The following is a 144,179-nucleotide window of genomic DNA, read 5'->3' on the forward strand; positions in this document are numbered from 1 at the left end:
GAACAAAGAAGTGGAAAGAGAAGGGATTGTTATTGTCAACTGCAACGAGAGTTTAAGCGAAATCAGCGGTGACGAGTGAAAACGTGTGCCAGCCCAGGATTCGAACCCTGGCAGTCCTGCTTACTTTTTAAAAAAAAATCTCATTTTGTCCGTTATTATTCATTGCATTTGTCCGGGGCGGACATCCCATGACATCCGTTCAAATTCATTGTTGATCCATACACTCAGATTCTTTTTATTACAGAGGGTAGATTTACTACGCAGCTGCGTTAAACACTGCGCTGTCCGGACGCAGTATTTACTGCAGTTGTGGGTCATATCTGGGCATGGCCCGTCCGGTTAGCCGTGCGGTCTAACGCACGGCTTTCCGCATGGGAAGGAGCGCCTGCTCCCCGGCACGAATCCACGCGGCGGACTTGTGCAGAGGTCCGGTGAGCCGGCTAGTGTGTGGATGGTTGTTAGGCGGTTTTCCATCTGCCTCGGCGAATGCGGGCTGGTGCGCCTTATTCCACCTCAGTTACACTATGTCTGCGATTGCTGCACAAACAAGTTATCCACGTACGCGTACCCCACCGTTACTCTACGACGCAAACATAGGGGTTACACTTGTCTGGTGTGAGACGTTCCCTGTGGGGTGGGGGTGTGGGGGGGGGGGGGGGAATGGCAGGTTCCACCGGGGGCCGAACCGCACAATAACCCTGAACGAGTGGTTCGGTGTGGGGCGGCGGAAGGGTGAAGTGGACTGCAGTAGTCGTTGTAGGTTTGTGGACCACTGCGGCTGCGGCGGGGACGGAGCCTCTCCGTCGTTTCTAGGCCCCCAGTTAACATACAATAAAATATCCGGGCACGCGTCTCGGTCTACCTAGCGCCATCTATCCGCAGTTCCCGTACATGTCCTCCATGCTCGCCACTTTGAGACTCCCACAGGATGTCGGACGTAATTGTGTGCCCGCAATGAAGGTGGTATATTCATTGCCCATGAGGCGAAAGAATTACATGAATGCGTGGTGTTTTTTCCCGCATGTTTTCAATTAAGCTTGATACTCATATTACTTACAGAAGGGGCGGTAAAAAGTTTCTGTTCGAAGGCTGTATAAGCCAGAATCTGATACCAATCTGGCCTGATCTCCATTAGCATAGTGGCAATCGTCTCATCAAACACGCCATCGTTGTGTGAAGAACTGTCGTACATCCGCGGCTGACAGGAATCGTCGACCCTTCAGGACCTTTTTTTAAGGAGACGGAGGCTTGAGAATTACATAAGGAGATATCTGTACTATACTGTGGGTGCTCAAGTGTCTCCCACTTGAGTCGGCGTAACTTCTCTGTTACGAAATTTGCGATGTAGGAACATGCGTTATCGTGACGTTGCAGCACCCCATGTCTCGAAACATTCCACAGTGGTGGTTTTCGAAAGACATGCTGTCCCATACACATTCTGTATTGTGTACTGGTGTTTGTCCTTCAGCAGCCAAGAAAATAATAAACAGCAAATTGGACCTCTTTAGACGCATTTGGTAGTAAGGCACCAAAGTTCATGGCTCTGTAGTTACTGCACTCGCAGCGGATCGACACGAATGCCACATTACTCGCTTGCTTGAGTGTCGCTCTATGTTGCATACAAGTTGCTGCAACGTCCTCAAACGGAAACTTTCTGATCACCCCTTATCTCCGGAAAGAATTACTGTGAGGGTAAGAGCAAGTAATCTCCTAATGAGATGGGAGTGATGACGTGAAGAGAAGGTGGAGAAGGAAGAGATCGACAGGGAGGGGTAAGGAGGACAAGGAAACAGATGAGAGGGGGTAGATTACATAAAGAGAGAGTAGGAGAAGGATATGGACAGAGAAAGGGAAGAGGAGGAGACAGATAGGGTGAGGGGGAGGTGGAGATGGACAAGAGAAGGAAAGAGAAAGAGATGGAAAAAGGGAGATGAGAAGGAGGAGGAGGACACAGGGAGTGTGGAGGGGTAGCTGGGTAGAAAGAGAGGAAATTGACAGAGAGGGAAGGAGGAGGTGGACAGAGAGAGGGGCAGAAGGAGATAAAGGGAGTGAGGAGGAGACAGAGGGAGAGGAGAAGATGGACAGTGGTAGAAGGATCAGATGGACCGAAGGGTTGGAGCAGGTAGACAGAAAGAGTGTTGAGGTGCGAATGGACAAATAGGAAGTGGAGTAGTAGATGGACAGGTATAGGGACAGGGGAGACAGTGGGTGGGGCAGGAGGAGGTCAGAAAAGACAGGAAAGAGAAGGAGATGGACAGAAGGAGGCGATAGGACTAGGGGGACACAAGGGAAGAGAAGGAGATTGACAGGGGGAGGGGGAAGGATGGAAGGAAGAGATGGGATAACGTAACTTACATAAATATATATCTGTACAGCTGTAGTAGGAAATATAAAATTCTCAGATGCTGCGTTTCTCTTCAAGTTGCTTATTTTGAATACAAAATGGTGCCATACGCTTCATTGAAGAAGCACGGGTTGTCCAGTTGTTCTTTCAGGAAGTGTAATTCTTTTTACAGGATTTAGTACAGTTCTTGTAAGTAGCAACTATTATTTTATGGTAACGAAGGTAAATCAGAACCACTGATTGGGGTGAGAATGAAACGCTTTGATATGTCAGAGCGGTTTTAGATGCTTCAGTCCAGAACCGCGCTGCTGCTACTGTCGCAGATTCGAATCCTGCCTCAGGCATGGATGTCTCTGATGTCCTTAGGTTAGTTAGGTTTAAGTAGTTCTCAGTCTGGGGGACCGATGACCTCAGATGTTAAGTCCCATAGTACTTAGAGCCATTTGAACCATTTGAAACGCTTTACAAAGTAATCAAAATCACGCCAAAAGCAAATAGAGTTATTGAAAACTGAATCCGTGCGCATGTTTTGGATACCTCAAAGTAACGGAAAAATTGAGTGAGTCTTCATCGCGGGCTCGTGCACCGCAGGTTCGCCATTAACAAGGGCCAAGCAGGCGGCGGCCGCGAAATTGGCCGCCACAGGCCACAGGCCGAGCAAATGTTTGCCGGCGACCCTGGCAACGGCAAACAGCGACAGCGCCCCACCTGCCGATCCGCGCTCTGCTGTGGCGGGGCGCGCATCAACGGCCACCGACAACCTGTGTCAACCGGCCCGCTGTGTGTAGGACACGCGCCACTGCACAGCAGCGATTGTCAGCGGCGCACAAACCCGTCTCCCTGCTCACAATGCCGCTGTCCGGTGACGTCGTAGGTATCTGGTAATATTGTATAACTCTGTAGCGATATTGCGATTATCTGAATCTCTCAAAACCATTACTCACAACCTGGAACAGCCGTCGATAAAATCCGAAACGTACCCTTCAGCGTCCTAATTCATACAGTATCTTTTTAAAGAGAAAACTAATGAACGAAATAGCAGCCACCTAGTTCTTCGCGTGACACCTATCGCCTCTTGAAGTTGGAGGTCTGTTATTGTTGCCATCGTTGTTATTCTTTTCTTCAGTCCGAAGACCTGTTCCGAATAACTACTGCGACATAAATCGGTTTACACAGTCTGACTGCTTTCATCTCTTCTTGCCCAATTTTATCCCTCACACTTCCATCCAATGCCAAATTGACGATACATTGATACCTCAGAACCTATGATATCTTTTAATCAAGTTGTCCCTTAGATTTCTTTTCTCTCCTATTATATTCAGTACCACCCCGTATGATAGGCTATATGCCAATTTAATCTTCAGCTTTATTCTGTAGCATCACATTTGAAAAGCTTCTATTCTCTGCTTGTCTGAATAGCTGATCGTCCACGTTTCACTTCAGCACAGAGCTACGATCCAGACAAATAGTTTCAGAAAAGACTTTCAAATGCTTAAAATATTTTAGGTCTTAATAACTTTCTCTTTTTCAGAAAGGCTTTTATTGCTTTAGTCATTTCGCATTTTATATCCTATCACCTTAAGCCATTGCTATTTATTTTGTCGCTCAAACAGCATAGCAGAGCCATTTGAACCATTAACTGCTCTAATTTTGTAATATCCGCCACTCTTATCCTTCCATAAAGTCCTATTAATAAATTCTGGTAGTATATGACGTCTTTATCTGGCATACACACATCAAAAATGTTTTGCATCACCCCAGTTCCCAGAACTCCTGAAGATAGACGCTGACTGAAGATACTGTATCACAGACACAGTCCCTTTGACTGTTCAGAGATGTCACTAAACCCGCAAAAAGATGTAAACAACCATGCATGAGCAGCACCTATTAGACTGAGGGGGTCCAACAGCCAATCAGTTCCAGTCATTCCACCAGGAAGGAGCCACACGGCTTCCTTTGTCTGTAGTTCAACCACGCCTAGACATTCAATACCGCGGTTCGATCGCGTCCGCATTGTTATTTTGTGCCAGGAAGGGCTCTCAACAAGGGAAGTGTCCACGCATCTTGGAATGAACCAAAGCGATGTTGCTCGGACATGGAGGAGATACAGAGAGACAGGAACTGTAAATGACATGCCTCGCTCAGGCTGCCCAAGGACTACTACTGCAGTGGATGACCGCTGCCTACGGATTATGGCTCGGAGGAACCCTGACAGCGGCGACACAGTGTTGAATAATGTTTTTCGTGCAGCCACAGGACGTCGTGTTACGACTTAAATTGTGTGCAATAGGCTGTACGATGTGCAACTTCACTCCCAACGCCCAAGACGAGATCCATCTTTGCGACCACGACACCATGCAGCGCGGTACACATGGGCCCAAAACAATGCCGAATGGACCGCTCAGGATTGGTATCCCATTTTCTTCGCCCATGAGAGTCGCATATGCCTTCAACCAGACAATCGTCGGAGACGTGTTTGGAGGCAACCCGGTCAGGATGAACGCCTTAGACACACTGTCCAGCGAGTGCAGCAAGGGGGAGTTTGCGTACTGTTTTGGGGTAGCATTATGTGGGGCTAACGTACTCCGCTGGTGGTCATGGAAGGCACCGCAATGGCTGTAACATACGTGAATGCCATCCTCCGGCCGATAGGGCAACCACATCGGCAGCATATTTGCGAGGCCTTCCTCTCCATGAACAATAATTCGCGCCCCCATCGTGCACATCTTGTGAATGACTTCCATCAGGATAACGACATCGCTCGACTAGAGTGGCCAGCATGTTCTCCAGACATGAAGGCTATCGAACATACCTGGGATAGGTTGAAAATGGCTGTTTATGGACCACGTAATCCACCATCCACTCTCAGGGATCTATACCGAATGGCCGTTGAGTAGTGGGACAATCTGGACCAACAGTGCCTTGATGAAATTGTGTATAGTGTGCCACGACGAATAGAGGAACGCATCAATGCAAGAGGATGTGCTACTGGGTGTTAGATGTACCGGTGTGTACAGCAGGCTGGACCACCACCTCTGAAGGTCTCGTTGTATGGTGGTACAACATGCAATGTGTGGTTTTCATGAGCAATAAAGAGGGCGGAAACAATGTTTATGTTGATCTCTATTCCAAATTTCTGTATAGGTTTCTGAACTCTCAGAACCGAGGTGATGCAAAACTTTTTTTTGATATGTGTATATTTTATGCTTGTAAAGTTTCCTACTTGTTTTAATAAAGCGATTTGTTTGAATTTCAATAAACCTATTCCGATCCGGCACCTTACCACTGAACACCAGCTCACTATCGCTTTCACAGAGATAGTACTTTCCCGCAGCGCGTATGTCACAGCCCCCATCGATGCTACAATAAAATCTATCAATATTACGTGTCAAGTCACGGCAAAATTTAAAAAGCAATACTACACCTACGATGCTACTTGTGCATCCATATAAAATGACCAAAAGAAAACATTAAACCTAACGCCGATTCCGCAAGGAGGACTTCGCTAAAGTGGGCAATGGTCATTCTGTATGGATACAAAAGTCCCACATGGTGTGATATTGGTCACATGTAATGTTAATTGATTTTATGGTAGTGGCTTCGTTGGGAGCTGTGACATATGGGTTGTGATAAAACTACCTTTGGCAGGTGAAAGCGGCTGCCTTTAGGTTACAACTATGCCTTCAGAGCATAACATGCCAACATGAGTCGTTCTAGGAAGAGTTTGGCAGTGCATGTTTTGTATCGCATTTTTACTTCTGATGGTGCCTAATTGCTTGGAAGCTTTAAAGTATGTTATACTACAGGAAAATTTGAATATTTTTTATGGTTGTCAGTACGTGTAGTAAGGCGATGTATTCATTTATTTCCTTGTCTTACAGCAGTTGATAATGGGATAACGTAGTCCAGGAAATTGCGATGGAAATATCACAAATTCTCAGTGCCGATTATTGAGACAGTTTTACCATGGCTTCGCGACAGATAACCAATGAAACACCTTTGGGATGAGTTGGAACGTCTATTTGGTCCCAGACTCGAGTATCAAACATCACTGTCTTTCCTGGTTTCGGATCTCGAGGAAGAATGATGCTATTCCTCGACAGTCATTCAGATACATTGAAAGTGCCCCTAGCATCATAAAGAGGAACGATGGACACCCCCCCCCCCCCCCCATTATCGTTCACAAGTAGAGTCCGGATACTTCTCATCAGATAATGTATGTCCCAGATAACCTTGAAAGTCAGGCCTTTATTCTTCCTATTACACTGAGGTGAACAAAGTCGTCGGATACCTCCTCTCTTATTATCGTGTTGGAGCTCGGTTTGTCCAGCGTAATGCAGAAACTCGACGTGGCAGGGACTCCAGGAGTTAATACAGGTCGCCTGCAGAAATACTGAGCCAAACTGCCTCTATAGCCGTCTATGATTGCGGAAGTGTGGCCGCTGCTGGTTTGCGCATCAACTGACCTCTCGATTGTGTCCTACAAATGTTCGATTGTATCCATATCGGGCGATCAGGAAGGCCAAATTATTCGCTCAATTGTCCAGAATGTTCTTCAAGCCAAACGCATACATTTGTGGCCCGGTGACATAGCGCAACGTTGTTTGGAAACAAGGAGTCCATGAATGGTGCAAATGGTCTCCAAGTAGGCGAACATAGCCGTTTACAGTCCATGATCGGTTCAGTTGGACCAGAGGACCCACTCTGTTCCTTGTACATGCAGTCTACACCATTATGAGCCACCACCAGCTTGCACTGTGACTTGTTCACAGCTTGGGTCCATAGCTTCGTGAGTCTGCGCCACACTCTACCATCACCTATTACCAAATGAAATAAAAACTCTTCTGGACAGGCTACGGGTTTCGAGCCGACTAGGGTCCATGACGTCGTGCTATTAGCAAACGCCAAATTTTACCGCAGTCCTAACAGATACGTTCGTCGTAGATCCCACATTGATTTCTAAGGCTATTGCTTGAACTGTTGACTGTCTGTTAGCACTGACAACTCTACGCGAACGCCGTTGGTCTCGGTAGAAGTGAAGACTGTCGGCCATTGCATTGTTCGAGGTGAGAGACAATGCCTGAAATGTATTCTCGGCACATTTTTGACACTGTGCTTCTCGTAAAATTGAATTCCCCAACGATTTCCGAAATAGAATGTCCCATGTGTCTAGCTCCAACTACCATTCGGCGTTCAAAGTCTGCTAATTCCCGTCGTGCATCATGATAACGTCGGAAACATTTTCATATGAATCACCTGAGTACAAATGACAGCTGCGCCAATACACTGCCTTTTCACACCTTGCGGACGCCATACTACCGCCATCTCTATATGTGCATATGGCTAACCTCGATTTTTGTGATCTCTGTTTATACTATAAGTGAACTAGAAACAGAATTTAGATGTTTGTTGTTCTTCCAATGTTATCATTTTGATGACCAGCTGTTTTTTGCCTTGTAGACATACGTCCTCGCAATGGTGCGGCAAGAGGACCTCCTCCGTTAAGAAGACGTGACGCTGTGCACGGTCGAGTTGGCTGTCGATATGAGAGAGGTGATCTGTAGGCGTGCCACGGTGTGGGTGGCAGGTGATTACGCTTGCGGCATACACGGAGGCAGGTTTGCTGAGCCCACCGCCCACGCAGCCGTGTCCACTCCGATGGTAATTAGCTTCACGGGCCAGCGGCTGCAAATAGAGCGACCAAAAACCACAGCTCACTGCAGCACACGCTGCCAGCATAATGCGGCTCTGTTACATGTCCGTCCATCTGACCGCAACGAAACTGTGACAAGGCTTATGACACACAGATGCTTTGCTCTTTGCTAGAATGGAACGTAAGGCAAACACCGTGTCGAGGTCGTCGGTAGCCTTGCGACGTAGGGACAGCTCGTGACAGCTAAAGGAGGGCTCAGAATTCCAAGTCTCATATTTAGGATTAGAACGCGTATTTAGATGAAAGGCAGAAGGGAAATGAGGAAATTTGATTTATGAAAGGAAATTTAATTACAAAGATACAATTAAATGGTTTCAGCCCTTAACAGAAAGTTCAGTAATCACATCATACAATTAACTGGTGCTTTCTTCTCCTTCTCCCATAGGAAGCAACACGATAATAAACTGTAACGCCCTCTTAGCCCTCAGTTTGGCAGATATGGCACGTCCAGATGAAGCCACTCATTGATGGTTCAGTCCTGTTGAATTATTTTGATGCAGGGCTGTGAATTGGTACGTTTCACTCACTGTATCACATTTTCCTATAGATTTTCTATGGCATAGATGTTACGTGGTTTAAAAGTCCAGCTGAGGCGCAAAAGTGCTGCGTCATATTTAAGTATATTGGCTCGACTGAGTGTAAAATTGCTTGCATTCAAGTCTGAAGATGCTCATTATAGACCGAAATATTCAGAACGTGTAACTGACGTTAGCGAATGAGCTCACAAGAATTGTTTAGAGACAGGTAAATATCATCAGAATTGGGGATCATGAAGTACACGAAGGAATTGTGCCACCGTGAGAACAAAATAACTCACAGTGGACAGAACAATAAGGACATAAGCACTGGCAAAAAGGGCATTCCTGGCGACGAGAAGTATATTAGTATCTAATATAGGCGTTAATTTGAGGAAGAAATTTCTGAGAAGGTACGTTCGGAACACAGCTTTTTATGGTAGCGAAATGTCGACTGTGGGAAAACCTAAACAGAATAGAAGCAAAACATTTCGTGCTAAAGACGAATATTGAAAGTTACGTGGACTGAGAAGTTAAGAAACGAGGAACTTCTCCGCAGAATCGACGAGGAAAGGAAAGGGATTTATGTAAAACGCTAACAACAGGGAGGGACAGGATGCTGTGACTCTCGTAAGATTCAGGAAATAGCTTCCATTGCACTAGAGGGAGCTGTAGCGTAAGACAGAAATTGGGAAACATCCATCAGATAATTGAAGACGCACGTTGCAAAAAATAAAATAATAAAAAAAAGGGTCAAATGGCTCTGAGCACTATGGGACTTAACTTCTGAGGTCATCAGTTCCCTAGAACTTAAAACTACTTAAACCTAACCAACCTAAGGACATCACACACATCCATGCCCGAGGCAGGATTCGAACCTGCGACCGTAGCACTCGCTCGGTTCGGGACTGAAGCGCCTGCCTAGAACGGCTCGGCCACACCGGCTGGCTGCAATTGCAACTCTGAGATGAAGAGATTGCTACGGGAAAGGAATTCATGGCGCGACGACGCATTGAACCAGTCAGAAAACTGAAGACTCAAAAAAAGAGAGAGAGAATGGTGTGTAGGAGAAACATGTAACACAGTTGTGTCGGTATGCAGCTTGATGCCGCTTGGAAACGATATGGAACTAGCACAGGAGACCAGATCTAAGAAAGTCGACCAGCCGGCTTCAATTCAATTCATTTAGGGATACGTGGGAAAGTGTAGCAAACCCGTAAAGGGGACAGGAATAGAAAGTTTGTGCCACTAATTCTTGAGGAACCCCCAAAAGAGTGTATTGCTACATTTGTAACTCGGTCAGCTCGATGGATACGAGACAGATTTGGAAATGCTATGTTAAATTAGATTTGATCCTTGGTGTGATATAAACTGTCTTTTTATGAAGCGCTATTGCACGAGTTTACCGAATCAAAGAGTACGTACGGCATAACTATTTTACTGCCCCGAATATTCACCTCGCGTAAAGACCGCATGGACAAGATTAAGATTTAGGGACTGTTCTGAAGCCTATAGCCGATCATTTTCTTATAGCTCAGTTTGCGAGTATAGCAAGAAGGCGTATGACTAGCAAAGGTAGAACGCAACAAACTGTACAGTAGTTTTCAGAATATGTAAAGGGGTTGGACAAAAACGTGGAAACACTGGGGGAGAACTGCTTGCTTGAATACAACTGAAGAAGCTAGCCAAGCCTGCAGGTTCCGCCGCTGCGTTTGATCACGAATGACACCTGTGCAATGGCCTCAATACACTGCAGGTGTCAGTAGTGATCAGAACATGTTATGCGTATTTGTGAGTGAATTGTGTCAAAGCTAAGCGGATCCGAACTTTGACAAACTGTTGGTGCTCGCATGGTGTGTGCTTCCGTAACCAATGTAGAAGAAGCGTTTGGTGTTTCAAGAGGCACCATATCGAAGATTTATACCGCATACAGGGAAAGCGGAAGAAAGATCATCCGCTAAGTCATAGCGCGGAAGACAACCTGTGTTGAATGACACGGTCGTTGAAGAGGATTGTGACATAATGGGATGACTGCTGCAACATTCACTTCAGAACTGAATGTCGCACTGGTGAATCCTGTCTGTACCAAAACAACACAAAGCGAACTCCACAAGCAGGGAATTGCACGGCGAGCTGGAATTCCAAAACCACCCACCAGTGACGAAAATGCCCCTAACAGGAAAGGAGGGTGGCGAAGAGGTTGCGATAAGATGACATACGGCCATACTCTATCACTTATATGTTGTTGTTGTTGGCTTCAGTCCTGAGACTGGTTTGATGCAGCTCACCATGCTACTCTATCCTGTGCAAGCTTCTTCATCTCCCAGAAATTACTGCAACCTACATCCTTCTGAATCTGCTTAGTGTATTCATCTCTTGTTCTCCCTCTACGATTTTTACCCTCCACGTTGCCTTCCAATACTAAATTAGTGATTCTTTAATGCCTCAGAGCATGTACTACCAACCGATCCCTTCTTCTAGTAAAGTTGTGCCACAAACTTTTCTTCTCGCCAGTCCTATTCAGTACCTCCTCATTAGTTATGTGATCTACCCATCTAATCTTCAGCATTATTCTGTAGCACCACATTTCAAAAGCTTCTATTCTCTTCTTGTCCAAACTATTTATCGTCCATGTTTCACTCCATACAAATACTTTCAGAAACGACTTCCTGACACTTAAATCTATACTCGATGTTAACAAATTTCTCTTCTTCAGAAACGCTTTCCTTGCCATTGCCAGTCTACATTTTATATCCTCTCTACTTCCACCATCATCAGTTATTTTGCTCCCCAAACAGCAAAACTCCTTTGCCACTTTAAGTGCTCATTTCCTAATCTAATTCCCTCAGCATCACCCGACTTAATTCGACTACTTTCCATTATCCTCGTTTTGCTTATGTTGATGTTCATCTTATATCCTCCTTTCAAGACACTATCCATTCCGTTCAGCTGCTCTTCCAAGTCCTTTGCTGTCTCTGACAGAATTACAATGTCATCGGCGAACCTCAACGTTTTTATTTCTTCTCCATGGACTTTAATACCTACTCCGAATTTTTCTTTTGTTTCGTTTACTGCTTGCTCAATATACAGATTGAATAACATCGGGGAGAGGCTACAACCCTGTCTCACTCCCTTCCCAACCGCTGCTTCCCTTTCATGCCCCTCGACTCTTATAACTGCCATCTGGTTTCTGTACAAATTGTAAATAGCCTTTTGCTCCCTGTATTTTACCCCTGCCACGTTTAGAATTTGAAAGAGAGTATTCCAGTCAACATTGTCAAAAGCTTTCTCTAAGTATACAAATGCTAGAAACGTAGGTTTGCCATCACTTATATAGCAGAATACAATAACTGATATGCTGATCCCTTGATCACACAGGATAAAAGCTAGGAAAAAGAAGACAGTGGCCGATAAAAGGAACAATACCTGCTTGGATACATCAGTACTAATGGGAAGACAGTGCTAGACAAATGTGCGTTACATGTGTTTTGTTTTATTTTGAAACATCATTATCGGTGATTGTAACTGTTATGGTTCCCTTTATATTTATTTTTTTCCCTTAACAATGGGATATAAGTGTTTCTTAATACGTTTATCAACTTCTGACGTTCCTCGAAAATGGTCTCCTAGAGAGTAGGGTTTCCATAAAACGGAACACTGCATTAAAATACAAACTTTTTGACTTGGTATCGTAGTGGTGGTAGGATAGCAGCTGTGTGGTGATTTGCAATTCTGAACAAATTAGCCTCTGGCTGTGAGGATAGTTTTCAGTTTCTTCATTGCGTAGCCGATGGGCCTGGCAGTTCCGAAAGCGATTATGGAATAAAACCATTAGAACTATCCTCGCAGGATGATGCTAATTTACATATAATTGTAAACAGAAACTGTATGGGGTGTCATTACGACCATACTATTTAGAGTAATCACTATTTGCGCTACACACGGCTGCTAGACGAATCGGTGATGTTAAAGTATCTTGTACGCAACTGATGAAGGGTAGGTTTCGAAGTCACACAGCAAAGACCGAAAGACAATCGCATATCTACGATGTAGCTTTCACTCTGTGGAGGGGTGTGCGCCATTTTAGAGCTTCCTGTCTGACTAGAAAGTTGTGGTGGACCGAGTTTCGAACCTCTTCCTTTCGAAATCAGTATTCTTACTATCTGAGCTTACCAGGCGCGACTCTCGATGCACCCTTACACGCCTCAGTTCTGCCGGTACCTTTCACCTTTTTATCCTTACTTTGCAGAAACTACCCTGAATGCTTTGCTGACCTACCACTGTCGAAGGGAAAGATAGCGTGGACAAGTGAATTAGAAACGGCCTAGAGGTTGAACCTTTTCTTCTGAAGAGGAGTTTGTTCTCTTTTGAAACATCCTAAGATGACGTGTCGAACTCTGACTCGAACCCTGAACATGGCCTCGATTGGAAAGTTTGAGAGAGTTTCCAGCAGACTTCAATATAAGAGCGGGTCACGAGCCGTGCATAGGGAGCTCAGTCGGTGACAGCACTGAGCATGGAAGCATGGTTTCGGATTCTAGTCCCGGCGCAGCATGCAGTTTTAATCGGAGAGGAAGTTTCAGTAATGGAGATATTTGTTTAAAATACCAAGAACTGCAGGACGTAAAACCCTCTACAGGCTTCCTTTTGATAGCGATCCATTTGTGCCTTTGAGCACTGCATATCATGTTCATGTAGTGCCCGTGTTACCTTACTGTACAGGCGGTCGTGAGGTCGTGATCTTGGAGAATGGAGTCATAATTAAATGTGGGACTAATGGTAGTAAAAAAAAAAAACCCCTCGATAACTTTTTCATGACAATAATGATGTCTGGACTTATTTGTAAGAAAATTTTGCACACGAAACAACAATCCTCCAGCTACAATTCCTAAATAGTTTTCCCGCGTTTGTTTGACTACAAAGCCAACATTGTTCAGTGTTGTAGAACAGTAGTCTGTCCGTCGGCATTCAGCAGTAGCTGATATTCCAAGTACCGGGAAAATGTTTCTTCCGTCTACAGAACGTCGTTGGCGTGGATGCAGCCACCACTCACCACATTCGGTGAATCATACGCATCAGTATTTAGACTATGTTCTGTTTTACACAACTACTAACTGTGACGTCTTAAGCGGAATTGTGCACCGTTGAGCTGCACGTGCCATCGTGGTCGACGTAAAGTTTGTACATAAGTTACACACAGATCTTACAGTGGGGTGACATCACTTTAATATAAAGCAGGCGGATAGGTTACAAGTTTGCTTGCTTTTGCCGTTTCGAAATGCTCCGCGCCTTTGCGTGGAAGACACTCCCCTCACTCGTGTTACTCTGGTATATTGCACTTTGCGCCCAGATCAGCGTGAAATGTAGCAGACTTCTGTGGCTGACTGCGAAGTACAGGAACTTGTTATAACAACGTGAAACAAGTAACATTACTAGTAATTTCCGTTGGTGCTTGACAGAACATGATAAAATATGAAATATGTTCAAATGGGTTAAATGGCTCTGAGCACTATATGATTTAAAATCTGAGGTCATCAGTCCCCTAGAACTTAGAACGACTTAAACCTAACTAACCTAAAGACATCACACACATCCATGCCCGAGGCAGGATTCGAACCTGAGACCGTAGCGGTCGCGCGGGTCCAGACTGAAGCACCTAGGACCGCTCGGCCATACCAGTCGGCTTATGAAATAGGAAGTAATTCCTAATTTCTGCATAATTATATTTATTTGATCACCAATAGTCCTTGGAATTCTTAGGCCACCGTCAAGGGACAATTACTTACACAGAAGTAGTAAAAATACAAAAATGATAACGTGTACAGCCTTTACGAAGATTGTATCTGCTGACAACACTACGAGGGTCTAAGGAAAGATACTATTTCAGGTGTAGTACTGGTGCGCGGTTAACGAACTGGTAATATCTGTGCCACAAACTACATAAACTCTTCTCAGGAGAACGCTTTCTCTTCCGTTTGTAACTACCCAGATGTTATTACACGGAAAAAACGAAACTTCTTGGATTTTAAGCAACCTCTTGCTCAAAAAGCAATCAATATTGTAGATGTGATTCCGAGAGCTGACTCTGCTAGCTGTGAATTACCGCTACACATTCCACACCTGGTGACTGGACGAATGCCAGTGTGATAACGTCACAGGGAGCTGTGGAAGGTGGGCGTACTGTTCATTTCCAATTTTTGTGTGTGACGTCGAGTCTATATCAATGAGGGCTGTTTGGAACGTAAGATCCGATCGGACGCGAAATGCAAACGACAGTGAAAATCTAATGAAACGTTGCACAGATGTTTTGGGCAGTTTCTCTACTATGCCTGTCGATCGCCTTAGTCGTTCTTTTCAGTACGGTATTTGTCTGAAATTATGTATGAAGACTGTTTAGTCAGCTATACTTAAAGAGTGTTAATTCCGCACGGTGTGAGCTGGCAAGGAATCCAATTTCTTTATGCCTTTCGGTGACCCTTTTGGGGCTGTGTCTTATGCTTGAAATCATGGTTTTTTTATTATTGAGTATTTGATGCTTGTAATTTCTGTCTGTTGTAGACCTCAGGGCCCTTTCTGGGGAGTAGTTATTGGATTTGGCCTGTAAGTTAAGTTGTATGTGCCGGCCGGGGTGGCCGATCGGTTCTAGGCGCTTCAGTCTGGAACCGCGCGACCGCTACGGTTGCAGGTTCGAATCCTGCCTCGGGCATGGATGTGTGTGATGTCCTTAGGTTGGTTAGGTTTATGTAGTTCTAAGTTCTAGGGGACTGATGACCTCAGATGTTAAGTCCCATAGTGCACAGAGCCATTTGAACCAAAGTTTTGTGTGCTCAGCCTAAAGGTACCCACGTGTGGGTCATTTGTGTGTGCGTGGTTGTATTCGCACACTCTCCTACTCCATGTTGAGGAGTTCTTCAGATTATAGGTTCATCATTTTTCCGGCTATCTGCCATTTGGTGCGTTTCCCAATTACATTGCCTAAGAGCTACGAAGAGGCCACAGTGAAGGTATACGTTGACTTCTTTAGTCTTGTTTATTATGTAATTATTGCTTTAAATGACTTTTTACATTGCTTCTTGCTATTTCTGGGAAGATTAAATTGCAATTTTATGAGCGGACCACTCCCATAGTGAAGTTTTAATAGTGGATATTTAATTGCCCATTTAATTGTTACTGTCTACGTTAATTTTTATCAAACTTGTTTTGCTGTTTGTTGTTTGTTATATGTTGACAGATCTGTATTGGCAGCGGTTAACGCGGTGCTATTCTGCTGCCCCGGGGCGGGAATGCGTTTTCTTTTGCTTCGGCAGCTTTCCTGTCATCGCACGAGGCGTAAGTTCTGGCAGTTCATACGCGATTCCACAGATCTCCCGTTCCCGCCTCAAGTTGAGTAGTTTATTGTTATTCTTTTGGTATCGTGCCATGGCGGGGCTATCGCTGGATTAGGAAGTAACTGACTTATTATTTCTGCTATTGTAAGGCCCCTGTGGGCGTGTGATGTAAGTCTTTGGGGAAACTGAGCACTGAGTTTCTTGATTTGCGTAAGGGTTTAATTGTCATTATGAGTTTCTTGATTTGCGTAAGGATTTAATTGTCATTATCATTTTAATTGTATTTTAGAGGCCCGATAGTTTCTTTAAGTATCTAACGTGGTTTATGTGGAAAAGGTTTGTGGCCAATCAGTGAAGTGATATTGTTGTTTTGGTTTTACAAAATGGCTCAAATGGCTCTGAGCACTATGGGACTTAACATCTGAGGTCATCAGTCCCCTAGAACTTATAACAATTTAAATCTAACTAACCTAAAGACATCACAGACATCCATGCCCGAGGCAGGAATCGAACCTGCGATCGTAGCGGTCGTACGGTTCCAGACTGAAGCGTCTAGAACCGCTCGGCCACACCGGCCGGCTTGGTTTTACATGTGGGTGGCCTTTGGCCAGCTTGGCCGTATCTTATCTGTATGAGAGCAGAATAACCAGTGAAGATGAATGCATTTTATGTCTTTTATTTAATGTTTACCGAACTTACTGTTGAGGGATTAGCTCACAGTAGTGATCTAGTTGCGGGGACAGATTTCCGTCACAGCTTTATTTAATTTATTAACTCTTTGTAGTCCAGCAACCATTGTGAGTACTATTTGTAGTTTTATGTATAACGCAAGTGTCCTTATAGTGGAAGCGTGCTAGACCCATAAACCAGTGGTCTGTGTATCGTAACCACGCTCTGTCACCAACGGAGACCAAGAACCAAGATTGGGATGAATTTAAGGAAAACATGTGGCAAGGGGGTCCAGCTTGAAGCATCATTTCTTATTACCAAACAAATATTTTTATTTAATAACAATTCTATCATGACCCAACTAACAGTTTCCAAATACATACAAATAATTTAGATTAGACATTAAATACACAATGTATAAGGACATTTGCATAATACATAAAATTACAAATAGTACCCAAAGAAATTGTCAACTGTACAGCCGAGTCGAGGCCAAACAGCTAGATCACAGCTGTGGGCTACTTCCTCAACAGGATTTGAATGTAAGTTCAACAAAAATTAAATAAACGACATTAAAATGCATACACCTCCACTGATTATTCTGCTCTCATATAGACAAGATACAGCAAAGCTGTCCAAAGGCTACCCACATGTAAAACCGAAACAACAGTAGTACTTCAATGACTGGCCACAAGCCAGCCGCTGTTCATACAGAGATGTAGCGTTAAATGGGTTGCCACTGACTTGTACGGTATTACATGGGCTACCATTGACTTGCGTAATATAATTATGACCAACATTAGTGCTGTCAGACTTCCATCCTTTTCGTTTGCACTGTGAATGCTGCATCTCGCCTGTATTTAGATGCCCATGAAAGATTGAAGGGGAAAAACTGTAAGGTAAGTTGAATAGGATAGATCTGGCCATCGCCACGAATATGTATGCAGGTGACGTTTGCCGAGGCGCAAACATTTTTTGGTTATAGACGTAATATTTGCAATAAATACGGAGATGACATACTACCAGCGTTTCCGAGGTAAACAGTAAGCATTTTAGGCCAAATCTAGCGAAAAATAATAATAAAAAATAAATATAACTAGTAGCTTTTTATTTTCGTTATTGTTATTTTATATAAATAATCATTGCTAAAACTATTGACGCCAGCTGTACTATTTTTAGTGACACATGAAACTTTATGCTACACCAGGACTCGAGTTCGGATTTCCCGTTATTCGTTAGCCGTCACCACTTCAACATCCCGGACCGATCAAAACCAACATATGCCCATCTGTCCAGATTCCCTAAGGCTTGCGCAGTATGTGATACCCACAACAGGGAAAGACAATGTAATTATAGTCGTTTCTAGCTTGTCGAGGCATGCATTACATATTTTATTTTATAGTGCCTGTGTTTTACAATCTCTAATGACCGCTTTGCCGACGGGACGTTTAACATTAATCTCGTCCTCTGTGTTTTACAATGTCTGTATATTATACACAATGTCTATTAGACATGCATAGCTGGACACTGTATAGTAACATAGAGTCACTATAAAATACAGACAAATGACATAAGGCTACTAAAAATCCCCCCCCCCCCCCTTTCTCCCTCGTAGCACCACCAGCGGGATTGTTTTATTGCTGCGTCACTTCGATCTCTGTAGAGACAAGCGATAATTTAATCGCCTACCGGTAAGCTAAAAGGTGTTAAAAGTTAATCACGTTTCATGCGTCAACGTGTTTGCGAGACTTACGTATCAAAATAACTCTGTCATATTAAATTGACTACAGTCGATTGACTGCCGTAGAGTATACAGATATTCGACATCAATCAGAGTGGTCGCTTTCGACTGGCATTGTTTCTACTTTGATTAATATACGGATTAAGACGAATTTGCTTTTGTAATTGAGAGCCGATAAAAGATATAATTTATTGACGTTGCAATAAATCTCAGTTCTGTACAAATGTGCTTGACTCATCAGCATATCACACGAAGAGGAATATACCGATTGCTATTTATTTTACGTGATATAAAACAAAGCTGATCTCCGAAGATGAAAATAAAAATGGTACTTTCTGAAGTCAGTTTACACTACGTGTTTATTTTTCATAAAGAAAGACACTTCTATATTTTAATTATCTGAAAACATTACTGTGACACGTTCAGATACTCGACCCATCATACTGGCCATATTCATTTACGTTTTCAGTTTTGTTGTTACCACACTACCGCTTCTTAGAAATATTTTAAATATCTTATCTCATTCCTGCATACTAATAAGGTCTGTGTAAAATGACTAACATGCTCACATGGAGAAGTGTCATTTCGATTATGCGTCTTCTTACCAGGGACTGCGAAAACGGAACCATTGCAACTTAAAAATTATGACAAAACATTTCCCTAAAATATATTTACGGAAGATATTCGACATTTGCATCAAAACGTATTTTACAAGCAACGTCAGTTTCCTTTAGGTGTGAACGCTATCCACAATGTACGAACAACTACCATGAGGAACTTATACAATCAACTTACGAATTCTGCCTCATGAGTAAAGTACATAAATCACAAGTGTTTTCCAACAATCCCAGAAACAAAAATAAAGTTTTTTTTATTTTAGAAAGATGTAAAAAGATTTAATTTCAGCAACTGCTACACGATCTTAAAACTTGAAAATTCCACCATTTTTCTGTATAGTGACTGGTCTGGTGAATGTATTTTAGTAGGTGATGGGACAGTTCCTACAACTACCTGTTGTACATCGGGCTGAGTTGTTTAATTATCGTACAAGATCAGTGTTTACATTGAACGCTAGTGTCTTGAATTCTATGACATTAACCCCTTTCCATCCTACAACACAACTTTGTCGAAAAACTGTTTATTTGTAGTTTTATGTTTCGATCGAAGACGAACCCATGTGACTTGGTTTAGTCTAAAGTGTGGAGCTCACGTAGTTTGTCAAGACTAACAAGTGAGTCGAAAAAAGACATTCATTTCATTTGCAAAACACAGAAAAAATATATTCGCGAGATGAATCAAAGCATTGTCGTTGATCTGGTAGGAGCATTTGCGGCACTGTTCTTACGAGAAACCAATACGAATTGCGCTCGAAGAAGCCTCAGGATACCGAAAGAAATGCTCAGGAGAGATGGAATATAAAAAACTTAATCACATGCTGCAATCGCTAAGCTCTATCAATAGTAGTCTGATAATGACCTGTTCGTTTGTAATGAAAATAGTCAGATAAATGCCACCTTACGGTCTTGCAGAATTGCCAGTTGCTAATAATGTCAAATGCTAGCAAAAATCCCGAGGACCATATCACAAATTTCTGTTTTTAGTCTGAAATATTATGCACTACTTTTAAAAAGAAGATTGTTGCCAGAGAAAAAATAAAAACTAACGTTACATGAAGTTAAAACAAAAATATATTTTTTTTTACTTAAAGTATGGAAAGTGACAGAAATGCTCATATATTTGGACTGAAAGAAAAGGGTGAATAACTTCAAAGTTTATGGTAGCATGCGAGATATATTTTATTGTGAAAACATAAACGTGTACCGAGAAAAAATAAAAAAATTCGTGGATAAGAGGCGTGAAATTCTTGCATTGGTGCAAAGGGAAATATCTTCGCGTATAGTAACAGAACTTGTGAGTGGAAGTGACAGGAGGAAGTGTGTGTCACATTATTTTGAACAACTGTTTATTACAGTTGTAAACACAGCAAACATTTTAAAAATCTCAAGATCATCTGTAAGGAAAATCGTTAATATAATCCTGGACAAAATAAATGATAACGATACTAAAAATGAGGAAAATTTCAAACAGTTGATTCCAATGAAGTAGGTCAGTTGAACGTATAACTGAATGAGCTGAAAGCCTCAACTAATACACAGATAAATGATTTTGAGAATGCACCACCTTAAATCACAAAAAAACTGAACACTGCACTGATGAAGAAGAGTGTCGCTAAAGTTATATACCCAAGGCAGCGCACACTACTTGTCTGTTTAACAAAAGAACAAATTTGCTTGCATTAAATAGCACCGGTATAATAACCAGACCCAGCTCCCGCAAATGTACATGGGCTAAGTATTTCAGCAGCGCCCGACAAGTTCCTCTACCAGCAGGAAGTCATTCTGATCCACTTGTAAAATCATAAAGTTCAATAGCAGCGGCACTGACATCAATACCGACCAAAACGTTAATACAGCGGCGAGGCGAGCGGCCTGCTGCAGAAAGGCGAGCCGACACATCGATCCTTGCAGACGGACATCTGGATCACAAGAGAGGTCGCGATGTGGCAGCGAGGTCTGGCTGGCAGAAGACGGCGCCGCGCCACAGCAAGTCCCGATGAGGCGACGCGGGTATTCAATTCGCAGCAATTCTTGACAACTTAATGTCGGCACAGAGATGAATTTGTTTTTATTTTGGATCTAACAGGAACTTCCGGACACAAGGTTGTTAAGGAAACTGTAAAATTAATTTTGATAACACCTGAGACGTCATTACTGCCTCTTGTTACCTAAAACCAGATCTACTTCGTGCACTAAGAGCGCTATGACTTGTATGCCGCCGCCAGGATTCTTGTTCTGACAGCTCGCCTTAATACGACCGAGAATATTCCTGTTAGGGCCTGTTGTGGGTGATGTACGCTACAATGAGGATAAGTGCCCAGTGTGGCGCTGTTATCTCTCGTCTCGATGGTGATGGGTGTCCCAGTCGAGATGACGTGGAACGGCGTTCGTCGATCACGACAACCGCAATCAACTCCTCGCGTGGTTTGGCTACTTTCAGATACTGTATCACGCAAGTGATATCACTGTCTCGATGGAACAGCATGCCGGAGTGTGTGCGCCGCCCTTGCTTGTAATGAAAGCAATTCTTAACTTATAAATGTAGCGACTGCACCACTCGATAACGCGATTGACCTGAAATAACCAAAAGTCCCTTGCGTGTTCGCTACAGACCCTTCAGTTTACGCGAACCTGCTGGGTATATATCTTATTATATTTCTTATGCCCGGTTTGAGAATGGTTATTCAAACGTTAACAAATAGTGTCTTGAATCATCATTCCATCACCCAAGCCGAGCCAACATTATGAATTTTGTGAGGATATTAAGTTGTTGGTTATTATTCCGTCGTCAAGGCATCGCTCCGGCGCTTATTCAAAAAACTGCACGACGTAACTCCAGAGATAACATACCCTTGAGCAGTGTTCAGAATGCGTCGTAATTTTGATGTAAAGTTATTGCTGTTCACCTTTGAATTATCACTTATTCACTTGGCACTTTTATGTTATCAGAATAATCAGTTATTTTCACGGATACACTTTAACTGTCCATGAAATGATGTACGCGAGACGGGGAATTAAAGTTGAGTTAAGGTTTATTGTTCTTCGTAATTACTGTTTGTCCCTACGCTGAGCACACACACCGATATGTCATCTAGGGCATTATGTCCGTTTACATCAGTAATTCTGACTTTGACGATAATTTCTGACAATACGGCGAAATTGTAATCTCTTCGTGATTACGTTTAGTTGTGCCTACTCAAGTCTAATAATCGAGTTTATGTCGGCGATCAGTCTCTTTCTGTGTACTTTGATGTTCGTGACTATTAAGTACCACGAAGGCTAAATCCCATCACAAATCAGTAATCACACGATTCACTTTCCTGCCACATACATCAATAACCCGTTAGTTGTCTAACGGTTAAAGACGATCCTACTTTAGTCCGATTTCTGACTAATATTTTAAGGATATATCGTAAGAGTTTCCTTTAATTTACGTCTGTGGTCACAAAAGTTTTGTTTGTCGTAAAGCTTTAAATTTCAAGTCAGTTTTAAAACAATCCAGCAGCGCTTAACATGCGTACTACTGTTACAGAGTACAATAGAGAAGTGAAGTTAACATCTCCATTGACGAGTTACATTGTATTCACAGTGAACTTACAGCTCGATGCGGCTACAACTGTCTTCTAGGATAAATGTTATCTTTCGTCGATTTATGGTCTGGGCTTTAACATTCGTAAATAATAATTTTTGAATTGTTTCTTTAAAGTTTCTGTTTTTATCACATGGTATTCTTTCGTTCAGTTTTTTCTTTATGATAATCATTAGTATTTATGTAAAATTCCTGTTAATCAAACTGACAAGAGTGTAAATTTTGTTGTCAGAAGCTGCCGTCACTATCGGATGACTAATATTGCATTTTCTTTTGCAACAAAATGGTGGTCATAATGGGTTCTACAGGGTGTTACAAAAAGGTACGGCCAAACTTTCAGGAAACATTCCTCACACACAAATAAAGAAAAGATTTTATGTAGACACGTGTCCGGAAACGCTTAATTTCCATGTTAGAGCTCATTTTAGTTTCGTCAGTATGTACTGTACTTCCTCGATTCACCACCAGTTGGTCCAATTGAAGGAAGGTAATGTTGACTTCGGTGCTTGTGTTGACACACGGTTCATGCACGATGGAGCTCCTGCACATTTCAGTCGAAGTGTTCGTACGCTTCTCAACAACAGATTAGGTGACCGATGGATTGGTAGATGCGGACCAATTCCATGGCCTCCACGCTCTCTTGACCTCAACCCTCTTGACTTTCATTTATGGGGTCATTTGAAAGCTCTTGCCTACGCAACCCCGGTACCAAATGTAGAGACTCTTCGTGCTCGTATTGTGGACGGCTGTGATACAATACGCCATTCTCCAGGGCTGCATCAGCGCGTCAGGGATTCCATGCGACGGAGGGTGGATGCATGTATCCTCGCTAACGGAGGACATTTTGAACATTTCCTGTAACAAAGTGTTTGAAGTCAAGCTGGTACGTTCTGTTGCTGTGTATTTCCATTCCATGATTAATGTGATTTGAAGAGAAGTAATAAAATGAGCTCTAACATGGAATGTAAGCGTTTCCGGACACATGTCCACATAACATATTTTCTTTCTTTGTGTGTGAGGAATGTTTCCTGAATGTTTGGCCGTACCTTTTTTGTAACACCCTGTATATCTGGGGTGTTACACCAGGTAGCCAAAAGAAAAACCGAACTTTATTGACAATACCTTAAGAGAGTAGGACCGAAATAGCGTCTAAATTAATACATTTACAGATCGTCCTGAGCTGAGAGTAAGAGTTTAACACTAAACGAAATAATAATTTCTACATCACAAAGCTGAGCGCCGGCCGGAGTGGCCGTGCGGTTAAAGGCGTTACAGTCTGGAACCGCACGACCGCTACGGTCGCAGGTTCGAATCCTGCCTCGGGCATGGATGTGTGTGATGTCCTTAGGTTAGTTAGGTTTAAGTAGTTCTAAGTTCTAGGGGACTTATGACCTCAGCAGTTGAGTCCCATAGTGCTCAGAACCATTTGAACAAAGCTGAGCAGCCACTCTGTCCCAGTAGAGTCAACACTGACAGACGTCAAAGTCTGTGGATGATGCAGTAACGATGCCTCAGGGTGTTGGACACGATGTGCGAGGACGTGGGCTCCGACTGACGTACGCTGTACGCGAACGAGTGGAATTCTAATAGTCAGGATCGGCTCTTGGCCCAGAAAACCGATACCTGCCTGGAAAGCAGCTGAGCGACAAGGCCGTCGTACCCACAATCGTGCCTGTGTTGCGCGGAAGCGACCTAGTGCCGGCGGTAACACGGGTGTGTCCGGCGGACGTGACCCCAGCGGATGCTGCATCGGTTTCTGCAGGTAGGGACGTGCTGCGGTGGCGCTCCAAGCGCCTTAGGAGAGCGGCAACCGCGGCGCACTGCTGTGTGGTCTGTGGCTGGATCGAGAGGCGCCAGCCACGGATACCAAATTCTTCTTCCCTACAGACGAAATGGCAGAGCCATCTTGCTCTCAGTCGGCGGCTGTGACGTAGGCGTCAGCCGGGGATGTAGCCATTCCCTGACTCCCGAAGCGATTATTTTTGCAGCTCTGTCAGGCGAATAAGACAGCCAACCAGTTGCAACAAACGGTGGTTCTCAGTTAACCTTAATTAACCTTAAGCATGGTTTCAACGGATGTAAACCCGTCCACTTCAGAAGGACAAGAAACAAACTTCGCGGCTCCTCCCGCCGAGGTTCGAGTCATCCCTCGGGCATGTGCGTGCGTGCGTGCGTGTGTGTGTGTGTGTGTGTGTGTGTGTGTGTGTGTGTGTGTGTGTTGTCCTTAGCGTATGTTAGTTTGGGTATGTAGGGACCGATGACCTGAGCAATTTCGTCCCTTAGCGATTCACACACATTTGAACATTAAGAAACGAACTTTACATCAGCTAACAGTTAGTAAAGCGATGTAACATCTCCACGTTATGGATGACGGCAACGATCTCTACATCCATTTGTAAAAATTAAGACTCCTAAAATCAATGGCTTGTCACACCAGTAAAATCAGTCGCATAAAATGCCACACCATGTTAAGCGCTACATGCCGACTCAGCTCTTACAGATATTTCATCACTAGATTCATCACATAAAGTACCAGTGTTCGTTATACCCTTGGAAAACCATATCTGAAACAAATGTTAGGCGGCTTCCTATTTTTAAGGCGAGACCGATTACCGCCCCAATTCTAGTTATGCTAGACCTATAAGTTTGTAAATGTCCTTACATATGAACTACGTTATTTTCACTGTTTCTAAACTGTATTGCCAGAATATGACAAACATCTTGCGAAAGTGATATTTGTGAAAAAGATTACTCTACTACTACTACTGCTACTACTTCCACTACACACGTATGATCGAGAGAGAAGAAGACCTCACCAAATTCCCTTCACGAGATAGCGACGTTGCCCCTTACCAAGGAAGCTCTTTTTCAGTGTGCTTGTTTTCCATTATGTCTTGACCGACCCCGAAACGAAGTCTTCATCAACTTATGCGTCCTAATTCTTCAGTCAGTGCAAGTTGATAGACGTCGGAAAATGTTCCAATAAACTTACATATTGTGATTCTGTAGATTTTTCCGGCGTCTTACGTGTTTATGCTCTTCACGGGTATGCTGCCGTATATGATCGTCTTCACTAAACGATATTTCGGCGATCCATCTGGCCGCCATCTTCAGGTGCGATCGCTGAGTACACAATCACGCCGGAACTGTTCGTCGTGATTGTATACTCAGTGATCGCACCTGAAGGTGGCGGCGTGTATTGAAGGAGTGAAGGTTATCATACTCGGCAGTATACTCATCAAGAGCATAAACAAACTTACATGGTGTTGCACAGCAGGCAAGTAATTAGGCGAGGAGTAAAATTTTGTTGAAATCGACTAGGACGACGGTAAGTGGAGTACTCCCGTAGAGTATTCAATTATGACATGGCAAATGTCAATACTCGTACTAACTGAAATGCAAACAAGCAAGGAGCTCACTGCCTCAGACTGTGTGAGAGTAAACGTCAGGAACAACTGATCCAGCACTTACAAAACAGTGCAGAACGGATAAAACTCTCTTCTGTAAAACGCACATGTAGTAACTAAACCTGGGGATGACGCAAGAGCGCCTTTCAGGGTGATAACTTTGCATAAAGGAACGCTCTGATGTTATGAAACTAAACATCAGGCCAGCTAAGAATGCTCATAGGCTCTGAAAACGGGAGTACATTCACACCCCACCAGTACAGGGGCGTCACGTCATCGACTGCTGTAGAACCCTCTAATTCCTTCCACTCAACGTCAGCGTGTGGCCACTCCATCTGCATCGCTGATACAGACGGAAGGCCATCTCTGCTAGCTGCAGGGTGACCTGGTGACCACGACAAAATGTTACCAGCTACCACCAGCTTGGGACCTACTCGTACAAGTCCATAGCTGTGTAGCTGTGGGGGGAACTTTGTGAGCTACATTGCTGTCGGTCATATTTGTGAGGCATGGATCGATGAATGAAGCACGATCTCCCTACCTGTGAGTTGTTCATTTTGAGAGCAGGACATATGTGCCACCAATCATGGACAGTAAAAGTACTGCCGTAATGGCAGCACGTGGGTGGGGGGGGGGGGGGGGGGTGCTGGACCGCTTGGGCTGTTCTCCGTGTCGCCGTTTTGTCTTCAGCCTACACAATTTTCAGTCTACATACCATGATGAGAACTGACAACAGGAGAATGCAGATTTCTGGGGCCGAACCTAAGTGCAGATACACACAACGAGACCGCTGAGTCTGACAGATGTTCACAGCCACTCTAGGCTGCAGAAAGGCGGCGGCCGCCGTACCCTCCTATGATGGAGCCACGGCACTAATGTGAGACAATGCCAGAGGCGTTGCCAACAGGTTCCTCATCCGGCACAGACGCGCTACCCTGAGCCTCCTTGCAATGGGGGCCCAGCTAGTCTGCCTCTACCACACTCGGAATAAAATAGAGTTATTTTAAAGCTCTAAGAAATAAATGACTCTTAGTTGATTGATAGTTTGATGTGGTCTCTTCGTCCAAAGCAAATCGACAGCCACGAATGTCTTCTCTTCAGTGGTAAAATCGTGTATGGAGCGATCGGGGCTGTATGGGGGATGTGTAAGGGCTTCCCACCGAAATTTCTGCTGCACGTTCGTGTACCCCGCTCGGTCCTGCCTTGCACGGGTTTTAAAATTCCCGCCACGTACAATCTGCGGCAATGCCTGTCAAAGCGACGCTCCCTGGCGACTGTTTTGACGACCTGCCGCTTGCTGTCTCATGATGTGCTGAAGTGAGAAATTAGTGAATAGTATGGGCCGACTCCAGCAGTTTTGACGACAGGTTTTCCTCGTTGTATCGCTGATGAGGCCCACGAGAAAGACTTGCCATGGCGCGTACGTCACACCACGTGACAATACAGGTCATATGAGTGCCAGCAGCCATCTCTGACAGGTGCAATGCATGCGGGCTCTCCATAGCAGGCGATAAATTTAAGACCTTTAGTGGGTACCTTTTCAATTAAATACTGATTTCTCGTTGCCTCTACATGGAGCCGGGCGTTCGCGAAATGTGGCAGGCAAACCGATTAGTGTCACCTCATAAGTTCGTTGCGCGACCCGGATTTCTCATGGGCCTCGATAGCTGAGGTATGAAGTCCTGTATCTGGTTGTTGTCACAAACTTTCCAGCGCACCGTCATAATCAGTACCGCCAAGTGGCGTATTGCTCAGTATTCTTCTGAGCAGCTGAATGCTTGAAGTATATATTTTGTCAGTTGCTCCATCATTGTTACTCATCTGTCGAGTGTTGGAAGCATCAGATAGAATTATTAATTTCTGTCAGCTGTAGTAGTAGCTGTTTCTTGTATGGACTAACAAGCTGACGTCTTCGTGTTTTCATGGTGAGTGTAGTCTGTGTTTGTCGTCCTAATCAATCATGAGTCTCGCGTTGTGAAATGCTTTTGCTCCATTGTGAGTGGTTTAGCAAGCCATACGTGGTTAGTGATTAGAAAGACATCTTGTGTTTGAGTGATGAGCGAACCACACCTGGGAATAGTTAGTAATATTTGTCGGTCTCATTTTTTGCACCAGTTAGCATGTGTGTAGCCAGCGGGTTTAGGCACCACGTCTAGTGACATCGTTTTGGATCGCTTTGTGAGGTTTCCAGCGTGATGTGCCGTTCCTAATAGGATAATATCCTAATAGGATACTTATGTTTGCCATGCGTGAGAAATCTTTGGAGGTTTAGTCCTCTAAAATTTATTCCAGATGGAGATCTGAGTTGCGCAATCCGGCTCAAATCCTGCATTCGATTTCTGTAATGGGGACTGCACCGTTGGTGTGCTGAGATGATGAATAAAATTGTCACCCCAACCGATCCGACACTTAGAAATCCACCCCACTCCGGCGCTCTCTGCCCTTTTAACTCAAATCATGAGGGCGAGCCCACACGTTGCAAAATTGTTTCGAGTAAACTGCAGAAGTTTAATTGGGAAGCCATTACACAGCCTCTATACGGTTGCTGTGTCACTCCATACGATTTCCATATTTTAAGAGGTCTGAAGAAAGACATTCGTGGATACGATTTGCTTTGGAAGAAGAGGAAAACTGCTGGATGCAGTCAGAATTCTGTGGGCATACGCAAACATTTTTCGATAAAGGTATTGCTCTTCTTGTCTGACAGTGAGATAAATGTGTTAACATCTATGGCGATAGATTCTGAAATAATAAACAGTTTACTTACTTTACCTTCCTCTGCCCCGTTTACATTTGACTGCCTTTATACAACTGTGTATTCTTCGTTACACAGCGTTTTCGGCTGGAGCTACATCTTTTGCTTCAAGTTTAGAGAATATATATTGATAACAAACTTCTTTAGAGATAAAGAAATTACTGAATTACGTTGTCTAATTTTATATGCAATCATCTACATGTCGTGGCATCTGATTAACTTTTTAACACAAAAATTGCTTACGTAAAGTGTGCAGTGTTAATAATGATGTCTTCTTTTTTTATAAGTTATGGTGACTTCACGAGATAAAATTTTTAGAATTTTTAACTTCTATCCAAAGTTTCTTTGATGGCACACAACCATCAGAACGATCACAGAGTTGCGAAAGAACTGAAACGGTCTGTGAGAATTACCTAGTAGCATGCAATCCAACTCGAGCACTCTTTTTCTCTGATGCAGATACATTTATTATTTACGGTGACATTTCGCCTAGTATTTAGCGAACATAACGCAAGTTGCGAAACGCCCGAGGCTTTTGCCTCGTAAGTTAAGCCTACCACCACATTTCTGTGTGGCGCTTTCACTGAAGTGCATGGTAGGATTTACGAACTGATGTCAGAACAAGCTTACGCTTTATGCGGCATTGCTCGTAAACGGAACCCTTGTTTCGCAGCACGACAGGGAGGTTAGTCCGCCTAATGGTTAAGCTAATCAGTAGGCCGTTACGGAAAAGGCTACTTTTTCTGTTAAATACGACAGAGAACGCGTTTAGTAGCGTTGTGTAAGATGAAGAACCGGAAACACCTATTTATAAATTAATTCTACTGACGTTAATTTGTCGCAGTGATTAGTACACTGGACTCGCATTCGGGAGGATGACCGTTCAATCGCGCGTCCGGCCACCCTGATTTAGGTTTTCCGTGATTTCCCTAAATCGCTCCAGACAAATGCCGGAATGGTTCCTTTGAAAGGGCACGGCCGACTTCCTTCCCCGTCCTTCCCAAATCCGACGAGACCGATGACCTCGCAGTTTGGTCTCCTCCCCCAAATCACCCAACCTGACGTTAGATAGTTTTAGTTAGGAGAATATAAATCTGATAGTTTGCTTCTGTAAGTGAACAACTAGCTCGAATGATCTCTTAGTATCGTCGAATTATTAATTCCTTTTTCATAGAAGAAATATGTTCTTGGCCTACTGTTTCCATAATGCTCTACACCTCTCATGTGTTGAACAACGTGGAAACTGATATTAGTTTCGGGTGTCATCTGCTAACCTGTTGACGAGCAGGAGTATACAAAGACGGATTACTCGACAAAGCAAATCATAGACCTGGTCGTGGTGGGAAATAACGTGGTCATGTTACTAGGTACCGCAATTACCTCGCAGTATAACTGCGGAAATACAGGACGGAAAAAGCTTTCGTACGGAGCCACCCGTGGTCCAGGGGTAGCCGGCACGGTAACTTAGCGTGTTCGGTCAGAGGGTTAGCTGCCCTCTGTAATAAAAATACTGAGTTAATGGATCAACGACGAACTGAAACGGGTGTCTTGTGACGTCCACCCCAAGCAGATACAACGAACAAAATGAGATTTAAAAAAAAAGGGGGTAGCATCTTTGATTCATAATCAAAACGTCTTCGGTCCCACTTTCGAATCCCGCCGCTGCTTAATTTTTGATTAATAATCAGCATTGGCGGCCGAAGACTTCCGCCATAAGAAGTCACCCATATTCTGCCAACGGCCTTTTCAAAGAGGTCGGAGGAACGGACAGAGGTTCTGCGCACTCTCTTGTCCGAGGGGTGGGAAAATGCCCGTAATGGCGGAAAAATCAGCAGTGATCAACGGCATGAGGATGCATGAGGCCATAGAAACCACTGAATAAAAGACACGTAATGTATTATCCACAGGGCATGTGGCCTGTAATTGAAGAAGTGTCATGATGATCTCTCCACCGGCAAAATATCCCGGAATAGTCCCCAATTCGGATCGCCAGGAGGGGACTGCCAATGGGGAGGTTAACATGAGAAAAAGATTGAATAATCAAGGGAAGGATAACGTTCTACGAGTCGGGGAGTGGAATGTCAAGAAGCTTGAACCTGGTAGGAAAACTAGAAAATCTGAAAAGTGAAATTCAAAGTCTCAATCTAGATATAGTAGGGATCAATGAAGTGAAACTGGAAGAAGACAAGAATTTCTGGTGACTGGAATGCAGTTGCATTGGAAGGAGCAGACGAAAAAGTATACAGGAGAATATGGGCTTGGAACGAGGAATGAGAGAGGAGAAAGACTAATTTAGTTCTGTAGCAAGTGTCAGCTAGTAACAGCGAATACTCTGCTCAAGAATCACAAGAGCAGGAGGTATACTGGGAAGAGGCCGGGTGATACGGGAAGATTTCAGTTAGATTACATCATGGTCACAAAGAGATTACGTAATCGGATACTAGATTGTAATGCGTAACCAAGAGCAGACATAGACTCAGATCACAATACAGTAGTAACGAAGAGTAGGCTGAAGTTAAAGACATTAGTCAGGGAGAATCAATACGCAAAGAAGTGGGATACGGAAGTACTAAGGAATGACGAGAAACAGTTGAAGTTCTCTAAGGCTACAGATACAGCAATAGGGAATTGCTCAGTAGGCAGTGTAGTTGAAGAGGAATGGACATCTCTAAAATGGGCCATCACAGAAGTTGGGACGGAAAACCTAGGTACAAAGAAGGCAACTGCGAAGAAACCATGGGTAACAGAAGAAATACTTCAATTGATCGGTAAAAGGAGGAAGTGGAAAAATGTTCCGTGGAACTCAGGAATAGAGAAATTCAAGTCGCTGAAGAATGAATTAATAAGTGGTGCAGGGAAGCTAAGACGCAATGGCTGCAGGAAAAATGTGAAGACATCGAGAAATAAATGATTGTCGGAAGGACAGACTCAGCATACAGCAAAGTCTAAACAACTTTCAGTGACATTAAAAGCAAAGGCGATAACATTAAGAGTGCAACGGGAACTCACTGTTAAATACAGAGGAGACTGATGTTAGGTGGAAAGAACACATTGAAAGCCTCTATGAGGGAAATACACTCCTGGAAATGGAAAAAAGAACACATTGACACCGGTGTGTCAGACCCACCATACTTGCTCCGGACACTGCGAGAGGGCTGTACAAGCAATGATCACACGCACGGCACAGCGGACACACCAGGAACCGCGGTGTTGGCCGTCGAATGGTGCTAGCTGCGCAGCATTTGTGCACCGCCGCCGTCAGTGTCAGCCAGTTTGCCGTGGCATACGGAGCTCCATCGCAGTCTTTAACACTGGTAGCATGCCGCGACAGCGTGGACGTGAACCGTATGTGCAGTTGACGGACTTTGAGCGAGGGCGTATAGTGGGCATGCGGGAGGCCGGGTGGACGTACCGCCGAATTGCTCAACACGTGGGGCGTGAGGTCTCCACAGTACATCGATGTTGTCGCCAGTGGTCGGCGGAAGGTGCACGTGCCCGTCGACCTGGGACCGGACCGCAGCGACGCACGGATGCACGCCAAGACCGTAGGATCCTACGCAGTGCCGTAGGGGACCGCACCGCCACTTCCCAGCAAATTAGGGACACTGTTGCTCCTGGGGTATCGGCGAGGACCATTCGCAACCGTCTCCATGAAGCTGGGCTACGGTCCCGCACACCGTTAGGCCGTCTTCCGCTCACGCCCCAACATCGTGCAGCCCGCCTCCAGTGGTGTCGCGACAGGCGTGAATGGAGGGACGAATGGAGACGTGTCGTCTTCAGCGATGAGAGTCGCTTCTGCCTTGGTGCCAATGATGGCCGTATGCGTGTTTGGCGCCGTGCAGGTGAGCGCCACAATCAGGACTGCATACGACCGAGGCACACAGGGCCAACACCCGGCATCATGGTGTGGGGAGCGATCTCCTACACTGGCCGTACACCACTTGTGATCGTCGAGGGGACACTGAATAGTGCACGGTACATCCAATCCGTCATCGAACCCATCGTTCTACCATTCCTAGACCGGCAAGGGAACTTGCTGTTCCAACAGGACAATGCACGTCCGCATGTATCCCGTGCCACCCAACGTGCTCTAGAAGGTGTAAGTCAACTACCCTGGCCAGCAAGATCTCCGGATCTGTCCCCCATTGAGCATGTTTGGGACTGGATGAAGCGTCGTCTCACGCGGTCTGCACGTCCAGCACGAACGCTGGTCCAACTGAGGCGCCAGGTGGAAATGGCATGGCAAGCCGTTCCACAGGACTACATCCAGCATCTCTACGATCGTCTCCACGGGAGAATAGCAGCCTGCATTGCTGCGAAAGGTGGATATACACTGTACTAGTGCCGACATTGTGCATGCTCTGTTGCCTGTGTCTATGTGCCTGTGGTTCTGTCAGTGTGATCATGTGATGTATCTGACCCCAGGAATATGTCAATAAAGTTTCCCCTTCCTGGGACAATGAATTCACGGTGTTCTTATTTCAATTTCCAGGAGTGTATTTGTCTGATGTGATAGAAGAAGAAAAGGAGTCTATTTAGAAGAGATAGAGGATCCAATATAATAATCAGGATTTTAAAGAGCATTTGAGGACTGACAATGAAATAAGGCAGAAGGGATAGATAAAATTCCATCAGAATTTCTATAATCATTGGGGGAAGTGGCAACAAAACGACTTTTCACGTTGGTGTGTAGAATGCATGAGTCTGGCGACATACCATCTGACTTTCGGAAAAATATCATCCACACAATTCCGAAGACAGCAAGAACTGACAAGTGCGAGAATTACCTCACAATCAGCTTAACAACTCTTGCATCCAAGTTGCCGATAAGAATAATATACAGAAGAATGGAAAGAAAATTGATAATGCTCTAGATGACGATCAGTTTGGCTTTAGGAAGGGTAAAGGCACGAGAGAGGCAATTCTGAAGTTGATGTTAAGAATGGAAGCAAGACTAAAGAAAAATCAAGACTCGTTGATAGGAGTTGTCTACTTGGAAAAAGCGTTCGACACTATGCAATGGTGCAAGACGTTCGAAATTCTGAGAAAGGTAGGGAGAGACGGGTCTTGTACAATATGTACAACAGCCAAGAGGGAATAATAAGAGAGGACTACCAAGAACGAAGTGCTCGTATTATAGATAATGTGTAAAATAAGGATGTAGCCTTTCGACCCTAGTGTTCGATCTGTACATCGAAGAAGCAATGATGGAAATAAAAGAAATGTTCAGGAGCGGAATTAAAATTCAAGGTGAAAGGATATCAACGATACGTTTCGCTGATGACATTGCTATCCTGAGTGAAAGCGAAGAAGGATTATATGATCTGCTGAATGGAATGAAAAATCTAAAGAGTACAGAATATGGACTGGGAGTAAATCCAAGAAACGCGAAAGTAATGAGAAGTACCTGAATTGAGAACCGGGTGAAATTTGTCATCAGGGTTGATGGTCACGAAGTAGATGAAGTTAAGGAATTCTGCTACCTAGGCAGCAAAATAACCAATGACGGACGGAGCAAAGAGGACATCAGCAGCAGACTAACACAGTCCAAAAGGATATTTGTGGCCAAGAGAAGTCTACTAGTAGCAAATTTAGACCTTAATTTGAGGAAGAAATTTGTGAGAATGTACGTCTGGAGTACAACATTACTTGGTAGAGATAGAGGGAGTGTGGGAAAAGTGGAACAGAAGAGCATCGCAGCATTTGAGATGTGGTGCTACAGGCGAACGTTGAAAATTAGGTAGACTTATAAGTTAAGGAATGAGGAGGTTGTGTTCAGAATCAGTGAGGAAAGGTGTATGTGGTAAACAAGGAGAAGGGACAGTGTGATAGGACATCAGGAAATGACTTCCACGGTACTGTAGGGAGCTGTAAAGAGCAAAAATTGTCGAGGAAGACAGATTGCGCTACATCTAGTAAATAATTGAGAACGTAGGTCGCAAGTGCTACTCTGAAATGAAGAGTTTGGCACAGGAGAGGAATTCGAGGTGGGCCGCAGCCAGCCAGACATAACACTGATAACCCCCTCCCCCCCACACAAAAAAAAGCATCCCAGGCAATATCGTATTTATATGATGATACATGGCATGACAAGCGACTTTCAATTAAAATATCTTCCTTATACGGTAGTATACAGAACGAATGTACGAGTGCAGGTTGTAGATATCTGGACGACGACATATGGATGTTCTTGTTCGGCCGTGAAGCGTGCTCGGCTAGCCTAAGTTGTTAAGGTGGCCGCTGTGATCGAGTCCCATACTGCCCAAATTTTCATCGTATTCATTCAATTATACACCTGAAAATGGTCCATATTCATGTCATGTATTTCATGACAACTGTAGCCGCCACAATTTCTCTTCCTTTGGATATGCATTCAGTGCAATGTAATCTGAAGTTGATGTCCCTTTCGCAGAATTTCACGCATGGTCGTGGTTCCGTTTATGGTTTGGCACTGATACTGTTATAGAAAATGAGCAGGCCTACTTTTCCAGTAATGAGTACGTACATTATTTTAAGGGATGCCATTACTATTTTTAACACTGTAATTCGTGCCACAACACGGGTCATAATACAATCACCAATGATTACACAACATTATACTTTCACACGAATAACTGATACTTTCGATCTTGCAATCGGAACGCGAGTCACCAACTTCAGTTCTTTAATCGTAATGCAGATCAGAATTTACTAACACTTTACCATTAATAAATAAACAGCACGACATAACGGCTTTCCACGGTCCAGTTACCTACAAATGTTGGAGTCGATTGTGTACTGTTAGAGCTCGAAGAAGCGTAATAGTTACGTGACGGAATCGAAAAAAAAATGCGTAAAGAGTGGTAATCAGGAGTCAGAGAACTGCAGACTCTGGTGCTCTGCCGGATGGGCGGACGTGTTTTTGTTACTTTTTCCACCACCGGATCAATTGGACTGCATAGCCCAGCCGAAGCCCAAACGGACTGTCCAGGCCTAAGTGGCAGACCTGTCAAAACATGTACGGAGGTATCTTTGGTTCAACTGGCTACTATGGCGACAAAAAAGACCTCCAGTCACAATATTAAAACAAACTAGATTTGCCAAATTATGGAAATAGCGATCTCCATATTACAAAATAAAGGCTGGGAATGACAATGCAAGAACTTTCTTGCGGTCTGTCTATGTGAAAACAAAACCACGCTTTTTTGATCGGTCCAGGAAAAGTAGTGATTGAAACCTTAGGTGATCCACCACATAGAGTGTAACAGCCAGAGCCAAGGGTGCCGTACAAAGACCCACAAACGTTCGCGGTAAGTAACAAAAGCCTCGAAGGTTGTACTTTATTCTGTCTCAAAGATGGCATTACAGAAGGAAAAAAACAGCTGACTGAAGAGACAGAAAATGAATTCTTTAAAAGCCTGTTATGCTCTCTCATTAGACACTGCGCACTTTTATAATCTCTTTCTTCTCCGACTCACACTTTCCTCGTAATGAAAATAGTTTCGCCAGTCTCAACTATTGCGTTCCCGCAGCTAACGATCTCGGACACCAGAAGCGGGCTACCGTGCAACTGCAAGAGTTGAGCGGACGCACGTGGGCCGTGGCAGTGGTGCATGAACAGAGCAAGGGTGTGGGAAGCGGCGGAGGGGTAGGGGGCTGCAGCGTGAGAGGGGGCGGGGGCGGAGGTGGCGCTCGATATGCCGACTCCGCTGTGGAGCGGTTCGCAGCGCGCCGGCTGCAATTGAAAAGCCAGCCGGCCGCATGCCAGCCAGCCCTGTAGCACGGCGCCTGCCCAGTCTCGTTGAATTACTTGCTGCGGCTCCGCTCCAGTGCTGGAATACTGTAACTGCCGGCATAACATTTCTCGTACTCACACAAGTGGTCCTGTTATTGCTGCGGATTCCTCAGGTGTGCATCCGGAAGCCATACAAAACAGAGATCTTCAAGGATGACCTGCTTACTGTTGTGTTTGTTTGTGGCACGATGCACAGCAGCGCTACTTTTACACCACAGACGAGTATGAAAAACGTAAATTAGATGAAAACTAACACTTTCGGGAAAAATATTAATACTAACTGAAAATAAAGAACAATAGTGACCAATAGAATATACTAAATTACTAATACAAAATTCGCTTTAAAGAAACAATTTGTGCAAATCATGGTTGCTTAGAAGAAACATCCTGAACAACCAAACTCTGCTGAAGAAATGAAGCACGATAATCGATACAAATAATTTGATGACCCTTAACTGTCATTCACACGTTACGGAGACTGATCGAACGACTTTAGCGTGTAGCAGCGAACACTCTCAGATAACGAAATAAATGACCAAATTATGCATTATATGTAAAGCACCAGCGAAATTATCTGTGAATTGTAGAACATTATAAAGCGTGATTCATATGCTGTATTGGTATGAGTTCTCTTAACAGTAATCTGTACAGTGTAAGCCTGTGGTTCGGTTTGTACCATCACTTCTACTGGAATCGAATTGCAAGTTCCTCATTAAAACAGATGACTAAGCGATAATACCCCACAGAGAGAAGAGATGGTTAGTGCCTGACGTTTCAAAATCGCTTATCGTTTCTCAGGAGTCTTCCACTGTTACAGCCTCACTACTGTGCCTTTGAGAGCATGAAGTAACTGTAGCGGCCGTCGCCAATTCGACACACTAGACTAGCCAGCGATCGCTTTCAGGGGCTCCCACTGGCATTTGTTGTATGGCTGCAGTCTCTACACAGAGTGTTCGGATATGAAATGAATACTGATAAACAAACTGTCACTTTAGCACATGTGCATTGATAAAAAGACGTAAAAAAGGATTCAGCTTTAGCGTGCAGATATGCTAAAGTTGAAGATCATGAAGCACTCATATCAGCTTTCTATAGCGGATGAGTCCGAAAAAGCGGAACTGCGCAACGACTTTCAAGTGTTGGATCGGTACGAATCGTGCGCTGGCAATATATAACTCGCGTTTTCGTGGGAGAAAACTGCTATCTCAATGTAGGGCAGGGTAGTAGTGAAGCCAAATTCCCTACGAGAGTAAAACCTGAAAAACATTCTATTGGCCCCGAAGTAGTGAAGCGACAGCCCTACTAATGTGCTAGTCATGCGCACCGCTGGTAACGCGGCCAGGCGAAAATTAATGTCATTGTTAAATTTCTGAACAGCCTCGTAAACTGGATGGACAAAATGGTAATGATATTCGCAAAGTTACAAACTGAAGGGCGTGGTGTATGAGAACATGTAAATATAGGAAACTGGACTGTACGTGGTCTTGCCCACAAATTGCTGATAGAAGCAGAATAGGAAATGTGATTTGGGAATTTACACATTAATTTGTATTCGTGTACCTATTGAAAAAAAGTGTAGCAGCAGAAGCAACTACTTTAGTAAATGAGAAACTGAAGAGCAAAATAATATCTTACAGTCTGAAAAAAAGAAACTGTAGCATGCTGAAGGAAATATGACCATTGTATCAGGTTATGCACTGAAGCAGGAAGAAAGAGTGAGTCTGATGAATTTTACAAAAGCCTGCAAAATGTCCTTAGTTCCGTAAATATGAACGACTATACTGTCATAGAAGATGATATGAAAGCTTGACTACGATAACTGGCTGTTGAGGACCTAATAGGACTAAATGGAGAAGCAGGAGTTGATCAGAATGGAAAAATTCTATGAGACTTTGCCGACATTAATTCATTGCGGTTAAAAAATACCTTGTTAAACGTAGGGAGATACGCAGAATTATCTGGGCGTCCCACGGATGGATAGCAATGATGTATTACTTAATAGCAAATGAAAAGAGACGAAAATGATTCCAGGACATGACAGCGATGAGAGGAATGGATATAAACTCTGACCACTTCCTAGTGACACGGAAAATATCACTGAAAACTGAATGGACAACACCACCATAGTATGGACACCTAATTTACTAGAGGAACCTAGAATCAGAAATTTATGTAAATCACGCAGTAGATTACTTGTTGTAAAGAAACCTATGAGTAAAAACACAGACTGGCAAAACTAAACTAAACTGACCGAAAGGGTAGCATTCGAAACCTTGGAAATAAAATAAAAAGCGAAAAAGGGCCTTACTAACTGGCATGAAAAATTAAAATATAATGTTCAACCGAGAAAGGAACTATTTTTTACAGTGGGATATGATGGAAACTCCTCAGACATTTGGGGACTATAAAACACAAGGAAAAGAAACAAAGAAATTAGACAAAGTTTCCGTAAAGGAAACTGGGTAAGATAAACATATAATAGAGAGAGAGATGAACACGACCCTTAGTCTTCTGCAGTCCAAACAATGAAACATTTAAAGAAATAAGGAAAGTATAAGAAAAATTTAGATCACCTAAACAGAGAAGATTGCATGAAGTTCTGTGAATATCTGTGGTTAGCGGTATCAATAATGCAGTTCTTACGTAGTCAAGGGACCATCACAGTACGATTACCTGACGAACCCCCACACGGAATGGGTAGCGTGCTGGGTGCTGGGTGATATTCCCCACAAGGCCTACACGTATACAAAACAAATTTGAAAAGAGGGAAGTCGAAACACTTAGTGTAAAGTAAATAAAGTGGGAAAAGTGGCTTTCACCACTCCCGTGTTAGACATACAGATCATGTATGCTTCGTTATTCATATAAACAAGTCCTAGCAAAGAAGGCTACTGAATATATGTTAAATTTCAAACCGATTATAGAGAAATGAATAAATGAACCTAGTAAAGATTCCTCACGTACGAAATTTGTGACCGCCACGTACTTCGTAGCTCTTTATTGCGCGCTATACCCCACCAAACAGCTCCGAACTATTCAGGACGAAAAGTGCCGCTTTCTGACACATACAGCCGCAGCCGCAAACAAGCCGGGAAAAGATTACTAAACCTTAACACACCCCAGTGAGCAACGATATATTTGTTACATCGCTTAACGAGGAAAAACCCATTGAGACTGAACACTCGTTAAAGGGTACATTCTCTTCAGATAGAATAGCTACCTGAAAAAAAAAAAATGGATTGTGTGGAGCAGTTACCAGTCTAATCAGTGTAAATAATAGTAGTCCCTTCACGTGCTTCACATTTAGAAGTCTGGAGGTGCTAGATTCTTTCCTCTTCCCAATGTCGTAAAGGGTAAAATCGAGTGCATAATAGTTCTAGAACTACACTTCCATAGTAGTAGTTTTTCTCGAAGTTCGAGGTTTTATTTCTCTCCAGCAGCGGGCGAACTGGGCGCCTTTTGAGGAGATCCTTGAAACGATCCATTTTTGCATTTGTTTACATGACTGGAAGTGATGGTAAGCCAGGCCGTGTGCCACTGATCGAAAAGGTGGTAGTCTGAGGGAGCAATGTCTGAAGAATACGGTAGTGGAGTTGGACTTACCATTTTAACGTTTCAAGTGTGTTTTGATGGGTATTGCGACATGAGGCCGAGCAACGTCATGCTGCAGAATCACTGTATTGTGGTCGTTTGGCTTTCAGTGCTCGGGTCAAGCGCATCAACTGCTTTCGATAACGATCTCGTGTTGTTGTTTCCGTTGGTTTCAGTAGCTTCGAAATCCTTCACTCTTCCACCGCTATGCCGATCTTCGACATGAAAATCACCATTATTGAATCGTTGAAACAATTCGCTGCACGCTCTTTCACTAATAGGTGTCACACTATAGGTCTTACCCAGCATGTTATGAACTTCAACCGAAATTTCTTCATGTTAAAGCAGAAAGTTAAAACTTGCCGCAAATGACGAGAACTGAGCCCATAAGTTGACATATTTACTCGAAAACTGTATGATGCTGTCACAAATCGACTAATATTTTGATTGTGTTACGATTACTAAACCATAAAGTTGTTGTATGACAACACGACGTATCATCTGCACCACCATTTGCCGCTGCTACCATCTATTGCAAAACGACGGAAGCAAAGTTGTAGATCTAATAGATTTCCACATGTCTGAACTTGACTAGATAATTTCCATATTTCTTCAGTATACAGGCTGGAGAAAAATTGAGTCACGACATTTCAACCCTGGATAGCTGATGTCGGTAGGAACCAAAATTACTAATGTTGTGTTGCTCGACACCATTTTTAAACTACGGAAACTTGGCGCTACGCGCTCCGATTGGCCGTGGGTTTGCCCTGTTCCCGTTCGTCGGTAGACGGGCAGCGCTGTGGTTGTCGGTTCACGCATACACACGTCCCTCGACCCGTCACCGCCCCAACGTGATACACACACGCGTCGAATAGGTCTTGCTGTTTGTCTCCACCTCACGTCAGAGGCATTCACACGGAAGCTTCGCTTCGGAGCACACACACGTCACCTGCGATTTAGTCAAACAGTAAGCATGGCGGCACAGTATTCGTCTGCAGAACAACGAGACATGGTTTTTGCTTATGGACTAGCCAACGGTAATTCGCATGAAGCTCGACAGTGGTATGAGGAACAGTACCCACCAAGACGCCACCAAAATCCGCTAACGTTTACAGCAATTCACCGACGGCTTGGCGAAACAGGCTCGTTAGCAGGATATCATGGTGATGCTGGAAGACCTCGAACACGACGGGTTGCTGCATTTCAAGAGAATGTTCTCACCTACGACAAGTACTCGAGCGGTTGGACACGACATGGAGGTCATTCATGGGTTAGTCTGGGAGGTTTTGAGGGATGACGGCCAGCATCCATTTACTTTCGACCCTATCCAAGAGCTAAATCCGATGGTGGTCTCTGCACGTGTTGCACGAGATCCTGACTTCCCCGCCACTGTGTTGTTTACCAGCGAATGCACCATCCATCGGGATGACCTTTACAACACACGAAACGTTCATTACTGGGCAGGGGAAATTCTCACGTCACGTACGTCCACTGACACCAGGAACGATTTTCGTTCAACATCTGGGCAGGGATTGTGGGTGACCATCTGATTGGGCCGGTCCATCTACCTCCTCGACCTCACTTTTTGCAAGAAACTCTACCCGGTATGCTGGAAGATGTTTCCTTGGACGTACGGCTACGCATGTGGTTGCAGCATGATGGGGCGCCCGCACATAACATTCGTGCTGTGCGCGTATATTTAAATGAACTCTTTGACTGCCGGGTAACTGGCAGAGGTAATAGTAGGACATGGCCCCCGCGATCAGTAGACCTCAAGCCACAGGACTTTTTCCTGTGGGAATTCTTCAAGGTTCAAGTTCACCCACCCGGACGGGTACCACCTAGAAACGAAGAGGAATTAATGGATCGCATTCAACATGTTTCCAGTCACAGCGGGGCAGTGCCAGGAATCTTTGAAAGAGTTCGGAAAAACGCCGTTCGACGTTACCAAGCTTGTGTCGCTTCAGAGGGTCGCCAGTTCGAGCACCTACTTTAAGTAAACAATGCCCTTGCTACAAAAAAATCTGTGAAAGACTTTCTGTACGCGGACTAACAGCTGTTGACGGGTTTATTCCCTGCACGTCTCATCATGAAACTACAATGGATGTTTCGGGACCCCAGTGGATTCGCCCCCAGGCCTCCAGAGTGGAAGGCTGGCGCGCTACCAGCGAGCGTGCGAGTCGCCTTGGATACATCGCGATCTCCGGCAGGCAAAGCATTCGCGGCCATGCGTTGTCCAGAGCATCCGGCAACAGGGCAATCCCGCGGCCAATCGGTACGCGACCTACACAACATCAGTAAATTTGGTTCCTACTGCCATCAGCTACCCAGGTTAAAATTTCGTTACACATTTTTTCTCCACCCTGCATATAAAACCTATTTACGTAATTATGACGAACAGCTTAGACAGAAGACTAGTATGGCACAGAGATTTTGACAGCTGAGCAAGGCACAATGACCTGCACTTGTAAACGTAGCTGCAGGCCTGTACCGCTCTCGAACTACCAAGCCTTTCTTCTACTTTATTAATGATAGTTGCAGGACCTAATGTCGGAAAGAATAACAAACCTTCACGCGGACATCGGAAGAACATTAACAAAATATTTCTGTTGAAACGGCCTTACCACTGTCCCAAAAATCCACGCCGGGGATGAAGAACAACGGGCCGAGACGAAAAGGTCAGAAACCTTCAGACCGCGAGACCTTGGTTCTGTCTGATGGATCAGATGGTGACTAACAATCGATGATATGGCATCGAGTCTGCCTGAGAAAATCGATGTGTTGATGCTGTGTCTCACCATGGAGGAACGACAGAGGGAATACAGATGGCTTCAGTCAGTGGAATTTGAATGGATTCAGGACACATGGGGAGGAACTATGACCAGTAGGTCATGACAAACCAATGAGTATCTGTCTTCAGGACACACATTTTAAAATCTCTGAAGCTCCTAACATATGTGGCCACATTCTGTACAAAAAGGACGACCTTAGTGGAAAGAGATCTAAAAGAGTAACATTTTGTAAACAAAACGTACCACTCCCCGCCGTTAGGGCAGTGCGGCCAAATTTGGCGTTAATGGGCAGCAGACGACCGACGTGAGTGCCTTTGCTGACAGCACTGCATACTCTGCAGCGCCTCTACTGGGCTGCTGTCCAGATCAGTTGGACCTTAGACAACTGAAGAACCGTGGTCAGATGAATCCCAGTTTCAATTAGTAAGAGCTGATGGTTGGGTTGGAATGCGGCCAGACCTAACTAAGCTACGGACCCCAGTTGCCAACAAGGCACTGGAAAAACTGCTGGTGGCTCCAAAATCGTGTGGGCTGCCTTTACATGGAATGGGTGCTTTGGTCCAACTGAACAGATCATTCATTGTAAGTGGTTATGTTCGGCTACTCGGAGACAATCTGCAGCCATTAATGGACTTCATATTCCCGAACAACAAGGCGCATGCTACCGGGCCACAATTCTTCGCGAATGATTTGAAGAGCAATTTGGTCAGTTTGGGCGAATGATTTGGCCACCCAAAACGCCTAACATGAATTACGTGGGACATTTATTGGTGGGATCGTGTACAGAATCTTGCACCGGCGACACTTTCGTCGTTATGGACAGCTATGTCCCAGTATTTCTGCAGGGAATTTCCAACAACTTGTTGAGTCCATGCCACGTCGAGTTGCTGCACTAAACCGGGCTAAAGGAGGTATTACACTACATCAGCAATCCCATGACTTTTGTCATCTCAGTGTATATTGTGATGAAACGGTAGAAGCGAATTTCGGTTCCAGCTGATGAAGTCCGTTCCAGCTGCTGACGAGACGAGAGTGGTGAATCGACCACAACGGAATTAAGATATTACGACCCGGATGTCACTTATTATCAGGAATGAATGTAATGCGAGGATGAGTCTTTGTGAGATGGCTGCATAGGAGTGCGTGACTTTCGGTGCCCATGTTGTTTGGCACACAGACGACTGGTGTGAAGGCGAAAGGTGGCACGTGCCTGCGAGTCTGAGCCTTGGCTCCGCATTCAGCAGGTGAGACGGTGGAGGGATGGGTGGCGGGTGTAGGGTGGTGGGCGGCCGGCTACCGCTAATGGCCCCGGGTCGCCACCTGCCTAACGCTGCCGTCTATTAATAACTCAGCCGCGGCGCGCGCTCCCGCGGGGCTCGTCTTGCCCGGCAAAAGCCATCCACTTTGGACACCTGCGGAACGACCAGTGCGGGCTCGCGCACTGCGCTTTGTGCCGCAGTCCCCGCGCAATATCGTGAAAGCACGCTCATACCTCGCGAAATGTTCCTGCTTTAAATCAAGATCTGTTACTGCGTCGTGACCCGCTACAGCTAACGGCGTGCTCTAGATAAAGAAAGCACATTACCGGCGCCGGTCTTCTTGAATGGCGGTCGTAGAGAATTGTCTAGATTTACATATATCGATTCGATCTATTAAAAGAAATCGGGGGCTACTTACAATTTATTGGGGTGTATTTTGAAGGGCAATGAACATTTATATACGCCCTTATCACCAAGATGGATTTTTGTGAGTTTTATCGTTCCCATTTCATTGTATTCACCATTTAAAGGGATAAGTGTCAGATACTGTTATGACGCGAGACCAAGATAGCGTTATCGATCAATCATATGTTGGATGATATTTAGGAAGAAGCAGTTGCTAGGCTCGACCCACATTTGCACTGTGATGACAAAAGTCTTGCTTTAACGATACACACGTATATACAGGGTGGTCCATGACAGTGACCGGCCCAAATATCTCACGAAATAAGCATCAAACGAAAAAACTACGAAGAACGAAGCTCGTCTAGCTTGAAGGAGAAACCAGATGGCGCTATGCTTCGTCCGCTAAATGTACACGACGTTCAAAGTCATCGCCATGCAATTCCTGGTGCATAGAAATATGGTCGGGTGCAAGCGATGTTGATGTAGCATTCTCATCACTGACGTTTTTGAGATTCCCGATTCTCGCGCAATTTGTCTGCTACTGATGTGAGGATTAGCCGCGACAGCAGATAAAACACCTACATGGGCATCATCATTTGTTGTAGTTCGTGATTGACGTTTCACATGTGGCTGAACACTTCCTGTTTCATTAAATAACGTAACTATCCGGCGAACGGTCAGGACACTTGGATGATGTCGTCCAGAATACCGAGCAGCATACATAACACACGCCCGTTGGGCATTTTGATCACAATAGCAATACATCAACACGATATCGACCTTTTCCGCAATTGGTAAACGGTCCATTTTAAGACGGGTAATGTATCACCAAGCAAATACCGTCCGCACTGGTGGAATGTTACGTGATACCACGTACTTATACGTTTGTGACTATTACAGCGCCATCTATCACAAAGCGAAAAAAGTGGTCCAACTAAAACATTCATATTTCTTTATGTACTACAGCAATATGTAATAAAAATGGGGGTTCCTATTTAAAAAAACGCGGTTTATATCCGTTTGACCTATGGCAGCGCCATCTAGTGGACCAACAATAGCGCCATCTGGATTCCCCCTTCAATCTAGACAAGTTTCGTTCTTTGCAGTTTTTTCGTTTGACGCTTATTTCGTGAAATATTTGGCCCGGTCACGATCAATGGACCACCCTTTATATGGCGCTAGTATCGCGTACTCAAGGTATGGAAGGTCAGTTCATTGGCTGAGCTATTATATGTCCCCAGGTGACTCATGTGAAAACATTTTCGATGTGATTTTGGCGTCCCGACGGGAATTAATAGACTTTGAACGCGGAATGTTACAGGCGATCATCATAGGCCGCACCACCCGCTCCTTCCGCCTCCATGATTTTTACCTCACCATTTATGGCCTTCCTATCCACCTCACTCCTATCCTCAAATACCTTGGCCTCACACTCGACCGTCACCTCACCTGGACTCCCCATCTCCTTACCATCCAACACAAAGCTCACAACCGCCTCCGCCTCCTGAAACTCCTGTCCAGCTGGACGTGGGGTCTGCATCCTTCCACCATCCTTCACACCTACAAATCCTTGATCCGCCCCATCCTCTGTTATGCCAGCATAGCTTTGATTTCCGCCCGTCCCCGGTTCTACAAACCCCTCCAAATCCTCGAACGCCATGCGCTCCGCCTCACCTTCCGCATCCGCCTTCCATTCCCCCACGCGCATCCTTTACAACCTCATCTCCTTCCCCCACCTCCTCCTTTTCCTTGAGCACATCTGCACATTATATATTGTCCACTGCCTTGATCCTCCTCACCCCTTGGTGTCGCCCTTCCTCTCCACCCCCGACCAGTTGCCGCGCCTTTACCGTTGTGTCCCACCCTCTTCCATCTCCACACCCTCCATCTCCTTTCCCAACGCAACTTCTACCATCTACCCTTCCCGGATGATGAGCTTCGCCCTCCCATCTACCCTTCCTACCAACTCTAACCCCATCTTCCTGTCTCCTCCTCAGGGCTCCCTCTCCTCCCCCTCCCTTCTCCTGAGCACCTTTCCCCTCCTACTCCCTCTCCGTCTCTTGTGCTCCCTTTCAGTGTCTCTGCACTTCCTCCTCCCTTGTCTACCCTCTTCATCTCCTGCCCCACATGACTCCTGCCTCTTAGTGTACCCACTGACGCCCCTACTCTCTGCAACCCGCCGCCTCCCCTGCTGGCCCTTTCTCTCTCCTCCTTTTCCATTCTCTCTGACCTTTCCCTCGGCAGGTCCTACATGGCAGTTTTATTCATCGTTGTGTGTGCTCCAAGTGGGTTTTAAGTGTGTTGTTCCAGAGTGTTTTTAATATGTGCCCGACTTTTAACCTGTGCATGCACATTCAGTTTCTTCTCTGTGTTTTACGAATCGCCAACTTTGTTCTTTTTTTTTAACTTTCTGGTGACATTTTTAACTGTTCCCAATGAACGTCTCCATGTCAGTGTATTTTTACCTCCATTTTCTCCCCTTACTCTGTTTTATGTTCCCCTTTTTTATCGCCTTATGTATGTATCATTTTAATCTTGTTTTAGTTGTCGTGTCATTCGGCTGAAGAGCGGCGGATTGTGCCGCTTGCAGCCCTACCCTGCCCATATGGGGCAGGGGAATGAAATCACAATAAAGAAAAAAAAAACAGAATCATAGGTGGACCTAGATGCATAGGACATTCCACTTCGGAAATCGTTAGGGAATTCAATATTCCGAGGTCCAAAATGTGAAGAATGTATTCCAGGCAATCCCTCTCACCACAGACAACACAGTGGTTGGCGGCCTTCAATTAACGACCGAGAGTAGCGGCGTTTGCGTAGAGTTGTAAGTGCTAACAGACCAGCAACATTACGTGAAATAACCAGAGAAATCAATTTGGAATGTACGACGAACATATCCATTAGGATTGTGCGACGAAATCTGGCGTTAACGGGCTATGCCACCAGATGACCGACGCGAGTGTCTTTGGCAGAAGCATGACATTGTCTGCAGCACCTCTCCTCGGTTCGTGACGGTATCGGTTGGACGTCAGATGACTGGGAAACCGTGGTCTAGTCAATCCAAATCTCTGCTGGTAGGAGCCGACTGTAAGGTTTGAGTGTGGCGCAAACCAACCGAAGCCGTGGATCCAAGTTGTCAGCAAGGCACTGTGTAAGCAGATGGTGGCTCCACAATGGTGTGGCCTGTATTTACATGAATGGACTGGATGCTGGTTATGTTTGGCTACTTGGCAACTATTTTCAGCCATTCATGGACTTCAATGTTTCCAAACGACGATGGAATTTTTATAGATGACAATGCTCCGTGTCATAGGGACACAATTATTCACGATTGTTTTGAAGAACATTTTGGACAATTCGGGAGATTGGTTTGGCTACGCAGGTCTCCCGATATGAATTCCATCGAACATTTATGGCACATAATCGAGAAGTCATTTCGTGCTCCGCAACCCTTTCGCAATTATGGGCGGCTATAGCGGTAACATGGCTCACTATTTCTGCAGAGGACCTCCAATGACCTGATGAGTCCATGCCATGTCGCCGGGCAAAAGAAGGTCCGACACGATATTAAGAGGTGTCCCATAACTTTTGTCGTCTCAGTGTATATGGCATTAGGAAGCCTTGCTAGTGTCGGTTCCAGTGTGGTAAGAAAACAGATGTGAACAAGTAAGAGATTCATCAGGTTACTTTCCATTAGGAAAGATGGTGCACTCAGCGATTATGGTACTATTTATAAATTATAGAGTGCAGCAATCAGTCGTCCTTTTCTTTTTGCAGCTTTTATTCAACAAATTCAGATTACGGCTAGTGCCTGGCCATTATCAATGCTCTATTTTCAAGTCCCAATTCATGTCATTTCCCTGTTGTCCGGGAGTCAGTCACAGTTCTTTGAATACTACCAAGGAACTGTGACTGACTCCCGAGCAACATGGAAATGACATGAATCGAGACTTGAAAATAGTGCATTGATAATAGCTATGTGGTGTCACCGGCAGACACCACACTTGCTAGGTGGTAGCCTTTAAATCGACCACGGTCCGTTAGCATATGTCGGACCCGCGTGTCGCCACTATCAGTGATTGCAGACCGAGCGCCGCCACACGGCAGGTCTAGTCTAGAGAGACTCCCTAGCACTCGCCCAAGTTGTACAGCCGACTTTGCTAGCGATGGTTCACTGTCTACATACACTCTCATTTGCAGAGACAACAGCTTAGCATAGTCTTCAGCTACGTCATTTGCTACGATCTGGCAAGGCGCCATATTCAGTTACTATAATTACCATCTTCGAGAATGTATTCTGAACAGATTATATTGTGAATCATGCACCGTCAAGAGCGACGTTCATCATTAATGGATTAAAGTTAAGTATCAAACAAATCACGTCCTCTTTCTGAATTCTCATTTCTTGTCATTTTCCAGACCTCACGTCAGTATAGTTCTTCCCTCCTCACGCCAGCCTGCGTGAGCTACAATGCGTGCATTTCGGCCTCCACTCGTAACACGGTGTTGGCTCTTCTGCTAACACAAAAGGCTAGGCACTGGCCGAAATCTTTATTTGCCAAATAAAACCTGCAAAAAAAGGACGATTGATTGCTGCGCTCTATAATTTATAAATTTATAAGTAAGAGACTGCTCAAATAATTGTACTGAAGTTACAACCGACAAGCAACGAGAAATTTTATGCTGAGCACACCAAGATCTTTGCAAAGAGACAGTCAACTGTCGCCATTACTAACATGAATTGTTCGAAAGAAATCATGCGAGGACGAGTTAGTATCCAATAAAAACTGTTAATAATATAAAAACTTCTTTCTAATGAGGCCGATCAAAGAATAAGATAAAATGAACCACCTGTTTTTTGTTTTGTCGTTATAGTTAGCTTGAAACCAAACAAGTATAGCAATTATTGAACGTTTTTATAGTTTTACTTGTTATCGTGGTGGCGGTCTTTAGTTGGAATATTGGTTGGGGACAGCTCTCCATGCTGTTCTGTCATCTGTTGTCTCTTCATCTCTGCACAACTACTTTTTTGGATCTGCCTACTTTAGAGAATCCTTTGTCTCCCTCAACGATTTTTAGCCACGGCACTTCCCCAATACCTCAACAAGAACATACAAGGGCAGTTCCATAAGTAATGCAACACATTTTTTTTCTGAAACAGGCGTTGTTTTATTCAGCATTGAAATACACCAGGTTATTCCCCAATCTTTTAGCTACACAACACTATTTTTCAACGTAATCTCCATTCAATGCTACGGCCTTACGCCACCTTGAAATGAGGGCCTGTATGCCTGCACGGTACCATTCCACTGGTCGATGTCGGAGCCAACGTCGTACTGCATCAATAACTTCTTCATCATCTGCGTAGTGCCTCCCGCGGATTGCGTCCATCATTGGGCCAAACATACGGAAATCCGACGGTGCGAGATCGGGGCTGTAGGGTGCATGAGGAAGAACAGTCCACTGAAGTTTTGTGAGCTCCTCTCGGGTGCGAAGACTTGTGTGAGGTCTTGCGTTGTCATGAAGAAGGAGAAGTTCGTTCAGATTTTTGTGCCTATGAACACGCTGAAGTCGTTTCTTCAATTTCTGAAGAGTAGCACAATACACTTCAGAGTTGATCGTTTGACCATGGGGAAGGACATCGAACAGAATAACCCCTTCAGTGTCCCAGAAGACTGTAACCATGACTTTACCGGCTGAGGGTATGGCTTTAAACTTTTTCTTGGTAGGGGAGTGGGTGTGGCGCCACTCCATTGATTGCCGTTTTGTTTCAGGTTCGAAGTGATGAACCCATGTTTCATCGCCTGTAACAATCTTTGACAAGAAATTGTCACCCTCAGCCACATGACGAGCAAGCAATTCCGCACAGATGGTTCTCCTTTGCCCTTTATGGTGTTCGGTTAGACAACGAGGGACCCAGCGGGAACAAACCTTTGAATATCCCAACTGGTGAACAATTGTGACAGCACTACCAACAGAGATGTCAAGTTGAGCACTGAGTTGTTTGATGGTGATCCGTCGATCATCTCGAACGAGTGTGTTCGCACGCTCCGCCATTGCAGGAGTCACAGCTGTGCACGGCCGGCCCGCACGCGGGAGATCAGACAGTCTTGCTTGGCCTTGCGGCGATGATGACACACGCTTTGCCCAACGACTCACCGTGCTTTTGTCCACTGCCAGATCACCGTAGACATTCTGCAAGCGCCTATGAATATCTGAGATGCCCTGGTTTTCCGCCAAAAGAAACTCGATCACTGCCCGTTGTTTGCAACGCACATCCGTTACAGACGCCATTTTAACAGCTCCGTACAGCGCTGCCACCTGTCGGAAGTCAATGAAACTATACGAGACGAAGTGGGAATGTTTGAAAATATTCCACAAGAAATTTCCGGTTTTTTCAACCAAAATTGGCCGAGAAAAAAAATGTGTTGCATTACTTATTGAGCTGCCCTCGTAATTAGGCTTTTATAGTAATAGCTACCTGCTCTTATGTAATCTCTCTTGTTGCAGGATTTCAAACGTGGTAATAACAGTGACGATTAAAGGCGATCTAGCGTTTTCGCCGACTGCAGAACAACCGATGGTAACCTGAAGAATAAGTAATCCCGTCTGCAGCATGAGAAACAGAAACAAAATTAAAGTAACCCTAGATTTTGCAGTCACGGTACAGAATACGACAAAACTTATTTTTCCTTGTTGTGCTGTGATTAACGCTTTAAATGTGCCTCAATTTTAACAGTGAAATACACTGACCGCGTTGTTTTTGTTTTGAATTCTGTTTTCTTCTGTGAAACACTTATCAATCCTCTGTTACTTTTGTTCTGCGTATCGTGGAAATTTGTGGTAAGTTCCTATGGGGTCAAACAGCTGATGTCATCGGTCCCTAGACGTATACACTACTTAATCTGACTTAAACTAACTTACGCTAAGGACAACACACACGCACACCCACGCCCAAGGGAGGACTCGAGCCTCCACCGGGGGCAGACGCGCGAACTGTGGCAAGGCGCCCTAGACCATGCGGCTACCCCATGCACTTGATTAAATCCATTACGGCTCTACGAACCATAAAAAATAGTTTTGCGAACAAGGTGCCACCCACAGATCGCGGGATACCGAGTTATAGACTTAGAGGAAATAACAGAGATCTGGACTACTGTGCCGCAGTGTGGGCTCCATCCCGTCGATTGCGGGTCCAGCGCATCAATCAATCAGTGCGACGCCTCGTTCGGTATTCAAGGTGCTTTCTGCGAAATTCATGACCTCATCCAATACCAAGCGTCTTTGTTACAATGAACTGTGATGAGAACGGAAGCGACATCGCATTTTTAGGGCAATATTAAAAGGCCAAATGTGTCGACATGGTAATAGAAGAAAGACTTCGCTGTATCATAGCATGCAAGAACCGGAAAGAAAACATTAACATTAGTAATAGTAAAAAATTGGTGCCGGATCTACGCTTTATGTGCGCAGACTTAAATTACAGTTTCCAAATGTGAGTACGCAGCACATACCGAATCAAAAGAACAATAACTTGTATTTCTCCTTAATGTTTCAAGTTCCACAGACGAACTCCCATGATCGTGTATGATTTGAACTTCCTGGGAGAATGAATGTAGTGAAGGATTCCATTTAGTAACAAAGGATGGGAGGGAATAGGAATTTATCCCACCGTCAACGACGGAGCACGAGTTCGGATTGGTGAAGAAACTGGACACGTCTTTTCGAAGGAACCATACCGATATTCGCATTAAGTGATTTTGGGAAACCGTAGTGAATATGAATCTGGATGGGAGGACTGGGACTAGAACCGTCTTCTTCAGATTCAGACACAGTTTAAGGACGTAACCAAGATTGTATGGTTTGACTCTTTAACGAACTTTGCAGTGTGAAGAAAATTTATCATGACTCAGAAGTGTATGCTGATTTGTAATTAAGGCAGAAACATTTTTCTCTCAGCTTCGATATTTATTTCAGTGTCAAAACTAAAGTAAGCCGGCCGGAGTGGCCGTGCGGCTCTAGGCGCTACAGTCTGGAACCGAGCGACCGCTACGGTCGCAGGTTCAAATCCTGCCTCGGGCATGGATGTATGTGATGTCCGTATGGTTAGTTAGGTTTAATTAGTTCTAAGTTCTAGGCGACTGATGACCTCAGAAGTTAAGTCGCATAGTGCTCAGAGCCATTTGAACCATTTGAACTAAAGTAAGATCAATTTCGAAATCCTAAGTTACACTCGTCAACACTGCTAGTATTTGCAGCCTAATTGGGAACAAGGTAGACACTAGATAAAGAACCTGCTGAAAGTCACATAGTTCCAATTATATGCTGAGTTTCAAGTATAAAACTTCGATTACATGTAAAAGTTCGATAACTGACTGTCTCGTGGAGATTGCAATATCCCTATATTTGCTTAAGATAGCTGTGGATTTTCGACTGCCCAAAGACTACAGTTCTGACAACACGTTAATAGAGTTTGTAGTTTTCTAATGTCTTCGATACCAGACACAACAAATACATTTATTGCTGTGGATAGGTGCGATTGCACCCACTACAAACGTTGAGTTACTTCCTCTGCACGTAAAGTTCTATTCTGCCCGACACGAATTCCTCTCTTGTCCAACTTTTTCATCTCAGAGTAGAATTTGTACTCTATAACTCCACTCATTTGTTGGATGCTGTCCAATCTCTGTCTTGTACGACAGTTTATATTATACTCTCTACAGCTCCCTCTAGTACTACAGAAGTTATTCCCTGATGTCTGCCGTATCCCTTCTTCTGGAGTGTTTTCCATATATATTTCTTTTTTAAATTCACTGATTCTGCAGTGTACTTCCTCATTCCTCATCTTATCAGTTCACCTAAATTTGTCATCATTCCGCAGAACCACATTCTAACGCTAGGATTAGCGGTTTTACCGCAGCCCCATGTTTCACCACCGTACAACGCTGGTCTACTAACATACATTCCCAGAAATTTTGTCCTCAGATTAAGGCCGATTTTAGACAATAGGAGACTACTCGTGGTCAGGAATGCCCTCTCTGCTTGTTCGTCCCTGCTTCGCCTGTCACATGTTATTTTTCTTCCAAGGTAGAAGAATTCATTAATCTCGTCTACTTTGTAGTCCTCAATTTTGATGTTATGTTTCTCACTAATCTCATTTCTGCTACCGCTCATTACTTTCGCCACTCTTAGGTTTAATCTCAATCCATAATGTGTGCTCACTAGACTGTTCATTCCATTCAACAGGTCCTGTAATTTTTCCTTACTTTCGCTCAGGATGACAATGTCATCCGCAAATCTTACCATTCTTATCACTGATATTCCTCTTTTGCTGGATTTATTAAGTCCTTCCTATGGACCTTGTGAAATGATGAATTTTACACAGCTCCTTTGGAATACAGTTTACATCTCTCCAATTCCTGCACCATTGTCGATAAGGAAAGTATAGACCAAAGCCATCGAGAACTTCAAGTTACACATCCTTCAGAGTACTTGGTGTGAAAGACATTGTGTCCTAAAAGTCTGCTAAAAGTTGTAAGGTCCCTCTTTGAGACGTTGGTAACTAATTTCAGGCGTGTAGAAAATCTAGCTATTTGGAATCCTGTTATATTGTAAATATCGTGTATCGGAAGCCTACTACGAATTATGACAATTATTCGAATCACAGACTCCCATTGACGCTCATTTGTAAGGTAATCTGTTGTTTATTCCGTGTTTTTATAGTTGGAAACGTTGCGAAGCTTCTAATACAGTAAGTGAACATCCCTCACCGCGGTGCACTGTAGCCGCGAAAGATACAATTTCAGAGTGCGTGTACTCGGGTCACGACCGTCTCCTCGTCGTGAGGAAGATAAGGCAGATAGACATTCTAGACACGTAACGTCTGAATGTGGCTCCCAGCGTGCTCTACGAACGAGCCTTGGTTTAGTTACTGTTAAGGCTCAACTTACCACTTGGGCGATGTTGCTAATTCTGCACTTAGTATTTGATCACTTTGTCGTTTCCCGCAATTTTAACTTAATGTGACTAGAGACTACTTAATAAGAAATCAGTTTAGTTACTTTTGCAGCTTGTAACACAGTTGGATTCACTATCTGCGTACACGTAATGAACAGAACCCACCACTGTCTTTCCAGATTCAAGACTGACTTGTACCCTGTTCTGTTACAGAATTTAATGACTTGCCTGTGGCAAACTGTAACTACAAACATGATCAGTAATCACTGTATCTTCGAAATGCATCAAAACTCATGTGTCACGGTGACACATGAGAACATGTCTCTTACTCGGACATAACTACCAAACCCGTTAGCGCGATATATATATATATTGTGTGTACAAAGGTATTGTGCATGCTATGTGTATATGATCACTTTGTGCGACGTAATTAAAATTTCTCCAGACTCACGAGAGCCAGGCGAGTAGGAAATTCTAGCGAATATGTAAGCAAGTAACTCGATAAAAGCTTTAATGAATCCATAGCTAAAATTACAGAAACAATCTTTCATACTTTCACAATAAAGGAAATTTTAAATGAAATTCATTCTCCAATTTCTAATATTAGCCTAATGACAGATCATCTGTTAAAAACTTTTGCAAATTCACGAAAGCACGAAATATATAGGTTGCCTGTATGAAATGACAGTTGCACAAAAAAACCTACTTTAAATTTTTATGAAATGCACCAAAAAGTTATTCAAGTTGAACAATAAGTTAGCACCGACACATTACGATCAACAACGCCTTCTTAGTCTCCAGATCAATATTTTATCTGAAGCTGAATTGTTTACTACAGGTCTTACATGATCGATGGTGTAAAGTGAATTACGACCAGATCTGACTCCATAAGGAACTGCTGTGTGTAGCGACTGTAGACTATTACGAGGAAGGACAGGAGCACAGCAATCAGTCGCAATCCCATTGGAATTCTTATTATTCAAGCATATCCAGATTTCAACTATAAACAGCAATCCTCAAAGCATTTCAATGAATTTTAATCGAACAGTCTTGCAGCACTACATATCAAAATGGTTCAAATGGCTCTGAGCACTATGGGACTTAACATCTGTGGTCATCAGTCCCCTAGAACTTAGAACTACTTAAACCTAACTAACCTAAGGACATCACACACATCCATGCTCGAGACAGGATTCGAACCTGCGACCGTAGTAGTCGCGCGGTTCCCGACTGAGCACTACATATCACCACATGACTTTACTGGTGTATAGGGAAGAGGGTACAGAAGATATTTATAGCTGAAATCTGGATATGCCTGAATAATGAGAACACAAAATGGGATTATCGTACTTCTAGCCTTCCTTATACAAGATATTAATTTTTACGTCATTGCTATGAAATGAAGTAAGAACTAGACATGCTGCAACGACTTACAGGTATTCAAGGATGCAGATCTGGCAGACGTAAATATACAGTGTGATTCGAAAGTATCTGTACACTCTTCATGTATGTAATGTATGCACAAAAATAAAACATCAAATAAAGTTTTCGCTGAAATGCTTTGTTCCAGAGTTATGCAGTAGAGTGGAGATCAGAATTGCAACACAAACAACAGAAAAGTAATTCTTCTCAGGAAGCAACGACACGAACGGACACGAAATTCAGCTCAACCACGTATTGTACTTTAACCCTACACCATGTTAAAAATGATGTCCACTTGGACGAAGACAGTGACGTTTTCGCCTAATTACCGCTCTCGGAATCTCGTTCTCTAAAGTTGCACAGCTATTGTCAGTCCGCCACTGTAGTTGTTCTACACTCTCAACAGCAACTGCAACACCGAGCTCCTTGAGAGAGCCTCCATGGTAGAAGTACAGGGGTTAAGATCCACAGATCCGGCGGGCAAGGCCATCTGTCCACTTACTGGGATAAGCAACTCTGAGATATTCCCTAGCCTCCAGACTGACGTGTGAATGGGCACCGTCGAAAAAGTATCATCAGTCGACATGCAGGCGAACACCAATATGTGACCAATATGCAATTTAACGTTTATGAGAAGTACGTAAACTGATAAGGAATTCGACGTTTACATGGCTATTTTAGGAAATAAGGAAAAGTGTAAGAAGAAGACCACTTGATGCCACGCACGTCACGCCTGGTTTCCATCATATCAAACTTACCTCAGACAGAGCACAGCACAGCTATGAGAAGCAGCGTTACATTATTATTTGCAAAGTGCTGCCACGGTTTTTCCACAGTTTTCGTTCAATCGATCGGCCATCTCCAGTCGAAAGCTATTGAACAAAACGCACCCGTGTCAGGCAGCTCATAGCTTGCTGCGAGAACTGGATTGTAATACGAGACGTTAGGGTATCGAGATTTCTGGCTCAGTGTTCCAGTTTTAACGTATGCAGAGACGTCGTTTAGACGCTGTGATATTTTGAAGGTGTGGCGAAGATCGACCTTCCAGCATTAACGTACGCGAAGAGTCGTAAAGTGTATTACAAAAAAGCTAATCCGATGGCGATGTTTTGAAACTATCGTAAAACAGAATGAGCTGTGTATAGTAATACTGAGTCATGTTACATTCCTTCACTAACTTTTTATGCCTCTGGAACCGTGGGAAGTCTAACAGAAATTGTGTAACACTTAATCGATTTTCACGCTATAAGCTGAGAAAGCTCAGCAGACTGTCTTCGGAAACGATAAGTTTCATATAACTTAACCAATTTGTCGTTAGAAATAGCTTTAGTCGACCATAACATTTATTCCCTTAGCGTGTAACCATTTTCTCAATTTAGTATTAAAAATTACTGCGAGGAAAACAAAAAGATGTACTGGATAACCTGTTACATTTGCGGGGTGGTAGTATTCTCTGATCGCTATGATGTGCTTACTGTACGAAATTACAAAGATTATAAATAGGAATAAAAGAAAATAAGTTGGTTCTCCCATCGTACTACCTTCCCTCTATAGGATCTGCGAACTTTTGGGTAGCTGAGTCTAGTGCATAGTACAGTGTACATTAAGCTTGCCTTCTGCAGTGCTATGAAATAACTGGATTTTACTTTAAAACAACGAGTTAATGCGCAGTGTTGCTGGCTACAGCAGCGGGAAACCTCAACCTCGTATTTAATACATTAACGCCTGACCCCTCCATCAAGCCCGCAAGCCACCCGCAACTTTATTAAGCTTTTAATTAACGTCGCCGTGCAAGATACAGAGCATACAATAGACAAACTAGTCGGAGATGCCGGAAAGAGCTCAGCAGAATATAATAACAACTCGTACCTCTGGCATGAACCCATCCGTACTTTGCAAGATAATTGCGTCACCTCTCTCTGCTGGTCTTGGGAACCGAATCGTGACGTTCGTCATTGCGCCGTTCGCTTCTGACAGAAAACCTAAAGTGATTCTAAGCATTTGGCAGCTGCAATGTGGCTTGGAAACTTGACACATTACCTAGTGCGCTGTACACTGAACTGAGAAAAATCATGGGATACGTCCTAATATCGGTCGGACATCCTTTTGCTCGACTTATGCAGCAGGTCGTCGTAAGTCCACTTCAGAAATACTGAGCCACGCCGCCACTATAGCTGTCAATAATTGCGCAAGTGTTGCCGGTGCAGATTTTGTGAACCAACTGCCGTTTCGATTATGTTCCACCACTGTTTAATGGGATTCATGTCGAGCATCTGAGTCACCAAATCGTTTCTTCGAATCGTCCCCAATATTCTTCAAAATAGTTGTGAACAATTGCGGCACGGTGACAGGACGCATTGTTATCCGTAAAAGTTCCATCGTCGTTTCGGAAAGGGAAATCTACGAATGGCTGCAGATGGTCTCCTGATAACCTATCCCATCATATCCAAGCAATTATCGGTTCAGTTCCATCTTAACAAAGCCCACAGCGTTATGACACAGCTTGTACAATACCTTGTTGACTATTTGGGTACATGATTTCATGGGATCTGTGCTACACTTGATCCCCACTATCAGCACTTACCAAATGAAATCTGGACTCATCTGATCAGGGCACAGTTTTACAGTCGTCCAGGGTCCAAACGATATAGCCACCAGCCAAGGAGAAGCGATGTGGTGCTGTTGGCAAAGGAATTAACGCCAAATTTCGCCGGACACTCAGCGCTCCTTGTCTGTTAGCACTGGCGACTTTACGCAGATGCTGCTCTTCTGGGTCATTAAGTGAAGGCTGTCGGCCACTGTATTGGCCGCAATGAGAGGTAATGTCTGAAATATGGTATCCTCGACACGCTCTTGATACTATGGACCTCGGGATATTGAATTCCCTAACGATTTCCGAAATGGAGTGCCCCATTCGCCTAGCTCCACCTACCACTCCACGTTCAAAATCTATTAATTCTCGTTTTGTGACAACGATCATATCGGAAATCCTTTCACATGAGTCTCGTGAATGCAAAACAGCTCCGACAGTGTACTGGCACTTGGCTAAGCGACACTACAGCCATCTTTATATGTGCATATCGCTATCCGTTGACTTTCGTCACTTCAATACACACTGCTATGTCTACACACGTCTCAAATTTGATACACGTCCCGTTGCTGTTTCCTTAACCAGTTCTTTAATTGGTGACCTTCATGTCTTGTTCAGTTATTCTCCCTTTCTCTTCAGTCGTATTTTGGAATCCTCACCTATTTTGTAGGCGTTATTCCTGTGTGTTTGATACTTTTTTCTTAAAATGGCGTTTGTCACTAGCTCTACAAGTTACTGGAGGGTCGCTATTAGTTTACTGTATCTGTGTAAACAGCTCATCTTCTCACTTTACAAAACTTACCTACGAAACAAGTGTTCATATGTATTTATTTAACCATTCTTTGGACGCAGGATCAATTGTTTACTGCCTTCAGTCGAAATAATAAAACTGGATATTCATAAACTTCGTCGCGTGAACCTCAAACCGAAATGGATTAAAATTAGTCGCAGGGTGCTGCTGATAGGCATTTTCTTTGATGTATTGCATTAATTTAGCTGCAAGCAATTTTGTTAATAATTATTCACTTCTTGTCTTGCCTAATCGGATTTTTGTAGCGTACGAAGTACATAGAGTAAACTGAAGCGACCTTAAACAATGGACACCTGATTTTGGGTTAAAGCAGTTGAGTTGCATTACATGTTAATGTAAATTCTTTCGTCACTAACGTTGATTATGCGTGAGTCCTGAAAACCAACCAAGACTAGACGAAGAGGCAAAACATTGTGTGACGTAAGTTTACTGTGCTGAGAAGTTCAGTGTTCTCGACCGAGGTGTGGGATTTAATAATGCAGTGAGAGTGAACTTTCAAACAGGAAGCAATATCGTCTGCTCGTTGCTACATAAATAAGTCTCTTGCACAAACATAATAAGATGCATGTGAAACATTTCTCCAGCTTTTATATATGGATCTTCCGCCAACAAAAACGAATTTGTGTTTTATTTATTTCTCAATCTACGTGTGACCATGCGAGCCGAACATGCGTGGTCACGGAACAAGTCAGTACATAGTTTATGCCACTCTGATTAGAAAATTTTCGAACAAAAGAAAATGAATGAATTAATAAATAAAGTAGACATTAAAGAGCAATTTTCACACCTGCTACGAGGAACAGGAGTGTGTCACAATGAAACCTTTCAATTTAGATTTGAAGATATTCTTTAGCCCTGTTAAAAGCCTATTGAAAATAAACCTGCTGAATAGTGCTTATCATTTAATATGGCGCGTAACGCAGTGTTTTTCATGTGTAAATCATTTTTCTCGTGTTCGCTGAGTTAATATTGCAGTTTATTCTGAGTCAACATCATAGACAATACATCCCATGATGGACTCTATATACAGTGCTGAGCTATAATTTCTGGACACCGGAGCAATGGCTGTCACCAACTGACATCGCAAACCTACCTGAACGCACTTTCTTGGGATAATAATATCCTTGGTAATTGTACAGAGCTGCCCCAGAATGTGACAGCGTAGTTAGTAGAGTGAAAATAAGTAACGTGAACAGATTTTCGCCATTCGGTGTCACAGACAGTGGATAGTATTCATACGGGAGAGATAACAACCCGTATTTGACGTAAGACTTTGGATGTGATACCACCAAGAAGTATGAGTCTCAGTGCTTCATAAGTTGGGAATGCTGAAATAAAATGGAAAGCATTCAATTCATGAACGGGAAGATTTTGGGAAAAAAATTAAAATAAAACTGGACCAAAAGGTTTATATTGATCGAACAGTTTCAGTAACAGAGTACGACGTCTAAGGGACGTTAAAACCGATAAAATTCAGTTTGATATGAGGAGATCAGTATGCACAAAAAGCAATTAATTCCAGAAATGACATATTAAATAATTAAATTAATATAAAGCTCGCTAAAAGCACTAAAAATCCGTCGCTTGTAAATATAGTTCGAAAACTGGCTATTAATTTGCAATTTAATTTTTTGGTCACGATATTTTTGCTTCCCTTAAATCCACAATTTATATTTGCAATATTTGTGTGTTTATACTGTAATCAGCATTGATTATTCGAAATGAGCTTTTTGAGCAAGCTGTTTGTATCCACACTGATGGTAGCTGATTTAGGCCACGAGCCAGTGAGGGTCGTTCGCTGTTTTGGATTCTCGAGGCGATATTATTCGAATAAGCTTTCTTCACTCAGTTCCCAAATTTCTGTCCATGAAATGATGTGATCTGTTCGGCTGACGGTGACGAAGAACATGCTTGAGATCTTTTAAACTGGTTGTCGTGGTGTCTATTAGGCGAGTGCACATGTTGTATCAGAAGTGCATTAGAAGTAATAACTGTCGTGCCATAACTCCGCGTTCAAACTAGGGATTATATCCTTCCGCGCGGGGAGACAAACGTTTATTACAGTTGGCTCATTTTCGTTAAATGGAAACTGATTAAAGCACGAGTATTATATTCTCAATCAGTGGTGTGGTTGATTCAAACCTGTAACCATCTCCTGCATTATAAATTATTGGTCACCATGCTAGATGTCGTGTATTGAGAGTATGTAATTTCATTACTCACTGCGATAACTTACTTTCTATTTCCTGCTTTTAGGGTCCATGTGGGCTTTATGCATCAACAGTACTATGTTGAGAACAATATAAACATATAGTCATAGCCTTTTCTTTAAACTATTTTGCTCTGCTTAAGATATATCATGTATTATATTGCAGTGCCGCAGTATTGTGCATACTTGTTGCTGTCGACCGAGGCACCTAAATTCTCGGAGGAGGCATGACGAGTTTACTGAATTAATTGCATTCTATTATAGCAAATGATTACCAATAAATGCTCCGTTCTTTGCATAGACTTACGTTCCAGAGAAAACTGAGTCAACAGTTTCTGTCCTGGAATGATGATTTCGTGATTACAATGCACAGTGATTTGGCATTTTAGTGAAAAAAATTGTGGAAACCTTGATAGCGATTGGTTTCGTAATTGCAACAGTAGGAAGAAATTTTCATTTGGACCTTTACTCTGATACGTGGGGTTTAGGAAATTGTTTATTTAACTATTAATACATAACTAATTTCAGTGATTACAAATAAGTGTGAAAATCCTCATTTGCACTACTTTGAATTACAAGGAGAAAGGAAACACTGTATATTATTCTTGGACCAGTTCCTGAAGAAAACTGTCTCGTAACTGATGTTTGAGAAGTGAGCTATGCAAAATTCATTTACGTTCCTCCTACCTTGAGTAAGTATGTGTATCTGTCATATTTCGTCATAATCTGCAGCAGATTACTTTTCCGGGTTGTTTTTGGGGCATAAATATTCGTATACACTCTAGGACAAAAAACGACGCACCGTTATGGAATTACGGCATCGGACGGAAATCCATAGACGTGATGTACATGTACAGGTGAACAAACGATTACAATTTCAGAAAAAATTATCATTTATTCAAGAGAAAGAGCTTCACAAACTAAGCAAGTCAATAACTTGTTGGCCCACATCTGGCCCCTATGCAAGCAGTTATTCTGCGTAGTATTGACTGATATTTTTCGATATCCTCCTGAGGGACACCGTGCCATTCTGTCCAACGGGCGTGTTAGATCGTCGGAATCCCGAGATGGTTGGAGGACGCTGCCCATCATGCTGCAAACATCCTCAACTGGGAAGACATCTGACGAACTTTCTGGAAAATGTATGGTTTAGCAATCACGAAGACATGCCGTAGAAACTCTTGTCGTGTGCAGGTAGGCTTATCTTGCTGAAATGTAAAACCAGAATGGCTTGGGATGAAGTACACGAAACTGGGGCGTAGATGTCATCGACTTACCGCTGTGCCGTAACGGTGCTGCGGATGACAACCAAAGGCGTCCTGCTACGAAAAGGAGTGGCACCCTAGACCATCATTCCTGATTGTCGAGCCTTATGGCGGGTGATGAACAGGTTGATAACCCAACGCTGTCTTGTACGTCAAAGAGGTGGATCAACGCCTCATTGACTTGCTCAATTTGTGAAGTTCTTTCTCTTGAATACATCACCCAGATTTTCTGAAATTGTAAATCATTTGCTTTTATGTACATTTATATCAAATCTATCGATTTCCAACCCAGTCTGATAATTTCTTCATGGTGCTTCATATTTGTTTATTCCTTAGAGAGTATAAAGCACAGCTTTGAAGTTCGAGATGTACCTAAGTGCTCATTTTTATTAATCAACATACCACTTACAATTTCTTTGTTGGACTCAACGATTAATTCATTGTATGTATTGTATTGTATGTTAACCGGGGACCTAGAAACGGCGGAGATGCTCCGACCCCGCCGCAGCTGCAGTGGTCCACAACCCCACGACGACTACCGCAGTCCATTTCACCCCTCTGCCGTCCAACACGGAACCCAGGGTTATTGTGCGATTCGGCCCCCCGGTGGTTCTCCCAGGGAACGTCTCACACCAGACGAGTGTAACTCCTATGTTTGCGTGGTAGAGTAATGGTGGTGTACGCGTACGTGGAGAACTTGTTTGCGCAGCAATCACCGACATAGCGTAACTGGGGCGGGATATAAGGGGAACCAGCCCGCATTCGCGGAGCAGATGGAAAACCGCCTAAAAACTATCCACAGACTGGCCTATTCACCGGACATTGATACAAATCCGCCGGGCGGATTCGTACCGGGGACGATTAATTCATACTCAGCCAAGTTATTAAAACTATTATTTATACGTAGTTGGTACGAAGCATCAGGTACACATAACATCTACGTACGACAAAAAAAAAAAATGTTTCCTAGGACTGCTAATTCAGTAGTTGTAGAAGGGAGAGCAGTTTTTTGATAATGAGTCTTGCCGGCTGTTATCTGTATCACTCGTGATTACCTTCTTTGCCCGTTATCCAGCAACGACTTCGGACGCGACTGCAGAGAGAGCGTGCGCGGTGACTTCCGATCCTTCTACAGGCGTTCCGGGCTCGATGGGAGGGCTTTCTGTCTGGCGGGTAAGAAGGAAATTTCCAGCTGTTAACAGGAGCGCGGAGTCCATACCGAGCGAACAAGCTGAGTGGACGCCACCAGAGTCAGGCAGCAGTTGCCGGCCGCGGCAAAAGCAGCAACAGAGAGGTAACCGATTTTGTGACTCTTACGAGCTCCTAACCAGGAGTGAATTTTATAATATCATCTGTCTGCTTTAATAGTTAACTTTCTTGTGTTTCTGCATGTTTATTTATTATCTAATAGCCACAGTTCTCGAGTTTTCGTTATTATCGGAAAGTAAATCCTAATCAGGGGAGAATTATTTAGTTTCACCTGACTGCGTCGGTAGTTGAGTTTTTGATTCTCTGCGTGTTAATCTGATTTATTAGGCACAGTTCCTACGCTTTCGTCAGGGTTTACAGTAGAGTTACGCAGCACGTGCCGATAGTAAGTTTATCTACGTAGTTTAGTTTTCCACGGTCTTTATTATGGACAGGGACTGCGATTGTCGTGTGCGGATGCGAGCCGAGTTGGTGACACTTCGCTCTCAGCTTCAGGCTGTGATGGCTTCGGTTACACAGCTTGAGGCTGCAGTGGATGGGCACCACTGTTGTGGGGCGGCCGTGGCGATCCAACGGACGTCCAGCACATCCGAATCCTCCGATCGGTCCTCACCGGTGGCCAGCCCAGTTACTGCCAAGAAGGGAAAGAAAGCCAACGTGCATTCCGTGTGCATACCGGGTGGAGTCGTTCCAGATTTGGAACGGGTCCTCTCGGATGCCATGAAGAGTACAGAGTGCAGCCAAGTGCAGGTGGTCGATCAGGTCGGTACCAATGATGTGCGTCACTTTGGATCAGAAGAGATTCTCTCTGATTTCGAGCGGCTAACAGAAGTGGTAAAGCCTGCCAGTATTGCTTACTGGATGAAAGCAGAGCTGACCATTTGTAGCATAACCGACAGGACAGATTACGGACATCTGGTACAGATCCGAGTGGAGAGTCTGAATCAGAGGCTCAGATGGTTCTGAGACCGTGCAGGCTGCAGATTCCTGGACTTGTGCCGAAGGGTGGTTGGGTTTCGGGTTCCGCTGAATAGATCAGATGTTCACTATACGCAGGAGGCGGCTACATGGGTAGCAGGGGCTATGTGGTGTGGACTGGGCGGTTTTTTAGGTTAGAGGGTCTCGGAAAAACACAAGAACTGCTTCAGTGACAAAGGGTGCAGGCCGAACATAGTAAGAACGTAAATACAAGAACAATCGGTATAACGGTTGTAAATTGTCGTAGCTGTGTTGGAAAGTTACAGAGCTCCAATTGCTAATAGAAGGCACTGATGCTCAAATCGTTGTAGACACTGAAAGCTGGCTAAAGCCTGGAGGTAAGCTCAGCCGAAATTTTTGCGAAGAATCTAACGGTATTCCGAAAGGATAGGCTAAAAACAGTTGGCGGCGGCGTGTCTGTTGCTGTCAGAAGTAGTTTATCTTGTCGTGGAATTAAAGTTGATATTTCCTGTGAGTTAGTATGGGCAGAGGTCATTGTTGGAAACCGGAATAAAATAGTAATTGGATCCTTTTACCGACCTCTCAATTCGGATGGTGCAGTTGCTGAAAGGTTCAAAGAAAACTTGAGTTTGATTTCAAACACTTACCCGACTCATACGATTATAGTTGATGGTGACTTTAATTTACTCCCTATATGGGTACGCATAATGCATTATCCGACATTGTGCTAAACGCATTCCCTGAAAATTAGTTCGAGCTGTTAGATCATGAGCCCACTCGAATAGTAACGGTCTTGAAAATACACTTGACCTCTTAGCAAAATACAATCCTGAGTTAATAACGAGCATCAAAACGGATACAGGGGTTAGTGAACACAGGGTTGTCGTAGCGAGACTGAATATTGTAACCCCCAAATCCTCCAAATATAAACGAAAAATATACCTATTAAAAAAACTGATAAAAATTCACTTGACGCCTTCCTGAGAGACAATTTCAACTCCTTCCAAAGTATTGATATAAGTGTAGACCAGATGCGGCTTGAATTCAGAGAAATAGCATCGGCAGCAGTTGAGAGATTTATACCAAATAAATTAACAAACGGCCGAGCTGATCCTCTTTGGTACACAAAACGGGTCAGAACACTGTTGCAGAAACGACGAAACAAACAAGTGAAATTTAAACAGACGCAAAATCCCCAAGATTGGCGATCTTTTACAGAAGCTCGAAATTTAGCGCGGACAACAAAAATTTGTTTCGAAACCTGGAAGAAAATCCAAAGAGATTCTGGTCGCAGGCGAAGTATGTTAGCGGCAAGAAACAATAAATGCCTTCTCTGCAGGATAGCAATGGAGATACTACCGAAGACAGTGCTGCCAAAGCAGAATTACTAAACATAGCCTTCCGAAATGCCTTCACAAAAGAAGACGAAGTGAATATTTCAGAATTTAGCTGCCAACATGAATAACGTGGAAGCAAATATCCCCAGAGTAGTGAAGCAACTTAAATCACTTAATAAAAGCAAGTCTTTTGGTCCAGACTGTATACCAATTGGGTTCCTTTCAGAGTATGCTAATGCATTAGCTACATACTTAACATTCATATACAACAGGTCTCTCGACGAAAGATCCGTACCCAAAGACTGGAAAGTTGCAGAGGTCACACCAGTATTCAAGAAAGGTAGTAGGAGTAATACACTTAATTAGAGGCCCATATCATTAACGTCGATATGCAGCAGGATTCTGGAACAAACACTGTGTTCGAACATTATGAATTACCTTGAAGAAAACGGTCTATTGACACACAGTCAACATGGGTTTACAAAACATCGTTCTTGTGAAACACAACTAGCTCTTTACTCGCATGAAGTGTTGAGTTCTATTGACAAGGGATTTCAGATCGATTCCGTATTTCTGGTTATCCAGAAGGCTTTTGACACTGTACCACACAAGCGGCTTATAGTGAAATTGCGTGTTTATGGAACATCGTCTCAATTATGTGACTGGATTCGTGACTTCCTGTCAGAGCGGTCACAGTTCATAGTAGTTTACGGAAAGTCATCGAGTAAAACAGAAGTAATTTCTGACGTTCCTCAAGGTAGTGTTATAGGCCCTTTGCTGTTCCTTATCTCTACAAACGATTTAGGAGACAATCTGAGCAGCCGTCTTAGGTTGATTGCAGATGACACTGTCGTTTATCGACTAATAAAGTCATCAGAAGATCAAAACAAATTGCAAAACAATTTAGGAAAGATATGTGAATGGTGCGAAAATTGGCAGTTGACCTTAAATAGCGAAAAGTGTGAGGTCAACCATATGAGTGGTAAAAGGAATCAGTTAAACTTCGCTTACACGATAGATCAGTCAAATGTAAAGGCAGTAGATTCAACTAAATACCCAGGAATTACAATTACGAACAACTTATATTGGAAGGGACACACAGAAAATCTTGTGGGGAAGGCTAAGCAAAGACAGCATTTTATTGGCAGGACACTTAAAAAATGTAAGAGATTTACTAAGGAGACCGCCTACACTACGCTTGTCCGTCCTCCTTTAGAATACTGCTGTTCGGTGTGGGACCCTTACCAGATAGGACTGATGGAGTAAATGGAAAAAGTTCAAAGAAGGGCAGCACAAAAAATATTATCACGAAATATGGGAGAGAGTGTCACAGAAATGATACAGAATTTGGGCTGGACATCATTAAAAGAAAGGCGTTTTTCGTTACAACTGAATCTTCACACGAAATTCTAATCACCAACTTTCTCCTCCGAATGCGAAAACATTTTGTTGACAGCGACCTACATAGGAAGAAACGATCACCACGATAAAATAAGGGAAATCAGAGCTCGTACGGAAAGATATAGATGTTCGTTCTTTCCGCGCTCTATACGAGATTAGAATAATAGAGAATTGTGAATTTGGTTCGATGAACCGTCTGCCAGGCACTTAAATATGATTTGCAGAGTATTCATGTAGATGTAGATGCAGACGTAGAGCAACACATCGTCGAGTACACGAAGCCGGCGCGAAGCCTCTGCAAACGTGTGGCCAGGAGGCGAAGTGGGAAAGACCGGGGTAGCAGTCACTACTTGAAACAGCCCATGTTTAACCAAAAAACTGTACTTGTTGAGCATCTTTCAGAACACTTCCTGCTGCTGTGTGTTTGCACCTCGGAATCGATTTTAACGTACTGTACAGTCTGGGTTAATGGTACTTGCTGGAACTTTACTCCGTATTGGTCTGCTGTCGGTTTTTTTACTTGGTGTTTGTTATTGCCACCAACATACTTGAAAAGTGTTGAGTATTTACTGTGTTGCGTTAAACTGCTGTTGCTCATTAATTTTTTTTCCTCTTATCGTGGGTCCGAATTTAATTTTGTTTGCCATCGGTGTAAATTGGCCACTTATTCCTTTGGGCTCCGGCGTGTGTGAGGTTAAAGGTTTTGAGTTGTGCAGCTAGTCTTATCTTCCTTAGTTATGCGTCCAGTTTTAAATGTTTTATTATGTGAGTATTGTTGCCTTTTACTCGGTTCTGTTCGATTAGGCTTCCGTCGTCAGCACTGATTCTTGGAAGTTTCTACCTACCTGTGTTAAGTTTGTATCAGGTTTTTCAGGTATCGTTGTTCTTGGTTTATTATTCAAGAGTTAACACCTACTGTCGTTACATGCAAGCACTGTTGTTTTAACTTGCCCTAATTTGTGGGACTTGAATTATTTATTGTTATTGTGAAAAGTCGTTTTAAAAATATTTCTGGGTCCATGGAATGCTTTGTAAAAGCTTGTGAAATTCTGAAGAGCTGCCCTCTGGTTATTGTGCGTTTGCCAAATATATTCTACTTATATGTTTTGGAAGTACCAAATACAGCGCTATTTGTCCAGCGTCCCGCAGAGCGGCGTGTCCAGTACTGTGAACTAGTACCCGGTTTGAGTCCCGCTTACACTGGGTTGACTGTAAAAAGAAGCTAACTGAATAGCTACTGGCATTTATAATTGTATTGTAAACTTTTGGGCAATAAATTGTATCTTGTTATTTAACTGCATGCAGTGCTGGGTTATTTTAATAAATTTGTTATAGTGCGCGTGGTCTTCATTTGACAGTCTAATCGAACCATGTATCACCTGGCACCTAGCTCGCTCACCATTTCATATAACTTTTATACGAATGAATGAACACTGAATTGTGTACACCTGTACGTCGATGTTATGCCTTCTATAAATGATGCATTTATAACTGCAAGAGGAATTAGACAAGGAGATTCCATGCCACCGAAACTATTGTCAGTAACCCCAGGGTAAATTTTCAGATCCTCGATTTAGACAAATAGAAAGGAAATACATATCGATGATGTGCAAAATAAACTGCGTCGTTTTGCTTAAGGTATTGTAGTGCTGGCTCTGGTACAAATCAACTAAAAATATACTGCATACAGCTCGACTGAAAGTAAGCCTGCACATAAATTATAGTAAGATTAAGATACCATGTACTACACATTAATAATGAAGTCATGTAGTCAGTCGAGTTTTTCTATATTTTTCGTGGTTGAAGACAACTACTAGACTGACAATGAAAGAAACAGAAGAAAAATAGTCCAGAATGTTCCTGATAAAGTACAGGAAGTTTGAGTACTGGAATCTTGTCTCTGTGTGTTGTGACCTGCGGCTGCGAGACGTGGACTTTTAATGCGAATATTATTCGAAGCCTGAGAGTTGCTCGATGGGGAAGTGAGAGGTGCATTTTGGGAGTTACTACAGGAACAGGCGAACGGATTAGGGGACAGAATAGATTGAACATCCTTACCATGTCTGCAATGAAAATGGATTACTGATCGGAACGCGCAGTTGTGGGCGGTAGGTGTTTCAGAAAGTTTCTTGAGCGATTCCAAGAGATAAGAAAACATGGAGACAATTATAAAACCAGTATTGCGCGGAAAAGTGAATACGACGCCATTACCCGGCAGTAGGAATCAAAAATGGTTCAAATGGCTCTAAGCACTATGGGACTCAACAGCTGAGGTCCTAAGTCCCCTATAACTTAGAACTACTTAAACCTAACTAAGCTAAAGACATCACACACATCCATGCTCGAGGCCGGATTCGAACCTGCGACCGTAGCAGTCGCGCGGTTCCGGACTGAAGCGCCTAGAACCTCTCGGCCATCGTGGCCGGCAGTAGGAATTAAACAGGTGCTGCTACTGATAATGGAAAGAATGATGTTGATGTTGTTGATGATGATTATGATGCTGAGAAGACAATTTTACATCAGTGAGGAGGAGGGAATGATCGGACATTAACCATTACCTTCTAGAAATGTACCCAGAAAAGTAGTAGTCTTAAAGCCGGTACAGTGAGGCAAGACAAGAAATGAACCGGAAAGAGATAAGCTTACAACTGTGTTAAATACAAATATGACTGGAAAATACAAAACTGAAACGGTTAGTCATTTATCCAGAATTTCGAGCTGGTATTTGGGAAATGTTTTTAAAAAACGGAATTCGCATGAAGATCAGAGCGCCAGATTCCTAACCGAACGGTTTGCTTCCCTGCCGAGCCGGGGACTTAGTATTGTGTTGTTCTTCGTACCATCGTATCTGACACTGAAATGGTCTGCGAGGTGTCACATGACAAGACTAAGCATACGTAACTTCGTCCCAGGGTACGGTTTGACCCTGTTAAATGTTGTGAATTGCCAAAACACACTGTCGTTTCTTTCACTGTTGAGATGGCTGTATGAGTCGCAAAAGTCGTTTTTTTTTTTAAAGAAAGAAAAAAACTGGCATCAAGAGCAGGCATCAATCGAGAATATTCCGAATTTCAAAAGTAACGTTTTCCTACTGTTATGTAAGTCTACTAAAGAATGAGGTAACTCTATAAAAAGTAGAACAGGAATAGGATTTGTTGTACAACCAGTGTGGTGAATGGTAGTGACGGAATAATAATTAAAATACTGAACTAGTGGACGAATACGTATGTCAATTGTAATCGAATACAGTGCGGAGCTGAGCAGTGGAATAAAGGATAGAAATTGTTTTCAGGAGCGTAATATCATATTTTTTTTTACTATTTCACTAATGTATTTTTAATGTAATATAAACCGTTTGACAACGGTAGTGAGATACTAACAGAGAAGAGAAAATCGTCCACGTATTGTGTAATATCGACTGGGAAATTGAAAGAAGCATTATCGGCAACACTGGAAAGAGAAATGGAGATTGCAGGATTATGAGAAAAGACGGGAGATAAGGGTGCACACAGGCCCATGGTATCTCGTTGGAGCTTACAGTCACACAAATTTCCAGAAGATGCGTAAGGAAATTCTTTGACGGACTTATCACATTATTAACCAACTTACACTACGGCCTAATACAAAATATGGAAACATCAAGAAACGGTCAGTATATTACTGGAGTTCTTAAGACGCGCAATACGTTGAAGGGTCTTTCATCAGTGAACGGAAATGACTCGCGTCATGAAACTACCTTTTGGCGCACTGTAGGTACAATCCACACCAATTTATGAACGCTTCAAGTTATGTCTGTAACTGATTTGTGATGAAATTTATCGGTCACACGCATGATTCGTACAGTCATACCGGTTACTGCAGTTACCTCTTACGTTCTTTTTGAGGACACTTCTTTCATTTGTCATTGGTTTTGGAAGGTTACATATGCGAGAAAAATATTTCAGAAAAATCTGCTCATTCAAAGCGTTTTGAAATAAAATGTTCGTGTACTTTCCCTTTCACCAGAGGACACCAACAACCGAGACCTTTTAGCGCGACTGAAGTGTGAATTGAGCAATTACCCAGCGGGACAAATTTACTCCTTTTATCCTGTCAGTATTCATACAACTAAGTGTTCACGTCTAAAGAGCCGGACGAGATATTTTGCTTTTGGAAATGAACATTTGCATCCCTATTGCGAGAGCGGTTAAAAAAAACGCAAAAAAGTAAAATCCTCAGCCAGCGTCGGCTGCAGAGTAGAAGAAAAAAGCTTTACTGTTTTAATACGTAAATCTCCGAGCGGAAACACTGGCGGTGGCTCTGCAGAGCACGAATTGCCAGGAAACGTTGCGCCCTCGTCTGTGTGTTCAATAGGGGTGGTCTGGAACAGGCGCTGGCTCTTTTGTGGCCCGAGATTGATGGGCCAGCCTGCCCGGGGCAACGAGGTTTATCGCAGAGGGCAGGTACACACACACACACACACACACACACACACACACACACACAGAGGCTCCAGCTCTCTTCCTCTCCACCCCCCCCTCTCTCTCTCTCTCTCTTTCTCTCTCCCTCTCTCTGTGTGTTACCTCTGCAGATTGGTCAGGCAATTGTCGGGTCCCTTCCGCAGACAAGGTGGATGTTTTTGGTTCCTTATTTCCCTAAGAGCTCATACTAAAATTTGCCAAAATAATCGTTTAGTTCTTATAACGATTTATGAAACATTTTTCGTAATCATCTCTTTGCTTACTATTAAATTTCAGTTATTTTGAATTATTTTTTTTGTGCCCTTTTCGCTAACATGTCTAAGATCGAAATTTCCTTTGCCGAACTTCGATGTTAGACTGTAGTGGTACTTGTAAATCAGTTGATTCTTGCAGGCATAGGGTAATGTTACGATAATATTCCACTGCTGTATGATGAGAAAACGTTAAGCAAAATTACAAGTTTATTTAATCAATCTCGATTGAGTTTTGGTGAAGTCACATAATCATTTGGAGTATTGTTACGGATACTTTATGATACGGTGGCTGTACCATGAAAAGAGTGTACAGGCTTCCCCCTCATTTGATTTTGCTAAAATGAGCGTGCACATCACAGCTTCTTGTGCTGTCATTATGCCATCAGATTCTTTTCTTCCTTGTTGGAGTAGTTATAAAGGTCTATCAAATGAAAACGAAACAGATGGAAAACATTAACTGTTTTTTATTTCAAAAGCATTCGCTTTAACTTTTAATGCATTTATCCCATGGTTAGACAAAACAGCCAATGCCTTCGTGTAGAAATGTTTGCTGCCCACTTGTTTCCAAGGATCTTTCGCGTACGTGTCAGAAGTTTCTCTGGGAGGCCCTTACATATCCTCATACAATACCGATTTCTCCCCATTACATTTCCATATTACTGGAGCTCTGAAGAAAGACGTTCGTGGTCATCGATTTGCTCCGTACAAAGAGGTACAGACGTGAGTAGTGCGAATAACGTTACGTATGCAAATTATAGATACAACTGAACTAAATTTGTTTACATCTTTTTACTGCTAACCTTGTAACTTATGATCACGCCACGCCGCCCGGGATTAGCCGAGAAGTCTAGGGCGCTGCAGTCATGGACTGTACGGCTGGTCGCGGCGGAGGTTCGAGCCCTCCCTCGGGCATGGGTGTGTATGTTTGTCCTTAGGATAATTTAGCTTAAGTAATGTGTAAGCTTAAGGACTGATGACCGTAGCAGTTAAGTCCCATAAGATTTCACACATTTGAACATTCATCACGCCGTCGGCACGTTATTCCGGATTTTGCAGTGTTAGAGGTAGTGGATGGGCAGATGTCCTTCCTGTCGCCAGCAATCCCCACCGGAACGGAATTTGTGTACCTCATCTGTTTGCGTCTAGTGTTATCCCACGTGAAAGAGTGAGAGCGGTTTTGAAATACTTGCAAATCGTGCAATGGAGGCGGGACATGGGTACCGGCTCGGTAGTGACCTAGACGGGTGTGGGAAACCGCCTAAAAACCTCATCCAGGCAGGTCATCCACTGGGCGGATTCGATCCGGAGCCGGCGCGCCTCCTGGACCACTGAGGCGACGTGCTTAGGCTCGCAGCGATCAGAACGGGTCGAGCGACACTTGCGTACATTACAGCTTTATTCTCCATTTTGAAATAGAGAACGTCTAAACATTTACCGTAACACTTCATTAAGACTGATATGCGTAAAAGAAAACATACAAGGTGACAATTATTGAACTAATGGAAAAAAATACGAAAATTAGTTACAAACTACGGCGTGCAAACACTTTATTCAGCATGCAAACGTCACTTCAGTTATTTGGATTTAGGTTATGACATGTTCGGTATACCTGTCATCACTGGCGATGATGTGACACAGACGAATAGCGAAATTGTGCAAGAACCGCTGGAGTGTCGGAACATAGATGCTGTCGATGACCTCCTGAATGGCTGTTTTCACCTCAATAATGATTTTGGGGTTATTGCTGTATACCTCGTCCTTAATACAGCCCCATCAAAAGGAGTCGCAGGTGTTCAGGTGCGGAGAATATGTCTGACAACCGAACCCCCTGCAGTGGGGTCTTGGTACCCCAGAGTCAGAATGCGGTTCCCGAAGTGCTCTTCCAGGACATCAAACATTCTCCTGCTTCCACGGCGCTAGCTCCGTCTTGCATGAACCACATATTGTCGAAATCAGTGTCACTTTTGATAATGGGGATGCAATCATTTTCCAAGGCATTCACGTGCACCTGTATCTTTTGTGAAAGACGCCTACGACCTTTTTCATGAGCAAATATCACTGCAAAATTTCTGATTATTGGTTAACTTTAAGTTGAAAGTTTGAAGAACTTAACTGAAATGGTAACGAAAATAAGACTTTCCCGTGAGACAAAGAATTTTATACTACAACAACATTTTATTTAATAAAATCATGAAAATAGCTCCTTGATCACTCACTTACTAGTTTGGTTATATGGAATGCTGGATCGTCATTAGTGATACAAAAAAAAGCAATTTTATGCAACCTGACTATCTGTCCTAACTAAAATGACTATAGGAGCCATCACGCAGAGCGTCTATACTCACCAGAACCTCATCAGGGAACCCTCACCGTATCCCCCCGTCAGGGGTCCACACACGGTAGCCGGAAGGGCTCAGAGAGTGTGCACAGTGGCTATTTGCCAACCTAACTGGGCCTGCTAACGCGCGGGGAACTTACGTCCCTCTGGCCCAGTGCAGTCGCATTCTACTTGATACAATGGTTGGCTAAACTGCATCTCCACATTCAGAGAACACACAGCAGACAGCCCATGCATACGTCAGCAGACGACCCGCATTTACATTTGCAGACTGTACTATGATTGATGTGTTGTAGTTGTGGTCTTCAGTCCTGAGACTGGTATGATGCAGCTCTCCATGCTACTCTATCTCGTGCAAGCTTTTTCATCTCCCAGTACCTACTGCAACCTACATCCTTCTGAATCTGCTTAGTGTATTCATCTCTTGGTCTCCCTCTACGATTTTTACCCTCCACGCTGCCCTCCAATACTAAATTGGTGATCCCTTGATGCCTCAGAACATGTCCTACCAACCGATCCCTTCTTCTGGTCAAGTTGTGCCACAAACTTCTCTTCTCCCCAATCCTATTCAATACTTCCTCATTAGTTATGTGATCTACCCATCTAATCTTCAGCATTTTTCTGTAGCACCACATTTCGAAAGCTTCAATTCTCTTCTTGTCCAAACTATTTATCGTCCATGTTTCACTTCCATACATGGCTACACTCCATACGAATACTTACAGAAATGACTTCCTGACACTTAAATCAATGCTGGATGTTAACAAATTTCTCTTCTTCGGAAACGCTTTCCTTGCCATTGCCAGCCTATATTTTACATCCTCTCTACTTCCACCATCTTCAGTTATTTTGCTCCCCAAATAGCAAAACTACTTTAAGTGCCTCATTTCCTAATCTAATTCCCTCAACAACACCCGACTTAATTCGACTACATTCCATTATCCTTGTTTTGCTTTTGTTGATGTTCATCTTATATCCTCCTTTCAAGACACTGTCCATTCCATTCAACTGCTCTTCCAAGTCCTTTGCTGTCTCTGACAGAATTACAATGTCATCGGCGAACCTCAAAGTTTTTATTTCTTCTCCATGAATTTTATTACATACTCCGAATTTTTCTTTTGTTTCCTTTACTGCTTGCTCAATATACAGATTGAACAACATCGGGGAGGGGCTACAACCCTGTCTTACTCCCTTCCCAACCACTGCTTCCCTGTCATGTCCCTCGACTCTTATAACTGCCATCTGGTTTCTGTACAAATTGTAAATAGCCTTTCGCTCCCTGTATTTTACCCCTGCCACCTTTAGAATTTGAAAGAGAGTATTCCAGTCAACATTGTCAAAAGCTTTCTCTAAGTCTACAAATGCTAGAAACGTAGGTTTGCCTTTCCTTAATTTTTCTTCTAAGATAAGTCGTAAGGTCAGTATTGCCTCACGTGTTCCAGTGTTTCTACGGAATCCAAACTGATCTTCCCCGAGGTTGGCTTCTACTAGTTTTTCCATTCGTCTGTAAAGAATTCGTGTTAGTATTTTGCAGCTGTGACTTATTAAACTGATAGTTCGGTAATTTTCACATCTGTCAACACCTGCTTTCTTTGGGATTGGAATTATTATATTCTTCTTGAAGTCTGAGGCTATTTCGCCTGTTTCATACATCTTGCTCACCAGATGGTAGAGTTTTGTCAGGACTGGCTCTCCCAAAGCCGTCAGTAGTTCCAATGGAATATTGTCTACTGTGGGGGCCTTGTTTCGACTCAGGTCTTTCAGTGCTCTGTTAAACTCTTCACGCAGTATCATATCTCCCATTTCATCTTCATCTACATCCTCTTCCATTTCCATAATATTGTACTCAAGTACATCGCCCTTGTATAGACCCTCTATATACTCCTTCCACCTTTCTGCTTTCCCTTCTTTGCTTAGAACTCGGTTTCCATCTGAGCTCTTGATAGTCATACAAGTCGTTCTCTTATCTCCAAAGGTCTCTTTAATTTTCCTGTAGGCAGTATCTGTCTTACCCCTAGTGAGATAGGTCTCTACATCCTTACATTTGTCCTCTAGCCATCCCTGCTTAGCCGTTTTGCACTTCCTGTCAATCTCATTTTTTAGACGTTTGTATTCCTTTTTGCCTGCTTCATTTACTGCATTTTTATATTTTCTCCTTTCATCAATTAAATTCAATATTTCTTCTGTTACCCAAGGATTTCTACTAGCCCTCGTCTTTTTACCTACTTGATTCTCTGCTGCCTTTACTACTTCATCCCTCAAAGCTACCCATTCATCTTCTACTGTATTTATTTCCCCCATTCCTGTCAATTGCTCCCTTATGCTCTCCCTGAATCTCTGTACAACCTCTGGTTCTTTTAGTTTATCCAGGTCCCATCTCCTTAAATTCCCACCTTTTTGCAGTTTCTTCAGTTTTAATCTACAGGTCATAACCAATAGATTGTGGTCAGAGTCCACATCTGCCCCTGGAAATGTCTTACAATTTAAAACCTGGTTCCAAAATCTCTGTCTTACCATTATGTAATCTATCTGATACCTTTCAGTATCTCCAGGGTTCTTCCATGTATACAACCTTCTTTCATGATTCTTAAACCAAGTGTTAGTTATGATTATGTTGTGCTCTGTGCAAAATTCTACCAGGCGGCGTCCTCTTTCATTTCTTACCCCCAATCCATATTCACCTACTATGTTTCCTTCTCTCCCTTTTCCTACACTAGAATTCCAGTCACCCATGACTATTAAATTTTCGTCTTCCTTCACAATCTGAATAATTTCTTTTATTTCATCATACATTTCTTCAATTTCTTCGTCATCTGCAGAGCTAGTTGGCATATAAACTTGTACTACTGTAGTAGGTGTGGGCTTCGTGTCTATCTTGGCCACAATAATGCGTTCAGTATGCTGTTTGTAGTAGCTTACCCGCATTCCTATTTTCCTATTCATTATTAAACCTACTCCTGCATTACCCATATTTGATTTTGTGTTTATAACCCTGTAGTCACCTGACCAGAAGTCTTGTTCCACCTGCCACCGAACTTCACTAATTCCCACTATATCTAACTTCAACCTATCCATTTCCCTTTTTAAATTTTCTAACCTACCTGCCCGATTAAGGGATCTGACATTCCACGCTCCGATCCGTAGAACGCCAGTTTTCTTTCTCCTGATAACGACATCCTCTTGAGTAGTCCCCGCCCGGAGATCCGAATGGGGGACTATTTTACCTCCGGAATATTTTACCCAAGAGGACGCCATCATCATGTAATCATACAGTAAAGCTGCATGCCCTCGGGAAAAATTACGGCTGTAGTTTCCCCTTGCTTTCAGCCGTTCGCAGTACCAGCACAGCAAGGCCGTTTTGGTTATTGTTACAAGGCCAGATCAGTCAATCATCCAGACTGTTGCCCTTGCAACTACTGAAAAGGCTGCTGCCCCTCTTCAGGAACCAAACGTTTGTCTGGCCTCTCAACAGATACCCCTCTGTTGTGGTTGCACCTACGGTACGGCTGTCTGTATCGCTGAGGCACGCAAGCCTCCCCACCAACGGCAAGGTACATGGTTCATGGGGGGGACTAAGATTGATAATATAACATAATTCCGGATTAAAATTCCCTGAGTGTCGGAAGGGCACCCAGGTGTGTTTTGAGCATGTGACTCTTGTAACAAGCCATACAGCGGCTCACATGGAGCCGTTACAATAATAGTATGACAATTAACCTTGGTGACTTTAGCATTTAGCTGATTCTGCACGGACAACTGTATACTTTGGACAGCGTGTCACTAAAACTTGCTGGTGTGGCTGGTGCGACATGAGACGATTCTACTACGGTAGACGACGGTGGTCGCTATAAGCAGTTTACCTTCACACCATGATGATTTCTTTCGCATGCTGTGCCCAAAGCAGCTAATGAGTTGTGTTGACGAGAGTGGACTGGTATTGGCTTTCCGAAGATTCTCGGTGGAAACTTTCTTTAATGCCTCCTGGAATATGTTTTTCTCCCAATTTAGCAATGTATTCTTCATCATAGTAGCTGAGGATTGTCTATATTTTTCGCAACGGACGGGTTGTTAAGATATTTGTTTCGTTTGATTTTTTTCATTAATATGTTCACGGTGCCTCTGTCATTACTAGTGACTGATAAGTTCCCGACTTCAACCGAGTTATGTGAAAGAGTGTTTAAAATACTGGAAGGAGGGGTTTAAATCAACAACTTTCCATCGATTCCTTACATCACTTAAAGCAAATATTTAATGGAATACTTTGACGTAGATGCGGCATATTACTTAAACAACGTTTTTGAAACCTTTCTTGTGCAACGTCTCTAATGACTTCAGTGTCGACGGTACCTGATATCTAAATCTTCTTGCCTTGGCTTCTGTGAACCGATGTGGACATCCCCACATGTTATGCGCTCTCTCTCTCCAGGAGCTAGCTCTCCTATGCTTGAGCGATGAATGTGCGCCCCTTCGGCACCTCCACGTGTATCAACAGTCACGTCGACCTTGCTTGTTCTCTAGGGCACCTACTTTGCGGTAATTACATCTCCAGTTCTACAAACTGGCATTTGTGTTAGATCCTAGAAAGACCCTCCCCCCCCCCCCCCCCCCCGCCACCGTTTGTTGTAGGCCCATATAAGTTACTGTTGTCGAAAAATTTTGTCCTTACATTTATACAAGCTACTGCATGCCTACCGGACATACTAATGAACCTGTGTGTTTAGCACCTGGAAAGACAGCAATTTCGTTTTTTCTTCTTTAACTGTCAGTTTTATTACTATCAAACAGGAAAAAACCAAATTTTATTGAAACCTTGTGGGTCAAACGCAACATTTTGAGTTTATTAGGTCAACGTATATGGGACGCAGATTTCCTAAAAGCTATATATCACGTAGGCAAGTAAGTTATTCCACTAATGATTATTTCAGAAGTATCGATGTATTCAAATACCTTAAGATCTCTAAAATGAATCTCATTTATAAACAGTCTAGTCACATTAATGTGACCACCGTCTACGTTAGACATTAATGCGCAATAACCACTTTCAGATAGCAGGTGGCAGCACATCAGCAGAGAATATATCAAAAAAGTCATGGGGACGAGGATAAGAGAGCAGTCGTTGTCGTGATGCGCAAGCAGAGTGATTCATTTGACGTCCAAAGGGGCATGATCACTGGCTTGCGGGCCAAGGGGGGGGGGGGGGAGTATTTCCGAAACGGCTAAGTTTGTAACCTGTTCGCGTGCCACAGTGGCTAAAGAATGCTGTGCATGACAAAATAGCGTTATCCAGACCGGCGCCAAGCTGTGAAACACCACGGACCATAGATGACAAGGGTGCACGGAGGCTGTGAAAATGTATCAGGGCGAATAGACGTGCAGCTGTTGAGCAACTGATCGCCCATGTTAACCAAGGGTCTATCAACAGCTTTCATGTTTTATCCGCGACTATGGCTGGAATTTGCACGCCAGTACTGCCATTGGACATCCATTGAGTGGTGACATGTGTCCTTGTTAAATGAATCGCGTTTCATGCTCCATCGGCTCGAAACGTTTGCAAGCAGACACCGTTCAATCATCGTCGGAAGGTCCCGGCCAGAAGAGGGAGCGTTATGGCATGAGGAATATTTCCGTGGAATTCCCTGGGCGATCTCGTTGTTTTGGAAGCCACAATGGATCAACACAAGTGTGCGTTTATCCTTGAAGACCATGTCCAGTCCCACACGAAGTTGGCTATCCCTCGGCACGATGGCATCTACTAGCAGATCAATGTTACATAGTTCACCGTCTGCATACATGGTTCAGAGAGCACCAGCATGAGTTTACCATACTTCTTTGGCCTTTGCCCGCACTTAAACCTAATTGAGAATCTGTGACCACATCAGTCGGGCTGTTCGTGCCCAGATCCTAAACTGAGAAACCTATCGCAGCTGATCACGCCACTAGCGTCAGCATGGTTCCACATCCATCCCTGTCACTACCATCCAAAACCTCACTGTCTCTCTTCCTGCACCTCTCGCAGAGTCCAGAGCTGCAAAGGCTGGTCATTCAGGATTTTGACGCGTGGTCACATTAATGTGGCTGGGCGGTAAAATTTTGGAACACTTTTCGATTAAAATGCTATGTTCAATACAAATCCACCTGCATTTTATGTTACTTTGTTAAGCTTCCAATGTCTTACAGGTGTTCGTTTTGAGAGAGAACTGGACTTCTCTCTATCGTGCTTGTTAACGATGCATTTGAGTTCTAAGTAGAGATACTGTAATCATTCACGACGGGGAGATAATACACTAACGATACTTTGTTATTATAGAAAAATCTCCATGTTTATTGACACGTGAGCTGTTTCAACATGTAATCGAAAGCGTCATATCACCTCTTTGGATGTAGCTAAGTAACGGCCTGTTTCGCGTCTCGCCAGGGGCATCAGCGCGCTCTGCTGGTTTGGCTTGTCGGCGATCCACATCAGTTCGCTCCCAGTTGCGTGCCACCCATAAGTGGTGGACGAATATCCAAGCGCAACTGCTGGCAGTCATGTGGGACTTGGACACTATGAGCAACTGCTGGAACTGATCATTATTTAAAGCGAGTCGGTGGCGCTATCCTCTCTGCTTGTACACACGAAAATTGCGTCGCTCGGATTTGGTGGATGACAGCCCAGGAACTTAATATGCTATTTATGGCTACAGAATTACTGAATCGCGTGCACTGACGCCCGTTGGACTTACCTGATAAGCACAGTGGTGTGTAAACTGTATGAACATTCGGCTGAACTTTCGGAGCTATCCGCTGGATTGTAGGCATTATTATATTATACCTTTCGGTTTTGAGTTCACTGTAATTAAAATGTTTACCAAGTGGCTAACCTACAGTTTAAAGTATTTTGTCTGTTAACAACACAGTCATTCTCGCTCAACGTATTTGAGCCTGGTTTATGATTTATCAGTATTCTAGCTGCCATTCTGTGATTTAATTTTGTACTTAGGACTAATTTAACTGTTTGGTAATGTAGAGGAAGTCTCGTGAGATTTTTACTTAATTCTTGATTATACATTGTTTTATGCAGAAAACCTCAATTATTTCCATTTTACCTAGAGGATTTAAGTAATATGTAATTCACTTGGCTAACAAAGGGTCCGTACGAATTTCTTTCAGTGTTTTTATTTATATTGACGGGGTATGCACTGCACGACTAGAGCTCCAGCATATATGTAAACAGGAAGAAACAATTCTCAACGGTTTTCGAGATCAAGTCTCAAAACCTTAGGCGGCATGATGAACGAGTAAGCGCGTACATTCGTATGTGCAAGGTCTCTGAATCGGATCTCCCTGCTGGTAATTTCTTTTTTCGCACGTAATTCTTACAACAGGTTGAGCATTACTGTGCAAATTATTGATATTTAAAGATTCATTTCTTATTTACATAATATTTATCCTGAACAACGGAGAAAAAAGTTTTTCGAAAGGAGACGGTAAAAATAAAAATGACACATGAGACCTTTCAATCAAATCACAGACATTTCACTTATATTGTTGTATCTACGTTTGTAGCAAGTGTAATGTAACATATGGATCACTGAATACTGATAATAAAAACGTCGAGAATAATAATTACCGCGAGATACAGCACGTTTGGTGAACAGACTCCTTTAATATTGACCATTCGAAGGATATAAGTAGGTCTCAAATTTTCCAACTCGATTTGCTCGAAAATGGTTGAGAGTTGCGTCTTCCTGTTTTCGTATGTTGAAGTATTGGTCGGGCATTACAAACCCTGTCAATTTGAAGCAAATCGTAGAGGTGAAATTTGTACAGTCCCCTCATAAGCATATATTTTACGATTGACCATTCCTTCGTTTGATTTTCTGTGCTTACAGGTCTCACCTGATGTGCTGAATATTGATTTTTTAATTTTCTTTGGGACATGTGTTAACTGAAACCTTCTTAACGTGTACTTTGCCTTTTGTAGCTGTTGTAATAGAAGATCCACGCTTCCTAGAGCTTTCATAGATCAAATGACACTTTCTCATTCATCAGTTATTAAATTTTTTGGTTGTTCCTTACATTTAATTGAAACTGTTAAATCACCTTTAAATATCACTTGAAAGTTCCTCAATTTTCGATTACGAAATTATTTTGCTGCTTTCTTTACTTTCCGCTGCAATTGCTAATGTTCAAGTGTGTAAAAGAAAAAAAGAAAATATAATTTTTTTATTAAATAAAATCTGTTTTGGATGAAGGGTTACGTTTTTGTAGCCTGTTACCTTGTCACTCCCCGCTCTTCCCTTGCTGTAGTATTTTATTTACTACAAAATTCATATTCGATTAGTTCGGTTAAAATAACTTTGAACCTTACCCCCTGAAAGCATAATCCCATATTTGTAGACAACTGATATAGTTAAAGAAACAAGCGACGGCCGAACTCATCCATATGTGTGTAATTTTCTCGAGAATTTCCTCGTTTGAGAGGCAACGGTACAATAACCTGTGAATCTTTCGAGAAGAATGGCCAGAGAGGTGGTCTGTGGAAGACCGCCGTCTGCTTTCCGAATGCATATTCTGGGTACACTGTGCGTTAACAGGACAATAGCGCTGGCAGTTCATTTAATGTGGCGTGTACGTAACCCACTTCCCTAGCCAGCAGAAACAAAGTTAGCTACCGCTATTTGCTTTCATTCGCCAAAGGAGGAAATGCACAGCGCTAGCTGATAACGGGAGTTGAAAATACGTAGATCTCGTACAGCAATTGTGTGCCAAACGAACAGTTCATTCTCCATGTATTTATAAGCGTATAACCAAGTACCACGTTCGTCATCAAAGAATACTACAACTGGTGCTTCAGGTAAATCAGCATGTAACATTTTGCGTGGCATGTATTACAGTATTAACAATAATTCATTCTTATATGTTTATTTTTTTAAGAATTTGGAAAATATCATAGACGAAATGCTAAAGAATGTCTTTAAGGGAATAAAAGAAACTCAATTCTATCACTGTCACTAATAATTTGATTATACCGACATAAACATTGCCCTCTAATGTTAAAGGCACACTGTTCTGAAATGTGCAGGCTGTCGGAGGTCCTGCTACATCTAATCTATGCTCTGTTGACTTTAAAAATTGAGAAATGCACAGGTAGAAACTGCAGATCGAGTAGTACAGCGTGAATTCGTAACTCTGCTGATCGAAGTATGGTAGTTTACGTTTTCGGGTCTAACAGTTGCCCTTTTTGATTGAGTTTTGGCTTGTGGTCCATGCGGCCGTCAGGTGTGGCCGAGCGGTACTAGGCGCTACAGTCTGGAACCGCGTGACTGCTACAGTCGCAGGTTCGAATGCTGCCTCGGGCATGGATGTGTGTGATGTCCTTAGGTTAGGTAGTTCTAAGTTCTAGGGGACTGATGACCACAGATGTTAAGTCCCATAGTGCTCAGAGCCATTTTTTTGTGGTCCATGCAGTCAGCTCTTCTGTACTGAAATTAACTATTTTTATGTTAGTAGAGATGGAATATTATGTTACTTTTGTACTAGTAGTTTTGTGATTTGTGCCGCGGCCGATTTGGTAACGTTTCGGTTAAACAATAAAAGCAAATACAACAAATCGGATAACTCAAGAATGGAGGCCAGATGAGAAAAAGTTCCACCAGTAACGTTGGATACCAAAACGCCTATTGAAATTATAGGCAACATCGTTCTGTTTCTTGGAAACAATGCTGTTGACTTTACCTCTCCAAAATTACTGAGCGCGGTAGCATTGTGGCTAAGGGACTGGGGCTTAGGGTCAGGATATAAGTTTCCTTCATCAAATTCCCATGTACATTTCGTGGTTTCCCTTAGCCAGCTGAGAAGAATCTCAGAGTGATTTCTGTAAGATGTACACAGCCAGTTTTCAATCAATTTCTTTTCCAACTGAGCTAATGAAATCAACGTAAACTGGAAATTAACCCGTATTTTCATTCAGTTACCATATTTGCCTACCTTCGTTTCGAATGGTTCAAATGGCTCTGAGCACTATGGGATTTCTGAGGTCATCAGTCCCCTAGAACTTAGAACTACTTAAACCTAACTAACCTAAGGACATCACACACATCCATGCCCGAGGGAGGATTCGAACCTGCGACCGTAGGGGTCGTGCGGTTCCAGACTGTAGCGCCTAGAACCGCTCGGCCAACCCGACCGGCATCTTCGTTTCCATTATCGTTACCATAACTACAACGAAGAGAGGAAACTGCTTCAAAGCAGTGCCACATGGATGAGTAAGAAATATAAACCCTTAGTCTGGACTTAGATATATTCCTGGTGATATCCATCTCAACTAGTCGTTGAAATCTAAGAATAAACATCCATAAATAAAATATTCTTTGCCATTAGTTCATCTTCAGCAATAGGTACGCCGGTTCGAAGTTCGCTTCTGTCGTGTCTACGGGTTTAAATGTATCATTATTATGTGTAAATATGTGTACGTGCCAAGAAAGAATGAAAATTCAAGTGAATGATTTTGTGAGTGCGCGCGACGGCGTACCAGTATACAGTGTATAAAGTGTCTGGTAGCTGTCACTAGCATTAGGGACTCGAATAATAACGTGGTGTTGGTGAAAAGCTGTCTAGCCGAAAATTGATGGTTAAAACTGAAAACATATACAGAAAGACGTAGAAGCATCTTAGTCTTCTTTGGTAATTTAGCAAGAAGGTGTCGTAGCTAGTCCTCAATTTTCGTGAGGCAGTTAGTTACCAGTAGTCTTTAAAGCTACTGTAAACAGACGTCGTCCTTGAGTAAGCACCATAATATCTGTATCGTAGTAAATAGTTTAATTTATGTCTTGTCTGTGACTCAAAGTGTGTCTACAATGCTACAAAGTCTACAGCAATTACCCAATATGTATAGTGACACTCACAAAAGAGAATCCAAGAGTGTAGCTCATTGTGGCCTATGAGAAACACGTGATATTATGTGCACTGTCACTCAAAACGAAAAATGTGACACTAATTATGACCTCCGCCAGTCACTAATTCTCACATAAACGGACAAAAACTGCGAAAGAATGGACACAAAATGCAGACGTAACAACTACCCCAGCAGAACCAGCAATTAACGTGCTTCCGGTTTCCATCTCTTCATATCTTCTGTTGTGTAGGCTCACAGAATCTTACTGGGCTTTAAAACCAATGTGTCGTCTCTAAAACATGTCAGGCTACTTTATGGAAACTCAGCCTAACAGATTGTTCTGTGATACGCAACCTGATATGCTTAATCCTATTTTACACAAACCTTGAAAGTTCTTTGCGAAAATTTTGGTGTGTGACTGTTCCTTTGAACTTGGACAAGATAAAAACAATTATTCCTTAACGTTCTTAGACCTGAATTTTATACAAGACACACAATATCTGAAAAAAACCAGATCGTCACTGGATGTCATTCTATGGGAAAATGTTTCGCTTGTTATGAGGGTATACAGGGTGCTGGGAACCTTAATATGTACCCACTTCAGTGTGGTAGTTGTTTTCTTCTCTGTGTCTGGCAGTTTTACCACCAACACATCACATAATTTACTACCTGCTGTTTTCTGCACGGTCGAAACAGCACCGCAAAGTGGACTACACGTGTCAGCGTAGCCTACCTGTTCTGCGATCATGTGTACAAACTTCAGTGCCTGACCTACTACCCAGGAAAAATAAACATTAATGGCTTGCTTGTGCCATGTATACTTAGAGGTACTAACCAAGCTAGAAACATTGTGTTGTATTGTATTGTATTGTGTGGAACTGGACACCTAGAAACGACGGAGAGGCTTCGTCCCTGCCGTAGCCCGCAGTGGTACACAACCCCAGAACAGGCTACAGAAGTTCACTCACCCCACTGCCGCCCCTCACTGAAACCAGGGTTATTGCGCTGTTCGGCCACCACTGTGTTTGCGTGGTAGGGTAATTATGGTGTACGCGTACGTGGAGAAAGTGTTTGCGCAGCAATCGCCGACATAGTGTAAGTGAGGCGGAATAAGGGCAGACAGACCGCTTTCGCCGAGGCAGATGGAAAACCGCCTTAAAAACCATCCACTGGCTGGCCGGAACACCAGACCTCGACAGTAATCCGCTGGACGCATTCGTGGTGGGGACCGGCACGCCTTCCCGCCCGGAAACCAGTGCGTCAGACCGCAAGTCTAACCGGGTGGACTCGCTAGAACATGCTACTCATGACAGCTATAACTATTAATCTGCAAATGAAGTAAATATTGATGTAATGTTGTTCACCACAATGTCCTCAGTCATAAATAGAAATATCTGCACTAATACTGTTAACAACCTGTATAAATGGTTCAAATGGCTCTGAGCACTATGAGACTTAACATCTGAGGTCATCAGTACCATAGAACTTGGAACTACTTAAACCTAACTAACCTAAGGACATCACACACATCCATATCCGAGGCGGGATTCGAACCTGCAACCGTAGCGCTCGCGCGGTTCAGACTGAAAGCCTAGAACCGCTAGGCGACTTCGGCCGGCCAACCTGTATAAGACCAATTAAAAACATGTATTTCTCAGCAAGACTAGTAGTTTTAGTACTTATCTGCAAAAGCCCTTTAAGTCTTTGTAGATTCACCTCGAAACAAACGTCTTTTTTTTACAATCCAAAAACTTTTTGGAACTTTTTTTACACCTCAGTGAGATCTGAATCCACACAATTCGACGAACGCACATCGAGGTAACGATAATCTATATTTGAGTAGATAAGACAGTATTTAATTTGAGATTACTTAGACATTTGTTGTGTGAACTATTTAGTAGCACTTCTCTGATAGCCGGTCGGAGTGGCCGTGCGGTTCTAGGCGCTACTGTCTGGAACCGCGAGACCGCTACGGTCGCAGGTTCGAATCCTGCCTCGGGCATGGATGTGTGTGATGTCCTTAGGTTAGTTAGGTTTAAGTAGTTCTAAGTTCTAGGGGACTGGCGACCTCAGGAGTCCCACAGTGCTCAGAGCCATTTGAACCATTTTGAACTTCTCTGATAAGTTAAAATCACTCAGTGTCCAACTGATATAGATTTTTTAGTTTACAGTAGATAGTAGATTGCAAGTGACACACTTAGTATTCGCCAAATGGAAAAGGCAGTACTACGAAGGGAAACCGGTGACTGCTGTCAAGACTACGCAAATTACTGATCTCAGTTTGAAGTCGTTTTTTCGTAGCGAAAGACACGGTGGCTGTGAAGCAACGAATAGTAAAGGCTGCGTTGGCGACAAAGTGGTTTCTCAAGATCCGTGCCACCCTCAGGGTTTTCAGGCTCCATGTGGAATCATCCTGCAGACTCAGTGTTTTCTCTGCGTATAGGCATCTCGATCAGCTTGTGTCTTGACTGCTGTTGTTTCCACATTCAGTAGGTTCCTGCCATTGCTGGAATGATGTAACATTACCAGCTAAAGATGTCAGCTGCGTGGAAGGGTGTTGGATCTAGTATTCAGCAAGCTAAATGCTTATCCACTAGATATAAATAAATCCGTTATTAACTCCAGTCTATCCTGTTTAACCTGCTTCGCGTCGAAAGTCTCTACACCTACACCCAAAATATGCAACACTGGAGGTAAGAGGTTTCGGAAGAATGGCAGCTGCCTGATGCCTGATGTCTACCACTGGACTTGCTGATACATCAAAGTTCTTCCAATCGAAGCTAAATGCAAGAGGTGACGAGATTTGATGCTTGGTCATAAGATTGTTACCGTCACTCTGTGATCGTATTAGAAGTAAATATTTCTTTTTCACATTCACTCTTCTCACTGGTTTGATGTAGCAATCAAGAATTCCTCTTCCGAACCAAACGCTGATCTGAGAATGGCACTTGTACTCTGGATATGTTCCAATCTCAAAAGTTCTCCTACAGTTTGTACTCTCTTCAGTTCCTTCTAGTACCATGGAAGTTATTCTCCAATTCTTTAACACATATCCATCATCCTGTCCCTTCTTCTTGTCAGTTTCCCCACATGTTCGTTTCTTCACCGATTCTATGTACAGCCTTCTCAGTTGTTATCTTGTCAGCCCATTTGATTTTCAACAGCATAACCTCTCAACCCCTTCTATTCTCTTCTTTTCCTCTACGCAGTATTGAGGCACCGTGACAATGTTAATGATGACCAGTATGTCGAATATGGTAAGCGGATGTCTTGACAACATCATCACTATACTTTACAAGCTACAGTATTTTTATATTTCATTCTCATGTGTGCACTTGTATATCTAACTGTTATACCATACAACAGAGTAAAGTCGGTGACTTTGCAAAGTTTCCATGCGGTCGCGAAACTCCATACAAGTTTGTCGATTAAGCCGCAATTTCGTAAAACGTGATATAGACAACGTACAATATAGTGGTCAGGGCTCGTTAAGATAGCCGTTTCATTAGTTATCTCAGTGACCTGGCGCATAGGATTTCGTCCTACCGGTTCTCTGTGAAGCTCTCGTCGATGTTGTCTCTGGAAGTTGCTCTTGTAGCGAGTTGGTTTCTTCAGAAGCTGAAAGCAGGCGACCTGTTGTTGTAATGGTGGTTCGGGTAGCTAATCTGTATGAAATAAGCCCTGGGATTTACGATGAATGCGTAAAATAGCAACAGTTTAATATTATGAAAAGATTTGTCTCAGAAAGTTAATAAAATCCGAGAGTATGGTAAAGCCAATTGTCACACCAGAACAAGTTCCGTGTTCACCTCGTCGCCGGGTATCACAGACGAATAGGCTCCGACTACATCCTATGGCGAGACTAGCGCACAGCCGAAATCTCTTGCTTGCATCGCAGAACTACGTAGCTCTTCGTACATCTTCGGTATGTTAACATTACTCTTTCGTTCACTGAATTTACGGGTTTACTACACAGTGTTGCTATTGCATTGAGGCTCTAACGACCTGTGGGCTTCTTGTATTACCAGTTATTCCAAATGGTTCAAATGGCTCTGAGCACTATGGGACTTAACTTCTGAGGTCATCAGTCCCCTAGAACTTAGAACTACTTGAACCTAACTAACCTAAGGACATTACACAGATCCATGCCCGAGGCAGGATTCGAACCTGCGATCGTAGCGGTCGCGCGGTTCCAGACTGAAGCGCCTAGAACCGTTCGGCCACTCCGGTCGGTTTTGTTAGTCAGGTGGGGTGGTTTGCGTGAGATAAAGAGTTCAGTACCGCGGACGCAGCCTGAACCATCAGCCCCACAGTGCATGGTTCGAAGAGCGGGACTGTAAAATGATGCTAGGAGGTACATATCCTAAAAGAAGTCTTCGACGATTAGTTCATAATTTAAAAGCTTTATGTGACACTTATAATCCTTTTGAAGCTGCAGCAGAAATCCAGGCTGAGATGGTATGTTTTTGTATGCCTCCAAACCGCACGGTTGTTCAGTAAGCCCCTCTTGAACTTACGGAACCGTATTAAACACAATGCCATTCATATTTTTGAGACTCAGATACTAAGATTCCTTCACGTTATAAGAAAAGATTGATGTATGTAGATTAGATCTCTTTGTTCTTTTTTTTAGTCATTAGTCTTCTTTTTCTACACTGTCACGAAGTTTTCATCGCGTTCAGTAAACTCTCCACTTACCTTAATTAGGTGATTATGGGAGTAATTTTCCTCAACTACGTCTTTAAATTTACTCTACTAAACAGGCCAACAAGCAGCAATGGCAAATTTTACGTTGTAAACAACATCTTCCTTCTAACTAGCAGCGTCTTCCACAACTGTCTTCTTCTGCTTCTAACACTTGGCCATTTCACACAGTAACGTTAACCGGTTCACACTTCACGGCGAATCGATTGGCACTCACCGACCCCAAGAGGGCAGCTTTGCGGGTTGTGAGCTTTAGTTTATCTGTTTGTTTACAGACCATTCCCGGAAACTGTTTACGCGGGCCGGCCCGGCTCTGACCTTAAGCACGAAATAAACGCTCTGCGTTACTGTATTCAACCCGGGGGAATACCAAGCCGGGACAAAATGACGCTCCTTCATTCCGTTCTATGAGGTTGCTCGGGGTTCAAGCCCCACACATCTGTGTGGATTACATGTTTCCAAAATGCGTGGAACTGATTATATATTACAGTTTCAAATTTACAGTTACAAAACAGGACCTTTTCATTAAATGGTGTATGTCTCTGCACCCAGTACTTCAGGTTTCTTCTCTTTTTTTGTGGTGAGGATTGTGTTATCTATAGTGCCACTCTGAAAATGATGTAACCAAAAAATGTACAGTCTGATGCGAAGATTGTAAATCCGAAGAAAAGAAAAATCTCATACTTGCAGTACTCTTCTAGATACTGCAGGCACATATCTTCGGTAACTGTAGAGTTTCGAGGGAAATGGGTACTTTTACGAAAAAGTCTTAGGCCGCTAAAATGGCTCCTGGGGCCTAATGAAGGGAGGCAACCTATCTCTGTTTTAAGTTTACTCAACGAATATCAGACAGAGAATCTTACTTTAGTGTAAGGAAACATGTATTATTTAGAACTGATTCATACTTGTAGCTGTCCCAGTGTTTCACAGGATGTACATGTCTGTCACTCGACGGGATAAAACCCGACTAATTCATTTTCGCGCTAATTTTTGTTAGCACATTTGGTGGTATGTGCTGTTTTCAGTGAAAGGACTCCAGAGAAACTAAAGTTTTGCGAATATGGAGGAAAGATGTTGAACATCTTATCCAGAGCTTATCGAGGGAACAGCAACAGTAATTATATCACTTGTATCTCAAGCACTACATATCTGATAATTTACTACAGTTCCGACTGTAACGATACTTGCAATCTTACAGACAGAAGGAGAGATAGGGAAGCGACAGTCGGAAAAAATATTGGAGGTGGTAGGTAGGAGGTCATGAATCAGCAATATGTGTGAGGAATGTGTTTGTTAGCTTCACATATTTCATAACAAACTGCTGTCTGTTAAATAGGCGTCGCTAGTATTACGTACTGTAGAGAAACATACCACAGTCGTATTGTATGTGGACGGCTCAGATGGCCACATTTTACTGGAACTCCTGACCGAAACTGAAATAGCTCCAAGCACTATGGGACTTAACATATGAGGTCATTAATGCCTTAGACTTAGAACTACCTAAACCTAACCAACCTAAGGACATCACACACATCCATGCCCGCGGCAGGATTCGAACCTGCGACCGTAGCAGCAGCGCCGTTCCGGACTGAAGCGCCTAGAACCGCTCGGCCACAGCGGCCGGCTGAACTCCTGACCGGTTGTCGAAGATGCAGCGTTACTCGGTTCAGTAACTTGCAGAAATACACTTTGTGTATAATGACACACGATGTCAGTTTTACAAAAGACGTCATTCCCTTCACATGAAATTAAATGCTGCAGATAGAAACTTATGATAATCTGTTGCATTCAAGCGACAAATCTCTAGCTCGTATTGATTCTTTAAAACGACCAGCATCGGTTACGCATGAACCATCCTCAGACCTGCTTCTGTTAGTTAGAAACGGTAACCTGTCATAAGTTTTGCTGATGAGTCAGATGGGCTGCTCTTATAATTAATACAGTCAAATCTGAGGATGGTTCATGTAGAAGCGAAAAGGGTCATTTTCGGAAAATTAAGGCATTCTAGAAGGGGAATAAAATCCGTTTCTAACGACATTTACGTTCTGTCTTTTACCGTCGCCAGGGAAAAGTCATGTGACATCTAGAGAGTTATAAGTATCGCTGTGAAATGAGATGACGGTAAGCCATTATTGGCCGGGAGATGCCATCTGGGGTTGATCGGCCGCCTAGTGCAAGCCATTTTATTTGACTCCACTTTAGTGCCTTGCGAGTCGGTGATGATTTGGTGATGACAACACAACATCCAGTCACCGTCCGGATAAAGTCTCCAACGCGAGTGGAAATCGAAGGTGGGCTGCCCCCTGCATGGAAGTGCAGCATGTTGCCATGTTGCCATCATGCCCGACATGAGTCAGCCAGGACAGTAATTAAATTGCGAATTTGTAATATAGTTAAACGAGGAGTAAAAGTAGCACGTATATGGAGAAAGGAGAATCGAAACGACAAAAAGAGCTAACTTTTCTGTCGAATGTAAAATCTTCAAATTTTTGTTTTCATAATCGACATTTAGACCCCTCTGTTGGGATCTTCAACATTTTCGAGTCCCCAGTTATCATAACGTTCACTTACAAAAGGGAGTTTTCCCGAGCTTGGTCTGAAAAAGGGGGGTTATCGACTGCAATTCTTCCAGTTACTAAGTTTTGTATGCCGCCTGGAAGGCGGCGCGTGGGTCTGCTCCTGAAAACTGAAAGGTTGGCCGATTGAAGGAAGTGAGTAGGAGCAGGTGACGTAAAACACGACCATACTGCAAGTAACTAAAAGTGGTTTACTGGTGCGTGAACATATATAGCGGCCTACATAACTTTGCACAGATGAGCATGTAGTTGCGAAATCTCTATATGAAGAGAAGCTGAAGCGAAGTGTCTCGGCCGTCTGCTCTTGATCAAATGGGCTGAATCTGGAACGGAGCTCGTAGATCTGAACAGCGCCGGTTAGAGGGCGCTGTCGTCGGTGTCAGTGTCGTAGTGCCAACCTACGAACTTACACCTACGCCGTGGCATCGTAGCTATCGAAACCACACGAAGGGTGGGCCATCATCGTGTCATATGTAGCTATAATATGCCGAGAAATAGGGGGGTAATGTTTACCAAAATATTACTGACATGCCACAGAGGTGACTCGTTGGCTTCTGTTTGTATTCCTCTGGCACCGTGTCTGCTTATTTACTTCCCCGACGGCGGGAAACCACAAAGCTGGAGTCCGTAGCAGTCCTCTCTATCGAATTTACTTTCGGTGTTAAGAGACCTCGGCCGTTCCTCAGACTTTCCGTCTATCAAAAAATGGCTCTGAGCACTGTGGGACTTAACATCTGAGGTCATCAGTCCCCTAAAACTCAAACCTAACTAACGTAAGGACATCACACACATCCATACCCGCGACCGTAGTGGTCATGCGGTTCCAGACTGAAGCGCTTAGAACCGCTCGGCTACCCAGGCCGGCTTCCGTCTATCAATGTAACATTGTTTGCCTTGTAATTGTAGATCCTCACCGCAGTGATCATGTCCCACTCCCGCTAATTTCACATTTTGTTTTAGGCATATGTGGCATTTGTGCACGTTAATCTGTTCTCTTATTGTCCTTCGCGTTCCGCCTATGTATACTTTGCCATAGCCACACGGCACTTCATAGACTTTCGCATAGCGGAAGTGATCTAGTGTGTCCGTTTTTTGTTCGAAAAAGTTGATTGTGATTTATGAAGGTGAAATTCGAGGAGGAACATGACGCGGTCTAACTACCTACACGATATTACCATCAGTGACAACGGCTTCAGAAGGTTTCAGACTTACATAAAATTTCTTTTCATGATGTAACTCTCTCCTCACTAATGAAGATGTGCAGCTACGTCATACTTGTTACGAAAGAAGTTGAGGGCCAATACAGAGATGAAAAACACGCAGTGCGGCATTGAGCCCTCGGACTCGCTACATCAAACAGCGGGCTGGCGGCGCAGCGTGCTGACGCCGACGCGCGTGGGCGCGTTCCTTTTGTTCTGCAGCGACGCGTGCCACGCACTCCGGCAAATGGAGCGCGACAGCGCGCCGGCAAACTTGCGCCGCGACGAGCGGCCAAATGTTGTTTGTTCTGGGGGCCGCTTTGTCTGTCGCGGGGCGAGAGCGGCCGCCGATACGCCGGCGGCCCGACGCTCGTCACAAGGGACGCTGTCTCCCTGTCCCAGATGGTCCGTACGCTGTTGCAAGGAAGGACATTGAGCTACACGCAAACTGCACGAAACTTGAGGAATTCCCATCTGGTACTGTACAGTGTTTCCTGATGCTGCTAGCAGAAATGATGCGTGCCAAAGCCGGTCGTTCTTCTTTAATTTCATTTCTTCCAGTGAAAGTCAGTTTCTTTAGAGATGTATTTTTTTATTTTATTTTTACAGTCTCATCTTCATGTACCGACTGAACAAAAAGTACACATGTCATCATTTGCATTACATTCCTCGTGTAACTACAGATAGTGGTCATTTATATGTAAAATAATGTACGTACATGAGACGTGACGTAGTAGTCAAATAATTAGAGATAACACCAGCAGTGGGATTATGTCAAATATTATAGGTTGTATAAAATGCTATTGTTTAAGGAGCTATCAAGATGTGTCTGGCAAACATACTTAGAAGTAGGACAGAGTCATGCAGTATCGGCCAGCTTTAATTGTTTCACTTTACTGTGTAACTGTGGTGGTTAATAGGGATATTAATATACTGTTCTCTTAAATGTAGACATATTCTTTGAATTGTATGATGAAATGATTTGTATTTTTATTTAGGGTACTTAACTACGTCGAAAGTAAAAGATCGACAATTACTAGGCGTTTAGAAAGTGTCTTGCAGTATCGACCGTTCTCTTTTCTTTGATAATATCGGATGTTAATGATACACTGTAGTGATACTTATTGAGTAATAATAGAACACAATAGCAGGGAAACTTATTGTTACTGTTGTGGATGAGTTCACCAATGATTAGCTCATTTGGACTCTGCTGAAACCTAAAGCTGCTTGGACGCTTGCAGATTATAGCTTTCTTCGAGAGAGATCAACATATCTCGACATGAAATTACAGTAAAATTGATTTCTAGCAAGCTAATTCCCTTCAACCAAAGTAAATGCAAGTTGCAAGAATTGCTTTTCCTTGAGGAACCTGAACTTATTATCTAAATGTTGTATTTATTACAATAGCAAATTTTTTATCAAAAATTTTCTCGAATGTACCCATTTGAGGAGTTAATGCTACAGAATTACTTCGTTTAATTGCTCTTTTCCTGTCTCCAGGAGTACTTCGAGATAAAAAAAAAAACGCTTCAGCCGCTCTCTCATTGTCATTTCGTTAGACATAGTTCTCTTCGCAGCCATTTCCACACATTCTTCATTCCAGTTTCCTAATAATTTTTCTCATTATTCGCCATGTCAGTCTGAAATGAAATAAGAAGAAGAAAATATATTATATAAATTGAAATTACTTCTAGCCGACGCTGAAAGGCAATCGAGTGGTCGCTACTGAACGACAAATACGCAGTAAAATCTATTTATTCTGTACGCTCTTTTGAACTGTCATGAAACGTTTTTCTATGTCATTTCTCATGTAATTTAGATAATCAAATTATAGCCATCATCAGGCACTCAGAGCAGACGAAGCACTCAAGAGACGAAGAAGATATACGGGTCCAGTGCACATGGATACACAAGTCTCCTGAGGCACGCTCTACACTTCTGCTATCCGGAGGCGGAAATGGAAATCACAGTAGTTGCGATACTGTAAGTTGTCCGATTCTGCACGACTGTCTCCTATATAGAATTGCTCGGAGGGATTCTAACTGGGGGTGACAGGCAAGCTGCTAAAGTGTGTTCTCATAGATTCAGTATTTATCAAAGAGTGATGATTGAAATAATAACCCATAAAAACAGTGGAAAAATGTACATTCTATGTTAAACGAACTGCTGTGACTGATGTGGGTGACTACCAGCTAGAAAGATCATAAACGGCCTAGCTACCGCTATTCATTTATTTCACCAGTCTAGGTAATTTGAAATCCTCTAGCACTGAATTTTCATTTCCTTACAGAGTATTGAACGATAAATCATTTTACTACGATCACAAGCAGCTTCAGTCTCCAATGTGGTTACTAGGTGTCAGTGGTAGTCATAAAAGTCAAAGTAGCTTGCATTACGTAGGAGATTCTTATACATACATTTGTATTGGTTTTAGGCAGTAAGCTACCATAACTACCGTCCCTTCCTCTCTTTGATAAATTGTGCACATATGAGAAAGTATCAGATATTCTGAATGGCATTCCCATTAAGAGAACATCCCAACGATTCTATATGCTCTTAACTGTGTTTCTCACCCATCCTACTCTTCTACCACCCCAACGGTTCTTTCACGTCTACCTCAACAGTTTTATCTATTGATGTAACCAATGGTACCTCTCCATAAGTCCCACAAAAATAGTCAATAATCATAGAAAAAGCCACCCAAACCTTCTGTCCCTGAGACCTTTACCTCACAATCCACAACCATCTAGTCAAACCCTATCTACAAAACTTAAATATCTCCGATTAACACTCGACCGGTAACTAACATGCAACCCCCATCTACTAATCATACAGAAGGCACCCCACAACAGATTAAAATTGCTGAAACTACGGAAAGGCTGAAAATGGGCACTAAATCTCGGGCCTCCTCTACATACCCATAAGACCATCAGCCGCCCTATCGTTGACTATGTCATTATTCTATCTTTACCTATGCCTGTGTTTCCTGTACCTTTCCCCTCTCCCCCGGGAAAAAAAAAAAACCATTCCTTCCAAGTCTTAGAGCGTCAGACACTCCGCCTTGACTTCCATATCCGTCTACCATTGTCCACCCGTCTTCTATGATAATTAGTCAAATTTCTCATATCCTTCAACGCTTAGTACACTTACGCCTCTCCTATATCTCCTGACACACTTTAGTGTGCCCTGTCATTGAAAAACCTGGTCTGCTACCAAGCCTCTGTCAACAGGTCCCTCAGTGCACTCCCCTGCTTTCACAAAGGAATTTTAATCTTTACCTCCCATCTCGTGAACTCGTTCCCGAGATCTACCCATTCTTCCAATAATTATCCATGTTACTAATCAGATCCCAAATGAAGGCTTAAACACACTCTTTCCTCACCCAACCGCCATCACACTCCTATCCTCACACCTGCATCCCAACTACCACTTCCTTCTCCATCCAGCATCCTCCACAAAACTTCCCACATCCAAACCACATTCACAGTTACCATGAGATCACATCACATCATTATGATTATGGATATACATCACACCAGCACCATAAAAATCATCCGTATTTGAACTTCACGAATTGTATTTTAATCGGTATTTTTTTTTTAAATCAATGCATGTGGATGAAAAGGAGCAATATGGGCGCTATCAGTTCTCTTCTCTTGATGCACTGGCTCTACGATATACGAGAAATAGGTTGATAAATACTTGATCAGTATCTGTAGGAACATGACGAATGTAATACAGATGTTCGCATGAGTACTTTGTGTTGCATATGTAGCTGATGATAAGACGTTGTCTTGAAATCGATTGTGCACTCATGAAAGAAACATAAAAATAAAATAAAAAATGCAGCTGCAAGGAAGCTGATTTCCAATGGAATAAGTAATAACTGAATGTCCTATGGATATTCAGCACGTAGGCCACTCCTCAAAAATATTTAATTTCAAGTCGTAACTAGATTTGTTTGTCATATACTGTATGTTTCGTCAAACAAATTGAAATGATGATATTCTAGGAAACACCAGCCACATTGACTATTTGTCTTGAATTCTTGCGTTATACTGAATGAGACTATTTCATGTACACAGAAGTAATTTCAGGTGTATTCCAGTGTTCTGTGGTCGACGTCTATTATTCGTATTATGCAGCGATTATCGCAATTAACAGCAAAAACTGACTTTCGTGAACGTCCCCGATATTCGAAGCAAGAACTTTCCAGCGAGACAGCCGCTTTCGAGATAACTGAAAATTTATAATTAGAAGCCACCACTAAGTTCAAAATGAAGTACAGTCCTTACTACTATAATCGTATTTCAAATGTAATTACGACAGACTTCAACCGCAGTCTACCCTAATGAGAAATATCCCACCACTTGAGCACGTTATACACTACGATTAACCGTACGCTCGTACCTGTTCAAGATGGTCCACGTGCCGTCTCCGCATTTCGATGTACGACTAACAGTGCACTCGTTTCTGCAGAGTGTTTCGGATTCTTTCAAACACCACCGGATAATCTCGTAAATCTTAACTAGAGCGTAAGGCTACAGTTCGCTGCTCCAGCCTGCATATCACTTTTGAATTTTTTTTTTGAGATGACACCGAGAAAAAAACGAACTTTTGAGGGTTGACATTAGGTTATCATGGAAGCCAATGTGCAGGCCGTGCTAGACTTATCTGTCATGGACCATACTAGCGTCATTGTTGTCTAGCGTCCTACATATGCCACATTCCTCAACGTTGCATAAAGAAATATGAGCACGAATGAATCGGGACTAAATCTAAAAGTTTACATTTAAAATGCGTTAGTACTACCCAGGGCAATATTTCATATGGAAGTCCGTTGCGGTACGTAACCGCGCTTTCGCAATTATCTGCAAAGCAGCTCTTTTGCTGACCTATGATTACTGGAAGGCTTTCGTTTCATTTATCGTATCATCACCCGTGACAGTTACCGCGATTAATTGTGGCACACACTGTATTTTAATAGCCATGCTCTTGACACAATAATATCTTTGAAAGTGTTGTACAGGCATATCCTTATAAAATGAGTACCTACCTGAGAGACGGGCAAATAGCTCTTAATGCTGGGAAAATATAATGCTGTACTCTTCAAGAAATTGAGTATAAAAATCTTTATTGTTATAGTCTTTCACTAAGTAGATTATTAACACGTGACAGCTTGAGTCTGTCTTGTTGTACAAACACTTATAACTGATAATAAGTCAGAATGTGAGGTGGAAAGATTCCATGTGCCTGGAGAAAATAATAGGTTCCGATACGACATTAATATGCTGGGATTTGTTATAAAATTCCTGTATTGCTAAAATGCTTAAATGTGTGGAACCTGTTCTAAGTCTGTTTAACAGACAAATCGAGTTTTGGATGGGAGGGCAGAACAAACAGTCAGGGGCATCTTAATTTCACGGAATCGAGCAGCTGAAGATCGGAAATGGAAGGCCACGAAGAAATAATTTATTGCATTAAATTCCCTTGTTATGTTCAAGAAATGCTTCCCAGGAAAAATCTGCAAATATATTTTAATTAATTACACCAAAAAACAAAAACAAAATTAATAATTTACGAGAACGAGAAAGGAAACGGTTAGGTACGGTAGTTTATTCTACAATGAAACGTGTCATCTCATGCGAACTTTATAAAAAATTTCTAATCGTAGATGCAGATGATACTAAATATTGGATAACACTGGTGATATGAAACCTCGGGTAACATTTTATAGGTTCTGGTCATGTCATATTTTCCAGGAGATGTTTGCTAATGTACATAAAAAATAACGTCGGAATTTCTCTGACCATGCGGCACATCTTGAGGATTTGATGGGCGGTTGGCTTCCTAGTAAAAATACGGATTGAACACCAGCAGGGTATGCTTACACTATGTGATCAAAAGTATCCGGACACCTGGCCGAAAATGACTTACAAGTTCGTGGCGCCCTCCCTCGGTAATTCTGGAATTCAGTATGGTGTTGGCCCACCCTTTGCCTTGACAACAGCTTCCACTCTCTCAGGCATACGGACAATCAGGAGCTGGAAGATTTCTTGGGGAATGGCAGTCCATTCCTCACGGAGTACTGCTCTGAGGAGAGGTATCGATGTCGGTAGGTGAGGCCTGGCACGAAGTCGGCGTTCCAAAACATCTCAAGGATGTGCCATAGGATTCAAGGCAGGAAACTCTGCAGGCCAGTCCATTACAGGGATGTTGCTGTCGTGTAACCACTCAGCCACAGGCCGTGCATCATGAACAGGTGTTCGATCATGTTGAAAGATGCAAGGGCAATCCCCAAATTGCTCTTCAACACTGGGGAGCTAGCAGGTGCTCAAAACATCAATGTAGGCCTGTGCTACGCAAAACAACAAGAGGTGCAACCCCTCTTCACGAAAAACACGACCGCACCATAACACGACTGCCTCCGAATATTACTGTTGGCACTGCACACGCTGGCAGATGACGCTCACCGGGCATTCGCCATACCCTCACGCTGCCATCGGGTCGTCACGTTGTGTACCGTGATTCGTCACCTCACACAACGTTTTCCCACTGTTCAATTCGTCCAATGTTCACCCTCCTTACACCGAGTGAGGCGTCGTTTGGAACTAACCAGTGTGATGTGGGGCTTATGAGCAGCCGCTCGACCATGAAATCCAAGTTTTCTGACCTCCTACCTAACTGTCATAGTACTTGCAGTGGATTTGGGAGGGGGGGGGGTCTGGATACTTTTGATCGCATTGTGTATGTAAGGAGGATTAGTCCAGTCAGTAAATGATACCGTCAGACCGCCAGACCTCATCATGATATTAACAATCATAGTAATGTATTGTTAACTAATCACTGCTGCGGCCGGCCGAGGTGGCCGAGCGGTTCTAGGCGCTACAGTCTGGAACCGCGGGACCGCTACGGTCGCAGGTTCGAATTCTGCCTCGGGCATGGATGTGTGTGATGTCCTTAGGTTAGTTAGGTTTAAGTAGTTCTAAGTTCTAAGGGACTGATGATCTTAGAAGTTAAATCCCATAGTGCTCAGAGCCATTTGAACCATTTGAATCACTGCTGCGGAGGCAAGCTTATTGTAACCTGATTAGGAGTTCATTAGTCATAATGGGGCCAACAGCAGGCGGAGACACCGTGGCACAAGAAATGCGATGCTTTGTATATCCTCTCTAATTATGATAATTAATGTGACAGATTATCCCGAATTTGTATTTGACGTTTTCCTTTTCTTTACAATCGCAATAAATAATTTTTTTACGCTTGAAGACAATCGTTACTCCCATTTTGTTTCCTATGATTCGGGATAAATCTGCCATCCTTGTTGCATAATCTCTCCATATGTCTTGGGCTTAACCATGCGAAAAATATACTGATAAATGATACACCTGAACAGTAAATCCAGCTGTGTGGAATACAGTTCATCACTCAAGGTAACAAGATAACTGACCAATTTGAGGGTGGGCAAGTGTGTGGTCTGATTTTCCCATCAAGCGGTGGGCCGAACGGTCCGTCGTAGTTACGATTCTGCATCTGTTGATCCGACACTCTGTTTACTTTGCTAAGAATATAGCTCATAAATACTAATTTATGTGGGTTACCAATTAATAATAAGATCGGTACTTTTGTTGTCCTATGTGCCGACCCACAATGTCATTACAAGCTTGTAACACCGAGAATGCTATAACTTTTTTTCCGAATTGTGTGTAAATATTTGTAACTTAAATGCTTTCTTTTAATAAGTAAGGACATTGCTTCACTGTATGTGTACATTTAGGTAGAATGTTGACGTTTCATTGTGTTTATCTGTGTTTGACTGTGTAACTTATAAGCTCTGGGAAAAAGCCGAGGGAATTGTTACTTGCATCGACTAGTAACGATAACAGCAGTACTTGTGCGTTGTAAAATCTTGGGTAGGGGGTTGTTGCGCAGAGTGGTCGGAGAGAGAGGGACGGGTTCCAGCGCTTCTAGTGTGCGGAAGTGTGGTGTTAACGCTCCCGCAGTAGAGTGTACCATTTCGGCGGCATCATGTACGGGCGCCGGCCCGATGACTAATAGCAGGAGGAAGGACAATGGACGGGCGGAAGAGGCTGTATTAATTACGATTGCCCGTTCCTGTAATCAGCCGTGGCCCCACAAGATGCTACCGTCTTCAGCAAAAGCAGCAGTTCCAGCAACACAGATTCGTCGTCGGCTCCGAGTTTCGTCGCACGCACAGCACTGAAGTAAGACTGTGCATTGGTAGAAATTATTAACGCCTAACCCAGCAGCACAACTGAATGTGATTTGATTAATGAACTTTATTTAAATGCAAATCAGTTAAATTCAGGGCGATTGTGTCCTGATTGCCCCCAGACATAGCTACCAAGAAGGCTCCTTGTTTCCTTTTTTTCCTCATACGCTAACCGAAGTTTGATATTGTATCACTGGAATAAATTCAAACCTAAAGAAAATTCACAAATTAAGGGTGCGGAAATTTTATTTATTTTACATATAGTTCGGAGCACATGGCTGTTTGGTTTGATACGTATTGTAGTGTTTAATTCTGTTCAAGTTAGTGAAAAAGGCTCAGTTGTTCAGACAATAATATGAAACCCAATTTGAAAATTAAGTAACTGAAAAGTAAAAAGTGCTTGCCTTTCTCTAAAATTCTTTGATGACGTTATGTTGAGGTCTCTGAAAGTCATTGTTCACGTAATGAAGTTCAATACTAACATACAGTTTAAGTGGATATCTTCAAATCATTACTCGATTGCCTTTTTCAAAATTTAATGACAAACTTAACGTAAAAGTGACTTCTCAGTTATCTTTATCATTACATACTCACTTAAAATTAGTGTCAAAAAGCGGACAACCTTCAGTTTCCACGTCAGTGTTTATTAATCTATATTTTTCTTTCCCATTATCTTGTAGAGGGTTCTGGATGTAAGTCACCCTAGTGGGCTGGCGACTGTAATTATTTCCTTTTCGTTCATTAGTGTAACTTTTGGATTCATGATCAGTGGTACCCCTTTTCTGTCCAGTGTTGATCGAGAGAGAATGAACAAAATAACTTTCATTTTTCCAAATTGTAGCCCTGTTTGGTTTCATTACTTTTTTATTTTAGTAGACTTTTCTATTAGAAATATCGGTTGTACACCTTCCCCCTACTTACCGGTGTTACTTCTTCGGGAAAGATAGCCTTATCCAATTAGAAAAAATTCCATTAGGTATACACACGATCCACGATCATATTTTACATCGCAAGCAGGATAGCTGATTAGTAAGGGGGAGGTTACAAGCTCTTGAGCAAACAAGTTTTTGAACACTGGTCTATACCGCTTAAGCTTACTTCTTGTCAGTACATTTATTTTGCTTAGATCATGTCTCTTCAACGTTAGCTCTAATTACGGCGTTGAAAAATAAAAAGGGTCTCTCTCAGCTGCGCGCATAGTAAGTTTCGTTAATCTGAATATTCTTAGAAGGCTGGAGGTACCTGCGGTGAAGCTGTCTCTCCTCGCCGTTTGCATCCAGTGCTGGAAGTAGTCGCGCTCAGCGCTACGGCGCTAACGAACCACGGGGCCTGTGAGGAAGCAGACGCAGCCAGTGGCTGGCGCCGCAAGTTTGATCACGTAATGGGAGCCGCCCCGCACGCCTCGAAACAAGTTAGCGCTCTCCGGGCGCTTACCGCGGACCTGATACACCTGACTCTCGCTTCAACTCTCTCCACTTCTGGCTCCAGCCATAGCCGAGTCATCTGCATCGTCCTCTTCTGGTAGTCATGAGTGTGGTTACCCCTCAGTTCATTTGCTTTTGCTGGGCTTTTAGTAAAAAAAAAAAAAAAAAGAAAAAAGAAAAAGAAAAAAAAATACACTGAGGTGAAAGAAGTTATGCGATCGTCCTTTTGCCGGACGTAATGCAGCAGTTTGACGTGACATGGACTCAACATGTCGCTGGAAGTTCCCTGTAGAAATACTGAGCCACCATGCCTCCATAGCCGTCCATAAATGCGAAAGTATTGCCGGTGCAGGATTTTGCGCACGAACTAACCTCTCGATTATGTTCCATGAATTTTCGATGGGATTCATGTCGGACGATCTGGGTGGGCAAATCGTTCACTCGGTTTGTTCAGAATGTTCTTCAAACCAATCGCAAACAGTTGTGGCCCAGTGGCATGGCAACATTCTCATCCATAAAAATTACTTCGTTGTTTGGGAATATGAAACTGATGAATAGCTGTAAACGGTCTCCAGGTAGCCGAACTTAACCATTTACGGTCAGTGATCTGTTCAACTGGACGAGAAAAGCCAGTCTATTCCGTTAAACACAGCCTACATTGCTTGAACAGTCCACGGGTATACTGCCGGTTCATAGTGTCCAACGGGCACAATATTTCGGCGATCAGATATGTCGCCATCGTCATGTGTGATCGCCGAAATATTGTGCCCGTTGGACACTAAGAACCGGCAGTATACCCGTGGACTATTCGAGCAATAAATACACCACGAGAAACTGAAGAATCACACAGCTCACATTATTATAGAGCCATCACCAGCTTCCACAGTACCTTGTTGAGAACCTGTATCAACGGAATCGTGGGACGTATATCAAACTCGAACCTTACCATCAGTTCTTAAGAATCTGGACTCATCTGATCAGCAACAGCTTTCCACTAGTATTGGATCCTTCCGATATGGTCAAGAGCCCAAGAGAGGCGCTGCAGGCGATGATGTGCTGTTAGCACAGGCACTCGCGTCCGTTGTCTGTTGCCAAAGCCCGTTAACGCCAATTTTCGCTATATTGTCCTAAGAATAGTTCGTTATACTTACTACATTAATTTCGAATGTTATTTCAAGCAGCGTTAACTGCCTATTAGCATTCACCAGTCTACGCAAATGTCGCCGCTCTTGGTCGTTAAGTGAAGGCCTTCGGTCACCGTGTTGTCCATTGTGAACAGAGTCTGTTGATTTCCAAATTGCGGCCATAATCATGTCTGAAACCTTGTTACATGAATAACCTGAGTACAAATAACAGCTCTGCCAATGCTCTGTCTTTCTCTGCCTTGTGAAGGTGACAAGCACCATCTCTGCATGTGCGTCCCGCTATTCCGTGACTTAAATCTCTTCATTTATGTCATTAACTGTAAATTGTGCACAGAAAGTGGTTTTAGTTGACAATGTAAAAGGGTTAACTCAGAGTTTTGATGTGGTGATTCTCCATTGGTTCCTGCTTAGTTTAAAGTTGTTTGTTCCTCACATCACAAATCTGCATGTAGAGTCAACTCGTTGTGCCGTGCATCTTGTTTATTTTCTTATCTGTGTGATTAATTATACTTTATAGCCGCTGGAAATGCATATAAGGTATCGGTGTTAATTACGTTTCTTTGTTTGACTGTACCAAAAATTAGTTCATATAATTTAGTAACTACCGCTTAGGTTCTGATTTACATAATGACGCCAACTATCGTGCAAGAAGTATGACGTAGCAGTTAGCGTCGTTAGCTGACGTTGTGTGCATCGTCAGCAATTATTTCTTGTTTACTATTTACCATATTTGGAAGGTGCTTGAAATTTCTAATGCTTGTGTATTCTGAAATATTCGATTTTTTTATATATACAGCAGCACTCTCCATCCACGAGCTCAGTTCCGTTCTGACTGTATGCTGCTGTTCGAAATGAATGTGCTTTCAGTCCTAATTGAGTGTACTTCACTGAAGACCCTGCTTTAGGGTTTCGAAGAGTGTGTGATAGCTCACGGGAAGTGGTTACTCGAGTACCTGTCAGAAAAAACGGACCAGTCGAGACGACAGGCAAGCTGGGCAGTGCAGAGCAAGAGGTACAAGTGGCAATAGGTGTGTGTGAAGTCTGAAAAAATTGTGCTCTCGTGTTAAGACAAATGAAGTGAAGTTGATTGAGAAGGTCAGCCAAAAGGACACCTCTCGGGCAGGTTCACGGAGAGCCTGAAAGGGGATGGTGCACATTAAAGTCACCGATCAGTAGAAAGGGATGAGGGAATTGCCCAGTAAGCTGGAGGAAGTCTACCCTGGTGGCACCGAACGGTAGACGGATGTAAATGGTACAAAGGGAAAAGGTGAAGTGTTCAACAGATTAAAGCCGGGTAGTCAGGGAGATGGTTTTACTATGAACCTAATCCTAGATGAGCAGCATGACTCCTCTTGACATGGAATGCCGTACTCGGGGGGAGGGGGCGGGGGTGGAAGAGGTCTAGCGGAACAGAAAGAAACGCGACAGGTCAAAGCAGTCGTGAGCATCCAATTTCGTTTCCTGGAGGCAGAGAACTAGTGGGTGCTGCGATACCAAGAGCAGCCATAATTCCTCTTTGTTGGATCTAAGACCATAAATGTTCCATTGGAGGACAGTCATGACGAGGAAAGGGGAGGAGAGAAAAAATTAAGGGCTGTCACCTCGGCGGCTGCTACAGGGCGCAGAGGCTAGGGGATCTCGCTCCATGAAAACTACAGAGGCGTTGGCATTCTCCATCTGTCAGTCTGTGGAGTCCAGGCCAGAAAAAACAGTTGGCGGTGCGCACTGGCGTCACAGAGGTCGGCCGGGTGGGGAATCACGGCCGGGTGGGGATATCACGGTGGCGCCACCGTTGAAGAGGGTCCTCCGAGTCAGCGAAGGAGAAGACCGTTCTTTGTCTAGTACCTGCCGCCTCGGAAGTCGAACACGCGCCAGAACAAATGGACGTGGTCAGCCCATAGAGGCAGCCCATAGAGGGCTCCCCCCTCCGCGGCGGCTATTCCGCGCAGCGGCACTCTCGCAGCGAGGGCGCCACCGCTACGCCACGTGCAGACAGCGGCCAATAGCCTCTCCCTCCGGTTTCGTATAGAGGGACCCGCTCTGCCCTAGTTCAGTCAGTCTGGTACTCGCTTTGGATTTCGTTTCTGTCTCGGCGGTACTGCGTTCTGGTCGTTGCTCGTTGTTGACATTTGCCTGGCTCTGGTTCCGAGTGGATTTGTGTTTGGTGTTCGGTGTTGTGGTTTCCACAAGCCTCCGTTGTTTATCTCTTCCTTGGTGTGTCGCTCATAGTCGGTCGTGGTCGGTTGTTTTCAGTTGGTCGTTGGCGGCTCCGATCCGCAGCCCAAGGCGTTTGGTTACGACAGTTTGATTTATTGGAGCCTTTGCGGGTGGTAGATGACGATTCAGACATTTGTTGGCTGGTGGGACATAAAAAGTCTTCGTGGGGGGGGGGGGGGGGTATTCCCTCTGTCCTTTCCAGCTTGCCGGTTGTGTAGCAGGTGACTGCGCCACCAGAGATGAAAGTTTGGTGGCTTGTTGCGCAGTTGGCGAAGGAGCGGACAGGGATCCTACCATAACACTGCGCGATTTTACAACCGTGGTGCTAAAGTTGAGGTCGCATATCTGCATGGCCATGTCCTTCGTGGTGCGAGATGCAGCCAGAACAATACTGTAAGTGCCGGATGATGAAACGCAGGGTTTATGACTAGTCAACACTTTGCGAGTTACAGGGTAAGGAACTTTTTTCTTCACCTGGATCTCGTGGAGGCCCGCTCGTCGAGATACGTGCGACAATCTCGGGAGGAAGCTGCTTGGTAACTATTGCAATTGGCACAGCAGGAAAAAGGAGACAGACAATTGGCCTCGTGAGCATCCCTATCTCAGGATACAAGTTTGGGTGGGAGTCGACAAGACATTTGAGCGTGGTTCTCATGCACAGCCTGCTTTGATCTCTGATGGAAGCACAACTCTATCAAATGTGAGAAAAAGAGTGTGTCTCGGCTTTAAGGATGCATCTACCTTTTTCATCACCCAATTGGATGCAATGACGCCCTGATCAGAGAGGTACCTTTGGATTTCTGCCTTGGTCAGACCATCGAGCAGCCTAGTGTAAATAACTCCACACGAAGAATTCAGAGCTCTATGGTACATGACACAAACAGGATAGGCATGGAGGAGCGAAGCTCCAAACAGTTGTTGTGCTTGAGAATAAGAAGTTCTCTCCAAAAGCAAAGTGTCATTGTATAACAGAGAACAGGATTTCACAGGGGCAGAAATTGCATCAACACCTTTCTGTGGCAAAGGACTGACCGTCTATAATACATGAAACCATAAGGAGCTGCGATGCAGCTGGGAGAGTCTTTGAATCGTTAGTCTCACTCCGTTTACGTTTAGTAGACGTTGACTGTGAAGTAGATGATTGGCTCATTGTAAGAAAATCCCCCTTGATTACAACCTTTCCCTATGGCGCGCTCCTTTCAACTGTGGGCCCCTCTTCAGCAGGGGGGCGTACCAACCCTTGGTGGTTCTTCACACCTAAGGTCACACCTCCCGAACACCTGACAGACGGACCGATTGGCAATTTGGGAAGGTAACAGGTCAGACAGTCACCCCTTCTCGGGCCTGGCCTGTATCAAGGGGTACGTGCGAACCGTACATGTCGACCCAGGTCGGGGAGTAACACGTTACCCAGTGACCTGTTACGCGTCAGACACGTGGGCCATCCATCAGAAGCACACAGGGAGGAAGAAGAAGAAGAAGAAGAAGAAAAACCTAAAACGCCGAAGCAGAGGAAGGATATGAAAAGGGGAAAAAAGAAGCGAAGAGCGGTGGAAAGACTCTTCTGATATCAGGCTGCTGAAAATGTAGAATACATTCCCAAAAACATCCCAGACATGTTCCCCAAAGGACAGGATAGACATGCAGCATGGAAGGGAAAGATGTTGCAAAACCTTGAGCTCCGTGGTAGTGGTAACCAAGCATGAACCTGCCAAAGAGCGGCGAGTTCCTTGGGTGGGTGGGGGAGGGGGTACTGTGTTGGAAAAGATGGTGAACTAACCTAGTCACCATTCAAAACAAAGCCCTACGAAACTAAAACTACCAACAGACCCCACCTGGTTCTAAATCCTACTGTTTTCTTTACATTCAAATTTAGCTTAAGCCTCATACAAGCCGACGCACCGTCTTCTGCATCCATCTGCTTTCTCCACACCGAATCCTATACCTAACTTCTCCGTTCCCACACGTCCTCTTCTTGTTAATACACCTTCGAACCCACCAGAAAAACCCACTCCCATCTACCAACAGAGATATGTGGCCGTGCCTTTCCACCCATATGGCATTTTGATGTTTTGTCTATTACCTTCCGCTAGAAAGACAAACTGCCACTCTCGAAAAGTTCGCCCATAACCTCCACCCAGCCCATCCCTTCGCCTGTAACACCTCAGCGCGCCACAAATTCTTCTCCTGTCAAAGCATTTTCATCTCTGACAAGCACTTGCAACCTACGTCCTCAGTTAATTGTTGGATGTAGCCCAGTCTCTGTGTTCCGTACAGTCTTGCCGTCTATGGCTCCCTCTAGTACCATGGAAGATATTCCCCAATATCTTAACAGATGCCATGTCTTAATAGATGCCCTATCATCAGCATTGTTTTCCATATATTCTCTTCCTCACCGATTCCGCAGAGAACCTCTTCATGCCTTATCTAATTCGTCCACCTATTTTTCAACATTCTTTTGTAGCATAACATCTTAGTTACTTCTTTTCTGTTACTGTCTTCCCACAGTCAATGTCTGACTACCATGCAATGCTGTGCTCGAAACGTACGTTCTTTCTCAAATTATGACCTATGTTAGATACCAGTAGATCAGTCCTGCCCAAGAATGCCCTTTTTGCCAGAGCTAGTCTGCTTTTTTGCGCCCTCCTTGCTCCTTGCTTTTGCTGCCAAGGTAGCAGAATATCTTAGCTACATCAACTTCGTGATCCCTGATTCTGATGTTCTCATTTCTGATTCTTCTCATTACTTTCATATTTCTTCGAATTACTCTCCATCCAAATTCTGTGCTCATTAGACTGTGGATTCCATTCAACTGGTCCTGCAATTCTTCTTCACTTTCACTGAGGATAACAATGTCATATCCAATCTTAACACTGATCACTGCTTATTCGACTTATAGATTGATCAGCAGGAGCGAAAGGGTATATCCCTGTCTTACACCCTTGTTTAATCTGTACACTTCATTTTTGGTCTTCCACTCTTATTGTTCTCTCTTAGTTCTTGTACGAGTACGTATCGTATATCACCCGTCTTTCCCTATAGTTTACCCATATTTTTCTCAGGATTTTTAACATCTTACTGTTTGTCATTGTCGAACGCTTTTCCTAGGTCGACAAATACTGTAAACGTGTCTTGATTGTAGTCCAATCATGGTTCCAATGTCAAAAGTGCCTCTCTGGTGACTTTACCTATCCTAAAGCCGAACTGATTGTCATCTATCAGACCTAAGTTTTCTTTTCCATTCATTTTGATGAGCCAAAAACGTTATGACCATTGCTCACTGCCAAGAGGTATGGTGTCTGGTCGCGCTGAGGGCACATGACACGGTAAGAGAAGTGCACAGGCAGAGCAGAAACGAGTGGGGAGTCATTCTAGCGACGGTGAGTGGCGCAAAAGCGAAATCCGCCGACTTAAGCAACTTGGATAAACCAGATTGTCGTGGCCCAGTGTGCGTCTCGGAAACGGCGAAGCTGTTCTGCTATCCGCGTGTTACTGTCGTGAGCAACTATGGAACGTGATTGAAGAATGCTGAAACCAGGAGTAGGTGACAAGAAGTTGGACGTCCGTATATCATCACAGAACATAGGGATTGGATGCTTGCCCGCTCTCTGAAGCAAGATAGGTGGCGATCTGTGGCAGATGTGACGAGAGAGTACAGTGTAGGGGCAGACACAAGTGTTCTGGGAGCGCACCGCTCTGCGCACAATGGCCTTATGTATACATTACCACGATTTCTGTGCGCGGCGTCTCTCTCACTACTTCCGCCTACGACAGAACTCCTGCGATCCTCTCTGCCAATCAGCTAAGACGAAACAAGCACATCTTTCAGCTACACAGTTGCTTTAATCAAAGACTACGCGTGAATAATAAGCAATTCAAAACTGTCGCTTAGCGTTGAAGACATCCAAACTATGCACAAATTCGAGAAATACGAGTAACAAACTCCCAATAGACCTGTATCAACATGTATTACATTCACGATAATTTAACGTATGCTGCATGCTGCCTCCGTAGTGTTACCAATTTCATGGCCGGAAGTCAACTTTGTTTTTTGCTTTGCCATGCCTTTACATGTCGTTAATCAGTACTGGATTAGAAATGTACATTTCTTTGAAAGAATAACATCATTAGCGAAAAATTACATGCTATTGCAGTAATTTTAAGTAGCAAAGCAATAAAAAATACGGTCTATATGAAGTGACGAACGAAATCACAGAACACGAAACTATGCTTATAATAAATATATTGTTTTTGGACGACATGGTTGTGGAGAGAAGCAGCGATTAGTATGATTAATCAATAATGCAAAAACAGTCTTAATCGCATTTATTATTATTATTATACCCCCAACCGGTTTCAACCCGACGTAGGGGACATCTTCTGGGCGTTTACACCATTGGTCGACTGCTGGTGGTGTCACTCGTGTCTACATAACGGCAGTCGACCAGTGGTGTAAACGCCCAGAAGATGACCCCTAAGTCGGGTTGAAACCGGTTTGCGGTATAATAATAATAATAATAAATCCGATTAAGACTGTTTTCGAATTATTGATAAATATATTAGCTAAAAAGGCTTTAGAAAAAATTAAGTACATGTAGCGACTAGACACGCATTATTTCTAACAGAAAAATCACGTTGTGTTTCATTCTTTGTTTTAGTGTATGATGTAAAAGTTTATTTTTTATTGGCATAACTGATACATATTTCCTCGGGGTGGAAGCAATTTAGATGGAGTGGTGAAAAAATGCAGAGAATTACCTGTCTTTACTCCGCTCCAGTAACACCAACGTCAGTTTCCTTCGAGGAAAAGTATGTGCCAGTGAGGAAAGAATTTTTCATCGACGATCTTTACTGAGATCAAAAACTTTTGAAACTTTGCGACTGGTGCATAGTATCTACTGGATGAGAAGCTTCGGGCACGGAAAAGACATTAACAAGTGAATGTAGAGGAAGACCGGAATGAAGACCTACTAGAATGAATAAGAGACAAATGTAAGCTGCTGAAAAGCCTTTCCAGAAGGAAGCACATATTGGTGAGATATCTGGTAAGTCATTCAGGAACAGATACCTTTACACATCTTGTAGCAGTAGTAATAGAACGATAAATGTAACTTCAGAATAAGTAGAACTGTTCTCGAGAATGTACAGTTTACTGGGTATAAAGAGATGAGAAGCATGATATATAATAAGAACCACTGCGAACAGGACGATATCCCATCAAACGAGGACACATGTATTATCTTCGATTATTCGTTCACGATGTCGGCCGAACTGGTCAGGAGCGGTTGCATATCGTACATTTCAAAAGCAGTATTGTTGTGTTGGAATCTGCCGAACATAAAACGTGTAAAATGTTACCATATTCATCAGCGATACAACCACGTTATTAAAATTACAGTTCCACTAGGGGTACAGAAGCGTTTTTGAATGTGACCATTTGTACAAGTAAGCATATCTGTATGAAGATCCGTCATGGCTGTGAGCGTCTTTCTATACAGCGATGGGCGTAATTAAAACAACAGAAATACGAGAAACTGTTTGTCGTGGAACATAAATTTACCGACGGCCAAATTTATTGTTTAACAACACTAAAATCAAGGCGCACACCTCTTTCATAGTAATCAAGGGTGGAAGTCTGTCATGAGCTTGGAAATGTCAACAGCGACAGAGAGAGAGAGAGAGAGAGCGGTTTCATCGCAGGAATAGCGAGGGCCACACCGCAGCGGACGGCAACAGCACGAATCATGATTAGGAATTCTCCGTTACGGTATCACAGAGATCTTTAGGAGTCACAGCTGGAGATGTATATAGCGCGGTCTCAAACATGAACTGGCAATCGAATTTTATTTCGTGGAAGTAAAAAGTGCGCTAATAATCCTAGAAAACCTGGAAGTGCACTTGAATAGGAGGCGTCTGCTGAACCAAAAGTTTAGTGTAAGTTATTAACGCTTCTGGCCGTCCATCTTTCGTACACGTTTGTCAGACTTCAAATACCTCTGCTGCTGAATTATTTGCCAACTTTAATATTCGTGTTTTTTTGTCAAGGAAACACGGTTGCTGTGACCAAATCCTAATCATTATTGCAGCAAGGGAATTGGATTCCACTGAATACAAATGCATGCACATCACGTAACGTAAGTAGCAAAAACTGGAAATAGCTTCACGATTCTAATTCTCTTCAAGTTGCAACTGGAACTTTGCCTTCCTTTTTACAAAGTGATAAAATTTTCGTTCATAGCATCTGCGTACGTTTACGAGAAGGTAGGTGGTTAATACCTCAGAGATATCTTCGAAACTAGTGAAGATATTACTATACCAAATTTTAAATACACGCACTTTATGAAAATATTATAAACCGTGGAATGAACGCTACACAAATCCTTCACGCTCCGTAAGTCCCAACGGCTTAGTAAACACCGATAAACCAAAATATTGTATTTATTGTTCTTTGTTATTTACATATTTCAACATCATAACACCAGAATCGTTTTTACGGTTTTAAGCTGCCTGACATTGTCCATATTGCAGTACTGTCTGTCAGCTTCGCTGAAGTTCGGCTACTTTTACTATGAGTCGGCGCAGATCGGAAAGGCAAAGCAGAAAGTAAGGATACAATAAAAATAAGCCCAATCAGACAATATTTTACCACGACATGCGCGTTTCGTATTTACTTATATTTACCATTCTGGGTTAGAAAGGGTACGTGGAACGACATGGAAAATTCAGCATATACTAGCTATACGATGAATAGTACTCACCTTAAGTGTAGTAGCTGGTCTTCCTGTACAGATGGCCCGATTTGCCTATCTGCAACAAAAAGCAGAAACCTCCAGTACATATTTACTCAACGTACATGCAACATGTATTGAAGTTTATGAATCATATACAATAAATCTTAATGAGAATCACATATTGAGTGTAGCTCATCGTCACACATGACTAATAAGAATTTCGAAATTATTTGAAATCATACATACAAAATGTGCGGAACAGAGATTGGTGCCGGCCGGTGTGGCCGTGCGGTTAAAGGCGCTTCAGTCTGGAACCGCGTGACCGCTACGGTCGCACGTTCGAATCCTGCCTCGGGCATGGATGTGTGTGATGTCCTTAGCTTAGTTAGGTTTAATTAGTTCTAAGTTCTAGGCGACTGATGACCTCAGAAGTTAAGTCGCATAGTGCTCAGAGCCAGAGATTGGTAGTGTTATACTAATGAAACACCGTGGACATCTGACACCCAACCTGGAAATTGTTCGTGTAAAAAGAATTCGTAATCAATAAAGTCGGAAGGTACATGTAATAACCGCAAAGAAATCCCATATACTTTTGCGAATAAATGTCTTTTTATCTTTTAATTCTTTGATGGATACGGTAATAATAGTCCTAGCGCACCCAACATTTCATGTTCTACCTTTAGAAGTTGTCAGAAAGGAATTTTATGAAATAGTGTCTAATTCTGGACTCACAGAGCAGCAGGTGAATGACAGAAATCTGACTCAAATTGCAGTATAACTCGCGGTACAGTGAAGCTGTCAACTGCTAGGATAATGATATGCCTGATTATAACAATCTTGCTGTTGAACTTTGAAGGATTGAGGAATTTTCAAGGATAATTACGGTGCATTAGCGATCCAAGAAATTCATCGAAAGGAAAATCACATGTCGACAATCTGTCGAAGACGAATTTATTGAAGACGCTTACAAGCTCGAATTAGGCAAGGAGCTGAAAATACATCAAGACAATTCCAAAGGATAATTTTGGAAACTGGCTTAATTGATTATGGTAAACCATAATAAACCCACATCCTGATCACCAAAGGATATGGAATCATCTCCATATCAACGAGAGATGGATGCATTTACCAGTGCAGTCTTCATTCTTTTGCAACATCAGATGGTTCAAATGTGTGTGAAATCTTATGGGATTTAACTGCTAAGGTCATCAGTCCCTAAGCTTACACACTACTTAACCTAAATTATCCTAAGGACAAACACACACACCCATGCCCGAGGGAGGACTCGAGCCTCCGCCGGGACTAGCCGCACAGTCCATGAGTGTAGCGCCCTAGACGGCTCGGCTAATCCCGCGCGGCTTTGCAACATCAATTATTTTCAGTTTTACAAGTGGGATTTGCGCATTACTGATCACAAGCTGCATCCAGTAATAAGTGTATTATATCACCGATAAGAATCTTCCTAAGCAACTATTATCAAAATCATTTTTTAGAGAAATAGCATCTTTATAACGCTAAGAACCAAAATCTGAACAAAATTACCTTACTGATACCTTGGGCGCATATCAAACAGATAAGAAAGATCCTCTGTGGTTGAATACAAATATGCTGATTTAGTTTTGTCCAATTCTGAAAATGTTTTAAGAATAATAATCACCGCAGGCAGACTAACTCTAGTGAGTCTTTGCAGGCTTACAGTAACCTAAGTTTCGAGGTCACGTTACTTCAGTCACGCGTAACGATGTAAGATTGTTTTCTCGGTCATTGGTGGCTGCAAACGCACTGAACCTTAAAACACTCAGCTGAACACGTTCTCCGACAAATTCTCCTGGCGTGATAATCTCAAATATCCCAAGAGAAAGGGATGTTGTTGTTGTTGTTGTGGTCTTCAGTCGTGCGACTGGTTTGATGCAGCTCTCCATGCCACTGTATCCTGTGCAAGCTGCTTCATCTCCCAGTACCTACTGCAGCCTACATCCTTCTGAATCTGCTTAGTGTATTCATCTCTTGGTCTCCCTCTACGATTTTTACCCTCCATGCTGCCCTCCAGAACTAAATTGGTGATCCCTTGATGTCTCAGAACATGTCCTACCAACAGATCCCTTCTTCCAGTCAAGTTGTGCCACAAACTCCTCTTCTCCCCAGTTCTATTCAATACCTCCTCATTAGTTATGTGATCTACCCATCTAATCTTCAGCATTCTTTTGTAGCACCACATTTCGAAAGCTTCTGTTCTCTTCTTGTCTAAACTATTTGTGGTCCATGTTTCACTTCCATACATGGGTACACTCCAAACAAATACTTTCAGAAAAAACTTCCTGACACTTAAATCAATACTCGATGTTAACAAGTTTCTCTTCTTCAGAAACGCTTTCCTTGCCATTGCCAGTCTAGGGATAGAGCGTGAGAAAGAGGAGGGAGGGAGGGAGAGAGAGAGAGAGAGAGAGAGAGAGAGAGAGGAAGGGAGGGATATAGAAAGGTTTATTTTCTCAAGGAGTTTGAAAACGCTGCAGTGTTTGATGCACCTATAAATAACTATACCATTTTTAAGACTGAATGTACACTGACCAGCCACAACATTATGACCACGACCTGCTATCAATATAAACCCGTCCAGGCTATAGCAGCGACACCTGGCGAGGAATGACTGCTCGTCGGACACACGCACGGTGCTTGAGGTATCAGTGAGCGTGCTGTCCGTGTATATAATGGGGAAGGCGCGTGGCGCGTGGTCAGTCTGAGTCTTACCGAGGGCACACTGACGTTCCGGAGGCTCAGTACGATCTTCTCGGAAAATGCACGACTTGTCGGGAGTTCTAGGAGTGCTGTGATGAGTGTCTTCAAACACGTGGCAAAACGAAGGATTAAACAAAGGTGAAACCACGGTCAGATGTCGTGGTGTTTGGTGACCACCTCTCATTACAGAGGTAGGACGTCGTAGGCTGGGCAGAATGGCAGCGAACTGTGGCGGAACTAACTTCAGACTTTAATGCTGGCACAGCCCAAGTGTGTCTGAACACACAGTGCACCGTACACTACTAACAATGGGTCTCTGCAGCCGGCGACCCATGCATGTGTAAATGTCAACACCAAGACATCGGCAACGGCGGCTGAAATTGGCACGTGACTATTGGCACTGTACGTGACGCAGTGGCAGAAGGTTGGATGGTTTGATGACGATGGTAGGGTGTGAAGCCGTGGTCTCTCAGGGGACAGAGGAACCGAACCTTGAAACCGGAATTTCGGGACTGAGACAAGCTGGTGGCAGCTTCATTGTGGGAATCACTGTGGCCAAGGGATCTCTTGCAAGGCACTATGACGACGAAGGAGTATTGTACACTAGTTGCGTTCCACGTACACCCCTTCATGACGATCATGTTTCCCGACGCCAGTGGCATTTTGCAAGATGATGCGCCGTCACAAGGCCGGGAGTCTGATGGGAGTGGTTGGTGGAACAAAGTGGCGAGTTCCAACTAATTTGCTGCCCCTGCCGCCGCCACCCCCCTCGCCCCCCCCCCCTCTTCGGCAACTACACATATCTGAACGCGATCGATCACATCTGGGATGTGACTGCTGTAAGTGGCGTCAGATCACATCACCCCCCCCCCCCCCCCCACCCCGGAATTTAAAGAAACTGGGTGACTTGTGTTTGCAGATGTGGTGCCAACTACCTCCAGCAACCGGCCAAGGCCTCATGGATTCCATGCCACGACGCGTCGCTGCTGTTATCTGTGCCAATGGTGGACCTACTGGCTGTTGGGTAACTGGTCATAATGTACTGGCTGATCAGTGCAGATGAATGGCTTTATCGGAAATGTAACATTTACGACCTTGTGCAGAAACTGATTTTCGATGGCCACTTTAAGAATAAAGTGCTTTTTCGTTGACACTGAGTAGTGATATTTTATTACTGTGATTTGGGACGGCTACGTATGTATTTAATTGAATATTTTGATTCGTCACCACGAACCTGGACATGTGACATTGAGGTAACGCTGTGTATTTATAGATATGTGTTTTAATAAAACTGTCAACGACGTGAACGAGGTAAACAGCAGATGGACAACATGGCTAACATTTGACTAAATGTGTCTCTTCACTGCGTGTTGGAGATATACCGTACAGTGGCTGCTTTTTGGGCCAGAAATGGAGAGCGAGTCAGTTTAGTCCAAACGAAGTGGAGATGACAAAAACAGTGCCCGTCACAGCCACCGGGCAAAATCCCTCGTTATCAGGATACGTAACAGCGATAAATTCTTCTGTTATTGCTGTAGACGGAGCGTGCTTACAAGACCATCTGGGTTATCAATATTTGAGAGGTTGTTGTAACAAGAACACCCTTGTAGACGGATAGTGTTAGAGAAGAGATGCGTCCGTGAAAGATGAGCCTCTGCTTTCGACGCTTGATCATCATAGCTTGTGCACTCAAAGTCATTATGAGTGTATGCTGTTCTTACCTGGATTCCTGTCGTCAAAAATACCTTTGAATGACCAGCCCAAATAATATACTGTGTATTACTCTTGAATCGAACCACGGTCACCATATTGTTGTACCGCCTCGCACTTATATTTCATTTAATGTGAGCGCATAATCTTACGGGAAAACCTTCGAGGAGCATTAATCTGGCGACCGTATTTTATTCAGTTATTCAACTAGGTAGAGAGGCATAGTTGGTGTCGTGGGCTATGAGTTTATCTCAGACGGAGAACAGACCAGAATTAAGTGGTTGGAATTATCTGCCATGTTACTGCAGATATTATTAGTTAATGTTGACAAATATTACTTATTAGCTGAGAATGCTCCGCTTCGCAAAGGCTTAATTTTTATTTTTTTCCCGCGAACATTCAAGATCACTCGAGGAAATCTGAGAACATAGTAAAAGTTAACATTCAAAAAATCGTAAAAAATGGAAGATTGCCACGCTAAAAAGTACCCTTGAATGCTCATAAACACTCCAGTGAAGCATTCAAGAGAACACTAATCCTAAATAAAGTACTCAGCCTATCACTTCTATACTGAACAACAAAAACATTTCATAACATTCGGGAAAGTTAAAAACATTCAGCAACTTCCTAGACATCCTAAAATCTATAACTTTCGAGTGGCATAATAGCTGCCACCGCAGAATCATTATAGTATACAATATGCCGGTGTTCAGTAATGAATGAAAACTAGATGTTGTTGTTGTTGTTGTGGTCTTCAGTCCTGAGACTGGTTTGATGCAGCTCTCCATGCTACTCTATCCTGTGCAAGCTTCTTCATCTCCCAGTACCTACTGCAACCTACATCCTTCTGAATCTGCTTAGTGCATTCATCTCTTGGTCTCCCTCTACGATTTTTACCCTCCATGCTGCCCTCCAATGCTAAATTTGTGAGCCTTTGATGCCTCAAAACATGTCCTACCAACCGATCCCTTCTTCTAGTCAAACTGTGCCACAAACTTCTCTTCTCCCCAATCCTATTCAATACCTCCTCATTAGTTACGTGATCTACCCACCTTATCTTCAGCATTCTTCTGTAGCACCACATTTCGAAAGCTTCTATTCTCTTCTTGTCCAAACTAGTTATCGTCCATGTCTCACTTCCATACATGGCTACACTCTATACAAATACTTTCAGAAACGACTTCCTGACTAGATATGACGTTAATTTACGGTGAACGTCACAGAAATGCTACCACAGCTGTAACTGTGTTCGCTGAACGCTATCCAGATCGACGGCTTCCTTCACGTCATACCATTTCCAGCATCTGCACAAGTCTCACAGAAACACGCAGTTGGGCACCCAGAAAGCGTCAATGTACAAACATCGCAACTAACAATAACAAAATTAGCTGTTGGGGCTGCTGTAGCGCATAATTCTGAGGTGATGTACGACAAATTGCACGCGATTCTGGAATACGCCGCAGAAGCGTGTGGAGAATTTTGCATAAGCAGACGGTTCATCCATATCATGTTTCACTGCATCAAGAACTGTACGGGAATGACTTTGAATCCCCAATTGCATTATGACGTTTCTCACTTCCGCAGGTGCTAAGTAACCCTGACTCCGTACGTGATACGTTCTCTACGCGTGAAGCTTTGTGCACAAATCATGGTCATGTTAATCTACGGAACATACACTATTGGTTGTTGTAAATTCCCCACTGGCTTCGCTCGATTGCTCATCAGTGACAATGCGGTGTCAATGTTTGGTGCGTCATCATTGGTGTCCGTATTGTAGGTCTCTATTTTTATCAGGAAACATTAACCGGAAGGCGATACACATCATTTCTACAGGACAACCTATCACTTTTCGTGGAGGACTTGGTATCAGTGCGGTTCCAGCATGATGTATGGCCCACACCCTAAGCACGTGTTTCTAGGGATGCTGTGGATGCAATGTTTCCAGAAAGGTAGATAGGACGGGGAGGTCCTGTGAGCAGGCGAGCACTGTCTCCCGACGTGACGCCGTTATACTTCTTTCTCTGAGTGCAGTGAAAGAGTGAGTGTATCGCGAACTCCTCATCCATCACAGGATATGCCACGAAGTGTTACCACTGCGTGTACGGCAATATCGGTGTTAACACTACAGCATATGCATCGCTCACTTGTTCACCGTCTCCACAAGTGTATGGATGCAAGTGTGTGGGTGCTTAGAACATCTGTTGAGGTCACGCAGGTTCTTCGGCCACGACGTCACCGGTTATTTGTGAGTGCGTATTCCGTGCTGGATGTCATGCACAAAATTCAAGTTTCTGTGGGCTGTATCCCATTAACAATCCTTGAGGACACTAGAACCAAGTCTTGCCACTAAATTGTGCGTCTTTGCTTTTAATTCTATAGAAGAAACGTACATGTGCCTCTTAAACAAACGCAACTTCATGTTGGAAGTGACGATTGTTAACTTCTATGAATGTACGTTCCAGCCCATTGTGTGGCGCCTGACAGCACGCTGCAGGTCAGTGCCGGCAACCTTTGAGCTGGGCACTACGGCAGAAACAGCGAGGCCATTGTCATCTTTTTAAAGTCTGAAATTTCTGAACGTATGAGGTATGGAACGGTGAAGCCATGTCTGCTATCACTAACTGTACGCCGGCCGCCGTGGCCGAGCGGTTCTAGGCGCTTCAGCCTGAAACCGCGCGACCGCTACGGTCGTAGTTTCGAATCCTGCCTCGGGCATGGATGTGTGTGATGTCCTTAGGTTAGTTAGGTTTAAGTAGTTCTGAGTTTAGGGGACTGATGACCTCAGATGTTAAGCCCCATAGTGCTTAGAGCCATTTGTACCATGATATTTTAATCTTTTACAATTTGCAAGAGACATTTAGCCGCCTTTGTGTCGTCTCCAGGGAACACCACGAGGAGGTGGTCTCTCTTCGTCCCGCACTAACTGTACATCTAGCTTTCAGTTCTGTAGAAGAAATATGCATGTGCCATGAAAAAATATACTTAACTTTGTGTTGAACCGGTGTTCCTTGCCCTTCGTGGATTATGCAATTCTGTCCATACGAGAAACCAGTTTCAAATAATGTAATTGTAATTGGTTGGTGTGTACTCCCATTACGGTGCTTAAGAAAACTCTAAATGCGGAAGGATATGAACACAGTTTACATCATTGTGTACCATGTATAGCAGAGGAACATTTCGGAGACAACGATTGTTTCAACATGACAGTGCACCCTGTCACAAGTTAGCATGTGTTACGAAATGGTTTGTGGACCATAACATTCCTGAAATGGAGTGGCCTGCCCAAAGTCCCGACCTGGACCCAGTGGAACACGTTTGGAACGACTCAGATGTCGAATTCGCTCCAAACCCCAGCGGCCAACACCACTACTTTCTCTGGTATCGTATCTTGAGGAAGACTAGGTTGTCACTCCTCCTCAGAGTTGCAGATACCTCAGTGAAAGTATCCCTATCGGAGTTAAGCCCGTCATAAATGCGGAAGGTGGACATCCTGCTTACTACTGTCGACTAATAATACATTTGATCAGACAGTGTGGAAACTGACTCAAGCCATGATAGCCAGTGAACGCATGGAACGCTTTTCAATTTCAAAACGCCATACTGTAGACAGTGCGTGGCAGCGTACAGCAGTTATACCTGGTCTCGATGCCGCCTCTCTTCTATATAAATTCATGCGCTGCCAGCTCTCATCGGCCCACGCGATCGCGGACAGGCAATTTCACGCCGGCTCCTCCCGTGGCGGCCGCCGCACACCGCACCGACCAGAAGACTTTCCGCATATTATTAGATTTCAGACCTGGCGAGCCTCGCAGTGCGTTTTCCGATACTTGGCCGCCCCGGGCGCCGAGGAAATCCGAATATTCCGTTTGAGCTGCGCGCTGTCAGAGTTACTAACCAATTGCGGACCACTCACTTGAACCAAAACTGGCGGTAAGACCTCTACTGTTTTACCTGGTATCCTTGTGATAGTGAAAAGGGTTTTCACAGGCTCCTTATCTTTGGTTTTAATTGCTAACAAATGCACCACTCTTTCAGCTTCCTGATTCATTCATTTGGACTGTCGGTATCCCACTCTTATGAAACAAACTGTGCCATTGACAGCTCATAAAAGATTGAAACGGTGTACCTGACAGGGTCTATAACTCAAAACCTTGCCTTTCGTAGACAGAATTTTTACAAACTGAGCTATCCAGGGACGACTTACCACATTTTCGGTTCTGTCAATAACAGTCTCACAAGAGGGGCCATATGAACTACCCCAACGATTTCATTCATATCGACGGTGTTTGTAGAATACGACTAGCACCTCAACATGTGTACACAAAAACGAAATTTTCAACCTTTTTAGAGAAGATACTGTGTGAATGTTTTATACGTGCTTGTGTACTTTGTATGATCGCCAGCATTCAAAGTGCCCGCAGCTGGTCGAGTAGGGGCGTAGTTTCAGAAGCCCTAGTTCTCTGAATCGAGAATCCATGCCGCTTCGTTCTTTTTTTCATTACCATATAATTCCAACAACAGTATCATTTTTTCACGATCTTGGACCTAAAAAAAATAGAAAAAAATTTATCTAAGGAGATAAGAAATAAAAAGATCATTCACAAGAACTTTTAATCAAATGCAGTTCAGCCATTTTATTTATATTTTTATATCTACATTTGTGACAAATATAATGTGTAACCTACGGAGCATTATATGAATCAGGATGATACTGGTCGTAGAAACATGGGCAATAATACATACAGCGACATACAGCATACGTTATGAACGCCGTATTTTTGCACATGCATGGATCTTTCAATTAGTCTGTTGCAAAACAAGCCTCATTTACATTCATAAATGGTTCACGGTCATCATTTCGTAGCTTACCAAACACACATCTGTTGTTAGAATTACGTGGTAATGAAAAGAAAAAGAATTACCGGTAGCGAGATTCGATCGAGCGACCTCGTACTTACGAAACTGAGTGCCCTCTCACATGGTTGTAGACTCTTTGAGCAATAACGACCACACACAGCATACAAGCACGCCTACAATTTTAAAACTCTATTTTCTCGATAACAGTTGTGACGTGTGTCCTCATGTTTACATATGTTGAAGTCCTATGCATGCCTCACACACTGTCAATATGAATCAAATGGTTCAAATGGCTCTGAGCACTATGGGACTTTACTTCTACGGTCATCAGTCCCCTAGAACTTAGAACTACTTAAACCTAACTAACCTAAGGACATCACACACATCCATGCCCGAGGCAGGAGTTGAACCTGCGACCGTAGCGGTCGCGCGGTCCCAGACTGTAGCGCCTAGAGCCGCTCGGTCACCTCGGCCGGCCAATATGAAGCAAATCGGTAAGAGGAGGTTCGTATGTCCCCTTGTCAGCCGGTATGACATTAGCAGAAGTGAAGTTGCGAGGGTGGGTGCGGATCGTACCTGGGTAGCTCAATCGTTACTATCATTAGCGTCGCAAGGCAAGGTTCCAGGTTGTAACCTAGTCAATCGCATAGTTTTAGTATGCCAGGCTGTTTCAAAAATCGCAAACTCCATTGGACAATGAAAGACTTATTCTGGTCACTACGCTGTTACGCTATTCTTGCAGTATTGATCGGCGAAAATTATGTTTTGTCGTGAGTTATTTAATGTACTACGATCTGTTTGCTAATTAGTTATACGTATTCGAGTTGTTTCCTGAGACATTAAGGAATGAAATTTTTGACCTCAAAAATTCCGCACTTCCGAGAATCCATTCTCATGGCTACCACACATGCTGTGCCTTATGTAGCTACTTGTCAACCGGTACTCTGTCAACAGACTTATCAAATGAAGGAGGGAACGCTCATAGCGCTACGACATGGAAATGATTGTCTATCTCTTATTATCAAGTCCCTTGCACACTATGCTCCACGTAATGTGGGAACAGTTTTAATCTCCGGTGAGCTGCAAGATTTCGAAGCAAGACCTTCGCCAATTGACTATATGCAGTGTTGCCAGTCATTGAAGCAGAGGGAGGCGCTAGAAGATAGGAAGGTTGAGATGCACAAGTGCTCTATTTCGAATGTTTCGCTATATAAAGTAAAACTTTCCTTAACGAGTAAGTTCGTACGAGCACTTCAGTTCATTATTAGGCAGGGCCGTATTTGAGGTGGTAAGTTACATTTTCTAACCTGTGGGCTTACTCGTCAGTTACGATTTGACATTAATTCGAAATGCCACACCGCATTTGGTACTTACATACAGAATTTCGGCACGTGAGAAAGTTCTACAGTCGACTGAAGAATTCCTCGTATCGAACATATAATTTTTACAGTTGTAGTTTGAGCTTTGGTGCCACTGTGAGATGAGAAGATCGTCACATGAGAGGAAGTGGTGGCTGGTAGCATTGAAACAGTCAGAAGACGGACGATTCAGAAGAAAACTGATGTTTACCCATAATTCTCCACTGAGACAACGAGTCGAGATAAACGTTAAATTAGTCGTCATTATTAAGACTTTATTTAAGTTTTAATTTTCGTTCGCATAAGTGATAGCTATAACTGCTTGTTTTCAGGTTACTAACTTAAATCAGATCATTATGCACTTTCATTAGTTTATAGTAAATTTTACGCACTCCGCAATAAATATGCAACCGTTTGCAGTCAATCCGTACACTTCACAACGAATTTTCGTGATTTCCCTTTTTTTATGTATGCGTCTGTCCTCATTCCATGTCATAAACAATATTCTAAGGTGGTGTAAAGGGATATCTTTGCAGTCAGAAATTGCGATCCTTACCGTCGATGCACAACTTGTAGACGTGGTCTCATGCATGTTGCACAACGTGTAGAAAGTCCTGTATGATGGAAGTACAACACAGTCTTACAAAGCGACCGCTAGCCATTCAGCTAATGATTCAAAAACAAAAATTATTAAATAAACAAATAAGTACATAAGAATCCACCAATATTTGATTCTTATTACTCCTTCCACGAAAATAAGAGAGACTGTGAACCCGCTGAGACTTTTAAGTCTGTGATTTTGTGCAGATAATAGCCGACCCGACTTTTGTTAGGACTTTTTTTTTATCTTTTCATATTTTTATTCTCGAGTTCTTTGCTGCTTGTGCTAAGGAGGAAGATAGATGACCACATGTGTGTATTTATTATATCATACTATGTACCTCAGGAACTGACTCAAGAAATATTGCCGCAATTAATTATTATTGTTTCCTAGATTATGCGTATGTTCCTTCACTGCTGCTGTTGTGAAGAGAAGAGATTGGAAGTTGCGTAAAGGTTAGTCTTGTATTGTGCTACTACCATATAATGTGCAAAACAAAACTGTAATTTCAGTACTAACAGTCATTTCTCTGAAATAGATGTAGCTCTTACTAATACACGAAACTTAAGCAGAATAAAGAAACAATAGTGTTTCTTTCGCTTCTTGACATTCATACACTGAATTAAGTCACTTTCATGGCCTAACAACGACTTTAACTGAAATGACGAACAGAAAATATGTTACTGCTAAAACTTCTTTCGCACCAGTTGGCGGTAAGGGTTACTGTACGCTCTTAGACTCCTAAGTGGTATTCCACATCACTGCTGTGCAAGGAGCCCTAAGCGCCATGCGTTTCACCGCAAAGCCTGGTAATGTGGTAAAATATTTGATTGTATTGTATTTAATTGCATGCCTATCATGTTTAATTCCACTTGTGACTGACTCTGTTACAAAGTTGGCCAACTCCCTACTTTTCTACTACTGTGAGACCTGATAAACACTTTGTCTGTAGCCTTAGTATGCATATTTGTAATGCTGTACTGTAAAAGATGTTTTTTAGTCTTTTGACCAGTCAGTCAACGGTAGGTTAATGTCTGTATTTTAACTGTGTTACATCTGATATGCTTTTCAGAATATTACTTCAAAATGCAAATGCAATCCAGACTATACAACAGTGAATGCAATATGAGCGGATAATTTAATTCAACTAATGTCAGCCAGAATAGCACGGTATTATCATTCAGGAAAAAATGTTGCTTATGTACTAGGGAGAAACAGATATAAGATTTCAGCGTTTAATCGTTTCTGTACACATTTTCCGAAAGTCGTGTATGAGTCTAATTTTAGTTTGAAACCCAAGTTCGTGAAATGTATTCTACATTAGAAACAATTTCGAGTGTACATGTACATGAAGGTTTTTGCTTTGAATGACCATGCAGAACCTCATAGTTTCGTTACGTTTCGCATTTGGACACGGTGTATAAAGGAGTCAAAATGTTTCCCGTCCTTTTTACCCCTGGTGATAAAAATAATCGAAACCTTAGATCGCACACACGATTTGGTACTGTGTGGCTTTTATAAAGTTGTTGAGAAATCTGTACAAAGAAAAACCAGTTGCTGCATATATGAAAAATCATCACTTGAGAACGGCTTGACAGTTTTGGGTGATTTTTTGTTCTGTTTTTGTTGTTGTTTTCTTCGCAGTTGTCAGAGAAATGCGTGTATGAAAGAAAATTTTTGGCAAATCCACAGAAAAATCGGGAGTTTGGAAAGAATTTTTGTATGAAAATCTCAGTGGAAGAAATGTGACGCTCGGTTTGACGGTCCTGCTGTCACATGTTTCTTAACAATAAATTCCGCATTGAATGTTGGCAAAGAAAGAAAGAAAGAAGGAAAGAAAGAAAGAAAGAAAGCGATATTTCAGCGTGTTATCGGTGGTGATTACATCTCTGGTGTGCTGCAATGACTGAACTGATGTTCGTGGTTATTTGGTGTGTTGGAAACATAGAACTGATCCCAGTTCGTCTTATATTTGTTAGGAAAAAATACTACCACTGAGGAGTCGAAAAATCGGTCGGCGTACGCGGAACATAAGCACACTATATATTATTCGTCGAGTCAACAGCGCACACAGCGTTTAGAGGCAAATAGAATAAGAATTTCTCAATCGCGATCCATTATGACTCCGGAACAATGGCTACAGCCGACTTCGACTCGCTTAGTTAGAGCTTAAACCCAAAGTGATTTGGAACTTCGACGGAATAGATAATCGAATGTGTCCTATCGGTGGTGATCATATCAAAGTTGTGTTGCAAAGATTGAAATGATGTCAATTCGTGGTAATTTGTTGTGTTTCCGAATTGGTTTAGTTCGTGGTTTATTTCCTTGGAAAAGTAGCACCAGTGAGGCGACGAAACATTGGCAGGCGTACGCAGTGCACGCCAACTACACTATCGTACAGTCAATGTGACTGACGAAGAACATAGACAGTGTTTGGAGGCAAATCGAATGAAAATATTGTACAATGAACACTTTCTGTTAAACTGCCTGCGAGGAAGAACCTGCTTAAGCGTGCTGGGGAAAATGTGCAGTTTTGTTTCCCTTTTCGCAGTCATTTTTAACAGAAAACAGGAAAGTTGTGTTTATGGCCAACTTTACAATCCTACATGTTCGAACATTAAAACTACGCGAAATACTGTCATTAAAGCCACTATCGTCACAGATCCCGCAGCTGGAAGTGCCTCTGACAGACACCGTGTACGAATGTTTCCAGCCGATTTACCCTTCATTATGCCATCTATTCCCAGTCAAAGTTCCGTTTACAGTAACGATAAATAAGGTCAGAGAGAGGGTGGACGCGGAGATGGACGGAGAAGGGAGGCGGAAATGAAAGTAGGATATGGGCAGAGAGACGAGGGCGGAGGGACGGAGAGAGAGTGAGTGCCGGAGAAGATATGTACGAGGTGTAGGAGGGGGAGAGGGATAGACGATGTGGGGATGGGGAGATTCCCTTATTTAACAACTGTGAAGCATTGCCCGGTTCATTAGTAATAGATAGAAATTTGGAGACAGAGACCGCGGAATATTACATCATACGGTGAAAGTCAGGAGGTAGGGTATTTTGTGCGGCGCACGTAGCGAGTGTGGCGGGTGGCGGGTTATTAGGGGCGCGTCTCCGGGGTGAAGTGCCGCTAACAAGCTGGCTCCTCGCCTTACAATCAGCAGAGGCGCGCGCCGCACACACAGACTTCCGATTGTGGCGCCCAGACCTGCTCATTAGCTAATTGTCACGGTCGGCTGGGCCAAGACCCGTGCAGATGCAAATCTCTGGTTGTTTGTAGCTCAATCTCTGCTCCTCAACTAGTAGGAAGGTGGCCGTAATTTGGCCACAGCGTTTCAGATCGAAAGCGGAACTGGTTAGTCGGCAGATTGGCAGGAACCACACTTAACTATGTCACACTTACATTACATTAAATTATTCACAGAACATCAACAGGCATTCTCAAATAAATCCGGCATTGTCTACCACAGGGTCCAATCTGCTGTACTTCGTTATTTCAAATATAGGTTAGTGCTCTTTCTGTAGCGCTGTCTCCCACAAGAAAGTCCTTTTCACATGTAATTAACATACAAGTACAAGAGAAGAATGGGCCGTTGCTGAATGGACAGTTAATGGGCTATTTAAAAATAACTAAAGGCAGTTTGGGTCAAAGGGAATTCATGAAATTTTGACAGAACTTTGTACATACACTTCAGTATATCTTACACGAACATATAAATGTAATCAATCGAAACAATGAATAAAACAAGAGGGCTGGGTCATGTTTGAGTTTCCACAATTGGATGACACCTTGAAATAGAAAACTATGATTCTGGATTTAAGAGTGTATGTAGATGCAGACGTAAACATTTATTTAAAAAATCATTACAGCCACAGCCATTAACGTACAGATCTAAAATTTTGCATGCTTAAAGTAAAAAAGTTGTATTTCAATGGAAAAGTATGGTAAAGGGCCCAAGAGTAATAATTAACCTCAAATATGAATTTTTATTGTCTCTTCATGAAGAATCACAACTCAAATTCTAATCCTGTAATGAATTTGAAAATTCTGTTGCAGGGTCCTAAGAAGGTTATAACTAGACTGAACTCAGAACTTAACGTATGGTAAAAATTTTATTGTTTATTCAGTTTTGAATTTTACTCGTCCATTTTTTTCTACATGCCATTCTTTAAATCAGAATTTAACCAAAGATTATTGTATATTTTTAGTTCCAATGACACAGCAACATGTTTCGAGATGCTTCTGAAAATTTCATAGAATTAGTGCTTATTAAGTCTGAGAAAATGTTGCGTTAATGAAAAAAAAATGTGAAACTGAGAAAATGCAGTTCAAAGATTTGTTCTCATATCTCTACATGTAATAAGCAGACCTCAATTTTAAAATCTTCAATAGCGATACACCTCATTCTCTTGGCTTTTCTTCCCTCCTTTCTAATCTGTTTGGTGTGCAGTTGTAATTTCTTTACCCAGCTCTCAGCATTAGTGTAAATTACTTTTCTTGTAAACACACCTGCTTCAATCGGGAACCACGCTGCTGCAGCGGTCGCAGGTTCGAATCCTGCCTCGGGTACGAATGTGTTTGATGTCCTTAGGGTAGTTAGATTTAAGTAGTTCTAAGTCTAGGGGACTGATGACCTCAGATGTTAAATCCCATAGTGCTTAGAACCATTTGAACCATTTTTGAACCATTTGAAACACACCTGTACTTCCGCCAACTCTCTACATCACTTCAATTGTGACAGTATTTCCCTCATTGAAACATAAACTGCACAATAGATACCTGTTTTAGTGCGTCAAGCCACAGCATGTCCTCTTCGAACATCTAATACAGGCCTTTATTCCCTTTTTCTGTTTTACAAAGAAAATACTTCATCAATAAACGAGAGTTTGAAAGAAACGTGATGTGGGTTTGGTTGCATTCATAATAGGCTCTGGCAGTGAGTGCTTACCTCTATAGATTTCCCTGTGTTGCCCTTACAGCAATTGTCTTTTGCGGACAGACCATGTGTTGGTCTTTAGCTGATGGATAGCTTGTGTAGGCAAACTGCTCACGCAGCACACTTCATTTGCTCTAATTTGTTTGTGTTTTTTTCTACTAACTCTCCTATAATATAACTAAATAGAAATAGTTTCTTTAAAAGTCAGCCTGTCGTTTCCTTTGCGTTGTTGGCCATCCTCAAGCGATTCACATTTATTGTCTTTTAGAAAATGACAAAACCTACCACTCATCCTCTTTTGGATGTAGCCAACATATTCCAAGAGTATTATATGGCTTATTAACTATCACAGCTATGAAATAAGAAGAGACCCCATCAACATTTCCCAAACGTCTGAAAAGATGGAAGTGTGTGCGAGTGCAGGGTTTAACATTTTAATATTTTCAGTGTATTTCTAATGCTGATATCAAGATAAAATTTATACGGAGCATCTGTACATTAAGAAAATAACATTTCTGAAAAATCGACATTTTTGGACCCAAATCCGTTACACCCTTCCCCTCCCCCTTTAATGAAGCACTTTAACCCAGAAGCTCTAAAACGTGTACGTTGCACAGAGATTACCCATATTTAATTTAGAAAGAATAATAAACTAAAATTCCATTATTTGGATCAAGGAACTTAGAAGACAGATTTACGCATTGAACAAATAACTTGCAAAATAGAGCTCTATGAAGTATTTGATACAAGGGTTGTAAGTAGGCTGTTTAGGTTTTTTTATTGGTAACGCCACCTCTGTATGAAAATCACTGGCTGTGCTGTGTGCAGTCTGTGGCTGCTTTGCATTGTTGTAATACTCGCCATTGTAGTGTTAGGCAGCTGGCTGTGAACAGCGCGTAGCGTTCGCAGTTGGAGGTGAGCCGCCAGCAGTGGTGGATGTGGGGAGAGAGATGGCGGAGATTTGTAATTTGTCATGAACTGCTATATTTATATATGATGATATCAAGGTAAATACATTGTTTGTTCTCTACTAATATCTTTCATTTGCTTACTATCCCTATCAGTAGTTAGTGCCTTCCATAGTTTGAATCTTTTATTTAGCTGGCAGTAGTGGCGCTCGCTGTATTGCAGTAGCTTGAGCAGCGAAGATTTTTGTGAGGTAAGTGATTTGTGAAAGGTATAGTTTAATGTTAGTCAGGGCCATTCTTTAGTAGGGAATTTTGAAAGTCAGATTGCGTTGCGCTAAAAACATTGTGTGTCAGTATAAGCACAGTCTTGTATAAATTGTTCAAAGGGGACGTTTCATATGTCGACCCTTAGCCTAGGATACCTCACTGGAATCTTCTGATTTTTTCTTGTAGTTTGTGTAATTAGTGTAGCTATTGTTTATTGCTAGCGCGTAATAATAGAGAGAATTTCCTTTGTAGTTGTAGTTTTTCATTGTTGTACAGTAAAACAGTTGTGGCATGCATGTAGATTTGCACCAAGTATTTCGCAGCTGCGCTTGCAATTAAGTAGACATTATTTCCATTGCTATGTTATTTTATTTTGCTCTTCAAATTGCGCTTTTCTGTGTTATCGTGTTAAATACTGTGACAATAATGGCGTGTGAAAAACGTAATACTAGGCTCCAAAGTAAACTGAGAAATGACAGTGAAGACGAAAGCAGTGTGTTAGCGCCGCAGAGTAATGAATTAACTAATGTTCAAAGTAGTAATTTGGTAATTGCGCATAGGGAAATGGAGCGGGCGGCAAACAATGGTGTAGACAGTGAAACAGGTAGTGAACAGGGAAGCGTTATCGATCGATTGGTCGGCAACAGCTCGCCTCAGGAATCGGGAATGACAGAACACAATATTGCAAATACTGCAGACTCAGGTTTTGGGTTCCCACCGATTTCTCAAATGAGTCAAGACACATTTTCCACTTGTCAAAATGTGAATGTTTGCGGTGCAACTTCACTGCCGAAAAGCACTGAGGAACATGTTTCAGACACCAGTGCATTGTTATTACAATTAATGCAACAAATGGGACAAAAACTTGAAAAGTTAGACACAATGGAACAACATCAGAGACAAACACAGCAACAGCTAGACACAATGGAACAAAATCAGAGACAAACACAGCAAAAGCTTCAAAAGTTAGACACAATGGAACAAAATCAGAGACAAACACAGCAAAAGCTTCAAAAGTTAGACACAGTGGAACAAAATCTTAAAAAGTTAGACTCATTGGAACAAACACTTGAACAAACACGTGAAGATTTAACTACTGAGTTACATAACATTGAATTGAAATGTCAAAAAGTCTGTAATGACGTAAAAACACAAATTTGTGAGCATTTTCAACCTATTTTTTCGCAGCATGAAAATGCATTACAGAATCACGAAGCAGCCATAAAAGAACTGCAAATTATTGTTCATGAAAATCATGAGACCTTGCAAGCTAAATTTGACTCAGTTGCATCTACCGATTCAGTTACGCAACTTGCAAAAACTCAGGAAAACTTTAAGGACACAGTAGATACTCTGAAACTTGGTTCAGAAAAACACACTGAAGAAATAAGGACACTATCGGAGAAAGTAGCCGAACTTTCGGATCAGGTCACTAACTTATCTACAAAGGTAGATGATGATCTGAATGACACAAGACCCGTAGCCTTCACTGACACAGAAGAGTATGAACAAATAAGAAAATTCAAACAAAATCAGAATCAAATTAATACACAACACCAAAGAGAAATCCGGGAAGTACAAGATCAGCTGACACAGGTAATACAAGAATTACGTATTTCAGAGGACACTGGCGCTCCAACACGGGAAGAGGGACTTAGAAACACGGAAAAGCCGCAAAATAATAACACAGGGCATTTCGGAAGTTATGAAAGAAATTGGCAATGTGCACCGAATTTTGAGATGGAACGGCCGACACGACCTAACAATGACTGATATGCGACTCGCCGACATGATGATTTTGACTATATGCTGTTCATTACTACATGTAAATTCAAAACATTTAAGAATTCTGTCAACGACATTCATCCACAAGCATGGCTCCATCAATTCTCTCATTGTTTTCCTCCCAACTGGTCGTTGGAACACAGATTAGAATTTATGTGTGGCTACTTAGAGAATGAATCAGCTGTAAGAATGCGATCGGTCATTCACGATTGCCACAGTGAAGGAGAATTTTACCATGCCTTCCTCTCAGCATATTGGTCTCAAGCCACACAAGACCGAGTAAAACATGGTATCATAATGATGAAACATTTCGAACAATCTGAATTTTCCAGTCTTGTGAAATATTTTGAAGACATGTTGCATAAGAATCAGTATCTTTCAAACCCATACAGCCCCTCAGAACTCATCCGCACGACATATTATTTTAGCAGGACGTTGTAAAGAAGACATTGAGGCTTTTCAGGGACTGTTACAAGAACTGGAAATTGACACAGACAGTCGCGGGATGCGAAAACAGGAAAACAATCACTACAGGTCACTTCCGTCACAATTCCGTGACGACAGAAACAATAACTTGACACGACAGGTCTATTCTTACAACGCAAATCGTGACCAAAATAGACACCACCCGTACGACAACCGTTGGCAGAGTAGTAATAATTACAGGGAAAGATCATCTCTCCGTAGTAATGAATATGACAGAGATAACCACAGAAACAGACAATATGGGAACCAAAACAATTATTATCAGGGGAGACAGAATAACTTCAGACGCAACAGTTCAGCGCGGAGTTACGATTCAGGGAGAAATTCTCCACCACATGACCGACAAACCAGAAACTATGTAAACTACCGACAAAACGACAGACGTGAATTTCATCAGAACTGGCGGAATTCTAACAGAGCTGGGCCCTCTCGGCAAGGCGAATTTGTAGAAGTTAGGTCTCCTAATCCCAATAACAATGCGCGCCAACAAAGAGACAGACAATGACTCGCGCCGCAGGCACCCACGTGCGCCAGGTGGCTCAGAGAAAAATAACATAGACGCTAACCTTGAAAAAAAATTTCCAGTATTCTTTACCGACATATACCGCCTGACAATTGCATTCAAGTTCAAACTCTGAGTACTATGAAGAGTAAAGGATTGCACCACACTTCACATGTAAAACCGCTTATTGAGAGATAATCTGCTTTTTAACTTTGTCATTGCCATAAAACTTTTCACTTTACATTACTAGTATGCTAGTCAGAATCTGTTAACATGCAACAATGTTTGACGTTAAATATCCAGTCAAGAACCAAGAGAACTTATTGAAACAGAAATGACAAATGCATTGTTATAGTGAACAGACGACACAGTGTTGTATTTGTACATTCTTGCTTGTTAGTTGCACGATTACATAACGACTATCAGGCTTACATACTTAGGACACATACTGGTACTGCTAATGAGATTTTAATGCAACATTTTGGTTTACTTGAAAATACATTCTGGGTTTAATGTACTTTCTGTGAGATACCAGACGACACAGTGGTTAGTTTAAGTGACAACTACACGGTTTTATCACGACGCTTCTAATGAGTGACAATTTACAATGTTGCTTTTGTAGTGTTTCTGTTTTATTTCTGCACAGTTTTTCTGTTTTATTCTGCAAAGTAAAACATGTTTTAGTAGTAACTTTTGTGGTATAGCTACAATGAGATTGCCTTTTCCGTAGCACAACAATACGTTACAGCACAGTACTTTCTTCACCATGGCAATAAGCGTAATAACTAAGATATCTATACATAAAGCATTTCACTTTTGTTTATCATGAGGTAAGTACATTGACTTCTGCAGAACTTAGCTTTCGGAGGACGATAAGTACAACACTTCCACAGAATTATCTTACAGCAAGACGCACATTTAGCGCTACAGGACACGCATTTGAGTGATTAATTTTGTACTTAAAACATTTATTTTTAAAGATATTTGAAGTACAATGATACAAAGGTTTTCAGTGATACATTTCATTTCATTGCTGTAATCTGTAACACCTGAGGGTATAATTACATTAATCCTCAGGGGGGTATACACCTACTTTGTGTACCATGTGTGTGGCAACCACAAGGAACCCTAGCTAATATGGTATTTGCTTATACAACTTTACACATCGGTACCATATTTCTCTAACACAGAATTACACAGCTATCTGATCATTTAACTGAGAGATAAACAATTTTTTCATTACATCAGTGACAGATGTTTACGCAATTACACAGTTGGATAACTTCACACTTATGAAATTGTATTTTGTCTGTACTGTGTGAACTGTTCATATTTTTTCGGACCCATTGTGATACTATGAGAGCTTTGAATGATGTATTTGGTATGGGATCATGATTTTTAAAGTACGTTTGAGGCAGATGACACTTCTGACATGAGCAGAGAATTTTTTTAGGTTTTGACATTATTGCAGAAAGCTACGACGTTTTTGAGATTTGACTGAGGTGTTATGATGTTATTTTTTACGACGACGATGTGTATTATGCTGCTGAGGTATGTTTATGATTAATAAGCTGGTGCTATATGAGGAATTTGGTTATGCTATGTATTTATTATGATGAAATATTGAAGTGTCGTCGCAAGATTGACGTGTCGACGAATATATATATGTGTAATAAGGTAAGGAGTAATGAATAGTGATTAGGGACTCTGACTTATGGAAAAGGATGTTGGAAACCAAGAATCATACTTTAGAATTATGAAATGTGTGTACATGTGTGAATCATGTGTGAATGTATCACAATGCTGGCGAAAATTATTTGGACACTTATATTTATAGGATTTTCTTTCTACAGATTTGCAACGTTAATTCTTGACCTGTGAAATATTTTTATATGAGACTGTCACTGTAGCGGAAACTGCTGTCGTAAGTATTTCCGTAAGAAAGTTAAGTGACCACCTGCACGTAATGCGTTGCGGGCACCCACCTGGGCGACAGCCGCCCAAAAAAAAAGCCATTAGCCTTTCAGCGGCACAGGTAAAAAAAAAAGGGGAGGCCATTGTCCGTGCTACTGACATTTCCTTGTTGAAAGCATATGGTGGAGCTCGTAATTTATGATAATTACTGAAATGCCTAATGAAATGACGGGAAATATTCTTACATCTGCAAACCTGATAATGACAAGTGTCTTTCTACGAGAGTTGAGAGAATTTCTACTAACTTATGAAATGTCACATGACTATTGAATGATATTTTTATGCTTTGGTTTGCGTAATTGCTTATTTCATTTGATACCTGTTTTCCAGCTGTGTTACAGCATTAGTTTTATAAAATAAACTTAGATGCATTTGCTAATGTAAACACTTTCTGTCAACACATCTATTAAATGATAATTTTGTAATCCACATTCTTTAAAAAAAAGGAGCACTTGGAAAGGAAAGAACAATAAGAAGGGACTAGTAACAGTAACTGGACACATAATTTTCTTTTCAAGTACATGGTAATATTTTTTTTACAATAAGTTGTTGTGGTGCACCACTTTAATTACTTAGACATTAAGATGTGATTATACATTTCCCTTATCTGCATTGTTATCTTTAGTGTACTATTTTTTCTGCTTGAGCTATGTCATGTTTAGATATAAGCTGCTGTTTGCCAGGCATAGTGCTACTGAACTTTAATTTGTGTTACTCTGCTAAGCCAGATTTATTTTTTTGTTTGCTGTGCATTGCCTCATATTCGTTGTAATGTTGAATTGCTTGGTAATTTAGATTTACTGTAGCTTGCTTTGCGATTTTCCATTTTTTTTATTGCTGTTTATATTAATTGTTTTATGTGCTGCTGCATTGCCTCGTCCCTTAGTTTAGCATCTGAGCTCAGTAGATTTAAGTTAGCTTAAGAGGTGGTAGACTATATAAGAAACTGACTATGGAGAATAGGTAAAGAATGCATTGCAAAGTTATATGAAAAAGATTTGGGCCCGAATGAGTATTGTACAAACAGAAATAATTATTTTGAAAGAAATATGAACAGAATACAGAAAGCAGGCTTAGATAGGACTTTTTGGGAATAATGATGAACAAAGAAAGTTTTGTTTGCAAAATACTGCAGTACAACAAACCCTGTCCTTTCCTTTTGTATTATCCCACTATATGTTTGTGTACCCTTGTGTATTTGTTTTCTTCCTGTCTCTGTGTAGTTTCATAGAATTTTTTCTTCTTTTAATATTAAGCTACATTCACTATGGTGAGGAATACTGTTATCCTCGAATATAATTGGCATTAATAATATGTTATTTACCTTATAAATATGCTTACACATTATTTATTCTGTTTTGTTTTAATGCTCATGTGTGAAGTTGATGTTTGAATAATTATTCTGATCTTTTGTGTGTTTACTTACGTCATAATTCCTGTAACACTGATGTATATGTTCATTTCTATTCTTTTGTAAAGCCTGTACTACAAATGTTATCTGTATTGTTATGTTCTTTAATGATGTATTTTGTACCTTTGTTATTGTATTCTCATGTTATAAAATTGTAATTGACACCAGTTCATCAAATTAAGCAACTTGTAAGTTACATTTCACTGCACACATTTCTGTTGGTCATCGTTTATGGACAATATGTGAGAAGTTGGGACTGTTAGTGTTTGCACGTGTGTTAATAATTCAGCAAGGGACTGGATAACAGCATTGCTGGTTCTAAGGACAATTCCAAAAACTTTGTGAGTGCACAAGTGGTGGTTCATGGACTTGCTATATTCTGTGCAAGACTCTTCAGTGGTGATTGTGCACCTGCACAGTCGCAACAGGTAGCTGCTGGCCATCTCTACAAGGACTGCAGTGGGTCTGCACCTCTGGTGGCCCACCAATACCACAATCTCTACCAGGACTACAGTGGGTCTGCTCTGTGATGACCTACCTACCAATATTCTTCAAAACTTCGAATGACTCTGCTGTGGGTTTGCTCCATTGTGGCCCATTACCTGTCAGCATGTCAAGAGTCAGCACTGTCTTTCCATTGGAAGGACCACACTACTTCTTCAAGACAGCATGGAAATCCACTACTTCTGTGTGCATTTTCTTTTACTGCTCAGACTTTGAGAAAAACTCTGCATTTTTACTGTGATGAACAATCTGGACTGTCTTTATGGACTGTGAGAAATTTTTAGCTGTTGACCAACATTGTATCAATAAGTGTGTGCATTTGATTTCTTTGTTATTGTAATTATGAAAAATTTTTTTCAAATCTGTATTGGCCACTGCCCAATCCAATTTGTAAAAATTTTTTGTGGGGAGCATGGGGGCTATGTAAGTAGGCTGTTTAGGTTTTTTTATTGGTAACGCCACCTCTGTATGAAAATCACTGGCTGTGCTGTGTGCAGTCTGTGGCTGCTTTGCATTGTTGTAATACTCGCCATTGTAGTGTTAGGCAGCTGGCTGTGAACAGTGCGTAGCGTTCGCAGTTGGAGGTGAGCCGCCAGCAGTGGTGGATGTGGGGAGAGAGATGGCGGAGATTTGTAATTTGTCATGAACTGCTATATTTATATATGATGATATCAAGGTAAATACATTGTTTGTTCTCTACTAATATCTTTCATTTGCTAACTATCCCTATCAGTAGTTAGTGCCTTCCATAGTTTGAATCTTTTATTTAGCTGGCAGTAGTGGCGCTCGCTGTATTGCAGTAGCTTGAGCAGCGAAGATTTTTGTGAGGTAAGTGATTTGTGAAAGGTATAGTTTAATGTTAGTCAGGGCCATTCTTTAGTAGGGAATTTTGAAAGTCAGATTGCGTTGCGCTAAAAACATTGTGTGTCAGTATAAGCACAGTCTTGTATAAATTGTTCAAAGGGGACGTTTCAGGGTGACTTTTATCGAAAAACTTAATTATTTTCTCCTTTCCTTCCTACTGCTCTTTAGGGATAGACTGTTTTGGCAAATTACCGAAGTTGATTACAATTCCTTTTTTGAAAGAAAACATTGACAATAACGGACTATACCATTACATCCTTACACCAACAAAAGCTACATGAACATGGACGAGTATTGCATAAAAATTCTATCAAACATGACTACAACTGTGTTTACATTCCATAGACACTCTCTGCCTTTCTCAGACACAAGCATTACGCATTATACCGTACCAGTTATGGCACACAGTCGTAAAAACCTTTCCATATGTTCAGCCAAATCTGGAATAATATATCTGCGTTGCAATGAGAGATCGAAGACATCACCCTAGAAAGAAATAACAGCGTCATCATATGTGTAAACCAGAAGATTTTCCACATACAGTCTGAGCTGAAATCAGCTGTTCTAGTCTGTAGTAAACAAAATATTCAAAGATAAGGTAAACGAGTGTCGATTATATACTTATTTGTATAGTACATGCTTCACTGGCGTGCCACTAACTTAAAGTTAATCTTATGTATAAAAACAGATTTTATGAAACATATGTTACAAAGTCAAAATAGATTAATGAAGCCGGCCGCGGTGGTCTAGCGGTTCTAGGCGCGCAGTCCGGAACCGCGCGACTGCTACGGTCGCAGGTTCGACTCCTGCCTCGGGCGTGGATGTGTGTGATGTCATTAGGTTAGTTAGGTTTAAGTAGCTCTAAGTTCTAGGGGACTGATGACCACAGATGTTAAGTCCCATAGTGCTCAGAGCCATTTGAAGCATTTTTGAAGATTAATGAATCATGTGTTGCAACGTCAAGGTGGTATACATAAAATATGTATTATAAAACAGTATTTAAACACGTGGAACGTAGAAATACAGGTATGCTCTTTAAGAAACAAACATTACGAACGGTTATAAGAATGACATAGCACAGTGATAAAATTATGTGCATAATCTTTTTTTCCTCAGGGATAAGATAGGGACAGGAAACGGATGGATACTGTCACATATCAATCTAAAGTGCCCATAAATGTAATCATGGTACAGAAGTATATCATCCTAATATAAAACAGAAAATGTTTACAGTTAGTGCTTTACACTTACATGTATTACTCTAATTTACAGTGTAGCGTAATTATAAGAGGAGCCTTTAATCGAAAAGAAGCTAATATACATCCCTTTATTTATGTAGAATGTGAGAGATGTAAATGGAGAGAAAAGTTGGGTACGAATGATAAAGCAACATATCATACATGCATTCATAAATATTGTAATTTAAGGCATATAGTAATTACGTATTAAATAATAATTACAAAACACGTCTTTCTAATCACCAGTATACGGATCTCAGTGGTCTACAGGTCTGTAAATGTTGTTGCATCACAGCGGAATATAAAAAAACAGTACACCAAATAACTGAGATTTACATGTTAGAAATCGAGTGATCTGTCATCAGTGAATAATAAAATCAAAGGTAACAAACAAGTTCTGTTGCCAGTTTAGTGGTACTTGAGATGTCCTACAGCAACTATATTACTATGCTACAGACATACGAAGTTGCATTTTAGATAAGGAATGTGACGGCACCCATCCATTTTTAATCTGTACCTTATCCTTGGCAAAACTAAAATCATGCACATTATTTTATCTCAGTTCTGTGTCATTCTTGTAAAGATTCTAATGTTTGTTTCTTAAAATTCATTCTTGGATTTCTGCCTTCAGTGTGTTTATATAATGTTTTATTACGTATATTTTACACATACCACCTTGACCTAATACATGTTTCATTGATTTATTTGACGTTGTAACACATGTTCCATAAAATATGCTTTTATACGTAATATTAACTTGCATTTAGTGGAAAGCCAGGAAAGCATATAATATGCAAAAGAAGTACATTAACGATAGTCATTTACCTTATCTTTGAATGTATTCTTCATTAGAAGTGAGAACAGCTGATTTCAGTGTCAATCTGTATGTTGAAATCTTGTGGTTTACACATGTGACGACGTGGTTACTTCATTTTAGGACGGTGTCTTAGATCTCAGATTGCAATGCATATGTACCACTATACATTTGGCTGAACATATGGAATTCTTTTACCACTGGGTGCCACAACACTTAGGGAATGTTGTGTAAAGCTTATATATAAGTAAGACAGCCTCTATGGAATATAAACACAATTGTTACATTTAACAATATTCCACAGTGTCTAGATTTTTAACGTAATACCCGTTCATGTTCACATATCTCCTGTAGGTGCTTGAAAATGACAGAGTTGAAACTGGCCAATCTCACAACGAAAAAGGGAAACCACAAATATATATAAAATCATAAATATTAAGCAATAAATACATCAATAATTAACATAACATATACCAAAACTTTTTGGTAAGGACTGTAAAAATCACATTTTATGGGTAGCTTCCCCTTCTGTCTATTGTGTTGTTGACAGAGAACTTATCCTGCTTTTGAGAACAATGATTCAGAAGCTGGCTATGTGGCTGTTCAGGTCAGTGCAACTTTTTGAAACTTTGGTTGGGTACTGCCGATAACGCAATCCCATGCCTGTAATGAAATTTGCTTGAGATTTAGAAGGTGATTTTTAGTTAATGATTGAAATTCAATGAAAGGTCTGTTTCTTTTCTAGTTTGCAGATTATTCATTTTTAGTGCTGTTTTATAATTTTCGCTCTATGAATCAAACTTGGTCTCTGTTCTCCACTAATTTATCAGTAAGTTGCACATCCTCACTCAAAGTCTTTTCAACAGCTGTAAGCAAATCCATGACAGTTTTCACCGCCTTAGAATGTGCTAAAGCATCTTGAAAGTGTATGTTCTTTGTTATAGCATCGAGCAAGTTTGGTATGTCAAATATACACAGACGGGAAGAAAGACGACCTAGAAAGACGATTTATGCCACCTTGGGGTAGTAGACGAACTGACAATGACTTCAACGTCGTCCGCCAACAGATAGGGTACTGGCATGCCTTCCAGAGTGCCATCTGTGTCTACCCTTTAGTAGGGAACGCTCGCAGCCAGAAGTTGTTTGATTGGCTGGTTGGCTGATTTGGGGGAGGGGACCAAACAGCGAGGCTATCGGTTCCATCGGGTTAGGGAAGGATGGGAAAGGAAGTCGACCGTGCCCCTTCAAAGGAACTATCCCGCCATTTGCCTGAAGTTATTGAGGAAAAATCACGAAAAACCCAAATCAGGATGGTCGATGCGGGTTTTTAACCTCGTCCTCCCGAACGCGAGTCCAGTGTGCTACCTCACTCGGTACAGCCAGAAGGCTCAGTGTGGTGCAAAAATGTAAAATAAGCAGGCAACCACGACACCGACACAGGCTCGTGCTTCCTACAGCCAACTGAGCGAGTTTCTGTCTGCATGCAATTGGAGGTCGTTTGCATCTACGACGCAAACCTGATGAGTGCTGCCTAGTAGAGGGCTTCGTCGATGACACAGCAGCCACACCTCAGGCCTTATGGTCTGGGGTGCGATAAGCTACAACCAGCGCTCGGTACTTGCGGGATCTTGTTAGCCCCTTTCTTATGCCGTTCGCACGGCAGGATAATGCTCGCCCACACACTGCCAGTGAAACTCAACATTCTCTGCAAGACATGCAGCAACTTCCCTGTCCAGCACGATCTTCGGACTGCATCCAGTCGAGTGCGTGAGGCATATGATGGGACGAAAAGTGACTTGAGCGACTCGTCAACCACCAACTCTTATTGAACTACGTGAATAGGTCAAGCAGGCTTCGATCACCCTATCCCAGGACAGTATTCACCATCTATCCATCTGTATGACCGACTGGATGCCGGAGTAAGCGCATGCATTGTCGCCGGTGGAGACTCCATAACGTACTAAGATTGATGTTTCATAGAATCGCTTTTGCTATTGATCTGTAATTGTAATCATTTCATGTACTGTTGCAACAATAAATCCTAAGTGAATTGGCTACCTCTAAAAGGGTGTACTTATTTCTTTTTTCCGGCAGCGTGTCAACACCATGATTTGGAAGCATTTTTTGATTTCTGCTATGATGTGACTCTCCAGATACTCTTCAAATGCATGCCAGACATTTTTATATTCACCACAACAGTTAATGGAAATATTATTCTACTTTTCTATCCATATTTCAGGAGTACACGCCTCTACAAGCCGCAGAATGTCACAATCATCTACAGTATCTGCGACTGTTAGCGTGGGTGCTGCTCTCGCAGTAGCAAGAATCTTTCAATCATATTGAAAGTCGAATTCTGTCTAGCGGATAGTGCTTGAATTAGCTTGTAGTCTGCTTCTTCTCTTAGCTCATTATTTGCTGCTATACTCTGAAATGCGTCAGACTGGAGCCAGTCCGTCGTTCCATTTATATTACAATATTTTTTACCCTCGATCATGCAGCAATTAGATTTGTTGTTCTATTACTTGCTCATGTGATGCAAGAGTTTGTATTCAAATGGGACACAGATGAATCCGTATGTCATAATATCTCTGTTAATGAAATTCAGATTGTGTATTGTGCGTGCGAGTTGTTCTAGGCTGATAAATTAGCAGAGTCACGGGGATCCATTGTAGCAACGGGAGTTATGTTAGGTGCAGGTTAGAGGTCTGCAAGGAACAGACTTACTCGGGTTCTAAGGACCTGTGCACTGGGCGCCGCTTTCGCAAAGTAGGGTGATTTCCTTACGAAATCAGACAGGCGTCTGGCAGTTTGTTCACACAAATAGCTTCAGCATTGTGGAATAAAGAAATGGTAGGAACTGTAGAAAACCTGAGCATTTCTTTAGGTTGTGCCCTATTCCAACACATTAGCCTCTTTCGTACCCGCTGTCCGCAGGCCACATGCTGGTCACAAAATAACGGACTGCAAGCAGACTGCATTGATAGGTGACATCTTGCCAGGCCGCATGATCGCAAAGAATTCGGTAAAAAAAAGTAAAAACAAAGGTATAAGAGTACTGACTGGAAGAACAGGAGGGATACTTTTTTCATTTTTTTTTATTTGAGACTACTCCTTCGAGGTACTTTGGTTGGAGTCAACCTTCCTTGTAACACAGTGCTATGGTAAGGCCGCACTGCCTAGGGGATGAGAATGATAGATGGTGGTAGGCACATTTCTCTCTCGAGTGAAGGGACGCTGTGAGGAAATACGTTGTGTTCCGTGGCTCGCTGGTGATTCAGGTCTTTGGGGTATTTGCTGGCGATTTTTTCCTTCACTTCACAAAGATCAATGCAATCAGCAGGTCCGTTATGGAGCCGTGTGTTTGATTTATATTTGTAGAGGATGGATTAATTACCAGATCCTTCTCTCAATTCCTTTCCCGTGGTCT

The sequence above is a fragment of the Schistocerca piceifrons genome, chromosome 1 (assembly GCF_021461385.2).
Source record: "Schistocerca piceifrons isolate TAMUIC-IGC-003096 chromosome 1, iqSchPice1.1, whole genome shotgun sequence".
Classification (NCBI taxonomy): Eukaryota; Metazoa; Arthropoda; class Insecta; order Orthoptera; family Acrididae; genus Schistocerca; species Schistocerca piceifrons.